This window comes from Pelobates fuscus, chromosome 12 (genome assembly GCF_036172605.1).
Source record: "Pelobates fuscus isolate aPelFus1 chromosome 12, aPelFus1.pri, whole genome shotgun sequence".
Lineage (NCBI taxonomy): Eukaryota > Metazoa > Chordata > Amphibia > Anura > Pelobatidae > Pelobates > Pelobates fuscus.
In genome coordinates this window covers 66066848-66188743 of record NC_086328.1, presented here as the reverse complement: position 1 = coordinate 66188743, position 121896 = coordinate 66066848, and the positions used below count along the sequence as shown (strand labels likewise).

The 121896-nt window shown below is 42.2% G+C and overlaps 1 protein-coding gene across 1 annotated transcript; it reads right to left on the bottom strand.

Annotated features, from left to right (window-relative positions):
* Window positions 1-1867: 1867 nt before the first annotated feature.
* On the bottom strand, window positions 1868-65827 carry PYGM (glycogen phosphorylase, muscle associated). The gene is made up of 20 exons (XM_063437807.1): window positions 65392-65827; window positions 60828-60929; window positions 50227-50305; window positions 49975-50078; window positions 37244-37375; window positions 36147-36258; window positions 33679-33761; window positions 32046-32189; window positions 31868-31960; window positions 26763-26909; window positions 26437-26600; window positions 26186-26300; window positions 24501-24602; window positions 21096-21243; window positions 18688-18746; window positions 17518-17659; window positions 17009-17216; window positions 14277-14411; window positions 14040-14106; window positions 1868-2763 (listed from the first exon to the last, which is right to left on the bottom strand). The coding sequence occupies exons 1-20, from the start codon at window positions 65632-65634 to the stop codon at window positions 2611-2613; spliced, it is 2532 nt and encodes an 843-aa protein (XP_063293877.1). The 5' UTR covers window positions 65635-65827; the 3' UTR covers window positions 1868-2610.
* Window positions 65828-121896: the final 56069 nt, after the last annotated feature.

Genomic DNA, 121896 nt, shown 5'->3' with positions numbered 1-121896 from the left:
TGTGAAGTTTCCGGCTTCCGGACGCACAATGTGATGCAGTGGACGCATTTCTCCAACCTGGACCAATGCGAGGAGCATACGCGTTGCCACCTTTCTCGCTGTGGGCGAGGGTCCTTGATCATTTTCGCATCACCGAGACCTACGTGATGCTCACCTCACCACTATGGCAGAGTCACGGGTGATTCCCGGACCTACTGACTCCATCTCAGGGTCATCCACTGTTCCTTCCCTCGTCTTCCCTTCTACTAACAAACCCACAAGGTAAAGAAAAGAGGCAGGATCATTCCATAATCAGATCGACTGATCCCCCTCATAAACCACCCCAATATGGGCGTCAAAAAGTGTATAAAAAAACAATAAATAAACTTTATTTCGAAGAAACAATTAAAAAGCTAAAAAAACTCATGAAAAAGAAGGTATGAGATTACTGCAGGCAACTGATTACAGTGTTTAGTGTCCATATAAATGTAACAATGTAGCTCATAGAAGAGTTGTAGGAAAAAAGAAAGACACTAGTTACACTATATATTGTGCCATGTAAATAATCATTAAACCTACAAAGAGCAGTATATGTGCTTAAAAAAGGAGACCAGAAAGGATAGAGAGGAGTACATATAGTAGAAAAAAAGAGGGGAGTGTAGGGAAGAAAATAGCTTCACAATATCCTACACAAATAGCCCAGAAAATCCTCCTGTTCCTCCTAACCCTCTTGTCTCAAAAAATGGCCGGCCGGCCAAAGTTTCATTAAAGCACAGAAATTACTGACATATGAGTCCGCTAAGGTTCTAAAGAAGTCGGTAAAAGCCCGACGCGCGTTTCAGCGGTAAAGCCGCCTTTCTCAAGGGACAGACAGACCAAAGCCCACAAGGTACCATTGGCAATCTTTGCTGCTCACATTACGCTTCTGGGCATAACGGTTAGTCAGGAGCTTTGGTATGCCGCTTACTGTGAGGTATCATACTATCCAGACCCAGGATCGACATACACTTGGTTTTGGGACGTAAAGGTAGTTTTCCGCCCCCTGCGGGATTGGCCAGATGATTCGGATTTTCACTTCAACAGCTCTCGGTGAAGCTCACGTTCTTTTTTCACGTTATGTGGAGGTGTCTACACCTCTTTGACCTTTACAATCGGGCGAGCTTCTCATTTTGTATACATAACCTTTCATACCAGTTACGACCACCACATTAGCTAGGTGGGTACATTGACTATTGTCCCTAGCGCGCGTGTAGCCAATCCTATGGGTAAGCACTGTGATTGGATCAGGCTACCACTTCTGATGATGTCAGCAGACTGTTTGTTTTTCTGAGTCTAACAGCATGCAGAGTTACAGCTTCAGGCTTGAATACAGTAAGATTTTTACTGTATTTATGGAGGCATGAGGGGCCCAGGGGGGCTAGATGGTGGTTTTAACTATAGTGATCCTTTAAGATTATAGGTACACTACGTTAGCATAATCATTTATGCTGTGTGTGGCTCTGAAAGGAACATGGTTAATGGAGAAGAGTTAAATTACCAAATAAAGGGATTAGAAAGGGATACAGTGACATGAAATTGAAGAAATGGAATAATGTGCAACTACAAGGTTAAATGGTACCTTACAGATTGACAGAGTGACTAAAAAAATAAATGTTGTCAACCACAATCGGATGTTCACTTCTGACCCAAAAGGAAGAGAAAGGGAAGCAGGAGAAAGCGAGATAAGTAGAATGAATGGAAATTAGAGGAAACACAGAGAAGGGGAGGGGGAGAGAGGAAAATTGAGGAACAGAGAGAGGGTTAGTATGCGTGCGAGCAAACATGCAATATTGATTGGTGCTAGTTTTATTTATATTCAATACAAATAAAAAATAAAGCTGACAGAATGTACTATAGTATTGCTTTATTAAATAGCACATACGGCATTTCTTTTAACTGATGTAAAGATTATCTATTGGATTTCGAAAGAAATATTGATATTGCTTAACATGAATGCTCGGTACAAAGCAAATACTATACCGTCAAATTATTCCCCTTTTCAAGAATATATTTTGTTTTTTACTGAACAGGATTCCAGATTCAAAACACAATTGTAATTTATATCAAATCCAAATAAATTACACAAGAACTAAGTGGGAGGTTGTGTGCCTCAGTTGATCAATAAAGTAAATTACACTATATATGATGGGAGAGATGAAATGATAAACGTTTTTCTTGTGTTAGAGGGATTGGTATTAAATGATCAGAATGGACATGAATATCTCACATTTTCTAAAGGGTGACAAGGCGTGAAAAACTTTTCCTGCGTGGAGGTGGGATTGGGATGAAATTATGAGAATGGACATGATTATCTCCTATTTTCTTATCAGTGATGACGTGTGAAAATCTCTTCCGGCGGGGTGGTGGAAATGGAGTCAATTCATAAGAGTAAAAATTCATATATTCCTCTTGGTCAGACAAATGATAATGTGGGTTTTGGTATTTTCTCCTTGGTGGGGGCACAGGCAAATGTACGGTTTGGGGATTAAGAGAAAGGAGAGGATCATTATGGCAGGTGTACGAATGGTGTCGCCTTGGAGGAACTAAAGGTTGGTAGATTTGTATGGCACACGCCAGTGAAGACCAAAGCTGTCACTCTCTTGGAACATCTGGGGGAGGGATTTTCAGGGTGCTAGGCTCTACACCCCATATTTCACGAGCATACTGACTGATGGTTCTGTCACTTGAAAACTTCCCAGAACCGGCAATGTTGAAAATCACCTTGCGAGTCCATTCTCTAGGGTTCTACGGGAGAAGAAAAGGAGGCAAGTAAGAGATAGAAGGGAAGATAGACAGTAAAAAAGTATGGAAGGTAAGGAAGAATAGACAACCAGAATGCTGCAAAATAATGAAGGAATGAATAAAAATGCACAAACCAGGAGGTTGATGTAAAGTGCAAACCATAATGCTTAATTCAGCTTTAAGTCACAGTCATGCAATTTTGGGAGACACTTTGCAAAAAATTCAGAATAATTTTGTATGGATTGATTTCATCTAACATGTGATCTGAAAGTCACCCAAGTCCCATTATACTGCAAAATGAATCTAATTAAATCAATAATAAAAAAAATATATTCATATGTTTCCCATCTAGTGAACAGATCTAATATTGTTTTTTGGAAAAATAGTATCTGCCTACTAAAAAGTTATTTTGACTCAGATGCAGCGCTGTATTTGCCGCGAGGCAAACAAGGCATTTGACTTGGGCGGAACTTTCCAGGGGGAAGCAAAAAACACCCCCCCAAATGCCCAGACTAATGCCTATTAGCCTCGGGGCAGGCGGATGGCTGAGGTCCAGCTCCCAGCACATTCTGGCTCCTGGCATCACCCTGCGGTGCGTGCGCCTGAACCTCAGCCAGCCACCTGCCCGACAGCCCAGCCAACAGCCCCAATGGACCCCAGGTAAAAAATACACCAAGCTCTCCCAAAGCTCTCAGTCTGATGGCCTAGTAGCATCAGAATGCTGTCACGAGGTTGGCTTCCTGACATGGCAATTATGCACCTCTTTGATGGTATTATAACGTGTTTCTCACATGAGGGATTTGGTGGCTTTAACCATTCGTTGTCAGTGTTCCAACTTTCCTAGTTTTTAAATTGATTGAGGCATTTTTAAGATATTTTTCAATTTTACTGTTTGTTTGAAGGGGAGGTTTTAAGTTATTTCTTTTTAAGCATACATCTTAGAATTATCAGAATTATTATTTAGTGTTTGGATAAATAATAGAAAATGACAGAAAATGACCTTTACTTGAGATGTTGCACCGACTGCTAGTTCTTAAAGGGGACATTCTTTGAACCATAACCACTACAGTCTATGTTATTAGGTATGGTGCTGTAAGTGTGAGTACCACTCCCCTATATTTTGCCAAGCTGTTTTGGAGCTTTTTGAGAATTAATAGGGGGTGGGGGGGATTGAGGAGGGGATGTGTGTGCCTGGCTGTCTGTCTGTGTGTGTACCTGGCTGTCAGTGTGTGTGTATGTCTGTCAGTGTGTCTGTGTGTGTATATCTGTCTCTGTGTGTGTATGTGTGTGTCTGTCAGTCAGTGTGTGTGTGTCTTTCAGTGTGTATGTCTGTCAGTGTGTGTCTGTGAGGGCGCCTTTGTATCTGTCTGAGTGAGTGTGTATGTGAGTGAGTGTGTGTGTGTGTGTATGTCTGTCAGTGTGTGTCTGTGAGGGAGCCTGTGTGCCTGAGTGAGTGAGTGTGTGTGTCTGTCAGTGAATGTGTGTGTGTGTGTGTGATTGTGTATGCCTGTCAGTGTGTGTGTGTCTGTATGTGGGTGGGTGTCAGTGAGTGAGTGTGTGTGTCTGCGTCATTGTGTGTGTATGTCAGTGAGTGTGTGTGTCTGTCAGTGTGTGTCTGTGAGTGAGTCAGTGATTGTGTGTGTCTGTCAGATTGTGTCAAATCAGTGTGTGTGTATGTCAGTGTATCTGAGAGTGTGTGTCTGTCAGTGAAAGTGTGTTAGTCTTTAACAGGAAGAGGTGTGGCATTGACAGAAAGGGTTGGGGCAAATGTAAATTAGGGGGTGCCCAAGTTCCGTCATGCCTAGGGCAGCACAGATCCAAAATACACCACTGCTCAGATGACAGTCATATGTAACCATGAGGGACACATATCCCTAAGACACAAATGTTGGTTGTCACTACTGCAGGGACCGTGTAAATAATCTGTAAACTCAATCAAAAGAGAATCCAGAGGGCCTCAGAAAAATATCTATGAAAGCTCATGAGCCTGTAAAGGGTTACAAAACCACAGATAATAATTTTAGCTACTAAAAATACATGGTCAGGCAGGCAGTGAACAAATGGAGGAAATTCAACAACACCATTGTTAAAACTTCCAAAATTGGCATCCAACCAATATAACTTGAAGAGCAAGATGCATGTTACTCCAGAAGGTCACATAATGTCACATAAAACAGCTAATAATACATTACCCTGGTAATAACTAACTACATGAAGGTATCTCTTCTATTAGCTTATGCTACTATATTTATCAGTGCATTATAGGAAAAACCTCAAGGGTTGTGATGATGAAGGTTCAGTCATTAGGAAATAATGAATTACAATAGCACTCCAAGCACCATACCCACTGCAGTGTTCAGTAGTGGTTATAGTGTCAGATGTGCCCTGGTGCCTTCCCACCACAGTACATTTTTTCAAATATTTTTATGGATGCGATGTCCACATCAATTTTGTTATTTAAACTCACATTTTCTACCATTTCTTTTTTTGTGGTGTGGGGCGGGGCAGGGTGTGCGTTACAACTTGGTACCAACAGGCAGTCCATGTAAATGTAACCCTGCCTACACAAAAGAGTTTACCTAAAACCATTTTAGAATAGTTGGACTTTTTACCTGAAGTACGCCAGGCTTCCCACCTCCACTGCAGCTGGAAGCACTGAGCTAAACCCAGTTGTGTACAAAGAGCAGAGGAGGATCGGATGGAAGAAGATGGTGGCACCGTCAGGCATAGGTTCAGTAAGTTAAACTCACCTTTGCCTTCCTCTCACTCAGCCACCAGACTCCCAGCAGCAATGTCACCATCGCGGGTCTTTGTAAAAGTATGCAAAGTCCCCAGACGGTGACAGTTCTGCTTTAACATTTATATTTTCATTCAGCCTGCAAAGTACAATTAAATGTAGAAATCCACAATCTTGAATCCCTCTCTATTGTTGCTATAAGTTCTGACTTTTACGGTCGTTAACCCCTTAAGGACGGAGCCAATTGTACAAGTTGTGATCAAAAAAAAAATTTAAACAAAACGTGGAATTTGCACTATATGTTGTTCAACCATAATCACCTCTTTCATATTAAGTGCACCCACACTTATTATATATAATTTCAGGAGAAACTGGGCTTTCATTTCATTTCACATATTTATATATGAAATATAACTGAATGTGAAAGCAAATCTAAAAAAGTGTGGGACATTTTAACTGTGAATGTCATAATACTGTTATATTTTACTGCAATAAAATAAACATATTTGTATTCAGAGATGTCACACAAGTACCACAGTACCCCCATGTACAGGTTTTATGAGTTTTTGGAAACGTACACGGGTCAAATATAGGGCTTTCCCGTTTCTATTGAAATTTGCCAGATTGGTTTGCTGGGCCTATGTTGCCTTTGAGACTGTATGGCAGCCCAGGAATGAAAATTAACCTCATCTTGGTATACCATTTGTAATAGTAGACAACCCAGGGTATTTTAACCCCTTAGTGACCTGACCGTTTTTCAATTTTCTTACAGTTAAGGACCAGGGCTGTTTTTAAATTTCTGTGGTGTTTGTGTTTAGTTGTAATTTTCCTCTTACTCATTTACTCTATACACACATATTATATACCGTTTTTCTCGCCATTAAATGGTCTTTCTAAAGATACCATTATTTTCATCGTATCATATAATTTACTATAAAGAAATTATAAAATCTGATGAAAAAATGTAAAAAAACACACATTTTCTAACTTTGACCCCCAAAATCTGTTATGCATCTACAACCGCCCACAAAAAACACCCGTGCTAAATAGTTTCTAAATTTTGTCCTGAGTTTAGAAATGCCCAATGTTAACATGTTCTTAGATTTTTTTTAAAAGTTATAGGTCTATAGGAAGTACAAGTAGCACTTTGCTATTTCCAAACCATTTTTTTTTGTAACATTGATATCTATCAGGAATCCCTGACTAACCCTTCACATGTATATATTTTTTAAAAGAAGACAACCTAAGGTATTAAACTTGGGGTGTTTTGACTCTTTTCATGCAACTATTGTACCACCAATCTATGCCAAAATTAAAAACAAAAAAAATGATTGGTGATTTTTTTTACACACATAGCAATTTAAGAATATGTACGGAGAACTTTAAAGGTTACTGCCAAAAAAACATCCCAATATGTGTTCAGCAACATCTTCTTATTACAGTGATACCACCCATGTATAGGTGTGTCTGGTTGTCTGGGGGCTAAAAGACCTTATTTGGAGGGTGCACATTCCAGTTTTCCAACTTGGAATTTTCAAAGCTGGTCATCATGCACCCATGTCCTATTTGGGACATTTTTGAAGCCAGCCAATGTAATTTAACCTCATCAAACCATATATTTTTGAAAGCTAGACACCTTAGGGTATTTGAAATTGTGGTATTTTAACACTTTTTATGCACTAATTCTACCACCAGTCTTTGTCAAACCTTTGGGTAGTAATTGTTTGTGTTATTTTTCTCTTACATTGTACTTTAGGCATGGATGTTCAGTTCCTGTTATGTGTTACTGCCAAAGAACACCCCAATATGTGTTCAGCAACATCTCCTGAGTACAGTGATACCACCTATGTATAGGTGTGTTGGGTTCTCTGTGGGATAAAATACCTTATTTGAAGGGTGCGCATCCCAGTTTTCCAACTTGGAATTTTCAAAGCTGGTCATCATGCACCAATGTCCTATTTTGGAAATTTTTGAAGCCAGCCAATGTAATTTACCCCATCAAACCATATATTTTTGAAAAGTAGGCACCCTTGGATATTTTAAATGGTGGTATTTTAATACTTTCCATGCACTTATTCTACCACCAGTCTTTTTCAAACTTTTGGGTAGTCATTTGTTTGTGTTACTTTTCTCTCACATTGTACTTTATGGATGGATTCTCAGTTCCTGTTATATGTTACTGTCACAGAACACCCCAATATGTGTTCAGCAACATCTCCCGAGTACAACAGTGCCCCCAATCAGGCCCGGACTGGCCATCGGGCACACCGGGCAAATGCCCGGTGGGCCGCGGTGGCCATGGGCCGAGGCCGGCAGGGAGATCACAGGATCTCCCCTGCCGGTCTTTGCAGGGCCGGCACTACCCGAGCGCCGGCCCTGCAGTAGTCCATGGCGGGCCGGTGGGGAGATCAGAGATCTCCTCACCGGCCCACATGCAGGATATTGCGGCCGCCGGCGAGGAGAGAGGGAGGGAGCCAGCCTTCCAGCAGAGGAACCCGGCGGAGCTCTAACTTCGTCAGGTTCCTCTCTCCGTCAGGTTCCTCTCGCGAGATTCGGAGCGTTGCCATAGCAACGCTCCAGGTCTCCCGAGAGTGAACTCTAGCCTCACAGGCCAGAGTTCACTCACCACTAAGACCACCAGGGATGGATGCCAGCAACAGGATCCCCCCTCCCAGGCATAAGGTAAGCAGGGAGGGGGGGTATAATCACCCACATCACATCAACTTTACAGACACCCCTAACACTCACAGCACCCTCACTCAAACAAACACACACATTGCACCCCTAACACTCACAGCACACACACACACTGCAACCCTAACACTCACAGCACACACACACTGCAACCCTAACACTCACAGCACACACACACACACACACACACACTGCACTCCTGACACTCACTGCACCTCTAACACTCACAGCACACACACACACACACTGCACCCCTAACACTCACAGCACACACACACACTGCACCCCTAACACTCACAGCACACACACACACTGCACCCCTAACACTCACAGCACACACACACACTGCAACCCTAACACTCACAGCGCACACACACACACACACTGCACCCCTAACACTCACAGCACACACACACACACACACACACACTCTGCACCCCTAACACTCACAGCACACACACACTGCACCCGTAACACTCACAGCACAATCAAACACTGCACCCCTAACACTCACAGCACACACACACACTGCACCCCTAACACTCACAGCACACACACACTGCACCCCTAACACTCACAGCACCCTCACTCACACACTGCACCACTGACACTCACAGCACCCTCACTCACACACTGCACCCCTGACACTAACCGCACACACACACAGCACCCTTACCCACATAGCACCCTCACGCAAACACAGCACCCATCACTCACACACACACACTGCTTCCCTCACACACACACACACACACAGCACCCTCACACACACTGCACAATATGCTTTCCTAGCATTTTTGTCTCCTGGTATCCCAACTATGGAGACACCAGAGACAAATTTCAAGCAAACACAGTGCAAGCATGTTATTGAATTTGATTGCGCTGTGCAGAACAAATACAGGGTCTTTTTCTCATGCCAGAACTCTTCAGCAGAGCTCTGCGCATGGTCTACCCTGGAAGAGCATTGAACCAACATGCTCACTTTGTGATGGGGCGTGCTTGTCATTGGTGATGACAAAACACACCCTATCTGGCCCGCCCCCTTTTTAGTGGGCCGCTGTAATTAAAAAATGCCCGGGACGAATTTTCTTCCCAGTCCGGCCCTACCCCCAATGTACAGGTTTTATGGGTTTTTGCAAATTTACAGGGGTCAAATATAGGGCTTTCCACTTTTCCATGTTTGCACATTGAAATTTGCCAGATTGGTTTGCTGGGCCTATGTTGCTTTTGAGACTGTATAGCAGCCTAGGAAAATGAAAATTAACCTCATCATGGCATACCATTTGTAAAAGTAAACAACCCACGGTATTCAAAATGGGTCATGTCCAGTCTTTTGTAGTAGCCACTTAGCCACAAATGCTTCCCAAAGTTAGAGTTCATATTTGTTTTTTGCAATTTTTTTACACAAACACTGCACTTTTACTGGTGATTTCATCGTTGTGATACGTTTTACTATTTTAAACATTCATATTTGTGTTCAGTGAAGTCTCCCAAGTATAACAATACTCCCATGTACAGGTTTTATGATGTTTTAAAAAGGTACAGGGTCAATATAGGGCTTGCCCAATTCAGTTTGCCAGATTGCTTTGCTGGGTCTGTGTTGCCTTTTGAGACCATATGGTAGCCCAGGAATGGGAAATAACCCCATCATGGCATACCATTTTCAAATGTAGACAACCCAGGGTATTCCAAATGGGATGTTTCCAATCTTTTGTAGTAGCCACTTAGTCACAAACACTGGCCAAATTTAGCGTTTTTATGGGGTTTTTTTCATTTTGTTACACAAAAACTGCACGTTTACTGGTGATTTCATCGTTGTGATAAGTTTTACTGTTTTAAACACTCATATTTGTGTTCAGCGAATTCTCCCGAGAATAACAATACCCCCCACATACAGGTTTTATGGTGTTTTGAAAAGGTACAGGGTCAGTATAGGGCTTGCCCAATACAGCTTGCCAGATTAGTTTGCTGGGTCTTTGTTGCCTTTTGAGACCATATGGTAGCCCAATGCTGCAGGGGTACTGCTGGGGTCTCCGGCAGTCCCCCCCAACCGTGATTGCCGTGGATCGCCAGTTCAGGTAAGTCCAAGGCTCCTATTTGCCACGGTCGTAATTACCGTTTTTTTGTTGGACGTACGTACTACGTTCACCGGTCGTTAAGGGGATATACAAAGATATATATAATTTCATTTTAAGTGTAAATATATATATATTTATATCAAAATACAGTTAGAATAAAATTACATATATATCATTTTTTTATTATTTTTTATTATTATTTTTTAGAATATATATATACACACAATATATATATAGTCATTATATATTATATATATATATATACACGTGTGTAATTTTACTCAAAGTGTATTTTTATATTAATATATGAATATATTAATAAAAAATACACTTAATATGACTTTATGTATAAGATATATATATACATATTATATAAAGATTTACTATATTTATATATATATCTCATATATACATATATATGTTTTTTAATTTATTAACTATACTATTATTATTTTTTTACTTTTATTAAACTTTTTAAAAACTTTTTTCACCAGTGCAGCACTTTGGACACCTATGGCAGTGACATGGCCCCTGGGGGTCCTAAATTGGAAAGATGGGACTGTCTGGGCTGAGCCTAAGCAGTCCCCCTCAAAAGAAGATTGATCGCCGGCAGGGTAACGGCGGCGATCGGTAAGTACATGGGGAGGTAGAGAAATTTATTTTTTATTTTTATTATTTATTGTAACTGAGTGCCTTTGCCCCTCGAGGCACTCAGTACAGGCAGAGCATCGGAAGCCTGCCTGATGGCTTCCGATGCTCTGCCTAACTGCCGGGCTGCATGTGAAGCAAGCGGGAAGTGATCACTCCAGGGGGAGCGATCGAGGCATCGCTGCAATACCATAAGAGCTGCTAGAAGAGATCATGATCGCTTCCAGCGCTCTAATTCCCCGGGTTATTGCAGCAATGCCTCAACATCGAGGCATCGCTGCAATACCATAAGAGCTGCTAGAAGAGATCATGATCGCTTCCAGCGCGCTAATTCCCAGCGGACGTACATGATACGTCATTAAGGAACGTTTTTTGTCAGACGTACCTGATACGTCCTTGGTCGGGAAGGGGTTAAAATGGGGTACATCCAGTCTTTTATAGTAGCCACTTAGTAACAAACCCTGGCCAAAATTAGCGTTTATATTTGTATTTTTGCATTTTTCACAAATAAACTGCCCTTTCACTGATGATATCATCGGTATTATACATTTTACTGCTCTAAAACAATCATATTTGTGTAGAGTAATGTCTCACGAGTACAACAGTACCCCTCAAGTACAGGTTTTATGGTGTTTTGGAAAGTTACATAGCTAAAAAGAGACTTGTGTCCATCAAATTCAGCCTTCCTCACATATATTTTTGCTTAATCCAAAATTGCTAATTTAAATTTGCCCGATTGGCTATGTTGCCTTTGAGACAGTATAGCAGCCCAGAAATTAAAATGAACCCCACCATGGCATACCATTTGAAAAAGTAGACAAATCAGGGTATTCAAAATGGTGTATGTCCAGTGTTTTTTAGTAGCCACTTAGTCACAAACGTTGGCCAAAATTAGCATTTATATTTGTTTTTTGCATTTTTTACACAATGACTGCACTTTTACTGGTGATATCATCATCGTGATAAGTTTTACGGTTTTATAACACTCATATTTGTGTTCAGCGAAGTCTCCCAAGTACAATAGTACCCCCCTCCCCCCCCCCCATATCCAGGTTTTATGGTGTTTTGGAAAGTTACAGGGATAAACATAGGACTTGCAAATTAAATTCTCTGGACTTGCTGCCTGGGTTGTCAGGCTGGTCCCTCAAATTATAATTAATAAAATGACTTAATTATGTTAAAAGATTACATAAATAGACACATAGAACTTAAATATATATAAACATATATATGTATTTAAATCCTACGTGTATATTTATGTAATTATTTATGTAATTATATCTATTTATATGTATATATATATTTTTATTTAATTCTAAGTGTATTTTGATAACAATATATATATATATATATATGTATATAGTAATATCAAAATAATTTTAGAATGAAATTGCATATATATATATATATATAATTAAATTTTTTATTATTATTTAATGTAGTTAATGCATTAATTATTTTAATAATATATATATCTATATATATATAATTACTATATGTATATATATATATATATATATATATATATATATATATAACTCCATAATAAGTGTATTGATATATATAACTATGTATATATTATATATATAATATTTATATTTTTTTACCCTGATTGCTGTAAAGTCCATTATAATGGGGACGGCATAGAACGCCCTACCGGCGTTAACAGGTTAAAAGGACACTCCACTGGCCAAACATGAATAAATCAATGTTTAGTTGATATACCCCAATGAAAACATGCATCTATTTAATTTTAATATTTTTTATTGGGCGCATATCTAAAATCAGCTTGAAAAAGCGAGAGATCTCTTGCCTCAAGCCTTTGCAAGTCACCCCTCCCCCTTTTAACCCAACCCAGAATTTCTGTGGCTGTCCAATCACAGACTTCCCAATGCACCTCAATGAGATGTCATTGCAAGGCAGGTGCTCTGGGCAACTGGCTGCCTCCTGTGTTTAACTCCAGTGCACTAAACAACCAGCAAGTAACAGGACATGATGTCTATTTCCATGCGGGGTGTACCAAGGTGCATTTGTAGAAGTGTCAATTTCTATTGAAATCTGCACTTTTTGTAAAATGAAAAAAAGAGAGAACACACTTTTCACACATAAATTACCTCAGCAAGCTAAAAAGCTTTAGGTGTTTGGAATGATTTAATGCTTTATTGAATAGTGTAATCCAGCAAAGTGATGATTCCCATTTAAAGGGAAACTCTAGTGCCAGGAAAACAAACTCGTTTTCCTGGCACTGTAGCCTCCCCTTCTGTAAAGGCCCACCCCCGTGGTGCTGAAGCAGTTAATAACCCCTTCTGTCACTTTACTGGATCCAGCGCCGATGTCCCTCGGCGCTGACTCAGCTCTGCCCATGCTCCTCCCCCTCCAACGTCTGCCGGCAGGGAAGACCTAATGTGCATGTGTGGCAATGGCAATTATTCAATGCTTTCCTATAGGGATTCCGGCGATGCTGGAAGTTCTCATGCATAGCGTGAGGATGTCCAGTGTCATTTGGACGACCAAAGGTCATCTAAAATCCTGAAAGTTCCTCTAGACAGCCAGAGTTAACCCTAGCAGTAATTAGTGCAGTTTATAAAAACTGCAATAATTACTTGCTCAGAGTTAAGGGTGATGGGAGTTGGCACCCAGACCACTTCAATGGTCTGAAGTGGTCTGGGAGCCTACAGTGTCCCTTTAACTTCAGACCACATTGTGTGTAATGCAAGAGTACAGATAATTATGAAGGCTTCAAAATATTTGTCGCTCTGCAGATATTTATAATAGTAATTCATCATTTGTGTATGTAACTTTATTGTCATTTGAACTGATCAAACAGGAATGAATTTACCTGGATCTCAGGGCTGTCTGTGGAAAAAGGTCACTCACACACCAATATAGCATGTGTTGCCTCTGATGGGCTCTCTGTGCTACAAACATAAGGAACATGTCTCCCATTTGCAAGCATGTATGTGACGGAATGCCTGCTGAATATTGTACGCTTGCATTCTTAATTTATATATGCATCCAGGACCAAGAAAACTATAACTCTGCCTTAACTGTGTCTTTGTGGAATGTAATATTAAATTACTCTGTTCTGTGTGTGACAGTGAAGGACTGACTTAACAGCTCACCTTGTACAGAGCACTGACAGCATCCTGAGATTTGATATAATCTTCATAATCTGCAAACACTTTAAACCTGTAGTGAATAGAAACACACATGAGAAACAAAACGGAAAAGAGCTTTTCAAAAAAAGAAGTGAATGAATGGGAAATTAATGGGTTTGGGTGATAAACAGATAGAAAAAAAGATAGGTGAAGGGGATGAAAAAAAGAGGAAAATTAAATGCCAAATAGAGAGATTCTGACCTGTCATGATTCATCAGCATATTGACAATGTCCTTGAAGAGGTCAGGTTGTTTGGTTGAGAAATATCCTGAATTCAGCTGATCAATTACTTGTCTGAGCTCAGGAATTCTATCATAATACGACTTTGCATCGTACCTGTGGAAAAAATCCAAAAAATACTCTTTAACAACACAGAGTATTATTGGATCTTTGAACACACTTATAGACATGCATAACAGCTGATAAATTATTATATTAAATATATGTTACAACAGAGAAAACGGATTTTCAATACAACAGGAAGGAGATACAGAACAAACACAAATGTGAGAGACTTAATTTGAAGATGATAGCTAATTGTCATGTCAAAGTGCTGCTTGATTAAAACATTTAGGAGATTTGTAATTGTAAAGCATATTTACAATTACAAATTTTTCTATGTATATATAGAGAAAGCCTTCAATAAAACTTAATGTTGTTTTATCTGTAAAAGATTGTCGGTGTTTATAAATATCAGGGCTGGAACTTCTGTATATTTATTTTATTTAACCAAGTCTTAGTTTCAAACTCAAAAAGTTTGTATATTTTAGTGAATAGATTCCAGACATAAGAGCATTCTCACATGTAGAGAATTTTATAAATGTATAGTGGGGTACCATTCTGAAATGGCTACAAAATATAGAGTGACATTACTGAAACATAATTTTTTCACATGTGGGAAAGAAACATTTTTCAAAGCAAATTAGGCTCAGTCAGTGTGTTGTGGATTTGTTCCTGTATGCCTTTGTCTGCGTTTTAGACATTAGTATTCCTGGTTCCTTTTCTTACATCCTGTTACTCTGCCACCAGAGGGCCAACCACATGAAACCATTCCTGTATACAGGATTCTTTTTTTGTCTGTGATTTACCTCTAGATTAGTTTTGGACTGAACTACAATATTCCCATGTCTGAACCCCCATGGGCCAGAATCTCAGGGGAACAAACTCACAAAAGCACCAAAAGAAAAGGGGGATTGAATGGAGAAGAGGCGTGTTTTTTTATTTTGTTTGTGTTTTGGTGGGTGAAAAAAGCAGCTGAGCTCCCCATGTTGGACAAGATGTCAGCCCAATCATGTTTTGTCCAATCAGTAGGTAGAAATATAAGATGACTGATGGTTAGGGGACAGCCACTTAATGTAGATTTTATTCACATATGATGTGGCCAATAAAGGGGAAATGAAAGAGGAGAAATAAAACAACTATAATCTCAAGCCAGATTCTTCTAGACACTTTTACCTCAGCTAATGAGGTAGACATACCAACAGTGATCATGTGTGTTTATCCTCGCTGTGCTTGCGTGCGAGTGGTCGTTGATTCTAGTGTAAGGCTAGATTTAGCTTTATGTTGTATTTAGCTAGCTGCTAAAGATAGTAAGAGATAGCAGATTGGCAGGCACTTTGTCATTGATCACAGTGTGAGACTAAATTGCCAGTGTACAATTGTTAAAGTGTGTTGTAAGTATTATTTTGTTAACTGTTAACACCTCTGTCTCCACTACTTCTGCTACTACCACTATTCAGCCACAGGATAGTGGGATTAGAAGCATGTCTGGTTCAACACCCAGGAGGCAATTGTTTTTCCCCAACCATTTTCCTGCTGTCGCTCCTTCTACCACAGCTAGTGCACGTGTTATAGCTTCTTGGTGCCCCCTGAAGAAGAAACTAAAGGAGAGTGCAGCAGAGTCTACATTGTGGGGGTCATCAAAGTCACTCTTTAGTAAGGACAATCAGCAGCCTTTTATTTTATCTGGCATCTAGTGTGCACTTGCCTCCTGCATCTCCAAGTCCATCTGTGTCTGCTGGAGAATCATCTTATCCATCAGGGACAGTTGAGACAACAGCTACACCTGTTACCACTGGCACAAGTAGCATACCCACTGTCAACGTTACCATCACCACCAATACCCCCTTCTTCAACATCACCAGTACTGGGACCATCAACATTTATATTAGCATTAAGTAACCAAGTGATAAGGTACCACTTGCTGTAGAGGCAGCTTCCAATGCAAAATGATGCAAATTACACACATCTTCAGCAGATGCAAGGCATCCGGTAAAAAAACCCAGAAAGAACAGAATAGAAAAGAAAGTCAGCTTCCGTAGCTGCTATCGCCAGTGCCACTTAGACTCACTTTGATTCACTGCTTTAGAATTAAGTGTGCTTCTGTGTCACTGCTTGTGCTTTGGAAATTCTAAAGCTTCTTCCCTCAGTTATATATACATACTGTGGCTGCAGTTTACTGCACAATTGAAGCCTGCCTACATGAGTATGTCTGATTTTGTATGTCTGCATAGTCATAGGCATTATTCTTCTTGTTCTGACTGCCAGAATGGATTTCCTGATTATTATTTTCTGTACTTAAATTCCATTCTGCTACTAGTGTGATATGTTGGACTCTTGTGATTTCTGGATTTATTGCATCACTACTATCTTAGCAGTGGTCCACAATTCTCACCCCTGCCACAACTCATTAGGACTATATTACAAATGGGGTACTTGATACTTTGTCTGATCTGTAGACCTTGCTTTTGCTATGCAAACTCAATCAACAAAGCTTTTGCAGTTGTGGCAACCTAAACAACTAGAACAAGGAGGAGGTTTCATATGAAATGCATAATACAAAATGCTAAATAATTCAAAATGCAACAAAATAGCTAAGCTGCACTGATAAAAGCTTGCTCAAAAGTAGAGATAGAACACTTTTCATTTCATACCCATCACGATCAAGCTTCTCAACATCAGGCACTCTCATGCCAAAAATGAAGAGATTCTCCTCTCCGGCTTCTTCAGCCATTTCAACATTTGCTCCATCCATGGTGCCAATTGTCAGGGCACCATTCAACATGAATTTCATGTTTCCAGTGCCAGAAGCCTCGGTACCAGCAGTTGAGATCTGCTCAGAAAGGTCAGCAGCTGGGACCACTGAGAAACAACAGAAATGGAGATAACAAGATTCAGTGAGTAATATAAAATCACAGAAATCAGCATTGTACATAGAAAAATAACCAGTGGAGAGAAGAACACATAACATTAAAAAAAATGAGAGAAAGATGTAGCAAAATTAAGACAATTAGAAAACCAGAAATTGAACGCTACTGCAATTAAATGATGGAAAACACAAAATTGAGTCTGCACATGCAGACCGTGTATCACATTAAAATATTTCCCTAAGCAAAGCGATTCATTTTTGTATTTAAGTGACATCATATTATAGAGAACACACCTTTCTCTGCCAGAGACACACGATAGTTCTCCAAGAAGAGGAGTTTCAGACGATCTCCTATGGCTGGATCATTATTGATCACGTCTCCAACAGATGTGATTAGCTTGATAATCATCTTGGCCATATGATAGCCAGGAGCAGCCTGAATAAAAAAAGAGAGAGAAAGGAAACAGAAGAAAGTAATGAGGCGATGATGAAAAAAAGGAGGGGGAGATTTAGAGAGCACAAGAAAGAAAGAAAGTGAAACACGTAAAGTAACGAAAAGAAAAGGATATATGGTAAAACAAAGGGAATAGAGAGAAGATATTTGTAATGTGTTTCTCTTCATGTTAATTTATAATGCTGTCTATAAGAAATTGGACAGTAACTGTTCGGTAGTTTGTTTGTTTTTTGCACTTTTCTATAGTAAACTGCATTTAAAATGAAACAGTTACTAGGAAGTGTAGATTACATCTGTGTTTGAAGGAATTTACATTGATAAATTCTGAAGGGCAGTCTGTTTTTATATATATTTTTTGTCTTATCATTATTTTATAATCTAGAAGGGTAACAAAGGTCTTGAGGTAATTCTAAGTGTGTCATTTGCATTCGGAATCGGTTGAAGATTTTTTTTTGCTAAATAGAGGGCAAGGAGGTGTCAGTGCCTATAAAGTAGGCCAGTAAGTCTAAGCGAGACCTAGAAAAACATTAAGTGTTTCAAAATCCATTGTTTACTACATTGATGCAAGGAGCCACTGGTGAGCTTGCAACATGAACTAGCGACGTAACCTGGTAGACCACAGTAGTAATCACCATTATCATCTGTTGAATATATTAAGAGCACTGTGATGAAGTCGTAAAAGTGTCAAAGAGTAACATAAAAAGAAGACAATACTAGCATAATCTCAACATTTATAGTAAGATGCAAACTACTCCGTCAAGAGGAGAGTAGTCAGGTTACAATTTAATAACAGGCAAATAAATATTTGTAGAATTCTGGAAACAAATGTGATGATTAACTTATATCTACATGATTGAAAGAGTTGAGAAATAAGGGATCACTTCAACATTTAAAACGTGCTACTTCATCTGATATTATGGTGGAGGTTGTGCTATAACCTGACTGCTGAATGTTTTCTGAAATAAACAGATATAGTATTTATCTGATCCTACCGAATGCCTTGTACTCACCTTTCCACCAATCATGACTGTTCTGGGCACATATTGCTTACTAGGATCTTTCTTTATTCCTGCAAACACAACAGAAATTGGAACATAACGCATCAATACTTGAACTAAATTTGGCTATCCAGTGCTAAAGGGTGAGTTTCACAATGAAGCAATCCATGTAATTAAATGGGCACACTAAGTTCTTATCTCCTTTTCTGTTAATTGAACTTTAATCACATACAGAGGTCTATTAGCAGAACAGGAGATAATAATTTCTATATTAAACACACTGTGCAATAAGGGAAGCTAAAAAATGAAGACTCTTTTTCAGGAAGTGACTCTTAAACAGGGGAGATGTGGCTAGGGCAGTCTAAGCAAAGAGATGTATCTCCTAAATGAAGTACATTAAACCCACTTCATTAAGCTAATGTTTTTTTTTGCTCAGGGTTTCCCTTTAAGAATAAATATACTTGTCGAGCAGGAAATTCTAACACCATCTAACATTCTGTGGTGTGCCATATTCAATCATGTCAAATAACTGCTTCTAACACAAATGTGGAGAATGTGTATATTATATATCATCGAACAATTTCAAGAGATATTGGGGCACAGCTAATAAAATGTTTTTCTTCTCTCACCTATATACAATAGGAAGATATTTCTCTCTCTCTGGTTAAGATTCATAAAGCAATGTTACAGTTTTCCATCAATATGAGCTATTTTAATGTCTCTATACTGTATTTTCATTAATGTTGTCTGAACAGCTAAATTGCTTTAGGTGTAAACTGCATGCCCCAATCTCTTGTCCCAATACAGAAATCAGCATTGTGAATTAATTTAAGAACAGCCTACTGGCTTTCAAACGTATGGCCAGCAGGGCTTCCTGATTCGCTCCCCTTGAAAAGAGTAAATTACATTCTTGAATACACACACTTACATGTATCAGACCTCTATGCAGCATACCTGGCTAATAGTGCATGACTAAGGGTCCCCTTGGTCATTACTGTTTTTTTCTGTTTTTTTTGAATAGCACATGTTTGACACTGGCAGACATTATCTTATCATCCCCTTAAACAAAAACCTGTCACTTCCCAGGTTTTTTTTAATGCTATCGTTACTCTTTATTTGCTTATATCTAGATATATATTTTAAAAATATGTTAAATATTTGTAAGATATAAAAATAAAATTACATCTAGATATATGTAACTCTTTAACCTGCAACTGTACACCTCTAAGCGGAATGTCAATCATTGTTACAGATTTGATAAAGGCTCAGAGAGGTGCCAAAATGTTGTTTCCACTTCCTTGTTTCAAATAAAGACTGTCTTTTAGAAGAAACCTCAGGTGTGCCTGGATATTTATTTTTTTCCATTGGGTGACTTTAGTGGCCATTTAAACATTTTTCATCAGATGCTTTGTTTCCTTTTAAATGTGTATTACAGATGTATCAACTAACATCATTCCGACTGAAGAAACCTCAGGTGTGCCTTTATATCTTTTTTTTTTTTACATTTGATGTCTTTAGGGATTGGCCCTCCCTTTCTGAAGCACCCTGCAGGAAGTTTCCCCCACCTTTCTAAGTGTATGCATTTACTTTTGTTTTTTTTGCAAACACTAAAGTCACCCAGACCAACCCATCTCAATGAAGTGGCCTGGGTGCAGTGGTCCTGTCATTTAACCCTGCAATGAAAAACACTGCTGTTTTGTAGAAAGAGCAATGTTTTCATTGCAGGGTTAAGTACACTAGACATGCTGACATCTATGAAGGCTGAGTGGGTGGGTGGCTGCAGCAGAGAAGTCCTGTGCTGGAAACAAGGTAAGTAATCATTATTTAACTTTAGTTTTTTAATACAAAAGGGGGTTGACATAAGGCAACCTATAGTCCTTTAAAACAAGGTATAAGTGAACTTCAATGTTTTACTAAGTGCTGCAAGTTCCTGCAGCACTGAATACATTTTTGACTGATAAGTAAGCTGTTACCCTGTCTTTGACTGATAAGAAAGCCTTGAACCTGTCTTTGAATGATTAGCAAGTGTTAACCCAGACTGGACTACACAAGTGAGTCTCCGAACCCTTACCACCTATTCCATACTTAAAGGTCAGGCAATGTGATCTTGTAATGTATTCAAAATCAGGACTCTGACACTTATATACCCCATTACATCATGAGATCATTGACAGGTTAAAGGAACACTCCAAACACGTAAAGTACTTCAGCTTGCTGAAGCATTGTTGATGTTCTCCTGGGGGCAGGGCAGAGTTTAGTGACTACTTCATCTTAGACGGAAAGGGGTACCCAATAATCCAAAGAGCCCATACAACACTCTAGTATTATAAATAGATGCATTCATTTATAACAGTAGACGGTTCCTTTAAAATATATATAAGTATATCTAAATTATGTTATCATATCAAATTCTTACTCACTATTGTACAAAGTGATCACATGCAGACAATTCAACAGTTGTCTTTTGTACTCATGGATTCTCTTTACATGGACATCAAACATAGAACTAGGGTTGATCTTTACTTTGTATTCTTTCTCAAGATATCTTGAAAACTTCAATTTGTTCTCCTGTAGAAAACACAAAAATCAGTTTGAGACTTGGTAAGTCTGCTTTGGGGAAGCATGTGTTAGCTTAACATAGTCAGGTGTTTTATTGCAACAAATGATTTCATGTGCAAATGTATGTATGCAAGTATTAGTATGTAGTCCAGCGAAAAAACACATTACCTACTTACATACATGGTTTTCTATCATTTTGCAATGCGATTGAAAATGTTTAGCCCCTTAAGCTCAGTTTGCCTTTTTTATTTTTCAAGAATAATTGCTACCCTAAACTTGTCCTGAACCTATGAAAATTGTGTGAAAATATCCCTTCCTCACTCACAGTAATTGAAGCCACACAAAACCACTTTGCTGAATTCTAAGAGTCATTGAAGAGAAGTAGAGAGATGTCACTCAGCAGTGGAAAGAATATTACAAATTGTTATAGTTATTTGAAAATCCCTGTATTTAACAAATCGATTATTTAACTATACTTAATGTATGAAGGCTTATGCACAATACATGCTTTATTTTTACATTCTGTTGCTATTTTTAGTGAACTGTTCTCATAAAGCCCTTAGGGGCCTTACAAATACTGTAAACAATTTGACAATTGTTATTTCTCCGTTTTGTGTGACAAGAATAGTATATTTTCTGCATGCTAATATTTAAAATCCTGTGTGAAAAAGTGAAAGATAATGTTTCCCTCTTCTTCCTGTAATATTTCCTTAAAGGTAAAAAAAAAAAAAAAAAGGAAAAAACAAACGGTGTAAATAATTTTTTATTGAGGCCCATGTATAACAGACACTGTTTTTGTAGTTGTGACATTACTGGACAGAAGTGCTCAGAAACATAGTATAGCATGAGCAATTACATATTTTGTCATTGCTCATGCTATACTATGTTTCTATTTGTATATCTCAAGATTTAATTTAAATAAAGTGATAAAAATGCAAGCAAACTTTGTCTGAAGACATTAAGGAGTAGTTAACACGAGACTTGGTATATAGAATTATTCACTGCTAAAAACTGAGATACTATGAAAAAAGATTAATGAAATTGATAAGGTAAAGAAATTTGAGAGTGGAAAGTCATCGGATAGCCTGTGAGAGATACTGAGCAGGTATCAAAAGATTATGGCAACCAGTCCTAGATGATGACCCTTCAACCTACTCCAACCTCAAGTAAATCTTAAGTTAATAAGTTATATTAGCATGACGGCAAGTCCAAAACAGTCCATTCAAGTAGTCAGAGGTCACTTGCTGAGCCAGCATCTGGTGCCCATAAATCTGACCTTGAGCTAAGATCAGAGTCCAAGGAAATCCCACCGGGCACATCCTTCATAGTTGAAGAACCCTCCTGGCTTTTGGCCTGCGATGTGGAGGTTTACTACTAGGTAAGTGGCTATGGTGACCCATTCTGAGTGCCTGAGTAGATGCTTTGTGTGGCTCACCGCTATCCACTGGGTCAGCCAAAGGCCAACATCTTTGAGCTGTTCCAGCTTGTCCCAGAATTGAGAGCATAGATCTTGAAATACATCCATTAGTTTGTTGGTCTGCAGATTTAGCCTTTTGCACGTTCGCAGACAGATTGGTTTGTCCACCATCTTGGGTACAGGTCGGGAAGAGGTATTAGTGCTGATTGTAGTGGAGCCCTAGTCCTGGCAGGGTCTTTCCTCCGCTGGATCACCCAGAGTAGAATCAGGAACAAGAAAATAGCAAGTAAATAGCCCAACTCCTCCTCAGCAACTGGACGACACACAGTTCTGGGAGTACAACTGACTTTATTTCTGGCACACATGGCTTTTATGCATTGACCCTAGCATGGGGTTTCCAAGTCAAGAATATAAGGGTTTCTTTGCCAAGAACCTTTGTGTTTGAGAGATAATTGAGCTCCAATTAGCATAACTCAATTATCTCTCAAATACAGAAACTTACAGAGATTTTTAATATACCCCAAAAATACATGAAAACAGTAAAGGAACCCACAAAAATAATATTCCTGAATAGCCCCAATCTGAGTGCACAACATATCCAAAAAGCGCTCAGATCAGTTTGGTAGAGCAAACGTTATCGTCGAACAAAGTTCGGGTTTTCTGTGTGAACACGGACGAGTGATCCCCCTGGTTGTTATGGAGCGAATACTCCCCCTGTTCGGTAGATCCTGTCTTCCGAACGTCGTTTGTCTAGGTGGCCGGGAAGTGGGACGGGCAGAGGTACTAACTTTGCCTGGATTCGCAGAGACACGAGGCCAAAACCAGTTCCAGGCATTCAATGACTAAGTACTACTGCCTGCGTTTGGGAGACAAAATGGCCGCCATTCATTGGACCACATGCATTTCATTATTCGAAAGGCTGCCACCCAGGAAGACGCACTCAAGGAAAGGTGTCAAGTCATTCATTTGTGGTTAACAGCCAGTGGAGGTCGGTGTTCACTGGAGCATAACAAGGGACCACATACTAGTCATACTAGCCTTTCAGGAGATGAACAAGGGGGTAGGGACAACCGAACATAAGGGAATGGAGTCTGCTACACTGATTAGGCCAAGTATCTCCAACTGATTAACTTCAGATCCCCCCTAGACCAAAAAGCGATGGCAGGGCGCTTGTCTGTCTTCTCAGGTGCACATCTTGCTCTGGGCAAGGAGATCCTCTCTACTGTGCATAGTTCGAGGAACTTCGTATGTCAGCTGAAAATATGCTCCTCAACCGCAACCTCAAATGTACTCGTCAGTTCGAGGAGTAGGCAAATTAACATTAGACTCTTAAAAAGAACCTTAAAAGGCGAGAAATATTTCTGTATTAATATGATAGTAGGGAGCTCTCTCACAGCATGTATGTCTGGCTCAACAGTCAGGTCCCAACCCCCACATGATTATATTTTTATGTATCTCGATACAGAAATCTAAGCACAAAATGTTTCTTTTTTCTTATATGTATGTGCTACGACTACAATGCTGGAAATGATATTATGCTAATAATTAAAAATTATGTATATTTCTGTGAAGTTGTTAAATAGCAGACCCATGTCATCTTTTATGTTTTTTTTAAGTTTGGAGAACTATCAGCAAACAATAACAAAAAGTAAAAATAATGAAATATAAAGAAATACTGACTCTCTAATCAATCCAGCAGCAATATAGGTCATGTATATGTAAAAGAGGTTAGACACTCTATATCTTTTCAAATAGCACTCCATTGTAAGAATAGGATTACAGCTAACAACAGGATTCTGAATTCCACTACTGTTGTGTATCACAGTAACAGACAGTTGTTAAGTTATACCTGTTTCACTTTAGCAACATCTCGGATAAAGGCATCGTCATTGACAAAGTCCAAAAGTTTCTTTAGCTGATCTAGGTGAGTGATGTACTCATCACCTATACGCTGGGGATTAAAAAATATGTGTTAAGCAAGAGTAATTTATTTCATAGTGAATCTGTGAGTAATGTTCAACCAAATGGACAATATGTCACACACATGCGCGTGCTTGTATGATTTCATATACCAGCCCCCTCTGATTTTGTGGCAGAGATAGTAGCGTGTTGTGTGCTGAGACACATACTGACACTGCTTCTCAATCAGCATACCACTGCTGCTTATTTACCACACACCACCACTAAACCACTAGAATAGATGTGAAGTAAATTGCATGATAGAAGAAATGAAGGGAGATGGAGAGCTATGAAATGGGCATAAATGAAACGGAAAGATATAATATATGCCATGATATATGACATGATATGATATGGGGTGGGATGAAATGAAGAGATATATCAAGGAGATGGAGACATATGAAATTGCCATAGATGAATTTGAGAGATGTGAAATTGGCCTAGATGAAATCAAGAGATATGATATGGTGTGAGATGAAAGGGAGAGATATGGTATGGTACAGATAAAATGAAGATTAAATGAAGAAATATGACATAGAGGGAGCTGGCTAGATATATTAAAGGCATAGATGAAATAGATAGATATGGTACAGAGGGATGAAATGTAGAGGAATTAGTGTAGGTATAGGTGCCTGCATGTGTGTGTTTGTGTCGTTTAGTATGTGAATTCTTGTGTATATGTGACTGCAACATTTCATTGTAAGCTAAAATAATATGGTGGCAGCTCCTGCTTGGGAGTGCAACTTTCTCTATATCTATATCAAAATTAAAAACCAGCCAAAGTGCAGTGTAATCGCAATCAGAAAAATGAAATGGTATTTACCCTTTCAAGTTAGGTATAACAAAGGATTTCTCTTAATCCTCAAACAGTAAAAAACAAAACTAAGATATACCTAAAATAGAAAATGTGAGAAACAAATCATAGAGTAATAAAGTAAAATCTCAAAATCTCAAGGTTTCACTCAAAAAATTAGCCTAAATTATCAGAATGTTAAGTGTTTTTACTGTATTATCCTATGGTTTGTTTCTCAAATGTAATATTTTAGGTACATCTTACTTTTGTTTTTTCTCTATATCATGTAGACTGGGGGCATATGTGTCATAGTTCTGGCCTAGATTAGGGCCCTGGGCCCTTGAACTGTATGGATGTGACTTGTGCATTATATCTCATTTAAATAATTCATAAATAATTTAAATCATCTGTGGAGCATGGCATTCTAAAACACACTCTGCTTCTTAAAATTATGAGCATCTCAAGTATACATATATCTAACATTTACAGATTCTACGTTATAGAAATTTGTGTTCAATAGATACTTGATATTTTGATAGGTCTATATATTTCTATTTGCATTGAAATTATACACCTCTCAAATGCTGCAAACAGGAAAAGGTAAGAAACTGTACGGATATGATAATCTATCAGGCAAGTGATTTCGTTTTAACATTTGATGTATTTTGGTTATCTTTAGTACATAGTATGTGTTTTGCTGTACTGAAGCTCTAACACATTGGAGAATAATTAAATAACAATGTAAACCACTTGTTACACAATATGTAGATCATTTTTCTTACTTCTGCTATGACTTCAGCTAGACCTGGATTACACAGGACTAACCAACGCCTTGGGGTGATTCCATTAGTCTTATTCTGGAATTTGTGGGCATCCATTTCATAGAAATCGTGGAAACTGAGAGATAATGAAAATATGAGGAAAGGAGGAAACATAGAAGATATAGACAGAATAGAAATTGAGCGTATCAAGGTGATCTGGTGGAAGTTTGTATGAGAAAGAAGAAATCAGTATCGCAACAGTAGATACTCACACAGTGTCTTTAATGATGTCAGAATGAATTTGAGCAACTCCATTGACTGCATGTGATCCCACAATGCACAGATGAGCCATGTTAATGCGTTTCACTGAGCCTTCCTCTACAAGAGACATTCTGCGCATACGGTCGATATCCCCAGGGAATACGAGAGCTACACGCTAAAAAGAAGAATACAAAAAAAGTGAGAATAAATTGATGGAGACTTGGGGTAACATAAACGTTACGGTATGGAAAGAAATCAAACCATGAAAACTCAATGGAGAAATAAAGGTGACTGAGAGAAATGGAATACGGTAAACAAGAGATAGGATTTACTGTACATTGAGATGTCTCTGGTTGATTTCGAACATGATCTCCAAATGTCTTGGGAGCAAGTTCTCAAGGAGATGAACAGGCCAGCGCTCTAATGCTTCTGGTAGTACAGTGTGATTCGTGTAAGCGCATGTGCGGGTTGTTATATCCCAGGCCTATGGAACAGAGAGAGAGAGATTTAAAGATACTGAGGAATGGTGATAAGAATAGAAAAAATTAAGTTCACAAAATACACTTTAAAAACTGTTGTTTTCCTTTGGTAAACCGATGTCACTGGTAATATTAACTAATTAAACTATTTTATTTTCCATTTAAATATTGTCAAGCACTGTTTTGAGATTGAGTATTATGTTTTAATTTATAATTGATCGACTTCCAGCTTTATTTGGCCATGTTTTTATGGCAGAAGTCAGAAGTAAGTAGACACATAGGTATTATTTATGTCAGCGGTTCCCAAACTGTGTGCCACGGTGCCCTGGGCGCCACAAAATGTTTCCCCGGTGCTATGATCATAGCACCGGGAACCGTGCCTCACCCTCCCCTGCCGGCTCTGCAGGACTGGAGGGGAGATCAGAGATCTCACTCACTGGCCCACTAGCACTGAAATGCAGCAGTTGGCAGGGAAGGGAAACAGAACTCGGGGTAGCTCTAACCTACAGCTCCACCAGGTTCTTCTCTCGCAAGCTCGGAGCCGTGGTTACCAGGGCAACGCTCCGAATCTCGGGAGAGTGAACTCTAGCCTCAAGAGCTGCAGGTTAGAGTTCACTCTCACCACTTGGACCACCAGGGTTTAGTACTGCTCCCCCTGCAGAGACCAATACAGGTTATAAGTAATTTTCCGTATTTTATTCCATGGTGTAATATCTTGAGACGTAACAGTCTTCCTTTTAAGTTACACAATAGTTTGTTGTGAGGGTTAATGGATATTATATTACATACTAGAATGCTATTAGTTGAGAGGTAAAGTAATGTAGTGCAGTCATTTTTTTCCCCCCAGAAATTGATTGATCAAAATTAATCCGAGTTATAAAGTACATTAACATGTTCTTAATGTAGAAAGGAAAAAAAAACACAAATGATGAAAATACGTTAGAACTACATGTTCTAGCTGACCCTTTCTATAAATTATTTGAACTAAATAGAAATTGCCGTTGAAATCTGACATGAGAAAAAGATACAACAATGCCACCTTTGCTAGGCTCTTAAAAAGGTTTTTAACAGAATGACTCAGGCCTGCTCATAACCTTTTTCTAAGGGTACTTGGATCTATACAGATTATAGAAGCTCATCGGAAATATAAATTGAAAGAACGTATTTGCTCCTCGATGCACTTTTTTATTAAAGTGGAAAAGGTGTAGAGGTTAAAAGTTCATCTAGTCAGTAGAATTGATATACAATAATGTAGCTAAGAAGGAAAATTAGTTTTCATTTTTCAGCCACCATGAACATTGTAAACTCAGTCACCTGACCTTGCGTTAAAATTATTTATTTTCCTGTTCAGTACACATTTGCATGTGAAGCAAGATAATGTTTTTCAAGATCTTTTTTTATACAAGCTAGCAGCTCAGTTATCACAAAATTCCATTTTGAAACGCGATTGTGATGGGGTTAATGTTGCTTTGTTATTTGTTTCTCCAATTGCAAAGCAGGCACTTCCTCTGTCGCATTCTCTTGCTTTTTGCATAAGAATAACCAGACGGTATAAGCGAATGCATGTGCTAGTCTTAAACCACACGATGCAAAACCAACATGTGGGAAGAATGGTTTAAAATATTTTGCTGTGAATTTTAGCTCACGTGGTCTAAACTGTTACCATCCCACATCACATACCTCCCATATGCCCTTTTTTTGAAGGACACTATCTCCCTAGAGCACTGCTCTGTCCCTTGTCCGTGCTGTACTGTTCTTCTGTGCATTGACAATATCACAGAGTTCAGCTGCAATTAATGTATTTTTAAACTATAGTGTATGTTTATCTAGATTTCTTTGTAAAAATACTTGAAACTTTTTTCAATGACTTACACAACTTAATTATATATTACAATACATAAATAGATTATGGAGTTATCTGGACAAGGTTTGTAAACAGGGCCAGCGCGTCCATAAGGCGGCACAGGCGGCCTTCTTAGGGCGCAACGGCCTGGGTTGCGCTAGATTAGAGTAACCCGGCAGGAGGGAAGAGCACAGTGCTCCCTCCTGCCAGTCACTTAGTGCAGCGTGGCCGAGCGGAGCGGACCGTAGTACAGAAGCTTCTTTTTCCTGTACCTTGGGGGAACTGACAGGCAGTGCTCACTGAGAGAGTACTTTGTGTCAGTCCAGCTGGGTGCGGGTCACTCTAATCTACAAAATGTAGGAGGCACACCGAGAAGGGGAGAGGAACAGGGGGGGGGGGGGGGGGGGGAGAAACATTAAGGGGGAAGAAGAGGAAAACTAAGGGACAGTGGAGGAAAGGGTAAAAGAACACTAAGGGGAGAAGAACACTAAGGGGAGAAGAACACTAAGAGAGGGGGCACTAAGAGACAGGTAAGGGGGGAGAGTAACACTAAGGGGCAGAGGAGGGAGGGGAGAGAAACACTAAGGGGCAGGGGATGGGGAGAGTAACACTAAAGGACAGGGAAGAGAGGGGAGAGAAACACTAAGGGACAGGTGAGGGAGGGGAGAGGAACACTGAGAGACAGGGAGAGGAGGGGATAGGAACACTAAGGGACTTGGAGGGGAGAGGACCATTAAGGACAGGGAGGTGAGAGGACCATTAAGGGAGAAGGAGGGGAGAGTGGCACACAGGGGGGCCTGAGTGGGGAGAAAGACACCCAGAGGGACATGAGGGGGGAGATAGTCACACAGATGGGCCTGGGAGTTAGAAAGATGCACAGAGGGTCTGGGAATGAAAGCGACACATAGAAGGGCATGTGGGTGGAAATATAAAGGGGTTGGGGGTGGAAGAGACACAGAGGGGCTGTAGAGGAGGAAAAATAGACACAGAGGGGCTGGGGGGAGATAGACGGGCTGGGGGTGAAGGAGAAATACGCAAATGAGCTGGAAAGAGTAAAAGACACAAAGGGCCTGGGAGGGCAGGAGACACACAAAGGGGCTGGGGGAGTAAGACACACAAAGGGGGTTGTAAGAGATACACAAGGGAGATGTAAGACACACAATGGGGACAATTAGGGGATAAGATACACTAAAGGGGTAAGACATTTAAAAAAGGGGATAAGAAACAAAAGGCAGGTGAAGAGGCACACAGGTGAAGGAGTTTTTTTTTTTGGCAGGGGGGGGAAGGTTACAGGGGGCCAAAATCATCTTCGCCTGTGTACCCGAAAATTTAACCGGCCCTGTTTGTAAAGGCATGCAGCCACCCACTTTTTTTAAATGTTAGGATACTTTACATGTTTTAATGAGAATGTTTGTTATATTAAGTCCTAAAATATTAAAGGACCACTCCAGGTCCTAGAACAATGTCATCTCAATTAAGTTGTTATGGTTTAAGGAGGTCCTGTGACAATCATGTGTTACCATTAAACCATTAACTAATGTTTGCCCCTAACTATGTAAGGTGGTACCTGATTGCCCTGCTTTCCACTTCCACATACAGGAAACCTTTTACTTGATGCAACTTATAGGCTGAGAGTGTCAATCTTTTTAATACTAGTTTCAATACTAATTGCATGCTTCATCTACATAATATGTTTAAACTTGGCAATGAAATGCACTCTGCAGTGCCCTTTTAAGAATATAGTTAACACTGCTTCTTCAAATGTAAGTTGCATTCTAATTTTGTCTAAAGGTGTATCTTACAAAGTTCAAAGTGTTTTTAATTCTTTATGTTTTAACATGACTGAATGATATTATTAATTTAACTGGAATATCTGCCATGTATTGTCTGACAGAATATGTAGAGAATAAAAACAAGAATAGAGAGAATATGTAGAGAATAAAAACAAGAGCAATATAACCACTATATGCAAAACATACAACACCCACTTGAAAAGTGTGCCTTCTATACACTAAAAAACTAAACATACAAATAATTAGGGTGTAGGTGAAACAAATAATATCTCCCAAAACTAGGAGGTAATACCACCGTAATAAATGGCAAAGTGAATGTTTTCAGATATCTAGGAGGAAAAAAACTAGACATAGGGTAGTATAGTCAGATGTAACTTTATAAAATAAATAAAAAATGAAATAGCAAATATATTTATTGGGGATTCTGGGTTAGTTTTGCTCTGAGACTCCACTTCATTTTTAATTTATTTTATTGTATTACCTCCACACACGGCTGGCTCCTGGTCTCATCAACATCGTTTAGGTCTGATGAATTTGGAGATAGGCCGGTTTTCATTTTGATCTTGTAAGTGCAATCTAAATAAATGTCATGTTTTATATCTACCATCTGCATTATTTTTCATTTTCTGCTTTAATTACCAGCTTGAAAGAATTACCCCTGATCGGGAACAGATCCATCTTACACGCTAATATAAACATGATAGGCTTGAATTCATCCAGGTTCTTGTGAGTGCAACTTATATATTGTTAATTATAGTTAATTTACACCTGACTATACTACCCTATGTCTATTTTGTTCCCCTCCTAGATATCTGGAAACATTCACTTTGCTTTTTATTAAGGTGGTATTACCTCCTAATTTTGGGAGATACTATTTGTTTCACCTACTTATTTGTATGTTTAGTTTTTTTATGGCTGTAAATGGCACTAAACTAGCCTTAGCTGTACATTAACACTAGGCCTTGCTTGTAGATGTGGTATAACCTACAAATAGAATGTGATTATAAATAACAGAAATACCACAATGAGTCCATGGACATCAGTTGAAGAAATAGAGTGGCTTGGGGGGGGGGGGGGGGAGAGAGACAGGGAGGGGGGTTGGTTTAACAGTACTTCTTCAATAAAGGAGGTCTTTTTTTAAAACACTCTTCCTGTCCTGTTTGGATGTGCTCAGACATACAAGGGGTAAGGACATGTCACAGGTAGATTGCCAAAATATAAAAAGAACAAAATGAAAAAGTTTTCAAAGATCTATGTATACAGTTAGGTCTTATGTCATGTCGTCAGAGTAGAGCTCAATGAAACAATCACAAAAAGCAGCAAGTACCTTATCCCAGTCAAGTTTTTCAATATCCACAAATACACGCATGAGTTCAGGAATAGCAAGAGATGGGTGAGTGTCATTGAGCTGTATTGCCACCTGAAAGACAACAGGGAGAACATTTGTAGTAAGGGATGAGTAGCAAGTAACACAGATAATGAGTACTAATAAAAGACAACAATACCTTATCAGGGAATGAGTCAAAAGATGTACGGACTGCATCACGAGATCCAAACTTAGAAGATTTGTAACGTCTGATTATATCTTGGAGGGTAGCTGCAACAGCAAAGTATTCTTGCTTCAGACGTAGTTCCTTTCCTTCAAAAAACTGGTAGGCCAAGGTTTGTGGTGATGTAAAAGAAGAAGAGGGGGACAATGGCATTGTGATATATAAAAAAAGAAAAAAAAAACAGATCATACCAATGTTAGTCGGTTTTGGCCTTATCTTACCTTTTCAGGGTGCATATGCTCTCCTAGAACATGTACAGGGATTGCTTAATTGTCTACTTGAATTTCAGTAACAAGAAAAAAAAGTAAGAAGACTTTTCACTAATCTGTTGTGGTGGAGCTCCATAATTTGCTTTACCTGCATTCCTGCTCAAGGGAAGGTCTGCCTGTCTGACTGCTACATAGTTACATAGTTACATAGCTGAAAAGAGACTTGCGTCCATCAAGTTCAGCCTTCCTCACATGTGTTTTTTGCTGTTGATCCAAAAGGCAAAAAAAAAAAAAAAAACCCAGTTTGAAGCACTTCCAATTTTGCAACAAGCTAGGAAAAAAAAATCCTTCTTGACCCCAGAATGGCAGTCAGATTTATCCTTGGATCAAGCAGTTATTACCCTACATTGAAAGATTATATCCTTGAATATTCTGTTTTTGCAAGTATGCATCTAGTAGCTGTTTGAACATCTGTATGGACTCTGATAAAACCACTTCTTCAGGCAGAGAATTCCACATCCTTATTGTTCTTACAGTAAAAAAACCTTTCCTTTGCCTTAGACGAAATCTTCTTTCTTCTAGTCTAAACGCATGACCTCGTGTCCTATGCAAAGTCCGGTTTGTGAATAGATTTCCACACAATGGTTTGTATTGGTGAGTATATACAGGTACTACTCACCACTCATGGAGGAATGGTGAGTAGTACCTGTATATACTTTATGTTATATTTAATTAACTTGTATTGCATTATATTTTCAAGTTCAACATAGTTGGCGACAAGGTAAATAACTCTCGAGTATCTAACTCACAATATAATATGAGAGGACAAAGTATGACTTTTGGTCTAGTTTATGCAGGAGCCAAAGCTAAAGGCTAAATAATAGTCCTTGAAATATTTGGTTAAAATCTTTATTTCATTCTCACACTCTAATGCCTACCTTTTAGGGCAAGGGACACAATGTTTTATTCCTGGTTTTCTAATGTAGGGGGAAAGTGATATGCATCTCCTGTGGAAATTAAAGCACCTGTACTATGGTGTATCATGTAAAATTTAGTGATTTTGTAATGTCCCTTAATAATAATATATATGGTCCAGTAAATATCATCAGGGCTATTTATTAAAGTGTGGATTGCTGGATATGCAAAGTCAGTTCAAAGTGGATTTCAAATATCAGGCCAACATATCATAAAACAATATAAAACTGAAAACCAAATTTAATGAGAGAAGTTTTTGAACGTGGCTATTTTGGCCCAAATCTTTAAATCCACATTGAATTTCTGGCACTTCTCACATTAGTTAGTAACCATGTAGATGAGGTTGTGAAGAGTCGTTATACAGGTATATATCTGGAAAGAATGTTGATTGCATAGATACTCACATTGTCATTGGGGTATAGGACACGTGAGATGTTTTCAGCAAGGTTACGGTCTAACACAGCCTGGATGTAACCACCAACATTAACTGTAGGACAGGGAAGAGAATGAAAGAGTTTTCAATGAATGAAAAGAGTAGAAAATCAGGAACCACAAAAAGAAACAAACATGAGTACATTGTTGAAATGTGCAAGATCAGATAAAAGCCCGTTCCCTATTGTTAAGGTATACCCGTGACCAGTGTGTGTATGTGGGGGAGAGGGGGAGAATACCAGGGCAAAACTATTCATTTTCATATCGAAGTAAATAACAGGTAATCTATGAGTGGATGATTACATGCCATGGGCTTGACTATCTCATTTTATAAGCTTTACAGTAATTTTATGTAATCGTTATGATGGAATACTGTATATCATGTTAAAAATTAGATTTGAGGGGGGATTGGTTAGTTTAAATGAAACATGGTTGTCCGCTCTGTTTTGTTACCTATTTACTTCATGTATTGCCAACCAACTGGCTGAGATTCAGGTTTGGCACTTTCCGATCGGCCATTGGTATGTGGTTGACCTTGAATCACGCCTCCATGCTCCAAAGCTCCCCCCAAAAAATTAATTTTCCAAAATTGTCTGACTCACAACCCTGCCTCTCTACTTCTACCTCCTACCTCTATACTTAACTCATTATGTATTTCAGATAGCTATGCTGTGAAATCTAAGCTCACTAGTCTTCCCCCTCTGCTTTCCCCTATATTAAGGAGCTCATAGTTTTCTCCTAATTTGTCCCTGGCACCTTTTAGCCCCTCCCCCTATGTCCAAGGTCTTATGTTAAATTAAAGACAACATGCTCATGGACAAGCTAACTGCATCACATCTTAAAAACTTTCTACATAAACTGGGTTTCTTGGTTGGAATAAACCTCCCAACTATATTCTCTACTTCTCTGGTCTGTTTCCCCCCCCCCCCCCCCCCACTTGTACTCCTTTTCTTTCTCTTTTACTTCTCTTTCTTCTAAGTCTATCTTTTTCTTCCATTTCTTTTAGCTTTCTTCCTTCTTATTTTTGTTTCTACTAATTACGTTTCCTCACATGGAGACTGACACAAATTTATTTTATTGAAGTGGTTTGGGCCTCTTATTCTCTTTAACCATTTTTTCTACGATATCTGCTAAGGCCTCGCACGTACTTTGTACTCAATCATACGTTTTGTTATATTTCTTGTCGTTTTACTGGTGCTGTTAACATCTTCTACATGGCAGGCAAATTGCATGTCATTTATTGAATGATCTTTTCTGTTCTTGCCTATTCTCTATCATTTTTATTGTTTTTAAATAAAATATGTAATAGTATATAAATAATATATCATGTATACATTTCTAGCAGGGTGGAGCTATAAACAACTTGTAAAAGCTCCTGCAGAAACAGAAACCAGTTCAATCATATTTAAATGCCACTTTTTAAAGCATGCTGTACAGTGCATTGTATCCCTTTCTGTATTTTAACTAAAAAATTATATGAGATATTTTAATGTACACACCGTATGTCTGCAAGTGGACCTCTGGGATATTTCATAGTTTTAATACATATCAATGCATAATAAATACAGTTATAAATATTAAAGTAAATATTTCTGACTTGATATTGATGTTTTTATGTTGACATTAAATACCATAATCAATATTCATGGATTGTCATCTATGTGTAATTATAAAGTAAATACATGATTTAGAACACAATAAATATATTATATATTACTATAACATGTTTAACACTATAAAGAACAGATATATAGAGTGTTTAGAAGGCCAAAGCCATCTGACTGTCAATTCAGAACATGCATCAAATTAATGCTATTGCTGTATATGCTAATATTATATTTTCTATTTTGTTTAAGATATCAAAACTGTTTTGTTATTCATTGCTGGCTTTATCATCACCATTAAACACAGGCCTAACACTGGATTTGAATTGAGATTAAGACAAGCTTGGACTATTTTTGCACTGTCTCCTAACATGAATTACAGTGATTTGAAAATGGTCCACATTTTTGTCTTGCATAAAAGAAAGTCATATTGTTTAACACTGCCAAATGGACCAACTTTTATTTTTTTTGTTCATTTGTTAACATGTTTTAAAATGTTTCCAAGTCATTATGTTGAAGGATGATTAGTGTTGTGTACACTAATTTATGGACTCTTCTTAACTTACTAAATATTTTACCAAGACTCATGCTAGACCTGTTTTATTTTGAGGGACTATGGGTGGGTCAAATGCTAGTTAGCAGGAAATTTATATTGCATGGCAACAGAGAGAAATTAAGCAAAACATAAAGTAGCTAATCAAATTAAATGGCAGGAGTAGATAGAAAAAATTATATTAAGAACAGAAACATGGTAAATATACTGAGAACAGAAACATGGCTATAAATGGTTTAGAGAAGAAGATCATAGATATTGAACGTCAGCAAGAGAAACTTACAGTCCTTCAAGTTGAATTCAACAGGGGCTTTTGCAGACCATAATCTCATAGTGTTAACAGTGTTATTTTTATATCCTGGGACTGGAGTGTCATATGGGAGAGCGAGAACAGTCTAGAAATATGAAAAAAAAATGTTAGTAGGAAGTGAGACAAAGAAATGTTAAAAGTGGCACTGTTACCACCCTCCCCCTAAAAATTTGTATTTGATAAAGATAATAACTTTATGGAATACTAATATCGACTGTCTTAGAATTTCACTGAAATTCCAATCCAGTCAAGAGTTATACTGGATATAGGCACTACTTTGTCTTTGTATATTTCCTACACCTGGCACTTCTAAACACTGGGTGGAGCAACCGCTGTCTAGAAGTGTCAATCCCCTCAGCTTATATCAGTGACGACAGCAAGTAATTGGCTTTATCTATGGAGGATACTCCATAGACCTTGATGCTGAAGCACCTGGAGCTCAAAAGGACCTGACAGAAGAAGTTGGTAATGCCTGCGAGGAACAGGTTCAAATAAGTAGAACTTTTACACCCCTCCAGGCTATCAGACACCAAGTCGGGGGTCTTTTTAAATTCTGCAAAGTCTTCATGCGGTGACAGTGCCACTTTAAAGGGGAACTCCAGACATCATGTGTGGAGAGTGTCCTATTTTTTCATTTTACAAAAAGTTCAGATTTCAATAAAAATTTACTTTCATAAATTAACCGTGTTCCACTCCACCAGCTGCCAATCAGACAACCAGTTTTGTTTCTCCCTTTTCAGTGGAGCTAATCTCAAGAGACAGTCAATTGCTCAGAGCACCTGCCTTGCAAATACTTCTCATTGAGCTGTAATGGCGAGTCTGTATTTGGACAGATACAGAAAGCATGGGCTGGGAAAAATGAAAGGGCTTGCAAAGGCTATAGAGAAGAGAACTGTAGCCTGTGCAAGCTATTTTTAGATATACCCCTAATGGAAAAATGCATAATTCAATACATGCATGATTTAATTTGGGTTTTATATACTAAACAGTGTTTTTTTATTTATTTTGTATTTTGTCAGTGCAGTGTCCCTTTATAGACTTAATACTGATACATATACATAGGACCTTACCTGGGTATCAACCCACTCTGACCCTTGAGCGGTGTGTTGAACTCGACCATAAAACTGTACAGGTATCATGTATTCTGGACGAGCTTTTTCCCAAGGATTACCATATCTCAGCCAGTCATCTGCCTCCTCTACCTAATGGGAAACAAAGGTGAAATTAGAGGGATCCTACAGAACCCAGGACATACTTGAAAACGAGAGAAATCTCAATGTATGTTTCCTGATAAAATATTTCATAAATAAATAAATAAATAAAATAAATAGTGCCAGGAAAACAAACCCTTTTTCCTGTCACTAGAGCCCCCCTTCCTCGGCGCTGAAGTAGTTAAAACCCCATTAGCCACTTACCTTAATCCGGCGCTGGTGACCTCTCCTCCCCTGCTGACGTCAGCTCCCGAGTGGAGCCGAATGCGCATGTACGGCCAGAGGCGCGCGCACTTAAACTCGCCCATAGGAAAGTATTACTTAATGCTTTCCTGTGGGGATCTATATGTCCAGCATCAGATAAGTGCGATTTACTCCGTGTAAATAGCGGAAGTGGCCCCTAGTGGCTGTCAGGGAAACAACCACTAGAGGCTGGATTAAACCTGCAGTGTAAACATAGCAGTTTCTCTGAATCTGCTGTTTTCAGCTGCAGGGTTAAAACTAGGGGGACCTGGTACCCCGACCACTTCATTGAGCTGAAGTGGCCTGGGTGCCTATAGTGGTTCATTAATGGAAAGAGAGGCAAGAATGAGTTTAATCTATCCCAGGAATGGAGATCTCCTTCTTGTTCTCATGTCACCACTGTGCAGAAACAAGCAGAACTGAGTAAAAAGGAAACAAAAATAAGTGTGGTTTTGTAATTGTATCACTGGCTAAAGTATGTTAATGCAATTGCCTATGCTGGATGGATAGAAATATAAAAAGAAATAAAAAATATATATATATATACACCCACAAAGATAAATATTATTTTACTGTAATTTACTTAACATATTTTAAAAGTAACTATTCAGATTTATACCTTTGTCCCCATAATTTAACCATACTCCTGATTAAATCACAGTCTTTTTAACTTTTATTTGTCTGGTCCATGATATAACATAGTCACATGCACAAATATTTATTTTATGCTACATCCTAAAATGTAAACCATCTCAGGTAATAATGCATTACTAGCATACAGTATAACACTAAAGTGGGGCAAATATTCAGTTTCCTATAGTCCCATAACACAATCATTTTAAACATGTTTTATCTGCAATGTTTCCAATCATTTTATTAGTATTACATTCTTCATGTAACACAGGGAGCAATCCCTGCAGAATTATGAATTAAATATATCTCAGTACCAAAAAATGTCAGATCATTTCACCTATCGGAAAAAAGGTTTAGGCGAAAACAAATGAGAAAAGTATTGTTATATTATGTTGCGTTATGTATCACATTGAAAAATATCAAGGGTTATTAAACAAATGGGATATATTAGGTTAATAATTATACCTTGTTTTTTTATGTGTTGTGTATTTTTTTTTTCAATTTTCTTTCTGTTTTCTTTTTTTTTTTAGGATTTTATGAATAGCTCTTTAAATGTGCTCTTCACAAGAGGAGTTAAAAAAAATCACCCAGCTAGTTGGCAAAATTGACCATGCAGTATATTTAATAAACTATGCCCTACTTCTTCTTTTTTTTTTTCTTGGCCTGAACAAGTTTTAGCTCACTACCATACTTGGTAACTCTCAGGGTAAATACTGTGACTGGAGGTTATTATACCAGTCATAGGGTCTCAGGGGGTTGTGCCAGTCTTTCAGCATTACTCTTTGTATTTTAAGATGATTTCAGACGGCCTCTCAGTTTATAGCTCAGTGCTGCTGTCTCTTTTAGGATCACTGATTAAATGAGCGTGCAACCTTGGATTGGTTTTAATTCCTTGTAGAATAGCGTGCAATGAATGAATTAAAAAATCCTGATAGCTTAATGTGTTACATGAAAAAAAAAATTAAGTGACGAAGCATGTCATGGGTTTGCACACCACAACTAAGACTGTTTTAAATATGCCTCTGGCCCAAAAGCACAAGAAAAATCTTGAAATATTATTAAGTACTATAGAAATATCTTTTCTTTTTAAGAAAGTTGGTCTTCACCAATATTCCTCCTATTATGTTATTTAGAAATGTACTTGTTGACCCCACCACTGCATAGCCTCTATACTGCAGATTAATTTCAACCCATTCAAACAAAATAGGTAAATCATTCTATTCCAGTAGATATATTCAGTTTAAAAAGTTGCCAATCACGTCTCATTGGGGGAACAACAATGTCATTTAGAACATCAGCATTTCAATAGTGTTTGGACTTTGTGAAACCATACCTTATAGTGAACACAGTGACTTAAATGGGGATACTAATGTAAGATGTAATGAGCCACATAATTGGGCAGATGTCACTTTCTTATCACTTGATCACTTTTTAAAATGACAGTATTCACAGCCTTATATGACTTGACAAAGGCCAGAGATTGTGAAAATGTTGCTATACATATATATATATATATATATATATATATATATATATATATAGTTTAGGATGAATAAAGCAGTTTGGGTGCCTAGACTTTTAAGTTTCAAGCTCATGAGACTGACTATTTCCGAATGACCAATTGGTGACTTAACTAGTTCATTTAATAAGAACTAGGAATGTGCTTATCTGGTGTCTGCACTGCTCCATCACTCCAATACTGCTACAGGAGAGTCGGAGCCTTTCTACGTGACCTAAGGCGGGCAATGCATCAGCCGACGATCTCAGGCAATAAACATAGGAAAGCAAATTAAAATACCTATGCAGAAGTCTTTGGCTTTCTGAAGCTATAGTAGTGACCAGCAGACAACATGTAAGAAGCTAAACTGCTCTACAGCAGTTTGATTGCCTCCAATCAGGAGAGGGGGGTGAACTCCTGACAATATTCACTGTAAGTTTACTATAGTGGTTAGAGAACATGGAGTGTTCCTTTATCTTTAGATTGTAAGCTCACGAGCATGACCCTCTAGCTATTTTATTGGTCTGGTTATACTGTATATTATTTTTCCCCAATTGTACAGCACTGGGGAATATGTTGGCGCCTTATAAATGCCAGTAATAAAAATTATTTAGCAAATTAATAGAAAACCAACTCTAACTTTTTCATTTACAAAATTGGTTTCTTAATATTTCCTTTTATAACAAACAGAACAAGGAAGAGAAACTATCATCCCAAGGTTCACATGATCCATCAGCTTGTAACAGCTCAGGCTGTTTTTGTTACTGTCTCTTGCCTGAGTTATGTCATGATTAATTAAAGGGATACTTTCAACTTTATGCTGCAAGATGTCATTAAAGACAATTGAATGTAGATTACAGTACAATTGCTTTTTATAATGTGTCACTTTTTACTGCTACAAAATGAAAGGAGGAGTCGATGAACACTAATGATCAGAGATGGTTGTGAATATTATCTTATATTGATCTGTATATGCTACGTACCAATCTATACATCAGACAGCAACAAAATCTAAAGCCTTTAATGAGGATGTGGCTGAGCAGATGAGGAAAAGGAGCAATCGATTAAATTATTCTAAACAACTAAATAAAACATTAAAAAAAAATTGAGTTTACTACTTAAACTGCCTTCATTTAATAATATGTAATATGCTTTTGAAATAATTGAATATTTTTGGATAAACATTCAAACAACGTAATATTTTAAAAAAAAAACAACAAATTAATATTTTTATATTTCTTATATTTTTAGATAGATAGATAGTATATTGATAGTTTAGTATTTAGAAAAAAATCTTTTGAAAAGCTTATCCAAAAATATTAAGTTGAGAAATGGGGAGAGGTGACCATTGCCCTCAAATGTTTTGAGGCAACAAGAATCTTTTATTCTGCATCATTATTTTTCGCTGATTACACAATCATGTGAAAGATAAAAATGATATTTCACATTATTTACTCAAGGCAGCAGTAAAAGGGTATATAATTAATTATGTAATATCAGGCTGTCTACTTGCACGTCTGGAACACAGTAAAGTTTCTGTTCCTACTGCCACAGAACGTTTGCCAGGTTGCCTCCATAAGGTCTGAAAATGCAGCCAAAAAGCAACAGAAAATATGTCTTGGGAATCTGACAAAGTGGAAAGGAAGTCTTGCTTATATGTGCCTTGGTTTACTGATGAAGTTGTCTTTCTGTGAATTTCTCATATCTGCTACTTCTCTCATAACATCAGATTATGTCCAAACATTGAAAGAACAGAACATGCAGAGAAAACCCTGCATTTTAACCTGCAGAGTAACAACAATCATTACACATCATGTTTGATTAGAGGTAAAATAAAGTTCACTTAAAACAAGTAGTTTTGAATAATAGCGAAAGTAACAGGTGTTTATATTGAACATAGCAGCACTATATATTGTGTATTTAAATTTGAACAACACAAGCACCATAACCACTACAATAGGCTCCCCCCCTTTTGTTACTTTTGGCCCCCACCCGCCACTCACAGGTGGGGAGCCGGGGGGGAGACAACAGGTCCTCCCCTTTTGTTACTTAGGGCCCCCACCTGCCACCCCGAGGGGTGGGAGATAATAGGCCCACCGTTTTGTTACTTAGGGCTCCACCCGCTCGACACTAGGACCCGCGTTTAATTTAATAGCCCCCACTCACGGGCACGGGAATAGGAGTGGGAGGGGGGGGTCTTTTTTTTTTTGCTTCCTGTTTAGTAGATATGCCCATACTCCTGATATAGCGAGTAGTGCATTCAGGAGTTTTTTTTTTTTTTAATTCTTTATTTATAGCGTGCAGAGGAGTACAAACATGCATTGTTAGCCACGACAGCTTCATCAAGCATTTGATACGCATATATATGTTACATTTACATGGCTTTGTGAGATACTGCACATTTTATAGTTTTATAATAGAGAAACATGCTATACATGCTATTGATGAGTCAGTAGAAGCCTGACATCTAGATACATGTTGATTATACTGACAGGATTGGTATTCAGGTTTGTAGGATAACCTGTACGCAAGCTTGGGAAGGACATGTGTTTGTTATATGGAGCACAAGCTTAAACATGCAAAATCTTAAACAGTATAGATTTAACGCTAAGATGGTTCATCAGCTTGGTGAAAGGTGATATGGGGTGACAGGTTTTCATGAGTGAGTGAGTGAGTCCCGGCACCGTTAGTCAGGATGAGCTTCACAGCGGGTATCCCCCGGTGGTGAGAGCAGAGGGGATGTGTGGCAGAATGATTGAGGCTGGGGAAGAAGCTTTCAGCACTCGTCTGGTAAGTTTAGTCCCAGGATCAGTCCATGCTTCTTGGGTCCACGTCATCTCATGTGGTTGGGTCGTGCAGCCCTGGATCTAGGTGAGGGAGGTCCGTGACCGTATGCTTTGCTGGAGGGATCAGGTGCGGCTTGTTTCTGCTGATTATCGTGAGGCACTCTCCACTGCTTACCGCTGGTAGATGGTTGCCTCTGACCTCTTCGATCACCGTCACTCTGTCGCTGCAGAGAACCTGTTAGCTGCCTGCTATTCTGAGGCATGGGGCGTTCGTTTGAATATGGCGTTGTGATGAGGACTGCCGCCATCTTGAGAGCGTGTTCCCGCCGGTTCCAAGGTGCTTCCATGGGTCACAGGGTGAGGGCCGGGATCACCCCCGCCGGCCTAGAGGGGGGGGTAACGGGACCGGACCCGCCTAGCCTCTCGGTTTTGCCGTACCGCTGGTGGGCAGGATAGCTGGGCAGCGGCCGTCCACCCAACACACCGCCTGGGCGGTCTCCATCCTCCGCGACGGGGATCACCCCATCGAGGGACTAGAACCTCGCGGCAAGCCTCTCCTCGGGACCGGGGTTGTTTGGTTACACCGGAGCACAGCTTTCGGTTGTCGGGTAAGAGTTTTGCCGGGTGTTAGGGGCTAAAACGGAGTAGCTTTTCAGGAGCTACTCCTCTGTGCGTCCGCTCAGCATGGCGGTCCGGCCCCGCCCCGCATTCAGGAGTTTTTAAACTTCCCTCGTCACTAATACAAAGTAATTTTGACTTAGTATTAGTAAAGTTGGCAGAAAGACCAAAATTGGTATTAGGGAGCTTCAAGATGCAGCTGCGGTATGTATACAATTGGAATTTCATTCATTCTAATGAAATTCCAATCTAAACAAAAAGTACCAAATGTCGTCCTAACACGAATTAACAAACCATACTCATTCTTAGTCTGAAATTCGGTAGTTTCGCCGGCGCCCTGTCTAAATGACAGGACGTTCAGGAATAGTGAAAGGAGGCATCGCGAGATCACAGAGAAACGTGAATATTGTGGGAAAATGTATTTGACCACAGGAAATGGAGTGGGCTTAACTGCTACTTCGGTCAAAGCTGGTCAAGCATAGGAAAAATACATAAGACAAAGTAGTCCCTACTTGAAGAAAACTAGTTCAGATATGAAGAACAGATCCTGAGAGAGGAAGAGAAGAGGAAGCTATTGTGGAAAAGAAAGTTTGGCATGGCAGTGCCGCTTAAGCAAGCTAAACTTTTTTAGGAGTTTGGAGTGTCCTATTTAAAGAAGCACTCTATGCAAAATAACCAATACAGTTTAGTGTAATAGTTATGCTGCTAACAGTCTCTGGGTACCTCACTCATTTTTACACTTCTTTATTAGGAATATAAATGTATTTCAAGCTAGGAATGGTTTGACAAAGAAATGGGGGAAGGCTTCCATACAATACTTGCAATACTCAGCTGTAGTGGTTATACAGGGAGTGCAGAATTATTAGGCAAGTTGTATTTTTGAGGATTAATTTTATTATTGAACAACAACCATGTTCTCAATGAACCCAAAAAACTCATTAATATCAAAGCTGAATATTTTTGGAAGTAGTTTTTAGTTTGTTTTTAGTTATAGCTATTTTAGGGGGATATCTGTGTGTGCAGGTGACTATTACTGTGCATAATTATTAGGCAACTTAACAAAAAACAAATATATACCCATTTCAATAATTTATTTTTACCAGTGAAACCAATATAACATCTCAACATTCACACATATACATTTCTGACATTCAAAAACATAACAAAAACAAATCAGTGACCAATATAGCCACCTTTCTTTGCAAGGACACTCAAAAGCCTGCCATCCATGGATTCTGTCAGAGTTTTGATCTGTTCACCATCAACATTGCGTGCAGCAGCAACCACAGCCTCCCAGACACTGTTCAGAGAGGTGTACTGTTTTCCCTCCTTGTAAATCTCACATTTGATGATGGACCACAGGTTCTCAATGGGGTTCAGATCAGGTGAACAAGGAGGCCATGTCATTGGATCTTCTTCTTTTATACCCTTTCTTGCCAGCCACGCTGTGGAGTACTTGGACGCGTGTGATGGAGCATTGTCCTGCATGAAAATCATGTTTTTCTTGAAGGATGCAGACTTCTTCCTGTACCACTGCTTGAAGAAGGTGTCTTCCAGAAACTGGCAGTAGGACTGGGAGTTGAGCTTGACTCCATCCTCAACCCGAAAAGGCCCCACAAACTCATCTTTGATGATACCAGCCCAAACCAGTACACCACCTCCACCTTGCTGGCGTCTGAGTCGGACTGGAGCTCTCTGCCCTTTACCAATCCAGCCACGGGCCCATCCATCTGGCCCATCAAGACTCACTCTCATTTCATCAGTCCATAAAACCTTAGAAAAATCAGTCTTGAGATATTTCTTGGCCCAGTCTTGACGTTTCAGCTTGTGTGTCTTGTTCAGTGGTGGTCGTCTTTCAACCTTTCTTACCTTGGCCATGTCTCTGAGTATTGCACACCTTGTGCTTTTGGGCACTCCAGTGATGTTGCAGCTCTGAAATATGGCCAAACTGGTGGCAAGTGGCATCTTGGCAGCTGCACGCTTGACTTTTCTCAGTTCATGGGCAGTTATTTTGCGCCTTGGTTTCTCCACACGCTTCTTGCGACCCTGTTGACTATTTTGAATGAAACGCTTGATTGTTCGATGATCACGCTTCAGAAGCTTTGCAATTTTAAGAGTGCTGCATCCCTCTGCAAGATATCTCACTATTTTTGACTTTTCTGAGCCTGTCAAGTCCTTCTTTTGACCCATTTTGTCAAAGGAAAGGAAGTTGCCTAATAATTATGCACACCTGATATAGGGTGTTGATGTCATTAGACCACACCCCTTCTCATTACAGAGATGCACATCACCTAATATGCTTAATTGGTAGTAGGCTTTCGAGCCTATACAGCTTGGAGTAAGACAACATGCATAAAGAGGATGATGTGGTCAAAATACTCATTTGCCTAATAATTCTGCACTCCCTGTATTGCTTACAATGCATCAATATTAGAAGATGCTGATTGGTGTAGCGTGGCATTTTGTCGCGCACGCACAATAGCTTCCCAATGCTATCCTTTGAAAAAGCATTGGATTGGCGGAGATTGTCAAGTTCGATGATCTCAACCAAGGAGGTAGAGTAGGGGCACTCCAGCTGTGCCAAGTCCAGTGCGACACTGGAAGAAAGGTGAGTAAACTTCCATTTTACTCTTCTGATGGGGAGGGGGGTGCATTGGGCATAAATATAGCTATTGGAACTACAGTGTTAGGAATACATCTTTGTATTCCTGACACTATAGTGTTCCTTTAAGTCCAGGGTTCCAGTGGCATCGCTGGGGGGTGGGGGGGGGGGGAGAGGGGGCCATGGCCCATGTCTGTCTGTCTGTCTGCTAGTGAGGAAGCTTGTGTGTGTGTGTGTGTGTACTCAGCAGTCTGTATGTGTGTATGGACTCAGCAGTCTGTGTGTGTGTGTATGGATTCAGCAGTCTGTATGTGTGTGTATGGATTCAGCACTCTGTGTGTGTGTGTGTGTGTGTATGGACTCAGCAGTCTGTATGTCTGTGTGTGTGTGTGTGTGTGTATGGACTCAGCTGTGTGTGTGTTGGACTCAGCAGTCTGTGTGTAAGTGTATAAATCAGCCTGTGTGCATTCAGCAACGCCTGTGTGCATTCAGGAGTCTGTGTGCATTCAGAAATCTGTGTGTGTGTGTATTCAGAAGCCTCTCTGTGTTCGTATTTGTGTACTGTGTGTATGTACTCAGCAGTCTATCAAGAATAAAAAAAATTTTATTCCTGTGAGTTATTGTGTAGGAAGGGCCCCAGTGCACTGCTTTGCCTGGGGGCCTTTAACACTGTTAAGATGGTACTGCTTGTGTGTGTCAGTGAGCTTCTATTTAGTGAGCATGAGTGTGTCAGTGAGCTTGTCTTTAGTGAGCTTGTGTGTGTCCCTGAACTTCTTTGTAGTGAGCCTTGTGTTTATACAAGTGAGTTTGTCTGTAGTAAGCCTGTGTGCGAGTCAGAGAGTTTTTTGTCTGTCAGTGAGCATATTTGCGCATGTCAGTGAGCTTGTATGCTCACTGTACTATATATATATATATATATATATATATATATATATTGACCTGTATGAATGGCATACATTTTTTTCCAGGGCTGCTTTCCAGTTTGGCTCTGCCAGCGAGTGCGCTTTACCGCTGAATCATCTGTGTGAGCTGCCGCACACTTTAGCCCTGTTACACGCTTCTGGGAGCTGCTGTTGACAGGTACTTGTAGTCTAGAGATTGGGACATGGGGTATATGCTCAGCTATCTGTATAATACTATAGTGCTGTTCTCTGTATAATACAGGTCTGTGTCTGTATAATATCCTGGGACAATCAGTGTTGCCTGTATAGTGCTGCTCTCTGTATTGGGATATTATACACAAACAGATCTGTATTATACAGAGAGCAGCACTATACAGGGAGCACTGACTGTCCCGGGATATTATACACATAGCCATGTATTATACAGAGAGCAGCACTATACAGGGAGCACTGACTGTCCCGGGATATTATACACACAGCCATGTATTATACAGAGAGCAGCACTATACAGGGAGCACTGACTGTCCCGGGATATTATACACATAGCCATGTATTATACAGAGAGCAGCACTATACAGGGAGCACTGACTGTCCCGGGATATTATACACATAGCCATGTATTATACAGAGAGCAGCACTATACAGGGAGCACTGACTGTCCCGGGATATTATACACATAGCCATGTATTATACAGAGAGCAGCACTGTACAGGGAGCGCTGACTGTCCCAATGTCTCAAATGTTGGCAACTAGGCACTATATCACGGGAAATGTTTGTTTTTTAATAATCCCTGGTGGAAGATAATGAATCCTCCACCAGGGATTATTTTAAAAAAAATATATATATATTGTGTCGGGGGCAGGGCTTAACATGCAGCAGGGGCGGGGTCAAACTGCGGCAAATGCGGGGTTAAATGTGCCCCCCCTAAAAATGAATCCTAGAGACGCCACTGCAGGGTTCCACTTTTCACATGCTGTTTGTTGCCTAAAGTGTAACTCCACCTTTAAATCTATAAAGCTCCTGTGGACCTCTTGGCTGATCCTAACAATATCTCTCTGCCTTTCCCTCCCTTATTGACTTCCAGTAAGAGAAGATTTAAGAATACATTCATTGCTCTTCTATAACCAACAGTGTCCTGGTGTCACGTAATTGAGGGGACTGTCTTCCATATCAGGCAGGACTATTCAGGTTAATCCCTCAAACGTCTAGCGGACACTCCATCACCCACTCGATCCATTCATGATCCTTCTACCAACTGTAAATAGCTTACTACGATCAATTTGGTACATTATGGAAATTCCTTCTGTGAATGATACTATGCCGGTTTATACTTGCATTTTTTTATCATTTGGTGGATAAAATCTTCCATATTCAGTTTATTTACATTATTGGGTTTCTTTGTTATTTATATATGGCACCTCTTAAACTGTGACAATCTAACATGTACAGAAATGGTTCTCTTCCCTTCTGTTTGTTTTGATTTCCCCTGAATAAAGTAGTATTTTATGTGGGGCTCATTTGGGGTTTTTTTTGTGCCTAAATTATTTTATTTGTACATGTATCAAGACATGACGATGTATTGTTGTAATCTAGCAAAAGGATAATTATAACAAATGCTGTCTTGCTATGCTTCAGAATAGATATCCCTTAAATGGCCTGTGAGTGGGAGTAGAGGACAGGATTTGGCTACCCAGCAGATTGCCGTTCACCAATTAAGCCATAAGAGAAAAAAAAACACTGATGTAACATTTTCTAACATATATTCCAAACTGTGCATTCTTTCTGCCTACATAATTAGTTTTTTCAGGCAGGTTTGAAAAGCAATGGACAGTTAAACGATAGCGAGACAACTGACAGTCTAACTGAAGGCACATACATATGCCTGTCAGGAAGGGGGAGTGGGAGAGATAGGCAAGGAATTTCTTAAAAAATGTCACTATATATATGAATTAAAAAAAAAATTAGTGTAACATAAAGATTACATTATAATATTAAAGGTAACTAAGCATCATAACAGATACAGCCCCTTGTAGACATTATGGTGCCAGGGGTGCCTTAATTCCCTCGCAGGGCAAGTAGCAAACCATTTCAAACAGTTTGACAGCTTAACTAGGGTCTAATAGCCTTTGGTCGCCTCCTCTCCTACTGCCAGAAGTGTTCCTTCGTGACAGTGTTCCTTTAATGACCTTTCTTAGTCCTACTCTATCTAAATGGACTTAATTTTCAGATTAATTCTAGTCCAAATGACTGTAAAGCAATAGGCACCCTACTAATTTATTATACATGCCCTTACAGTTCACAGCCTATCATTATGGTTCCAACTGCATGGATACGTGAAAGTGAAACCTCTTCATCATCTTGTCAGCAGTAGATCAGCCAAACTTTTGGTGTCCGAGGATCAGTTAAGCCAATTCGAAAACAGTTTGAAAAAATGCAAAATTACTGCACCATAGTGGCTACCTCTATGTTTCTATGTTTCTATAATCTTAAGTAGTTATGGTGCTTAAAGTGTCCCTTGTACGATATAACAACCTTAATGTAATGTAATGTAACACCACTGCCTACTGTAATATGCAAGAATAGTACACAAATCCATTAATTATTTCCAGTACAGTGTGAGCTAACACCTAATATATTTATACACTGCTAAAGCTACAGTATGGCTAATTATACAATCTCTCTAGAGCAGTAATAAATTAAAGGACCATTATAGTGCCAGGAAAACATACTCGTTTTCCTGGCTTTATAGGGTCCTTGGGTCCCCCTCACCCTCTGGCCCCCCCCCCCCCCCCCCCCCGCCGAGTTCTAGGGGGAGGAAAGGGTTAATCCCTTACCTTATTTCCAGCGCCGGGCTCCCTTGGCGCTGGGGACTCTCCTCCACGAGCTGCGCGCGCATTCAGCCTGTCCATAGGAAAGCATTCTCAATGCTTTCCTATGGACGCTGGCGTCTTCTCAATGTGAAAATCACAGTGAGAAGCGCGGAAGCGCCTCTAGCGGCTGTCAAGGAGACAGATTAACCCAGTTTCTCCGAAACTGCTATGGTTACAGCAGAAAGGGTTAATCCTAGAGGGACCTAGCACCCAGACCACTTTATTAAACTGAAGTGGTCTGGGTGCCTATAGTGGTCCTTTAACATTTTTTATTAATTTTTCTATCTGTTGTACATTGCACCATTGAAATGGCATTTTAACAGTTCTGAAATCTGTTAGTATTGAACATCTTATCTCATGTATATATTGTTATGATTTATATTTACAGTTTTGAGCTTATAGTCAATGCATATTTCAAAGTATTTTACCCAACCTACCTGCCATCCATTGCAAACTTTTTGGTTGAAGATTCCAAACTCATATCGAATGCCGTATCCATAGGCAGCAAGTCCAAGGGTAGCCATAGAGTCCAGAAAACAGGCTGAGATAGATTAAAAATGAGTTGTGAGCATGACCAGATTGAAATAAAGGTAGTAAATAAAATGAATAGGTGGTAAGAGGAAGAAAGGGTAATATATACATTTTTTTTTCATGTAACATAAATCACATTTAAGGTTCTCAAGAGGTACCTGCCAGTCTACCAAGACCTCCGTTCCCCAGACCAGCATCTTCTTCAATCTCCTGCAGATCTTCCATATCCAGTCCCAGCTGAAAAGACAAACAAGTACTTGTAAATTTGATCATAGGTAACATACCTCTGCACCTTTTTAAAATGGCATTTTTCTTTTGTTATATACAAATATGCACATGCTTTAAAGCGACTCTATAGGCACCATCTGGGTGACATGTCCCTCCTGTTTTAACTCTGCAGCTGAAAACATTGCCAAATGATTTCATTGCAGGGTTAACCTGCCTCCATTGGTTGTCATCCTGACAGCACTAAAGGACCTTCAGCAAAATAGTGAAGTAATACTTAAACGGTGACTAGTGCACTTTAGCGATAGTAATACACATTTGCATTACTAGTCCTAAAATGTTCATTTAACATGTAATGTATATCCATTAAAGCATGCATTTCTATGCCAATCAGAACGTGACTTTCAGAGACTTCTTTGGCATTCTTACGGGAAAAGTTTGGATTCTATTGAAAGCCAACATTGCAAACTCAAAACACGAAATTGATATATTTTTGTCTAACCATAGCTTCTGAACAGGGCCGGATTAACATAGGGGCTAATGGAGCTGCAGCTCCAGGCCCAGGCCCATGGAATAGGCCCATTAAAAAAAATAATAAAAAAAAAAAAATTTTAAAATTTTTTTGTCTTTTTTTTACACACTACTCTTAGGTTTGCCACCTGACTGGTATTTTAAAGCACAGCCTATTTGAGGCTACCGGGCCCTGCCAGTATTGCAGTAATACCGGCAATACAAATGCAAATATTTTTCTCAGTATAGCACCGGCTGTATGGAGAGAGTCAGGGATAGGAAGTTACAGCATCTCCCTCCCTCTCTCTAATCACTAATCCACATGGGAGCAGCTACACAGCACAGAGAGTCCAGACAGCAGCTCTCAGCCTGCAGAGACAGACTACAGCTCAGGCATGTGAAGGATGGGGGGAAAGGCAGCAGGGAGACATGGGGACACTGAGACACTGGAGGACACTGAGACACTTGGGGACACTGGGAAACATGGGGACACTGTGAGACATGGGGACGCTGAGACACGTGGGGACGCTCTGAGACATAGACACATTGGGACACGGAGACACTAGGGACACAGTTTCTCCATGTCTCCTAGTGTCCCCATGTCTCCATGCCAGTGTCCCTAGTGTTTCAGTGTCCCCATGGCTCCCAGTGTCCCCTAGTCTACCAGTGTCCCCTAGTCTCCCAGTGTCTGTGTCCCCATGCCTCCCAGTGTCCCCAAATGTCTGTGTCCCCATGTCTCCCAGTGTCCCCATGTCTATGTCCACAAGTGCCCCTAAGTCTCCCAGTGTCCTCAAGTGTCTGTGTCTCCATGCCTCCCAGCCAGTGTCCCTAGTGCCTCAGTGTCCCCATGTCTCCCAGTGTCCCCTAGTCTCCCAGTGTCTGTGTTCCCATGTCTTAGGGAACTAGTGTCTTAGTTTCTCCAAATGTCTGTGTCCCTATGTCTCCCAGTGTCTGTGTCCCCATGTCTCTGTCTCCCTAGTGTCTGTGACCCCATTTCTCCCAGTGTCCCCATGTCTCCCAGTGTCCCCATGTCTGTATCTACAAGTGCCCCCATGTCTCCCAGTGTCTCAGAGCCCCCATGTCTTCCAGTGTCCCCAAGTGTCTCAGTGTCCCCATGTCTAACTGTGTTCCCATGTCTCTGTGTCACCTAGTATCCTAGTGACACGGGACACACTGAAACATTGGGACACTAGGAGAAATGGGGACACAGACACTGGGAGACTAGGGGACTGGGCGACATGGGGACACTGACACAGTGATACATAGGGACACTGATGCCAGGCTGGCCTTCCAATTCTTTGGACAGACATGCCCCCTTTTTGGACATGTTCGCCCCTTTTGGCTTTTCTGGTCAGATGATTCGCATCAGTGGCCCACTCTTTTACACCGCCCTTTGACTTAAATTAGAAAGAGATTAGCATAGAGTATGTGTTTTCTTATAGCTGCATCCTTTGAGTTTCCCTCCAACACCAACTCCATCAGATACATGACGCTTGAGAGGTATGACTGTTTTAGTGTTTTTGGTCGATAAGATTCTGTAATTAGGCCCCATCATAATTGTCAGCACCAGGCCCACCAGGCTCTTAATCTGGCACTGCTTCTGAATCTACATACACATTTTGGTTTTTATCAAATAGTTGTAATTGCTCTAGTCTGCAGTATTTTAAATTGTGAAAGTAATACATAACAAGCATATGTTCTACTTCAATGAACTAAATTGGAGATTTATCAAAAAGCACAACATGTGCTATTTAAGTGCTAAATTTATATTGGTTTCCGTGTTCCTTATCCCCTTCAGTTCCAGAAGTGAGTATAAATATTTTTGTCTTGTACTTTCCAGAAGGTAATTTATTTTGTAAAGCTTTACTTAATCTCATTAATACTCTGGGAATGATACCCAGCCTGTGGGGCAACAAAGTAATATGCCAAAAGCTACTAGTCACTCATTTAATGCCTGCAAGTGTGATAAAAATGTCAGTTCACTCTCCTTCCAAATAGTAAAGGAAGTTTCAATGGGTGAAAGAAGGGAAAGGGGTGAATTAACTCTACCATTTCACAGTTAGCATTAGATTAACATTCCAGAGAAAGGGAAAGTTTGTAATAGTACTTTTTAAAACACCTTTATTTTAGAAATATATAATTTATCCGTATTTACTGTATATGGGCATTAAGCTCAAATACGGATATTCTTATTACATTCTGCAGCCATTTTTATTAAGCTGTACTGCTAGCAATACCTTCATGGTCACTTCAAATACGTACATTGAACAGCCACAACATTAAAACCACCAACAGGTGAAATGAATAACATGAATTGAATTATTATAATGGAACCTGTCAAGGGGTGGGATATATTAGGCAGCCAGTGAATAGTCAGTTTCAAATTTTATATGAAGCAGGAAACATGGGCAAGCGAAAAAATCTGAGTGACTTTGACAAGGGCCAAATAGTAATGGGCCAGTAGCTAGACAACTAGGTCAGAAATGGTAAGTATTATAGAGTGTTATATGCTACCAAAAGTGGTGCAAGGGAGTACAACCGGTGAATCGTCATCAGGGTTATGGGAACCTAAGGATCATTGATGCACATGGGGAGTGAAGGCTAGCCCATCTGGTCCAATCACACAGAGCTACTGTGCCTCAAATTGCTGAAAAACATAATTTTGGCTACGAGAGAAAGGTGTCAGAACACATAGTGAATCACAATTTGCTGTGTATGGGGCTGCATTGCTGGAGACTAGTCAGAGTGTCCATAATGACTCCTGCCCACCGCTGAAAGCACCTTCAATGGGAACATGAGTCTCAGAACTGGAGCATGGAACAATGGAAGACGGTTGTCTGGTCTGATGAATCAAGTTTTCTTTTATATCAGGTGGATGACTGGGTACGTTGTTTACGTGGGGAAAAATAGCAGCAGGATGTCCTATGGCAGGGGTTTCCAACCCATGTCTGTACATCTGTATGTGTGTCACTGTGTGTATCTGTATGTCTGTCTATCTAGATCGATATGTAAATGTGTCTGTGAATTTTATAGTTTGTATGTGAGTCTGTGTGCGTCAGTGTGTGCATCTGTATATCTGTGTGTGTATTTGTATGTCTGTGTATCTCTGAGTGTGTAATTGTTTGTGTCTGTGTATCTGTATGTGTGTCAACATATCTGCATGTGTTGCAATGTTTGTATCTGTGTGTCTGTACATGTGTGTCAGTGTATGTGTATGTGCATCTGCATGTGTATCTGTGTATCTGCATATGTATCAGTGTTTGTATCTGTGTATTGGTATCTGTATGTTTGTCAGTGATTGTGTCTGTGTGTCTATGGACCTGCATGTGTTTGTCTGTATATATGTGTGTATCTGTATGTGTGTCAGTGTGTATCTGTGTATCAGTGTGTATGTCTATATGTCTATGTTTCTGTGTGTGTGTCATAGTTTGTAGTCTCCACTAACCTCATCATCCCCCTAACCCCCCCATCCATTAGTGGTCTCTCCTCTTTTTCCCTCTGTCTCCCTGTCCCTTAGTGGTCTCCTATCCCTGTCCCTTACTGGTCTACCCTTCTCTCCCTGTCCCTTAGTGGTCTTCATCCCCTCCCTATCTTTTAGTGGTCTCCTCTCCTTGTCCCTTAGTGGTTTTCCCTCCCTGTCCCTTAGTGAATAGTCTCCTTTAGTGGTTTCCTCACCCACCCTTCTCTATCCCTTAGTGGCTTTCTCTCCCCTCCCTTCTCTGTCTATCCCTTAGTGGCTTTCTCTCCCCTCCCTTCTATGACCCTTAGTGATCATCTCTCCTCCCTTCTATGTCCCTTAGTGGTCCTCCCTCCTTTCTTCCCTGTCACTTAGTGTTTCTCTCTCCTCCTCTCCGTATCATTTAGTGTTCCTCTCCCCTCCCTTCCATGTTCCTTAGTGTTCCTCTCCCCTTCCTTCCCTGGTGTGCATCATTACCTCTCTTGTAGCATTGCCAAGCAGAGCGAACAGCAGTATAGGAGCTTCTGTTTCCTGTACCTGCCGGCCAGTCTGACAGGAAGTGCTCTCTCAGTGAGCACTTCCTGTCAGTCTGGTCAGTTACAGGAATCAGAAGCCTGAGTACCCCAGTCCACTCCGCTCGGCCACGCTAAACTGAGTGATTGGTAGGAGGGAGTGATGTGCGCTTCCTTTCTGTCGGTCACTCGAATCTTGAGCCCCCAAAACCGGTGTGCCCTAAGGTGGGTGTCTGTGCCGCCTTATGAATGCACCGGCCCTCAGTGTTTGTACCTGGGTGCTTGTACATTTATAAATGTGTTAGTCTGTACCTGTATGTGCCAATGTATGTATATATTTGTCTATGTATCTGTCACGGCTAACTATGTGGTCCAGCACGCAGAAACTATGTAAACATATACATAAGTAAGAAAAGGAAAATAACAGGATAGAGCGTAAACCGGACCTTAGAATGGCCGGACTAATACGCTAGAGACAGAGAATGGTCAAAGGGAAAGCCGAGGTCAAGGAAGCCAGAAAATACTCAATACCAATAAAACAAGCCAAGTCAGGGAAACCAGAGATCAGAATAATCAGGGAAACGCCAAGGATCAGGATACCAGGAAATCAGAAACACGGAAATAGCACTCTCAGGAAACCAGGAAACTGAAACCACGACAGGGCAAAGTTCTGGGAAAAGCTAGGGGCTTAAATACCCCTCTCTAGGCTATGATTGGTCAGAGGGTGACCTCTGACCCCAAAACGTGCGTGTGCGTTGACGTCGTGACGTCACGCACACATTGGTATAACTCTTGGGGGCGGGGCTATCCATAGACGCGACCACGTGATCGGGGCCATATTGGATTCGGGCGTGATGCCCGGAAGAAGTGAGTGCGCGGTTCCCGGCTCGCCGACGAGCAGGTAAGCTCGTGTAGTCGGTACGGTCGTGCCGGTCGGGCACGGCCGTGAGGCTCGGCGGGCCGGTGACCGCAACAGTATCTGCATGTGTGTGTGTGTGTCAGTGTGTGTATCTGTACATCTGTATGTGTGTCCGTGTGTGCATTAATGTGTCTGTGCAACTGTTTGTGTGTTAGGGTTTGCATCTGTGTCTGTGTATCTGCATGTGTGGCAGTGTTTGTGTCTGTCTGTATATCTGAATGTGTGCCAGTGTTTGTATCTGTGTGTCTGTATCTATATATGCGTCACAATCTTCTCTGTGTATATGCATGTGTGGCAGTGTGTGTATCAGTGTGTCTGTATGTGTGTCAGTGTCTGTATCTGTATGTGTGCTGGTGTTTGCATATCTGCACATGTGTGTATCTGTGTGTGTGTGTCTGTGCATCTACATGTCTGTCTTTCTGCACTGTGAGAAGCAGGGGAAGCATGGAGAAGCAGGGTGCACCTCGGATAGGGGAAGAGCAGGGGAGTCTGGGGTAGTTGAGTAGCATGGAGACCCTGAGACAGAGGAGAAGTAGGCAGAGCTTGGGGCAAAGGAGAAGCAGGGAAGCAACTAAATTAATAACAAACATTTTGGAACCACTGCTCTATGGGAAGAAGGCAGGCCAGCAGAGGCAGTGTTATGCTCTGGGCAATGTTCTGCTGGCAAACCTTGGGTACTGACATTCATGTGGATGCTACTTTGACATGTACCACCTGTTTGGATCATCAGCAAAAACATATGTGAGAAAGGATGAACTTGATGGACACAAGTCTCTTTTCAGCTATGTAACTGTGTAACCTACCTAGAGATTGATGCAGGTTACATACACAATGATGCTAAACACAATACAGGTTGCGCCAATTACTGGGACCGTGTACATCTTTCTCGCAATGGTGTTTCCTGTTGTCAGTGGCCTTTATCAGCAGGATAATACACCCTGCCACACTGCAAAAATTGTTAAGCAATGGTTTAAGAAACAGGACAAAGAGTTCTAGGTACTGCCTTCACCTCTAAATTTCCGAGATATCAATCCAGTTGAACATCTGTGGGATGTGCTGGAAAAACAAACACAATCCATGTATGCCCCACCTCGCAACTTGCAGGACTTCGTGGATCTGCTACTAATATCTTGGTGCCAGATACAACAGTACATGTTCAGAAGTCTTGTGGAGTCCATGCCTTAATGCATCAGAGGTGTTTTGGTAGCACAAGAGGGACCAAATTGTATGAGGCAGGTGGTTTTAATGTTGTGACTGATCAGTGTATAAACAGACAATTTGACTAGTTTATCTATTTTAGTCACATCTACTGTAAGGGAATTTTTTTTATTTTGCTTTCATACAAACATTTTAGACCCTGTGTGAAATCTTGCAAGATTAAGGGCGCTGTGTAATGTCTAAAGCTTTTCCTACATCAAAAATATTGTTAATTTACCTCATCTTAATTTTTAAGTTTGCCTGACAAGCAATCTATACAAACAAATAGAGTTATATTATTATTTGTCTGTGTGCATCTATCAATTCAAATGGTAAGATTTTTTATGCTAATATTTTTCAAAATTAAAATTGTTTGGTAAGGAAGGGGTTAGTTTTTACTTTGGCCCAAAATAGAATCATTATAAATATCCTTTAAAAAATATATTGACACTATATTGCCTAGAACAGAATTTAATAGCAAATTCTATTGCTAGCTATATATTTTCATTTCTTTTCTTACTTGTGACGTACCATAAACAAATACTCATATGACTACTGCATTCAGAGTAGTTACAGACAGCTACTTGGCGGATGTCAACATACACTTGCAAGAAAAATCAAATTTTCATTCATTGAAATTACTGTAGTGATAGAACTATGGTTGTCATTATAGTGATTGTAATGACACTTAAGGATGTCAACTTCTCTTACACAAAAAGTACTTTATCATTCCCAAACAACCAGGTGACAGAGTAAACGTCAGTTAAGTATACAAACATTAGCATTGGGCTATAGAACTGTTAGCAAAATTTATAGATTAATAGATAGATGTTGTCACGGGACATAGGACTCCTCGTATGTGTTCCCTTAAGTGTACTTTGTATCGTCTAATGTTTCCCTGCATTCGAATGGAATTGTTCCCTTCTGTTCTATTACCGAACAGATTCTGTCTGGTCCTCCTTGTTAACACCCCGTAATCACCAACCACCCCTGACTGTTAACCATGAAACAAGCATTCCCCGGATAGCCTTATTTGTTTGGCCATAGCCACAAATTTGCGGCACCATTGTTGTGACTGTTTTCCATGTGCGTAGATGTTGCTGTGTTGTGTGCCTGTACATGGAGCAGTGTGTGTGTCTGTGTATGCAGCTGTGGGTTAACAAAGAGGGGTGGGGGGGGACAGCAGCATTATATCCTGTAGGGCAGGGATAGGCAACCCTCGGCACTCCAGATGTTGTAAACTACATGCCCCATAATGCTCTTACATACGTAATGCTGGGAAAGCATCATGGGAGGTGTAGTCCAAAACATCTGCAGTGCCGAAGGTTGCCTATGCCTGCTGTAGGGTATAGTAGGTGTAAATTGTATTCTATGTGTTAATCAAGATGCTGCACTATGAGTGACCCCCTGCTGTGGGAGCCAGCAAGTTTATCTGCATGAACAAAGGGCTGTGTGGATGTAACAAGAGATTGCTCTGTAGGGACAGAGGTTCCCAGCTTCAAAGACGAATTTGGGTTGTAAACTCTGACGCCCATGCAATCAAATTAGCCCATTTTGAAAATGCATTTTTGGTGTGTTGTAGAATATAGTACTTTGTACTGTAAAGGATTTCTCTGTACCTGAGAGGGGACTTAATTGCCTCTCAGACACAGAGGATCATATGAGGGATTGCCCTTGGGGTTGGGTTGGAAACCCCTTGCATGGGGGCTGTGCATAAGTGCATATGTTTTTCTCTGAAATAAACAGATTGCTTGGTTGCGTCCATTATATTGGGGAAACTCTACACAACAGGTAACAGTTCTCTTGTTTCACCCAATACGACTGGTCTTGCCCACTATATTGGGGAATCTTACAAGGTTCCAGAGGGCTAGAATCACTTAATGCTGTAAACGTATATCCCCAGATGTTTTAAAACCACAGCTTCCATTATGCTTGTCATTCTAAATGTATTCCAAAGGCATGCAAAGAATCATGGGAGTAGTAGTTCTACAGCATCTTGGGATCTACCTAGTGGGCTCCCCTGGCATAGACACTATTTTGCAATGTAGTAAAAAGACAGGCAAGGCTGCGTCAATAAACTACTAAATAAATAAATATAAGAGAAACAACGTTCCAATAATAAGGGTATAGTCCACTGGAATAAATATTCGGAAATAAAAGTCTCACTAAAATATCAGGATAGGGTGGGGGTGAAATCCTCAGGAGTTGATCCGTCCGGATGGTTAAAATATCCGTAAATGTGGAGAGACAAAGGGGAGATACAGCTACTAATAGCGCAATATGCCAAAATCCAGGGATAAAAATTTATAAAAATAGGTAATACACTCACATTGAAAAGAGCTATACCAGCTCTGGGATGGAGGGCGTATAGCGGTATAATCCCCGCTTAGAAAGAATGTATGAATAGAAACAAATTATGTACATACTTTTGATTTCTATGTATCTATGAACAGTGCGTTACACAAGTTACTAGTTTGTTCCATTTTTATGTTAGCTATCCCTCCCAAATGTCAAAGGTATGTTATTTTATGTACATAATAATATACCATACCTTTAATATTAAAATGTGTAAATTTACAGAACTGAATCTTTCATTAATTTGATCGCCCTTTACCGAAATGCAATTTGTAAATAAAATATTAAAAATGATTGCACCAAAAACAAACTAAGAGAAGGATTGCCAATTTAATCATTTTATAAAATGTACAATGAACAGAGAAGCATAAATGCAATTTATATAAAGTATTTTTATTCTTGTCCGCAGCCTTTTTTGTAGTAAACAAAATAAAGAAAACAAATAGTCAAACATTTTTATTATGAGTCTTTCAGGCTGTGACACTTCTGCTGTAATAATTACAAATCCCAGAGTTTTAAGAGTGCTAAGCTGCGTTTCTAATGAGAGACATAATGTGACATCACAGCCAAACTACTCACTTACAGCTGTTTTATCTTGGCATGGTCTTTTGGAGGTGTAATGCATACCCATTTGTTTAACATTTTAAGAACTAAAGTGGAAAGGAGACTGACACTGAAAGGTCAAGTTAGGCAATCTGAACCCCTACCACTGAATATTAAACTCAACACTGTTTCCATATGTTTATCTTGATTTTGATTTTAAGGCTAAAAGTGAAAGGATTATGGGCCTGGGGGTAATGTGCTTGGAACTGGTGGTCATGTAGTTCGGGAGTAATATAACAGTCAATGAAAGATTATTGGCCTGTGGTAAGGTGATCTGAGGTTGGGTAAAGAAAGATTTTGGGGTGGAAGAGAAGGAAATTACAGGCATGTGAATAGTGTAATTGTAGCTGGAAGTCTTGTGATCGAGGATGGGGGGTAATAAATAATAAATAATAATATAAACTGATTTATTTTTAAAAAGACTCAACTCCATCAAGTTTCACATATTTATATTTCTGCTGTTGATCCAAAAGGGATATTTGAGGATTATAGTATGATGAGGGGATAATGTGGCTCGTGATAATGTGATTGAGAATGTGGGTAATGTGTTTGGGGGTAGGTTAATAATGAATGAGGCTGGAGGTGAATGAGTGGACTTTAAGTTGAAGGTTCTGTGTTGCAGAGGAATGTGATTAGTTGTGATCAGCAGGTTACGAGGCTAGGTATGATGAAGGGATTATTGGCCAAAGAGTGATGAGAAGATGTTGGGGCTGTGGTAATGAGTTTGGGACTCTGAAGTAGGGGTTAAGAGGACTGTGACACTTGGGGAATGTGGTTGAGACAATTGGACAGGGGGATGATGAGATAATTATAGGACTGAGGAAATGTGATTGGAACTATGCAATAGGGGGATAAGGGAATTGTCATGCTGAGGGATGATGAAGTGAGGCATCATATTGAGCCATGTCTAAGAATACATCCACCAAAGCTCACCAGTGGTGTGACCCATAAATGTAGTTTCACAATAATATTAAGACTTACTTGGTATGCTGCCTCATCACATGCATTTTCCAGACCCAGATTCACCATGGTATTTTGCAGTGTGCGCCCCATATAGAACTCAAGGGAGAGGTAATAAATTCTCTGCAAATGAAAGGGATAGAAGTCATCAGTACAATAAAAATAAAAAATCTCCATGCACTTCCAAACCATTATTATATATCCCTGCACACAGCCCTCGGATGTATTGTAGAATTGTTCACATTTCCTTTCTCAGATACAAAGTTTAGTCAAAAAAAGGCAACATGACCTTGAGACAATTGTGACTAACATTTGTCATTTAGCTGTATGGACATCATAGAAATTGTAGAAACTGCTAGTTACAAAATGTTAAAACTGCTATTTAATGCAAAATTGGATATTTGTTGTTGCCTCTATTTTAATTTTAATCTGCATAGTCAGTCTCTGTTATATTGATACATTGCATGAGGGAATTCAACCATTATTGTTTCTTTGTTCTTATTTAAAGGAACACTCCAAACACCATAAGCACTTTAGCTTGGTAAAGTGTTTTAGGGTTTAGTTGCAAGTGAGAGGCTACGTCAGTCTCGGCGCAACGATTAACTGTAATACAGCTTATTGAGAGTTGTATAATTGGCCGGATGTGCGCATGTGCAATTTGACCCCAAGACTTCTCAGTGAGAAGCCTCTGACTGTACAATATCACAGATTAAGAATTATGTACTAGATGAAAAGGGGAGTACTTACAGTAGCTGCCTAATTTAGTTCTGCATGTAAGCTAGCTTTTTCATTATACTACCCACAATCTAAAACAAATATGTAGAAATATTAAATGCATACTTTTGGAGGTATTTATCCTAAATTGATATATATTTATTTTCTATGAATTGTTTCTTTAAATGGACACTATAGTCACCAAAACAACTACAGCTGGGGGGTGTGGCCTGACACCCAGACTGAATGGACACACACCAGTGAAGCTCCTGAGCCTCGGGTGCCAAAGGGCTGAAAATAACCACTCTAAAAAGCAATAGGCATATATTTTACAGCGAACTAGTACTCCACGATGTCCCATAAACAAAGAATAAAGAGGCCAAAGCCAAGCGAGCATCCTTCTTCCTCGCCAGGACTGCTGCAATGACACCGCGTGAAGGCCGCAGCCCGTCTAAAGATGGCGGCGACCCGAACCTGGGTAAGGTTCTGCCTCCGTCCCCCCAACTCCTTGGAGCAGGGACCAGATGACAGCCCTCTCACCACAGCAAACATGAAACTACTGATGGCTGAACTTACCGACAGCATCCAGCACAATCTGTCTGCCCAGATCCACACTTTCACTGCGGACCTACGCAAAGAGCTACTTGTGTTAGGCCAACGTACAGCACAGGTCAAAAGAAAGATGAATGAATTTGCAGAGGCGCACAACAGCCTGGCGGATAAACTCCAAGAAAATGACTCTGTCCTGCAGGACCATGCGTTGAAAATGGCCGAAATGACGGTCAAAAATCTAAGATCTGTGGTATGCTGGAGACGGTCCTGACCCCGGCCCTAACTAACTACCTGCCAATAATACGCTAGCCCCCCATCTGCTGAAGGTATACCAGAAGGCCACCACCTCATGTTCCCTCCCGCCGGAGATGCTCTTAGCCACCATTATTACCATTCTCAAACCGGGTAAACCCACTGAAGACTGTAAAAATTACCACCTGCTCTCCCTCCTTAACACAGACGCTAAATTGTATGTGAAAATCTTAGTGAACAGATTGAGGCTGATATTACCGCAACATATATCGGATGACCAAACCGGTTTTGAACAGCTCTGAAGGCCCGGAGCAATGGAACACTTTATTCCAAGACACAGGGCAATTGATTCAATCCACCACCCTGTCAGAGCAACAGAGAAACCTCATTTATAGGTGGTATATGGTACCCACAAGGCTACACAAATTCTACCCAGCTAGCCCCCCCTCCCCACCTGTTGGAGATATGGCATAGCAGAGGGAGACGTCCTCCATAGATGGTGGAACTGCCCATCTCTTAGACCATTTTGGTCCTCTGTCCACGAACTCCGTGAAACCGTGACATACCTTAACCTAGCTTTCAAACCTCAGACCTGTGTGGCCATACTCCTCCCGAGAGGGATACCCAGGGCTAAAAGGAAACTCCTTTATCATATACTACTGTCAGCTCAGAAATTGATTGCAAAGGCATAGAAATCCACACAATGGCCAACCTGATCTAGACTACTCTCAGATATAGATGACCAAAGAGCAAAGGAAAGACCGTATAGCAAACTATGGCCCAAATCTCAGACAACCAAACAAGCATGGGAGGTATGGGACACAGGGAGATCGGTACACCGTATACACATAAGTACCACTGTTGTAAATGGACGTTGAGGCTTGATATGACAATGTGACGTTTACTATGCTAACATATAACCAAAACCAATCACAAGGTGTTGTACTGTGCCTGTTGACTCTATGATGCTGGATTACTCTGCACTTCTTGCATATATGCATATCTGCTGGACCCCACTCCCCTCCTTCTTTCTGTACCCCCCCCCCTCTCTTGCTGTTTGTTGACTTGAATAGAAAACTTATAATAAAAATTGTCAAATTTAAAAAACAACTACAGCTTAATGTAATTGTTATGGTGTCTACTGCTTGTCCCTGCAGGCTTTTTAATGTAAACATTGCCTTTTCAGAGAAAAGACAGTGTTTACTTTACTGCCTAGGAACACCTCTAGTGGTAGTGTCAATGTGCGCCACTGGCATTCAGCGTCTCCACACTCTGCATGGAGGCACTGAAAGTTCCTCATAGAGATGCATTGATTAAATGTATTTCTATGAGGAGATTCTAATTGGTGCAGCACTGCATTATGCGATGCATGCGCAATAACCTTGTTTGATTATCTCAGCCAAGTGGGCAAAGCGTGGGCGGTCACTTAGCTGATTGGGGACCGGACTTAAAATGTGTTTTCAGAACTATATTTGTATTCCTGTCACTATATTGTTCCTTTAATGTTCTCATAACCTGCTCAAATAACTTTAAGATTTAAAGCTATTTTTGATCAGTATTCGTTTTAAGGATACAGTGTTATCCTAACACACTGTAGAAACTTAAGTTCCATTGTCTAAAGCAGAGGATGATACAATTTTCATTATTAAATATTATTTTATTTTTAAGGGGACCTAATTTATGGATATTGAATTAGCTTGGTGACACTGTTTTTTCTAAAGTACAATTAACTCAGCGACTCACTCTTCAATTATATCACTATATATATTATAATACAGTTTCCAAACAACTTTATTAAAATTTCTAAGTCTTACTTATAGGTATCTCCAATGCACTGAGGAAAATGGTATACAGTTTATTGTTGGAAGTTGCCTGGGGCTCGACAAATAAGATGCGTCTGCTCCAGACACTAGGGACCCACTGGGCACATTATGGGGACACAGGGGACATGAGAAACAATTTTAATGTATTCATGTCCTACATCAGATTTCCCACCATAGCAATTCTACCGTGCTGATGTCACATGGAAATAGAATGGGAGACAGAGGTTATGAAACACGTGCACAAGAAGTAAGTGGTGTGTAACGCTCTCAATTTCTACAGACTATTTATTAAATAAACCCCACATGTCAGAAAATGAAAGAAAAAACACCATTGCAGTCGTTACTAGGCCAGCAGTACAGTTTCTAAAATTGCACATATTAATGTCAGCCCGTTATTTATCTATCAATAAATCTAAGAACATACTTGTGTACAATAACTTTATAACTTTGTGGCTATTGTATCGTACATAAATCTATCATTAAATTATGTTTAAAAAAATATGTTTAATATATTTGCAGTTTTACAGTGGGGTTTGTAATCTAGAGTGTAAGTTTTTTTTTTTGAGTAGGGCTCTCACTAATATCTTGTTCCTGTTAGCATTTGTAATAGTTTCTACTCCTTTCGTCCCCACATTACAATTCTAAAGTGTTGCGCAACATGTTGGCCCTATATAAATGCCAATAGTAATAATACAGTTTATTCCTATTGGCTGATTCTTCTTATGAATAATGCGATTTCTCTATAACCGCAGGCAGTGTTGAAGACTTCATTAGATAACATAAACAGCTGTGTCAACAGATAGGCAACAGATAGCATACTTTCAAACCAGTGTATCATTATTTTAGTATTATGCACACTGCAGAAGAAGACTATACAAGTGACAGATACCTGTACAAATTATCGTTAGATGTATTAATACTAGAAAGATAACCAAATCTTTGTAATAAATAGAATAAACGCACAATACACCTGAATTTAAAGGGAATGTATATAAATTATAAATGAAATACAGTTATCACCGTAAACGCAATGCTCCATGAACTTTAAGAACTTTCAAACACCAGACAGCTTTTTGTATACCAGACATAATGTACTCATTATCCACGATGGTAACAATGGGTCACCAATAACTGTACTAAATATCTGTGATCAAATAATAGTGGACAATTTAATTTTACATTCAGTAGAAAAGAACAAACAATATTTAAAGAAAAAAACAAAAAAAACATTCTGCGTATCTCACCTTGGGGTCATGTTCGTAATAATGCTGCTGAGTTCGGATCCATCGACCAACCAGGTGATCGCGCACTGTGTGTGCGAGGGCAAAGTAATAGTCGCGGGGGTTGGCAACATTGCGATCCTTCACAAGGGTAAAGTGAAGATGGCGGTTGTAATTCTTTTTGAGCTCAGATACATTTTCTGGTCCAGCCAAGCCACGTACGCTAATTTGCTTTCGTCTCTCCTGGTCAGTAAGTGGACGTGACATGATGAAGGTGGAAGATATAAAAAAAGAAAAGGAAACAAGAAGAAGGGAGTGAGGGACAAGAGGTGGGTATGCTCGCGTGGAGCAGAGTGGAGATAATGTACCTCTAAAAGTCTCACTGACTCAACTCATCTTTAGCAGAAAGCACTCCCTCTTCAGCCCCTCCTACTTCTGAACCAGCCAAAGGGCAGGGGTGGAAGGGTAGGCAGGGTTTACATGAAGGTAACACGGTGGGTGCTGGGTGTAAGGAGAAATTAATAAATTTTATGATCAACTTCATTTAACAAGTGCCCATTGTGATTTTTGGATGCATTGCATAACTGCACCAGTAAAGGCTTAAGTAACAGTTTGCAAGAGTTTGATGATCTGGATGTGAAGTGATGAATGAAAATGCTCTAGCGGACAATTGACAAGGAGTAACCACCATAAGGTTAGAGATGAAAAAGGTCACGCTTAGCTTTTAGCAGAAGAAGGGTTAACTGAGATTTTGCAGATCAGATTTAGTCTGTCCCACTAGTATTTTTATATATAGCTGTGACCTTCACATGGTAGGTTATATTTATTACAAGACAGAGAGCTACAGACACTGTGATAGAGGATTGCATCTCCTCTGCAACCCACAAGTTTAAAGACATGCTGGGAAGTACAGTCAACACATCAATTAACCTGCTAATGTAAACCCATCTTGGTTTTATTTATTCATTAATCTATTTTTTGTGGGGGGGGGGGGGGGGGGGGGGAGAAAGAATACCAGGCAGAAACTTGCATATTATAACTTTAGACGTTATTTTGCAAAACGGCACTTAACCAAGCCACTTTAACAATGGTTCCAGAACACCAGTAATTTAATATTTTACATGACAATTTCCTATGGAGAATTACACAGCCTGCATTATTCACTTGATGCTATTTTGTTAGTGCTTAAAAACAGCTCAATTGTGTGATTTAATCAATTTACATTTTCAACATAGCGCTGTTTTCTCTTGCATGTAGAGGGCATAGTGACTCTGCTGGTATGCTGAGCATTTGCCTTCTGAAAGGTCATAGGGATGAGAGGGGAGAAGTGACACTTCGGGGTGAGAAGGGGGAGGTTGTGGAGCTGTGAGACTGCAGCTGTTACAGAAGAGAACAAATATGAAAGAATGACATAATTTGAGATATAGCATAGATACAGAAAAAAAAAACGACAGGCAGAGGAATATCAAAAGAAACTAAACACAAAAGACAAAAAAAAATAAAACAAAATGTGTATAAAGGACAAGGAAACATTGTATTAAAGAGACATGTCTCTGGAAGCGTAGCAATCACATAAGACAAGTGACAGCTGCCTTGGCCTACGTGTGGTAGGCTATAAATATATCTCATGGATGAGGGCAAGAAGTTGGGGAGATATGATTGACAGGTGGGTCTGCAGAAGAAAAAGGTCAGAGGTGACACCTGGGACAAAACAACTTCTGTAAACTTTAAGTTTGTGTCATCTCAAAATAGATTGTCAGCTCTTAGGACAAAGATGGGGAAAAAAGGCAGTGCAAGGTATTAATTTATGTATGCATTCTGTACAGTTAACCTATAGTAAAATATATTAGTAGCAGGTGTACTATTAATACTATTAATAAACTCGTGAAAATATCACAATTTAAATTAGAGATGCTATATGTCCTTTAACATCCTTAAATAAGCATACAATTGTTCTATAATAAAGACGCACAGCAAACTTTTATCTAAATTTACAGAATATTTATCACTGGCACATTGAGATATTATTAACCAATTTCCTAATCATTTGGATTGTCCTTCTTTGCTTTCTTAAGCATGTACTAGATTTCCAGTTTGCTGTTGCTCTTTTGGACCTCATACAAGTACTTCATTCACAAATGTCTTTTTTTGTAATATATTTCTTAGTTTTTATTAAGTTATGCTTTTTAGATTCAGTGAAAAAAAAAAAAATATATATATATATATACATGTATATATATGTTTATATATATATTTATATATATGTTTTTGTTTCCTTTTTTATTATAATTAAATATTTTCACTTACTTTTTAAATTTGCCATCCTAAAGATTTTCATTTATTCACTTACATGTTACTTTTTACTTTTTATTATGTTCGTGTAACCAGCTGGGATTGGATTGGTTTGTATACTGTGGAGAGTGGTTTGTATTTTATTTTTGTTTAATCTGCTTCATTAGCCAAGGTTTAAAAATAAAAAAAAAAGTGTTTTGTTTTTTTGTTGTTTTTTTCTGTATTCTGTTTTTTGCCTCCTTTGTGCTGCTGCTTGATTAATTGGGGGAATGTTAATTTTATGGCAAGACAGGAGGCTTCATATTTGCTTTATCCTTCTTTACTGAACCTCCCAGCAGCAAAGAAATAGTAAACAATATTGTAAAATAATTCAACCAATCAGAGTGTATATCAGTATTATATAGCATTGTGAAGCTCCTCCCAATTCCTCTTTCTTTGCTGCTTGCCTCCCAGGTGAGTCTATTCCAATTATTGTGTCCTAACTTCATGCACTTAATACCTTTTAATTCCTTTCATTGTGTCTTTGATACAATTTGGTGTTTTATTAATTAGTTTTATACCATTCATTTACATTTAATATATATGTTCTTTGGTATTTCCTGCATATTACAAGTCTTGTCTAATTTTTTATTTTCTTAAGTATGTCTCTTTAAGTCACGGATTTCCGTGACTTGTTTCTGCCTATCGTTGGTTTTCTCCTTATGTTCCTTAGCCGCGGTATTTCCCGTTATTGGGGGACCGCGGCTTAAAAGTTTGCAACTTCATCCATTCACTGCCGCGGACTCCATTTCCCAGGAGTCTGCGGCTCAGTCTATTCGCGCCCTTTTCGGCTCCCCGCCCCTCGCGTCCTTACTTACCAGACGCGCTTCCTCCCGCCTTTTGCTTGCGGCGGCCATTTTCTGCGCGGTCTTCTGGCTCTCACGGCGCACTTGCACCCTCTATCGCCAGATCCGGTAAGTACACCATTCATTCATTTATTTTCTAGCACTTTTAAAGTGCCAATTCCTTTTTCAGTTTTTCATTTCGTTTTTTTTCTCTTGTTTTCTTACAGATTTACCCTGCTGTATTACTATTAATAAAAGGCCTTGTGGGTGACCCCCACCTTTCTTTTGTATTGCTCTGTGTATGAGTATTTATTGTGGGTGACCCCCACCTCTATTGCCATTCTTTATAATCTATAATAATATAGGTGCCCTCACACCGTTATTCAAGGGTGACCCCCACTACTACTATCCAGTAATTAAAGTGACCCAACACTTGTTTTATACTAAATGTCATAACCACCTGTCCAAATACTTTAGTGGTGAACCCCACTTAATCTTATTATAGTGGTACAAACCACTTGTGTATGTTTAGTGGTAACCCCACTATTTACTATTGTGCCGCCCTTACTCATTTATTGCGCAAATATTTGGGTGACCCCAATTACAAATAACTTATTTTATATTGTTGGGTGAACCCCATTTTATACGATATCTTTCTTCTTAGCTTTGACTATAGGTCAGATTATATAAAGACAAAATGTCCGATAATACCGAGCCAGCAATTTTACAAGAACTTAGAGCTTAGCTGGTCTCAACCATCGCCGAGTCTATTCCTAAGGCGTTAGCAGCCTTCCAAGAAAAGACTTCTACCGAAGTCAATCCTACCACATGCTTGCCTTCTGACTCCGAGGACTCTCAGCCCTCAGATCAGGAAACCACACACAAGCGCCCCTGGAAAGGGGATAGTAGGTCTGATGGCAAGGGCAAGGCTCCTGCCAAGTCCTTGAAATTGTCTGCCCCTCAACCCACCCACGTAACCACCAATCCCTTAGAGGGCTCTGCTTTCCACACGGGCGATAGGGTTGAGGATTATTACCTTGACTACTCTGATGAGGACCCCTTGGCGAATGCGCTAGGGGATACCTCATCGGAATTTGTCAAGGAGACTTTCCTTATACCTAAAAGTTCTGATACTAAAGTACCTACCCAGAAGGGAACCGACTCAGACATCCTCCTGGATGCTTCGGGTGTTTCCCTTTTTTTGACCCCAATCTATCAGACATCCACGATCAGCCGAATGGTCTCCACCAGACCATATCGCTAGCTTCTGTAAGATGTGGTTACGTAAACCACTTGATAAGGAAGTCAGGGCGAAACTCAGAGCCGAGTGCCCTTGTAATAAGTGGGAGGATGTGATTAACAGCCAAACTGTATGCCAATGAAGTGTTATTGTGTTCTAATACAGGGATTCAAGCCCCCATTCTACCCTTAGGCAATAATGGAGTCCTCTGTGAAGCACATGGCCTTTCAACAGGCAAAACCAGTTGGGTTGTTGATAAACTCCTCCTCCATTCCCTTCCAATGCAATCCCCCTTCCCCCAGGAGGCACTCTGGTTCTGTTACATCCTAAGGGATTGACTAAGGGAGGTGTGTCCAGCAGAAGGAGGGGCTAACCTGTTTAAAGCCCTGTGAATAACACATTTTCTCTCTCTTTGGAATTACCTCTCTTCACCCTCACCTTCTCTCTCTCTCCCCTCTCCCCACTATACACACTCTCTCTCTCTTACTCTCTTAGCTGATGATCAATGGAGTGGTAACTGTATCATGTGTCTATGCCTGTTTTGTTATGTTAATTAGCCTACTTTCCATTCATTCAATGATTAGTTTTTAGTAGCAACATATACTAGCCTATTTCAAATGTATATGTATTGTTTATTTGTTTAATTAGCCTCTCTTAATAAATATTATTGAATTGCCGAAAGCAAGGAGTGTGGACTCTGACTTTACACTCGGTTTTTAAGTTATTATTTTAAGTTATTATTTTTAGTTATTAATGTTATTATTAATTCCAAGTTTATTCCAACTTGCGAGTTAAACGCTTATTACAGCCCTCGACCAACCATCCCAAATAAGGTAGCTCTCACACCAGAGTTCGACCCGTTATTTGTCACCTTCCTAAATAAGACAGAGAAGGATCCCTGAAAGGGAATAGAACAGGACCTCAAGACAGCCCAAGATAAACTTCTAGACATATCTGGTCCAATCGTCAAAATCTTTATTCTGGCAGACAAAGCCATAACCAGTGGGGAATTTGACCCCAATACGGTTAGAGAATGGGCCCAGAGAGCCTCATGTCTCCTTGGCAACGCAAATGTGGCCATATCCACGGAAAGGCGCAGGGCGGCACTATACAAATTAGACGCTAAACTAGCCGATCTGAGCTCCCGAGAACTGGGACCAGAGGCCAATGGGTTGTTATTTGGAGACTCGTTTATGAGGGATCTCTCCAAGCATGTGGCTGTATTTACAACACTTAATAAGGCCCAATCCTCCTTGCGCAGGGTTTTTTGTTCCCAGACAACTAGCTTTTCTGGGAGAGCTGGACGTTTTAGAGGCCGAACGTACAGCAGAACTGCCTTCACAGGCTACAGGCCTCGCCCAACAGATAATTACTGGCAATCGGGACAACCCCGACCCTACCACAGGCAGCTATTTACAAACAGAGGATCTATCCGGGGACGTGGTTCTGCCTCCCTACGCAGACGAACTGCTCAAGGTAATCAACCTTCCTTTTTTACACACACCTATTGCAGGTCGACTAATCTATTTTTTCCCACAGTGGGAGTTACTGTCACAAGACCTATGGGTTCTGCACACAATACAAGAGTTCGCAATAGACTTTCTTTCCACTCCAGTCCAGAACACACCTCCTACACCACTACAGATGTCCACATCAGACAACATCACATTGCAAACCGAATTGCACAAACTTCTACAAAAAGGGGCGATAGAAAAATCCCCTTTTCCCCAAACTTTTCTCAGCAACATATTTCTGGTACACAAAAAAACTGGAGATCTACGTCCAATCATCAATTTAAGAGACCTGAATCGCTTCGTCAGGTACCGTCATTTCAAGATGAAAGGCATCCATCTGCTCAGGGACCTCCTTTGCGTGGGAGATTGGTTCTCCAGATTCGATCTCAAGGACGCATATCTCACAGTCCCAATTGCTCGCAACCATCGAGCCTTTCTTCAATTCTCCTGGCAAGACGAAATCTGGCAATTCACATGTCTCCCGTTCGGCCTTTGTTCCGCACCATGGTGTTTCACGAAACTGATGAAACCAGTGATGGCGTTACTCCAATCTCAAGGGATTCGGGCCCATCATTTACTTGGACGACATCCTAATAATGGCTCAGGATTAAGACCTCCTACGCAAACACACAGACATGACAACAACCTTACTACAAAACCTAGGGTTTGTGATCAACTTTCAGAAATCAGCCCTGGAACCTTCTCAGAAGGTTCAGTTTCTCGGATTTCTGATAGATTCCGAACAGGCGATTTTACAGCTCCCCTCCACAAAGGTAAAATCTATAAAGAAAGAGATCCGCAAACTGCTGTCAGCCTACCAGATTCGCCTACGCGACCTGGCCCATACCATAGGTCTATTGTCCGCCTCTATCCGGGCCATTTACCCGGTACCTTTACACTACCGAGCCATGCAACGGCTCAAAACACACTACCTACACCGATCCACTTCTTACGATCAGCACATTTCCCTGACAGACGAGGTTCGGATAGAACTTCACTGGTGGTTTCACAACATGGAAGCATGGAATGGCAAAGCCATTTTCGGATCGCAACTGGATTTCATCCTGGAATCCGATGCCAGTCTCTTGGGATGGCGCGCCACGTACGCAGACAGGTCCACCGGAGGGCTATGGTCCCCCTCAGAACGAGCACTGCACATCAATTGTCTAGAATTGATTGCAGGGTCCTTTGCGATTCGCAGTTTCGCAAAAGATTGTTTCAATTGCTCACTAGTACTGCACATGGACAACGTCTCTGCAGTGCATTATGTGAATCGTAGCTTGGGTGAATTAGGCGCTCGCTATATATAGTAGAGTGATGTGGCAGCAGTAACCAGTACAAGGAACCCCAACCTTGTGGTGGATAAATGTGAAAAAAAAGGGAAGGAAACCGCGCCTTAAATGAGAAGATATATACAAATATATAGATATATATATATATACATACACAGAGGTTGTAGTTTATAGTCTTCTTTACACAGTAGACCTCAAAAAAAACATAAAACATAAAAGACAATGATAGTGTAGTATATTTAAATATGGTGGGTGGATAAATAGTTGTAGATATTCCACACTCACATGGCCCAGAGCTAACTCAGAGCTCAGCTGTTATTTCGCCTGGACGGAACAATCCCCGTCTAAGGATATATGGGGTCCTCACACTCTCATATGGGCGGTATATGTAAAATAAAAGAACTCCAAATAGTACAGTATGTATTGTATTGTTAAAATATGTGAATAAGTAATAAAAAATATCGTACTCACATTTGCTAGAGCAGAACTTGCTCTAGTCTTAATGGCGTAGGTGGTATAGTCCCCACCAAGGAACAAGCAGGTAACCAGGAGTAAAAAAAATAAAAAATCCGAAATATAGTAAGTAAGGATAATTTATTTAACAATAGTTAAAAGAGAGATTTAAAAATATAAATATATAGTCTCTAAAATCCACTTGACGCGTTTCACCTTTAGCAGGCTTCCTCAGAAGTGGACACTTCTGAGGAAGCCTGCTAAAGGTGAAACGCGTCAAGTGGATTTTAGAGACTATATATTTATATTTTTAAATCTCTCTTTTAACTATTGTTAAATAAATTATCCTTACTTACTATATTTCGGATTTTTTATTTTTTTTACTCCTGGTTACCTGCTTGTTCCTTGGTGGGGACTATACCACCTACGCCATTAAGACTAGAGCAAGTTCTGCTCTAGCAAATGTGAGTACGATATTTTTTATTACTTATTCACATATTTTAACAATACAATACATACTGTACTATTTGGAGTTCTTTTATTTTACATATACCGCCCATATGAGAGTGTGAGGACCCCATATATCCTTAGACGGGGATTGTTCCGTCCAGGCGAGATAACAGCTGAGCTCTGAGTTAGCTCTGGGCCATGTGAGTGTGGAATATCTACAACTATTTATCCACCCACCATATTTAAATATACTACACTATCATTGTCTTTTATGTTTTATGTTTTTTTTGAGGTCTACTGTGTAAAGAAGACTATAAACTACAACCTCTGTGTATGTATATATATATATATCTATATATTTGTATATATCTTCTCATTTAAGGCGCGGTTTCCTTCCCTTTTTTTTCACATTATGTGAATCGGTTAGGGGGTTCCCGGTCCAAACTATTGTCAGACCTTACCATGGAACTCTATCAGTTCTGCCTAGAGCGGAACTTATCCATCAGAGCGGAATACCTCCCGGGCATGGCCAATCTAGTCGCAGACTGGTTCTCTCGCCATTGGAGAGATGTGAGCGACTGGCAATTGGACCCCCGCTTGTTTCACCAAATTCTTTGTCTTCGTGGGCCTCTCACTCTGGACTTATTCCCATCGCGACTGAATCGCCAGACCGAAGCCTTTATCAGCTGGCTTCCAGATCCCCAATCCTGGGCAGTCGATGCCTTCCTACATCCTTGGCCGGAGACAGGAGCCTATGCGTTCCCGCCTTTCTCCATGATCCAGCGCACCCTTTACCGGGTCAGAGCCCTAGTAGTGACAATAGTCATTGTCACTCCATTATGGAGAGCCCAGACCTGGTTCCCAACCCTGTTAGAAATGTCAGCGAATTACCCGATCCTACTACCCCGATCTCCCAACATTCTAATGAATCCAACGGGGCATTGTCACCCTCTCGCCCTCCAAGGACGGCTCCAACTTGTAGCTTGGACCGTTTCAGGGGATCCTGGAATGTCTCAGGACTTTCGGAAACAGCTCAGGCACTCCTATGGGATTCCTGGGCCCCAGGAACTAGACGAGCTTACCTCACTGCATGGCGAACATGGGTCAGCTGGTGTCTGGAAAGGGACACCGATCCCTTTCCAGCTCCTTTGACGATAATATTAAATTTCCTGTCTACCTTATTTGATCAAGGCAAATCCTATAGATCGATGAATGTCTTTAGATCAGCCATATCCGCAGCACACAACACTATTGACAACACACCAATAGGGAAACACCCTTCGGTTTGTAGACTGTTACGTGGGATCAGGCTAGCCAGACTCCCTCTACCTAAATATTCCAATTTCTGGGATGTTGCTCACGTTTTTTCGCTTTTGGACTCATGGCCCTCTAATGAGAACTTGACGCTATGTCAACTCTCTGCTAAACTAGCTCTACTCCTATGTCTAGTATCCTTCCGTAGGGTCTCAGACATTCGAGCATTCGATCTCCACGCTATAACCTTCTCACCAGAAGGCGTTACTTTTCGCATCTCCAGACGCACCAAGACTAATACTCTCTGTATTCTACCCCTACTTCCCGAATAGACAGTCACTCTGCGTGGCGCTTTGCTTAAGGCACTACATAGCTGCCACGACCACCCTGCGCCCCCCTACAGGACCCCTTCTAGTGTCCTACGTCAAACCACACAAACCAGTGTCCGCTCCCACAGTTGCACGGTGGATCAAATGGATACTAGCCCAAGCTGACATTGATCCCTCCTTTGGGGCGCACTCAGTCAGGGGAGCAGCCGCATCCTCAGCCTTTCGTGCAGGTAGCTCTCTTTCAGACATCCTGTCGTCGGCAGATTGGTCCAGGGAATCTACCTTTCGTACATTCTATTTCAAACCTAGATCACACGCGGCATCTTCCATTGTACAAGAGCGTTAAAACATAAAATATGAAGCCTCCTGTCTTTCCATAAAATTAGGGATTATTCTAGCCCTAGTGACTGAATAATCTACATTTTATTAACGACAGGAGGCGAATATTTTCCCACCCTTGTCTTCAGTACCAGGTCGACCCACCCTGAGGTAAGTTACTATCTTTTCCTACTCAATATGTCTCAATATGTCTCACACAATTCATCATCTGTCATCAGTCAGGCTTACACCACATCACTAACAGTTACTATGATATACTTCAGATCAACTCCATGAAATACATTGAAATAATCTGTCATTTCCTAATATACGTGCCATAAACTTGCATTCACATAGTAGGAGAACCTATACTCTCATGGTTTTCTCTTTTCTCTTCTCTAGTGTGAAGATCCCAAACGTCCATAACAGGTGGATTCAGCAATCCACACAAGGTTTACACGGTTGAACACCAGGATCACGACTTAACCCACAGTTCCAGTTCCAGTTTCCAGTTCGGTTTACATGGTTGACACTCAAATACTGTCGGCAACAACAAGAAAGAGGAATTGGGAGGAGCTTCACAATGCTATATAATACTGATATACATGCTGATTGGTTGAATTATTTTACAATATTGTTAACTATTTCTTTGCTGCTGGGAGGTTCAGTAAAGAAGGATAAAGCAAATATTCGCCTCCTGTCGTTAATAAAATTTAGATTATTCCGTCACTAGGGCTAGAATAATCCCTAATTAATTGCCACCTGTGTGGGATTTGTATTCCAATATACGCACACCTCTTACTCACTGAGCTTGCTCACATTGCTTGAAAGCAGACTCTATTAACCCCTTAAGGACAGATGACGGATATATTCCATCATGATTCCCTTTTATTCCAGAAGTTGTGTCCTTAAGGGGTTAAGTAGAAGTTAGAAAACCAGGAGTTGAAACTAACAAGGTAATTGTCTATCCTGTATCTGGGGAAATGAGTGTAAGCAAGATCGGCGGTTTGACTCAATGCACATCTTGTTGCATGTATGCATGCCTGGATGTACCCATCCAGGGTCCATACCTCTGTGACGATTGTGTGCGAGTTGCTTTTCTGGAAGCTCAGATTGGAAATCTCGAGAAGCAAATTGCAACATTGAGGAAGATTGACAATCTTGAGAGGAGTCTGCTGCTCACTGAGCAGAGTTTAGTGGGGACAGGTAGTGGAGTGGGAAGAGATAAGACAGATGGGGAACAGACATGTAGCTGGGTTCCAGTGAGGCGAGGAAGCAGGTGGGAGGGAAGGGGAAAGGGCTAGCTAGTCCTGATTTAGAGCAAACTAGCAGATTTGCCCATTTGAGTGAAGATGTTGGGAGCATCAGCTCAGGAGTAGCTGTATTATAGGAAGCTGTTACTTCTAACAGCCGAGGTAAAAGCCCCTCTAGTACGGGTGGGGATGAAAATGTAAGGAAGGCTAGACAGGTAGTGGTGGTAGGGGACTGTATCAATAGGAGAGTATATAGGGCAATCTGCTGCTCTGATCGGCTCAACCAGACAGTTTGCTGTATCCCGGGTGCTCCGGTCTGGCATGTTGCTGACAGAGTGGAAGGATTATTGGGAGGGGCTGGGGATGACCCAGCGGTCATGGTCCATGTTGGTACCCAGGCCCACAAATGCCCGGTGGGCCGCGATGGCCGTGGGGCTGAGGCCGGCAGGGGAGATCCCAGGATCTCCCCTGCCAGCCCCTGCAGGGCCAGCGCGCTACCCAAGGGCCGGCCTCGCTCTGTGCCTCCATGGGCCGGTGGGGAGATCAAAGATCTCCCTCACCGGCCCACAGGCACTGACATGCGGCCGCTGGCTGGGGAGGGAGGGAGGCAGGAGAGAGGACCGGCGGAGCTCTATCCAGCAGCTCCGCCGGGTCCTCTCGCGAGGTCTGAGCGTTGCCGCGGTTACCACGGCAACGCTCAGATCTCGCGAGAGTGAACTCTAGCCTGCAGGCTAGAGTTCACTCTCACCACTGGACCACCAGGGAAGGAAGCAGCCCCCCCCCCTCATGGCAGAATGGCTAAAGGTAAGAAGGGAGGGGGGGATATAACTTTTTTTTTATTATTATTATTTATTTATTAATACAAAAATATATATTTTAATTTAAATACATTCACACACACACACACACAACCCCCAAACACACACAGCACCCAAACACCCACAGCACCCCCAGACACACACAACGGACACAGCACCTCCAGACGCACACAGCGCACCCCCAGACGCGCGCCCAGCGCACCCCCAGACGCGCGCACAGCGCACCCCCAGACGCGCGCACAGCGCACCCCCAGACGCGCGTACACAGCACCCCCAGACGCGCGCACACAGCACCCTCAGACGCACTCAGCACCCTCAAACACAGCACCCTCGCTCACACACACAGCACACTCCCACATATATATATATATATATATATATATATATATTAACCCTCAGTGAGTTAACAAAGAAAATTAGAAACCTAGAATGTGACGGCAGATAAAAACACCCTCACACACAGCACCCCTCTTACATACACACACACTGCGCCCCTCACACATACAATACGTCCAAATATATATATATATATATATATATATATATATATATATATATATATACACACACATACACTACAGCAACCCTCACACTGCACCACTACACACATTACGCTCCAGATACACGCTAGATCCCTTACCCTATATGCACTCTTAATCCTCTATATACACACACACACACACACACAATCTCCTATACACACTCTGGGTCCTTTACACACTAGAACTCCTACACACACACACACTGCATTCCTTGTCAGCAAATACATACAACATTCTCTAAACACACCCTCTCTACAACCCCTACACACACTACGTCACCTATACACACACACACTACAGCCCGTATACACACACTCGCTACATCACCTATAACACTATGCCCTCTATACACACACTCTCTACAGCCCCTAGCCACACATATTACACCACAAACACAAATTAAATTGACCTATTTACACAATACCACACCACACTGTACACACATGCAATCCCTCAAGCAGGCTCCAAACACATGCACCATACACTTTCCTGGCCCTTTTGTCCTCTGGTATCCCACTTGTGGAGACACCAGAGACAATTTAAAAGCAAACACAGCGCAAGCATGTTATTAAATTTGCTTGCGCTGCGCAGAACAAATTGAGGGCCTTTTTCTAATGCTAGAGCTCTTCAGCGCGGCTCTGCCATTGAACCAACATGCTCACTTTGAGAGGGGGCGTGCTTGTAATTAGTGATGACAAAACACACCATCTCTGGCCCCGCCCCCTTAGGGGGCCGCTCTGATTGAAAAATGCCCGTGCCTAATTTTTTTCCCAGTCTGGCCCTGTTGGTACCAATGACAAAGTAAGAGGAAGATGGAAGGTCCTAAAGAAGGATTTCAGGGAATTAGGTAGCAATCTTAAGAAAAGCACCTCCAAGGTGGTATTCTCTGAGATATTACCTGTGCCACGCACTACAGTGGAAAGGCAGCGGGAGATTAGAGAAGTCAATGCATGGCTTAAGTCTTGGTGCAGGAAGGAGGGTTTGGGGTTTTTAGAGCACTGGGCCGACTTTGCACTTGTTTATAACCTTTATAGCAGTGATGGGTTGCACCTAAACGGGAGAAGGTCTGCAGTGCTGGGGGATAGGATGGCTTGAAAGTTGGAGGAGATTTTAAACTACTAGTGGGGGGGGGAGGGTCATAGCAATCTACAAAATGGAGAAAGGACAGAAAGGAGATGGGCTTTAGCTCAGTATAAGGGGGGTGGAGATGGGGGGAGGGGCAAGCTCAGAACAGAGAAGGTATGTAATGTTGATAATTCACAAAAAGTACATGTGACTCGTGATATTAAATGTTTGCTTACTAATGCAAGGAGCCTAAATAACAAAATGGGGGAACCAAAGGCAATAGCATTCGCCAAACAATATGACATAATAGGCATAACTGAAACATGGAAGGATGAGACACATGACTGGGCAGTTAACTTAAATGAGTACATGTTATTTAGGAAGGATAGGAAAAAAGAAGGGTGGTGGGTTATGTTTGTATGTCAACCATGAGTTAAAGCCAAATCTTAAGCAAGTGGATTGTGATGAGGAAAATGTGGAAGCTTTATGGGTAAATATCTGCTTGGGGTTAAAGAAGGGACATCAACTATTGGTTGAGATATGTTGTAAACCACCTAATGTTAATATTGACGAGGAACAACAGCTGTTTGAGCACATTGAGAAAGCTGCAAATCTGGGTAACACTTTAATTATTGGAGATTTTAATTACCCAGACATAAATTGTGACAGAGGAACTAGTAGCTCAGCAAAGGGAATTAGGTTTTTGAACTTGTTAAATTACAAATTCATGTCACAAAATGTACAAGCACCAACTAGAGAGGAGAACAGAAAGAGGTTGGAAGCTCAAGGAAAACACTCAAAAAAATGGGGTTGACCCATATAAACTACCAAAGTAGTGACAGGCAAGAGAGGAGACTTGAGTGCCCTTAAGGAAATAATTAAGATTAAAATTTAACTTTTATTAATATGATAATAAAAATTGATTATCAGTTGTTGAAACATCAAATAAAGTAATTGAATATTAAATATATGATAATGCTTCAGCAATTCGTGACCCCATGTATCTAGGGTAACCTGGTATCTCTATCCTAGCACCTAAGGATCTAAGGTGATGGAGTGACAGAAGATTCATCAACAATATGTAGCCCAGGGTGTCTAGGATAGCATGGTGCCTCTACCCTAGCACCTCAGGATCTAAGGTGATGAAGTGACACTTGTTAAATGTAAGAGAATTAATCAGCAGGTTATAACCCAATGTGACTAGGACGGATCAATATCTCAATCCTAGTGCATCAAAATGTCTTTCTTCAGCAATTCATAACCCCATATATCTAGGGTAACCTGGTATCCCAATCCTAGCACCCAAGGATCTAAGGTGATGGAGTAACAGAAAATTCATCAACAAAAAAATGAAAAAAAAATAAATGGACCCCAGGGTGTCTAGGATAGCATGGTGCCTCTACCCTAGCACCTCAGAATCTTAGGTGATAAAGTAACACTTATTAAGTGTAGGGGAATTAGTCAGCAGGTTATAACCCAATATGACCAGGACGGATCAATATCTCAATCCTAGTACATAAACTATATATGATGGTAATCATTAATATGTCTAGGACGGCAAGGTGTCTCAAGCCTAGCACATAAAAATAACTATATGATAGTAGTGAAATGCTGCATATGGAAATTCAGCTTAAAACATACAGATAAATCGAACAAATAATATTTAACACACAGAGGACCTGTTCAAAAGTTTTCAGAGTACCTCTGATGCATTTTCATTGCAACAAAACAATGTTGCAGTTAATGCTTAGTGAAAGTAACCAATTATGCTGATTGCCATGTAGAGCTTGAATGGCTCGAGCTGAATCACTAAATCTGTTAGGGAGAGCGAGAGCTAGGCTGTTAGAACTATACCATAGTCGTGAAGTATAGAGCTAGTATAGCTGCTTGTTCCAAGTACAAGGCGTCTGCTCACTGACTAACAGAAAAAACTGCTCGGGATTCGTAAAAGAATATGGAGATACCGGTCAGGCTCCATGCTTCCAGCTGTTACTGTTACTGTGAATCTCCGAGGGCCCCTGACGCGCGCGTTTCGCCACAACTCATCAGACTAGAAAGGACGCTTGTCTGGGACTGGTTCTAACAAACAACTTTAATATTTTGACTAACATTCAAGTAGGTGAGCACTTGAGAAATAGTGGGCCTGACGGTATTCATCCACGAGTACTTAAGGAACTAAGTGTAGAAAAAAGTGAACCTCTGTTTTTAATTTTTCAAGATTCTTTTTTTTCAGGAAGTGTTCCGGAGGATTGGAGGAAGGCAGTTGTGGTTCCTATATTCAAAAAGAGTTAAAAATCCTAAAAAGTCAGCGTTTCTTCCATAAGTATACGTGCCTTATGTTCAAAAGAAGAGAGGGATCAGGAGATGGGAAGGAGTGAGGGTAAGGGAAGGTGGGGGGATGGGGAGGGGGGTATGCCTGAGATAGGACAATGTGCATCCAGATATAATAAACTAGAGTAGAATGGAATAAGGTAAGATGTGTATGCTCCCTGACAACGTCACCCTCTCTCTTAATTTAATGTAATGTAGGCCCAACATCAATCGCTTATATATGCTCTGGGGGCGGCTTTTGGTGTTGCTTGAGTGTGTGTGTGGTAGGATCCAGTAAGGTATCTAACCATCTGGTGGTATCTATTTAGAGACGTGGGCAAGGGAAAAGGAGGGTGGGGGGTGAGGGTGCCTCAGTCATGCGCCCACCTTGCGAGGGGTGTGGTCAAGATGCTGGGGTGTGTTGGAATGTGCCTTGGCCTCACCACGGGATTTCCGACGCCCCCGTGTGCGACATTGTCCCCAACGTCCCTATCCCCGTGCGTTTTGTGCTATGAAGACAAACCATGGGTACCATCGCTCTGCATGCCTTCCTCCCCTATCTTGCAAGGACGCCTGCGACGCCTCAGCCGCCTGGACATCCTCAACTCTGCGGATCCATTCTTCCTCGCGGGGAATATCCCTCTGCTTCCAGTATAGTGGTATTAAGGATTTGGCAGCGTTTAAGAGATGTCGGAGGATAGAATTTTTGTAGGAGGACAATGACATCTGCGATCTATGTAGGAGGGCCAGCGCGGCCGACCAATCCGGCAAGTCGCCCAGTATTTCTACAATCCTCTGTTTTATCAGGTTCCAGTACGACACTATTTCGCTACATTCCCACCAAATATGCATCATCGTCCCCCTGTCCCTCTGGCATCTCCAGCATGTTGGGGTGGTGGTTGGGAAAATCCTATGCAGAAGGGCAGGTGTCCTGTACCAGGAGGCTATCAGCTTGTAGTTCATTTCTTGAAATTGGGAGCTGACTGAGCTCTTGTGCTGCCAGATAAGCGCTTTGTCCCACTGTTGGGGTGTGAAGGTTGTGCCCATTCGTTCTTCCCATTGTCTGCGAAACGTGGTGTTCGAGGCTAGATGTCCTGTCAAGAGGTATTGATAGAGTGTAGAAATAGCGTTGTGCAGCACAGTCCTCTTCTCGCAGCATTCCTCCAACCAGGTTCGTGCCCTATGCAGCTGTTCTTTATTCCGCATTTTGTCATAGTAGTGTTTCACCTGTAGATAGCGAAATACTGCCAGGGGCGTCCGGAGTTTTCCCTCCAGTAATGCGTCCAGGGTCCGTAATGCTCCATTCCGCAGAATCGTGTGTATCGGTACATATTCGCGTCCTTCCTCAAAGGGCCACGATGTTATTGTTGGTGCTTCCCTCATGGAGTTCCAGCTATACAGTGTTTGTGCCATCAGTCCTTCTTTAGCGACTCTTTGTGTCCTTTTAGTCGCCCCCCCATATGTCTGGTTGTATGGGGGTCTCGGAATTCTCCCGTGCTATCGCCACCCATTGTTTTTGTTGAGGTTCCGCGTGCCATTCGACTATGCGTTGTAGGACCGTAGCTTGGTGATACTTTTTAAAGTCAGGTAGCGCTAGGCCACCTCGGTGTCTGGGTAGGCGAAGTAGGTCATGTCGCAATCTTGCTCTCTCCCCCGCCATACATATCTTATGACCGCAGTCTTCAAGGCGGAGAAGAAGGTGGTCGGCAGAGCAAGCGGTATTGTTTGGAATGGGTAGAGCAGTCTCGGTAGGATGTTCATCTTGAGAACCGCTATCCGTCCATGCCACGAGATGTGTGGGTGCGCCCACTTTTCAAGGTCTGTCGTTATTTTTTTCAGGAGGGGGGCGAAATTGTGCCGGTATAGATCTTTAGGGTTCGGGGTTATCCAGATCCGGAGATACTTCATTTTTTGATAGCACCATCGGAACGGGAACAGTGACTCCAATGCCGTATATTCATTGTCGGGCATAGATACGTTTAACACTTCGCACTTCGTTAAATTGAGCTTGAAGCTGGAGTTGGAGCCGAACTTTTCAAATTCCGCTAGCAGGCATGGCATCGCAATCCGAGGGCTTGTTATATAGAAAAGGAGATCGTCCGCGTATGCGGCGACCTTGTGGGTCGTGCCCTGCCAAGTGTAGCCCATGATGTCCGGGTGTCAGCGTATCGTCTGGAGCAAGGGTTTCAGAGATATGGCAAAGAGCAGCGTGGATAGGGGGCATCCCTGCCTCGTACCATTGGAGATCTCGAAATCTCCGGTCAGTGCCCCGTTTACTCGCACTGCGGCCCATAGCTTGTCGTATAGAGCCCGAACCATCGTGAGGAATCTATGTCCCATTCCCATCTGGCCGAGGGTGGCGAACATGTAGGGCCATTTCACACGATCGAACGCCTTCTCAGCGTCCATGGAGAGCAAGAGAAGGGGTTGTCGTGTATTCCTCACTTGGTGTTGCAGCGCAAAGAGCCGTAGGGTGCTGTCCCTCGCTTCTCGTCCGGGGATGAAACCTGTGGCGAAACCAACCTCGCCACTGGGCCCTGGAGAAGCCTGTTTGCTAGCCTCCTACCTGCTGACTATGGCCCCTGGGTTATTTGGGGCATATTGTACTGTATATTGCTGCTACTGGCCCTTTTAACAGCATCTATGGACATATTGGGACTTTTGGGACTACTGTCCCTTTAAGACTGTGATACATATTCTAGTGTACTGCCTGTAATATTATATGTGTATTAAGTTTAACCTGGGATATGTATGCAGCATTCACTTGATTGTTCGGTAGAATCACTCCATTCATTATATTGAGTGAAACTACCGAACAACCAGACCACCCAGGAATAAGTGTGCCTCCAATTACAGTTTGCAACAATGTCGCAAACGGGTAATTGGCAATCAGTGTAATGTATTCTTTGTCCTCTGGGTGGCTGCCATTCGGGAAACAAACACGTGGCGGCGGCCATCTTAAACTACCGAACAGCGGTGTTTTGCCGTCGAGTGTCTGGAACTAAAATCGGACACTTGACTAGGCAAACACCGCTGAGACCTCCATACTTCCAGAAATTCGTATGGAAACTACCGAATGACCCGCCGTTCGGTAGAAAGAACCCCATAAACAAGGGAATTCATTCAAACCCTCTCCAGGCTCTATAACACAGGCAATTCGCCTGTTTTCATTCCCTTGTTTGTGACCGACCCCAGGGCCAAAATGCATGGAACTGTTTTCGGATACTTTACCCATGCGGTCGGTCAAATCTTTGGAACCCCATATCTCACGAACCATTCATCCGAATTACTTGAATTTTGGATATGTTGTCCCCCTGAATAAGGGCTATCCAGCGATGCTGGATTTAAAGGTGTACCCCCGGGTTTTGGGGTACATCCAGAACTTGGCTGAAAAAGTGTACCGGATAATTGAGTTTAATGTTATCTGAGGGGAGGGGATGTGTGGGCTGAACCATGTATGTGATTGGTTATTTTATGCCTCCCCCTGGGTGTGGCCTGTATGTGGATTAGTGTAATAAAAGCCAGGCTGGATGAGCCAGTCCAGAGTTCCTGTTTTAACCTCAAAGTGATGTGTCGTCTCATTATTGGGGGAAGGATTTATTGTATGCTGTTCCAGTTGACTGCTAGGGGTACAAGCCTATTCGTATGGTTCCTATTCAATGGTCTACAGCATTCATACGCTTGGGAGAATTTAAAGGTTTCTCGGATTCGGTGATTATGGTGTCTGCCAGAGTGCTTGGAGTCCTCAGGAAGCACTAGGAGCATCCATTAACGGAGGTACCCAGTCGGGGTGCCAGGTGATCCGTTACAAAACCCGTCTGGTCCTTGTGTATAAGGAAGGGGAGAATGGGTTGGAGCCTGGTAGTGTAGCGGTACTTACCTTATCCGGGGGCCGGACGCGGTCCTCTCTTCAAGCCGCGCGCGGTCCTGCGGCTGCACGAGCCGCGCGCGGCTCGTCCGACTGTTCAGACAGGAAGGCGGGCAGTGACCGCGAGAAGCGGTCACGTGTCCCGCCTGCAGCTAAGAGCGCGCCGCGAATCTCGGGCGCGCTCTTAAAGAGACAGTGGGAGCCTAAATTGCAAAAAGGCTCCCATTGGCTCCTGTCATGCCAATCACCCCATACACTTACCTGTTGGGGGAGTGGAAGTGACAGGAGCCAATCACATTAGTTTGAAGGCTACTTATACTTACCCTTTTCCCTTAGTTCCTTGCCCTATCGTGGTTTCTGCTACAGTTCCCTTTAGTGCTTGTTGTGTTCAGTTGTGTTTCTCCGTATTTGACCTTGGCTTTGTATTCTGACTTCGTTTTCGCTTTATCCTATTCTGTACTGTTTGCCGGCTTGCTGATTCCTGTGTACCAGTCCCCGGCTAGTTTTCGTTTACGCTGTCTCTTTGTGCCCTTGACCTCGGATCGTTCCTGACTCTGTCTTATCCTATTACGTCGAGTCCGGCCACTCTAAGGTCCGGTAGACGTATCTCTCCTCTGTACTGTCTTCTGTTAGGCTGGATCCTGCGTGTAGGGGTATATACTCGTTACATTACGATAGGGCCATGGACCCCGCAGATTTAGCTCAACAGATGGCGACCCATGAGGCTAGATTTGTAGAGCAGGATCACCGTATGGATCAAATAGCTCAGGCTCTCCAGACGCTCTTAACTAGAACCATTCCAGCAACCGCACCTAACCCTCCTGCACCCCTGCTTCCTGAAGTATCGACTATGCCTAACGCTACAGCACATTTAACGCCTCCTCCTAGGTATGGAGGGGATTCTAAGACATGCAGAGGGTTCATTAACCAAATAGAGTTTCATTTTGAAATGTATCCACGTTCATTTCCCACAGAGAGGTCTAAAGTTGGATTCTTTATGCACCAACTTACCGACAAAGCACTTGAATGGGCAAACCCTATTTGGGAGGCTAATGGACCTATGGTGCATAACTTTCACAGTTTCCTAACAGCTTTTCGCAGAACTTTTGATACTATGAAAAGGTCTAAGAATGCCGCTAGAGCATTAATGAGGGTTAAACAGGGTTCTAGGTCTGTGGCTGATTACGCTATACAGTTTCGTACCCTTGCCTCACAGGTCGATTGGACCAATAATGGGTTAACTACGGCCTTCATGGAAGGTTTATCAGACTCTATATTGGATGAGGTAGCAGCTAAGGAGCTTCCTATTGCCTTAGAGGACCTTATTGACTACCTCATCGATATAGATAATAGGATTCGTGACAGGCTCTATACTAAGAACAGGAATAGACGTTTTGTTACACCTATTCAACCCAGAGTTAATATACCGGAGAGTGTTAAAGTATCTGAAGAGGAACCTATGCAATTAGGGGTTGCCAAACTCTCAGATACTGAGAAATTACATAGGAGAAGGGAGGGACTCTGCCTATATTGTGGTAAGAGAGACCATATGGTAAAGGAGTGTCCTCTGCTCCCGGAAAACTCTCGCACCTAAGACCTTATAGGGGACTGGCCTTGGGTGTGATTTCTAAGTCTCCTACATTGCCTCCTAACCGATTGCTTCTCCCTGTTTCTTTACATATGGGAGAGAGTTGTATAGTTGAAAACATAGACGCCCTGGTTGATTCTGGGGCAGCCGAGAACTTTATAGACTCTGGTTTTGTAAAGAGAAACAATATTCCCATCAGAGAGAAGGAGATACCCTTGGCCGTTGAGGCCATAGATGGTAGACCATTGATATCTCCTGTTGTTACTCACGAGACTGCACCGCTACACATGTACACAGGGGTTCTACACTATGAAACCATTCGGTTCCAGGTCATCACCTCTCCCTCTTCACAGTTGGTGTTAGGGTATCCATGGTTACGTGCCCACAATCCCATTTTTGACTGGGAGACAGGGCAGATAAAATCATGGAGTGAAGCCTGCCATGAGTCATGTACTATTGAAGTCACGCCTGTGAATTCTATTAACGTTCCTACTGTTCCTCCTTTATCTACGACAATACCCTCTCAGTATTTAACTTTAAAGACTGTCTTTGATAAAAGAGAAGCTGACAAATTACCGCCTCACAGACCCTACGATTGTGCTATTGATTTGTTGCCTGGTACTATACCTCCTAAGGGCAGGGTGTACCCCCTATCGGTTCAAGAAAACCGTGTCATGGAGGAATACATTAAAGAGTCATTAGATAAGGGATTTATTAGAAGATCCTCTTCTCCGGCTGGAGCGGGGTTCTTCTTTGTATCAAAGAAAGAAGGTGATTTAAGACCTTGCATTGATTATAGAGGTCTTAACAAGATCACCATCAAAAATGCTTACCCTATACCTCTAATAACAGAATTGTTTGACAGGCTCAAACATGCTACGGTATTCACCAAATTAGATCTTAGAGGAGCATACAATTTGATACGTATTAAAAAGGACCACGAATGGAAGACAGCCTTTAACACTCGGTCAGGTCATTATGAGTATACCGTCATGCCATTTGGGCTTTGCAATGCCCCAGCAGTGTTCCAAGAATTTATTAATGATGTCTTAAGGGACTTTATTCACTCATTTGTTATTGTGTACTTGGATGACATTTTAATATATTCTACAGACATTCACACTCATCACAGACATGTTACGACAGTTCTGAAGACCCTTCTTGCTAATGGTCTTTATTGCAAATTAGAAAAATGTCTATTCGACCAGTCCGAGGTCCAGTTTCTAGGGTATTTGATTTCCGCCGAGGGTTTTCGGATGGATCCCCAGAAGCTCGCTGCAGTCATAGAATGGCCTCTGCCGCAAGGTCTGAAAGCCATCCAGCGTTTTCTGGGTTTCTCTAATTATTATAGACGTTTTATCAAAGGTTTTTCGTCTATAGTAGCGCCTATTACTCGTATGACTAAAAAGGATGGCAATACACGTGTCTGGTCTACTGAGGCACTTCAGGCTTTTGACTTTCTTAAAACTACGTTCGCCTCTGCCCCTATTTTACAGCATCCTGTCCCCTCATTGCCATATATACTTGAGGTTGATGCTTCCGATATAGGGGTAGGTGCTGTCTTATCCCAAAGAGAGTCTCCTGACAAGCCATTGCATCCTTGTGGCTTCTTTTCTAAACAAATGTCCAAGGCAGAGAGGAATTATGATGTGGGTAATCGCGAACTCCTTGCTATCATTTTAGCACTCAAAGAATGGAGACATTTGCTAGAAGGAACTAAGGATCCTATTCTCATATTTACAGATCATAAGAACCTATCCTACCTTAGCGAAGCTAAAAGATTGTCTTCAAGGCAGGCTAGGTGGTCACTGTTCTTGTCTCATTTTAATTATATAATCACCTATAGGCCAGGTGACCGGAACACCAAAGCGGACGCTCTGTCCAGACAATTCGAGACTATTGACAAACAGGAGATTGATGTCACTCCTGTCATTCCCCCAGACAGGATAATAGCAACTACTATATTGTCTATTTCCTCGTCCCTCTTGCAGGCCATACAAGCGAAACAAGGCATGGCACCCAGCGAGAGGCCTAATGATAAATTGTTCGTTGACATTCCCGAGAGACGGGATATTCTGTCACTTTATCACGATACTAAGACTGCTGGACATCCTGGTATTTCCAAAACAGTGTCAGCCGTTTCTCGGTATTTCTGGTGGGATACCTTACGTAAGGATGTTACTGACTATATAAGTGCTTGTACTACTTGTGCATGTATGAAAACTTCTCGTAGAGTTCCTTGTGGGCTGTTGCATCCGTTGCCCGTTCCCGAGAGACCTTGGTCTAATCTATCAATGGATTTTATTGTTGAATTACCCCCTTCGAATGGTAACACAGTCATCCTAATGATAGTAGATCGGTTTTCCAAAATGGCTCACTTTGTGTCTCTTCGCAAGTTGCCCACTTCCAAGGAATTGGCTCTTATCTTCGCTAGAGAAGTGTTTCGATTACATGGTATTCCCTTATCTATTGTATCCGATAGGGGTAGCCAATTTGTTTCCAGGTTCTGGAAAGCCTTTTGTTCGGAGATGGGTATTTCCCTCTCATTTTCTTCCGCTTACCATCCCCAGTCTAATGGAGCTGCTGAACGTGCCAACCAGTCTCTTGAGCAGTACCTCCGTTGTTTTGTGTCTCACCATCAGGACAATTGGTCTGACCTGCTTCCTTGGGCTGAATTTGCTCGGAATAATGCCACTCATGATTCTTCCGGCAAAAGCCCTTTTTACGTTGTCTATGGCCAGCATCCCGTTGTTCTTCCGGCTGCATTCTCCTCACAGGGCATGCCAGTTCTGGATGAGCATTTGGCTGGTTTGCGTAATACTTGGGAGCAGGTTCAGCGTTCTTTGGTGGACTCTGCTGCCCGCCAGAAGGCTCAGGCTGACAAGCATCGCAGAGCGGCTCCTTCCTATGTTGTGGGGGACAGGGTTTTGCTTTCCACACGGAATATTCGCCTCCGGGTGCCTTCTATGAAATTGGCTCCCCGCTTCATTGGTCCTTATCGCATTATACATAAGGTTAATCCCGTTTCTTATGCCTTGGGTCTGCCTAAGAATCTGCGTATACCCAATGTATTTCACACCTCTTTGTTGAAGCCTTACGTACGCAACCGCTATACCCGGCATACTCCCCCTCCCCCTCCTGTCTCTGTGGAGGGTCATGAGGAGTTCGAAGTATCTGCTGTTATTGACTCTCGTTTTCTCAGGGGTCGGCTTCAGTACTTGGTACATTGGAAGGGTTATGGGCCTGAGGAGCGCAGTTGGATTTCTGCGGATGCTGTTCATGCTCCCCGCCTTGTACGTTCTTTCCATTCGCGTTTTCCTGCCAGGCCTGGTCCTGCCCGCCCGGAGGGCGTGTCCTCAGGGGGGGGTACTGTAGCGGTACTTACCTTATCCGGGGGCCGGACGCGGTCCTCTCTTCAAGCCGCGCGCGGTCCTGCGGCTGCACGAGCCGCGCGCGGCTCGTCCGACTGTTCAGACAGGAAGGCGGGCAGTGACCGCGAGAAGCGGTCACGTGTCCCGCCTGCAGCTAAGAGCGCGCCGCGAATCTCGGGCGCGCTCTTAAAGAGACAGTGGGAGCCTAAATTGCAAAAAGGCTCCCATTGGCTCCTGTCATGCCAATCACCCCATACACTTACCTGTTGGGGGAGTGGAAGTGACAGGAGCCAATCACATTAGTTTGAAGGCTACTTATACTTACCCTTTTCCCTTAGTTCCTTGCCCTATCGTGGTTTCTGCTACAGTTCCCTTTAGTGCTTGTTGTGTTCAGTTGTGTTTCTCCGTATTTGACCTTGGCTTTGTATTCTGACTTCGTTTTTGCTTTATCCTATTCTGTACTGTTTGCCGGCTTGCTGATTCCTGTGTACCAGTCCCCGGCTAGTTTTCGTTTACGCTGTCTCTTTGTGCCCTTGACCTCGGATCGTTCCTGACTCTGTCTTATCCTATTACGTCGAGTCCGGCCACTCTAAGGTCCGGTAGACGTATCTCTCCTCTGTACTGTCTTCTGTTAGGCTGGATCCTGCGTGTAGGGGTATATACTCGTTACAGGTAGCAAGTACCTTTGTAAAGAGTTTGGTGTCCACGTTCAATAATGAGATCGGGCGGTAGCTGCCACAGAGTGACAGGTCTTTTCCGGGTTTGGGGAGGACAGTTATGGTGGCCGCCAGGGACTCGGCACCGAGGTGACCCCCGTCCGCGACTGTGTTGAGGGCCTTCGTTAGCCAGGGCAGGACCAATGATGAGAACGCTTTGTAGTAACCCGTAGAAAATCCGTCCGGGCCCGGAGCCTTCCCCCTCTTGGCCGTTTTCAGGGCCGCCGCTAATTCCTCCTCTGTAACCGGTGCCTCCAGGCTAGCCGCCACGTCCGGTGAGATTGTCGGGCCGATTGAATTACGGAGGTATTCTTGAGTGCGTGCCATCGTCGCTGCTGATTGTGACTGTGGTACCTTCGCATCTAAATTGTATAGGGTTCGGTAGAATGACCTAAACTCTTCCGCGATGACCAGTGGAAGGTCAGAGGTCCCGCCCGATGTGAGGTGTAACCTGCGGACCTGGGTGCGGGGAGTCTGGCCTCGTAGTAGGCGAGCAAGGAATCTTCCCCCTTTATTAGCATGGGTGTAATAAAATGCCTTAGAGCATTGTAGGGAGCGGTGGTGGCGCTGCATAAGGAGCTCCTTCAGTTGTCGCCTGGATTGCATCAGGACCCGGTAGGTCTCCATGAGGTGTGACCGTTTGTGTCGGACTTCCAGATCAGTGATTCGCTTGTATAGGTCGGCCATCTCGCTCATCGCTGCCTTCTTCTTATATGAGGCTATGCGTATGAGCGTGCCCCGAATGACGCTTTTATGTGCCTCCCAGAGTGATATCGGAGACATGTCCGGGGTCGCATTATCCCTGAAATAATGGGTTAGGGCCTGGGAGACTTGGTCCCTCGTGCCGGGGTCCTGAAGGAGAGTCTCATTAAGTCTCCAGGTCCACACGGAGGGTCGAAAAAGTGGCGACTCGAGCTCCACTATCACAGGGCCATGGTCTGACCACGTGGCTGATTCCAGCTTGGCCGATATCAGACGTGATAGTCCCGCTTGTCTGATAAAGAGGTAGTCGATGCGGGAATACCTATCGTGAATTGCGGAGTAGTGTGTAAAGTCCTTCACAGAAGGGTTGAGCGTTCTCCAGCAATCCGCTAGGTCCATGTCGCCCAGACCTCTTCGGATGGCGCGGAGTTGTAGTTGTGGGACACTGCTGTGTCCCGTAGAGGAGTCCAAGAAGGGGTCTAGTGGGACATTAAAATCGCCCCCGAGGACTAGGATGCCTTCAGAGAAGTCATTTAGTTTTGCCAGGGTATTTTTCAGGAACATGGCCTGCCTTCTGTTGGGGACGTAAATTTTGGCAAAGGTATATCTTGCCTGCTATGGCCCCTTTTAAGAAGAGGTATCTGCCCTGTGTGTCCTTGACGCTGTCCAATTCCTGAAGTTCCAGTCCCGCGGAGATCAATATTGCTACCCCTGCCTTCTTTGCCGTGGGGTGGTTGCAGAAGTGGTTTGCAGGGTATGACGTGCTCTGGAGCCTAGGTGACGAGCCGGATCGGAAGTGCGTTTCCTGCAGCATCGCCACCGATATGTGTCTCCTCCTTAAAGTCCCATAGGAGGTGGGTCCTCCGTTCTGGGATGTTCAGTCCCCTGCAATTAAGGGTGAGGACAGACACGGGCGCTGGTCGATAGGCCATGGTTTCTCAATGTGTGAGGAGGTTGTGTAGTAAATAAGGGATATCCAAGTCGCCTCCCACTCCAGCCCCCTCCCCGTCACTCCGCGTGGGCGCGGGCTCCCGTGGCAGGCCAAGTGAAGCGGTGAGGTAAGGGTGCCGCCTTATCAGGTGGTCAGTTGAGAAACAAGATAAGGTATGGGGGAGGAGGGGTAGAAAGGGGAGGGTGACCTGAAGGTGGTGTGTGTGGAAAGGGAAGGGAGCAGGTGGTGGGTAGAAGGAAGAGTAAGGGGAATGCCCCGTCCAATGGGCGTTTGAGTCGGGGTAAGAAGTACCCCTTGTGTTGCACCCCAAGGAGTGGGGTGACTCGTGCCGCGGCGGGCAGCCCAGGGGGCGCGTCCTGGTAACCAGACCTATAGATGACGTCCCGCTGTGGCCCGTCGTGTGTCGTGAGCACGAGTGTGGGTTGAGGTACGCGGGTCAGCACCCGACCAAGTGGTTTCTGGTGGTTGTGGAGGAGGTGTAGCCGCCCACATGATACCCCTATTCTGCAAAATACACATATTTCATGAGGCGATTTGGAGCATAGATAAACATTGAAGAATAACAGAACAACAGTGTGAGTAGCAGTTAAACAGCATAATAACAATAATACAACAATAGGTCATACAGGTAACTGCAAATGCATGATGACCTTAAAAAACTGTTTTGTCGTGCCCGTCAGTCCCCTGACCCCCCAACCCCACTCCCATGAAACTGTGTATAAGGGGAATTAACCCTAGACGTACCAGGAGATCTTCTAACCAAAAAATAAGGAAACAGCAGTACTAGTCCAGAAATGAACCCAATACGTAGATCACACACTAGAGTATGTAAATATAGCAAATAAAAATAAAAATAAAAATAAAAACAATGGATATGGACTCCAGCAACCCAATGTATATACGCTCCAGCTGCACTGTGTTAATATCTATAACAATGTTAATAGACAAACACAAAAATATAATCAAATGTCTTGCACTGTGTTAGTGTCTATAATAATGTATCTATATGTTAATAGACAAACACAGAAATATAATCAAATGTCTTGCAGTGAGGGCTACTGCTCATGCCTTAAGTCACTGGCATAGATCCAGAGTGGTAAAAATGAGTGTCCTCTAGTACTTTATAACTTAAAAAAAAAAAAAAAAAACTTCAAATAACACCTGTATTTTTCCATAAAAAAATCTCTATAAAATCTCTATAAAATTTCTCTATAAAAATCTTCGCGTGCGTCTCACTCTGTGTTGGTCTGCGTTCCACTGGATCTCGGTAAAGATGCGGCTCCTGCCGTAAATTGCCTTACGCGTTTCGTGACTGAATGATGTCACTTCATCAGAGGCTCTGATGAAGTGACATCATTCAGTCACGAAACGCAGGAGCCGCATCTTTACCGAGATCCAGTGGAACGCAGACCAACACAGAGTGAGACGCACGCAAAGATTTTTGAATACCAACTTCCCGGCTTTTCTTCCCACTGTTACCTCTTGACCGGCCAGAGGTTCAGAGAGCAACCGCTTAACTTGGATTCTGCTTATCCCAAAGGACTTTGTAAATATACTAATCGTTTTTTTATATTATGTACCACATTTTCATTCATTTTTTCTACCATTGATGTTAATTAAATAAATTTTATAGAGATTTTTTTATGGAAAAATACAGGTGTTATTTGAAGTTTTTTTTTTTTTTTTTGAAGTTACAAAGTACTAGAGGACACTCATTTTTACCACTCTGGATCTATGCCAGTGACTTAAGGCATGAGCAGTAGCCCTCACTGCAAGACATTTGATTATATTTCTGTGTTTGTCTATTAACATATAGATACATTATTATAGACACTAACACAGTGCAAGACATTTGATTATATTTTTGTGTTTGTCTATTAACATTGTTATAGATATTAACACAGTGCAGCTGGAGCATATATACATTGGGTTGCTGGAGTCCATATCCATTGTTTTTATTTTTATTTTTATTTTTATTTTTATTTGCTATATTTACATACTCTAGTGTGTGCTCTACGTATTGGGTTCATTTCTGGACTAGTACTGCTGTTTCCTTATTTTTTGGTTAGAAGATCTCCTGGTACGTCTAGGGTTAATTCCCCTTATACACAGTTTTATTGTTTCAGAGCTCTAATGGGGAGCTCATTTACCAGTTGAGAACTTCTTCAAACCATAAACTATTTGTATCATTATATTTTGAGACCACAATTATATCAACCATTTTCTCCACTCATCCAGGGTAGATCTTTCCACCCCCTCCCATGAAGTCAGTGTCCCTGTCCCAGTCGTAGGAGCCGTTGTCTACAGTGTCTACCCTGGGTTGAGAGATCGGTGGGTGTTGTGTGGAGACCTCTATCGTCCGCCCCCCCTATCGTATACGTATAGTGGGTCCAGCGGTGTGCGCTTATCAGTCCGGGTCCGTGGTGTCTCTTGCTTCCCCTGCATGCGTGTGTCCCGCCCATTTCCAGTGTGTGCAGTGTGAGGTGGGGAGAAGTAGTATGTGCCTTGATGTCAGGACGTGCCTCACCCCAAGCAGGTCCCCCCCAGCCCCTGTGTGGCGTTTCTACCCTCTCCAACGTCTAGGGTGGTGCGACTAGCGTGGTGTGTGTCCCGAGTGCGACCTGAATGAGTAGCTTAACCTAGAGCGCCATTACCACGTCTATGTCCACAAAACCAACAGTGGGTTCAAGATGGTGCGGCATACTGCTCTCTCAGCGGACTATAGATCAGGAGGTCTTTGTTTCATGATCACCATAGTGTGGAGTGTCCTCCTCAGCTGAGAAGCGTCCGAGATGTCCGCTGTGCCTTCACAGCCAGCCCATTGTCCCCATTCCCCCCGATCATCCCCCACCCAAACGGAAAAAGAAAGAAAAAAGGAAAAAAGGGGGGTACACGAGGATCCAGGTCAGGTGCCCAGTTGGTGTTCGTGAGACCCCCCCCACACCCTCCTGCCAGGTATGTCCCCAAGTGAGCTAAGTCCCGAGCTGGTGAGGGGTGGGGGTTGAGTGCCGAGTGTAAGCATAGGAGCAATGTTGCGTGGGCTTGAAGTTCCAATGGGGTCAGGAGGTGGCATATCACCACTGCTTACTGAACCATTTATGCAGTGAAGGGTCTTGTGTCGGGCGTGTATGGCCCACCATAGCTTGTAATTGCGGCAACCGTGACAGCAGGTTTAGTGTCAATGAGATCCCCGGCTAGGCCCTTGTGAGAACTCAGTCCCAGCTGTGGAAACCGGGGGCATAGTGGGGGCACAGGCGGGGAGAGAAGAGTGTCCAAACAGCCTCTCCTGTCCCGCCGGTTGTCTCCGAGGGCACAGTAAATGAAGTACCCTGATGGTGGTGTGGCTGCTTGTTCAGGGAACCATTACAGGTGAAGTCACATAAGCCATTGTGGCCTGGTAAATAAGGTGGGCAACAAACTTGGATTCCGGTGTAGGTCTAAGGGAACATGTTTACGGGGCACCGGGAATCAGGGGTAAGGGCACGGTATCCCCATGTTATGGCGTTTTACTCACTCAGCCTGGTCACCCGGAGCCATGCGCCTTCTAGGAGGCTGTCTCGGAGGGGATCCATCTCTGCGCCTCCGTGGAGCCCTCTGAGGTTGTGGGCCCTGTCCCAGGGGTTCAAGGACCCAGTTCGTGACTGGCATGGGCGGCATCCCTAAGGTCTCCAGGAAGCGCGGTATCTCCGCCGGCCATCTCGCAGATATCCAGCCTTCCTGGTGGCGGGCCAGCAACGCTAATGGGAAGCCCCATTTTGTAGTTAATGTGGCGGTCACGTAGGGCCGTGGTCACCGGTTTCAGGGCCCTCCTGGCGGCAAGGGTAAGGGGGGAGAGGTCGTTGTAGATGGAAACCTGAGAATTTCGGTACGTCCATTCCGGGTGTGCACGGGCTTTCCGCATGATAGACTCTTTGATAGGGAAGGAGTGGAGGCAACAGATAAGGTCCCTCGGTCCGTCTTCAGGTAAACGCGGGCGTGCTGCTCTGTGCGCCCTTTCAAATTCAAAGCGTTGAGGCGCCTCTTCCTGCAATATCATATTGAAAAGGTCCGACAGTACCTCCTCCGCGTTTTCCTCTCCCCCTGATTCCGGGACCCCTCCGGAAGACAGTCACTAGAGGTTGGATTAACCCCAAATGTAAACATAGCAGTTTCTCTGAAACTGCTATGTTTGCATCTGAAGGGTTAAAACTTGAGGGACCTGGCACCCAGACCACTTCATTGAGCTGAAGTGGTCTGGGTAACTATAATGACCCTTTAAGTTGTAAAAAAGTTATACTGTATGACTGGGATTTTTTTCATATTAGAACTGCATTTTTAAATTCTACCAAAAATAACTGGAATATTTGTCTGTTTTATGTCTGTTTTAACATCAGAGATATTTCACCCTTTTGAAACAGATTTTACGTATTACTCTAGAACAGGGGTCAGCAACCTACGGCACTCAAGGCTGCTAAAGCCAAACAGGCTCTGGCCTATCAGGAGTCCCAGTGGAACTTCAGATATCTGTTAATGCAAAAAGGTGGTGAGTAACAATCCTCAATTTATGCATTGCAGCACTTAGAGGAAGTGATCTCAGATTACTTCCTGCCAGCACTTGTAAATGTGCATCCGCCCTGGAGTAGAGCAGCCAACAGCAGCTATAGCAACTCCTGCCCCTGACCTATACCTGGCCATCCTGGTCCCCACTGGGTCACAGGGAAACCACTCAAACCGCTAGATATACACAGAACTGCACCCCCCCACTCCCTTTTTTTTTTCTTTCTCTCTTCTTTCTTTCTCTTCTACCCCCGTCTCCCCACCGCACCAGCCGCCCACTCCACCCCTACCCACATACCAAAACCACCAACACTACTACCGCAGGCCACGCGGCCCGCAGCCTATAGGCACAATGCACCACTGACCTCGACACCGCGTGTCAAGGACCCATACAGGGACACAAGCCGAATGACTGCGTCTATAGACTAGATAACGAATTACTCCTCCACAGACCCAAAGAAAACTTAGAACGACTACCCACAATCGGATCGACTAGACAGACACGCATAACACCAGGAGAGCTCAGAAGCTGAACTTACCCCCCCCAACTGACTGAACCCTTCGACTTTACCACCCAGTTCACCCCCACCCGTTAAAAAACAAAATAGAAGCACAGTAGAAAACACATTGAATACGCTGCAAATACTGTACCCTATGTAAACTTAAACCTGTAACACTTTGGTTATCAAAAACAGTGGAATGACTCACACTAAACAGTGTATTCAAATGTTAAAATGCTTGATTGTACCATTCTCACTGCTTCAATAAAAACAAAGAATTATAAAAAAAAAAAAAAAAAAGATAACGATACCTATTTGTTGGCTCCAGGAAAAATATGGAAAGCCTTTGAAATTGTTAATATGAAATTATGCAGTTTGCCAGAATATATTTCTGGGTGGCTTGAGGGTTTTAGAAAACTACTCTTACTCTTAGCCTTACTTGATCAATTGAGATATTTAAATCGACCTATACTAGTTGAAAAAGTAACAAAAGCTATCAATAAGCTTAAAATGAAATCATGCCCAATCTCGATGGCATTTACAAACATGTTTTTTAAATGCACGAGAGACAATCTAAAGAGGGAACTTACAAAAGTATTTATCTATATAGCAGATACAGGTAAATGCCCTGGAGAACTGTTGCGGTCACCGGCCCGCCGAGCCTCACGGTCGTGCCCGACCGGCACGACCGCTCCGACTACACGAGCTTACCTGATCGTCGGCGAGCCGGGAACCGCGCGTGTAGTTCTTCCGGGCATCACGCCCGAATCCAATATGGCGCCGACCACGTGGTCGCGTCTATGGATAGCCCCGCCCCCGAGAATTATACTAACGTGTGCGTGACGTCACGACGTCAACGCACACGCACGTTCTGGGGTCAGAGGTCGCCCTCTGACCAATCATAGCTTAGAGAGGGGTATTTAAACCCCTAATTCACCCTAGTACTTTGCCATGTCGTGGTTTCAGTTCCCTGGTTTCCTGAAAGTGCTATTTTCGTGTTTCTGATTTCCTGGTATCCTGATCCTTGGCGTTTCCCTGGTTATTCTGATCTCTGGTTTCCCTGACTTGGCTTGTTTTATCGGTATTGAGTATTTTCTGGCTTCCTTGACCTCGGCTTTCCCTTTGACCATTCTCTGTCTCTAGCGTATTAGTCCGGCCATTCTAAGGTCCGGTTTACGCTCTGTCCTGTTATTTTTCCTTTTCTGACTTATGTATATGTTTACATAGTTTCTGCGTGCTGGACCACATTACTAGTCGTGACATTACGACATGGCCATGGATCCTGCAGAACTATGCAAACATATGATCGCCTGTGAAAATAGGGTGGAGGATATGGACCACAGGTTAGACCAATTTGCTCAGGCATTTCAGACCTTGCTCCAGAGGACTGCCTATTTAGAGGTCCCTCCTGTACCACCTGTGGTTCCGCCACCTGTAGTGGTTCCCGTACCACATAAACCACCGTCCATAACTTTGTCACCGCCCCCTCGTTATGGAGGTGATTCTAAGGAATTTAGAGGTTTTTTAAACCAAATAGAATACCACTTTGAGGCCTCCCCAGGTTCATTCCCAACAGATAGATCTAAAATAGGCTATCTGATGAACCAATTAACTGGAAAAGCCTTGACTTGGGCTAACCCCTTATGGGAAAGTGGTGACGCAATAGCCCGTGATTACAGTACCTTTCTTACGGCCTTTAAGGCTACATTTGAACCTAAAGGCAGGGAGAAGAACGCTGCCAAAGCCCTTATGAGAATCAGGCAAGGCAGTCGTTCTGTAGCCGATTATGCAATAGAGTTCAGGACATTAGCGTCTGAGGTTGATTGGACCAATAGCGGTCTGGTGGCTGCTTTCTCTGAAGGTTTAGCTGAGAATATACAAGATGAAACTGCAGCTAGAGACCTTCCGGTTAGTCTTAATGAGTTTATTGCCTACATGATAAACATTGATAACCGGCTCAGAGAGAGAGAGAAAAACAAACAACGTAACAGACGTTCTAATTTGTCCATAGCTCCTCGTTTCTCTAACCCAGTGGTGAGTAGCCAAACGCCTCTTCCAGAACCTGAACCCATGCAATTGGGTAGTGCTAAACTCACTGAGGCAGAGAGACAACACAGACGTAACGAGGGGTTATGTATGTATTGTGGCAAGAAGGGACATCTAAGATCGTCATGCCCGGTTCGGACGGAAAACTTGCACACCTAAGGCACGTACGGGGACCGACCTTAGGTGTGATGTATATGTCCCCTAAATTGACTAAGAACCGTTTCCTGGTCAAAGTAACCTTATCTTTCGAGAACACTACTGTTCAGTGTGAGGCTATGATTGACTCTGGGGCAGCGGAGAATTTCCTAGACAAAGAGTTCTCTGCTAAACATCTCCTGCCCTTAAGACATAAAGAGAAACCTATAGCAGTCGAGGCCATTGATGGAAGGCCTCTTACCCAGCCTTTCATCACACACGAAACTCTGCCAATCACTGTTTCAGTGGGTATTCTCCACTCTGAAGAAATTACCTTTCAAATCATATCTTCACCTACAGTTCCGATAATACTCGGTTTCCCTTGGCTCCTGAAACACAATCCACGTTTGGATTGGATTGAAGGAGAGATTGTGAGTTGGGGTGAGAGATGCAAAGGTGTTTGCTTTAAGCAAATCCCACAACCTATTGGCACCATTAATGTTCCTGTTACACCTCCCTTGACCACACAAATTCCACAGCAGTATATGGATTTGAAAGAGGTATTTAACAAGGTCCAGTCAGAAGGGTTACCTCCTCATAGACCTTATGACTGTACTATAAACTTATTACCAGGGACTATGCCTCCCAAGGGAGGAGTCTATGCCTTGTCCCCCCAGGAAAATCTTTGTTTGGAGGAATATATTAAGGATGCTCTCAGAAAGGGTCATATCCGTAGGTCCTCCTCACCAGCCGGGGCTGGATTCTTCTTTGTCTCTAAAAAAGAAGGAGACCTACGCCCTTGTATTGATTATAGGGGTTTGAATAGGATTACCATAAAAAATGCCTACCCTATTCCCCTTATATCAGAGCTATTCGACAGATTAAAGGGAGCTCGAGTCTTTACCAAGCTCGATCTCCGAAGTGCCTACAATCTAGTCAGAATTAAGGACGGTCACGAATGGAAGACCGCATTTAACACCAGAATGGGACATTACGAATACCTGGTTATGCCGTTTGGATTATGTAACGCTCCAGCGGTATTCCAGGATTTTATCAACGATGTCCTAAGAGAGTACCTTCACATGTTCGTTCTAGTGTATTTGGACGACATTCTCATCTATTCCCCAGACCTAGAGACACATCACGAACATGTGAGAATTGTACTGAAAACCCTGTTACAGAACGGCCTTTACTGTAAACTGGAGAAATGCCAGTTTGACCAAACGGAGATACAATTCCTTGGATACGTTATATCTCCGTCTGGTTTCCAGATGGATCCTCGTAAACTGGAGGCAGTCTTACAGTGGCCATTACCCAAGGGCCTTAAAGCTACTCAACGCTTTATAGGTTTTGCGAATTACTACCGCAAATTCATAAGGGGATTTTCCTCCGTGATTTCCCCTATAACCAATTTAACAAAAAAAGGAGCAAATTGTATATCTTGGCCCAAAGAAGCAAGAGAGGCATTTGAACGATTAAAATCTTTATTTTCCTCAGCACCTGTCCTGACCCATCCTGATCCATCCAAACCATTTATCCTAGAGGTGGATGCATCAGAGACAGGAGTTGGAGCCATTCTGTCTCAAAGAGAGAGTCCTGATACGCCTTTACATCCCTGTGGATTTTACTCTCGCAAACTCACACCTGCAGAGAGGAATTACGACATAGGGAATAGGGAACTTTTGGCCATTGTACTTGCCCTTAAGGAATGGAGGCATCTCTTGGAAGGTTCCAAAGAGCCACTTTTGATCTTTACTGATCATAAGAATTTGGCTTATATTGGGGACGCTAAGAGACTGTCCTCTCGTCAGGCTAGGTGGTCATTGTTCCTCTCCCGATTCAATTTCGTAATTACATACAGACCTGGTACTAAAAACACCAAGGCAGATGCACTTTCTCGGCAGTTTGAGACAGATGAAGTTCCGGAACAGGTGATATATCCTATTGTACCTCCTGAATGCCTCATTGCCACTACAGTTTCCGAAGTGTCTTCTCCACTCTTCTGTGCCATAATAGCAGATCAAACTCAGGCACCTGTGGGAAAACCTCCGGACAAACTGTATGTGTCACCTCAGTTTCAAAAGAAGGTACTAGATTTGTTCCATGACAGCCTCACAGCGGGCCATCCTGGAGTCCATAAAACTCTCTCTGCCATCTCCAGGAGATTTTGGTGGCCTGCTCTTAGAAACGATGTCAAATATGTGCTGTTTCTAAAGTTCCTCCCAGGTCACCTCCTGGACTATTACAACCACTGCCCATACCTAGTGCTCCATGGACCCACTTGGCCATGGATTTCATTGTGGATCTACCCAGTTCAAACGGGTTTAATACAGTCCTTATGGTCATTGATAGATTCACGAAGATGGCACATTTCGTCCCACTTAAAAAATTACCATCTGCTCAAGATCTAGTTCAAATATTCTTGAGAGAGATCTTTCGGTTGCACGGTGTACCCAAAAGCATAGTATCTGACAGAGGTACCCAGTTTGTTTCTAGGTTTTGGCGTTCCTTTTGCAAACAATTGGGCGTCGAACTCTCCTTTTCGTCAGCATATCACCCTCAAACAAATGGAGCAGCAGAGAGGGCGAATCAGTCTTTAGAAGCCTATTTACGTTGCTTTATAAATGCCAATCAATCTAACTGGTACGAGCTCTTACCCATGGCTGAGTTCGCCAGAAACAACGCCACTCATGAATCTTCTAATCACAGTCCATTCTTTGTTAATCAGGGTTATCACCCCACTGTTTTTCCTTCTGCATTCTCAGACACAGAAATCCCCGCTTTGAACACCCGTTTAGATTCGATTCATGATACTTGGGATTCCGTCCATTCAGCTCTGCAAAAAGCCTCATTACGAGCGAAGGTCCAAGCTGACAAGAAACGGGGCGCTAATCCTGTCTATATTCCAGGTGACAGGGTGTGGCTCTCCACAAGACATATCAAGCTTAAGGTCCCGTCCATGAAATTTGCCCCTCGGTACATTGGTCCCTTTCGAGTTACCCAACGTATTAATCCAGTGACCTATACTTTGGCACTACCGGCTCATATGAGAATAGCGAATACTTTCCATGTGTCTCTGCTCAAGCCCCTTACTTGCAATCGCTACACAAGGGTATCCACTCCTCCTCCGCCCTTGGTAGTGGGTGATCAAGAGGAATACGAAGTCCGTTCTATCATGGACTCCAAATTATCCAGAGGTGTCTTGTCCTATCTCGTTGACTGGAAGGGTTATGGTCCCGAGGAACGTTGTTGGGTTCCTGCTGACCGGGTCCATGCGCCCCGTCTTATCCGGTCATTTCACAACCGCTTTCCTCTCAAGCCGGGTCCTTCCCGCTCGGTGCGCGGTCTTCGAGTGGGGGGTACTGTTGCGGTCACCGGCCCGCCGAGCCTCACGGTCGTGCCCGACCGGCACGACCGCTCCGACTACACGAGCTTACCTGCTCGTCGGCAAGCCGGGAACCGCGCGTGTAGTTCTTCCGGGCATCACGCCCGAATCCAATATGGCGCCGACCACGTGGTCGCGTCTATGGATAGCCCCGCCCCCGAGAATTATACTAACGTGTGCGTGACGTCACGACGTCAACGCACACGCACGTTCTGGGGTCAGAGGTCGCCCTCTGACCAATCATAGCTTAGAGAGGGGTATTTAAACCCCTAATTCACCCTAGTACTTTGCCATGTCGTGGTTTCAGTTCCCTGGTTTCCTGAAAGTGCTATTTTCGTGTTTCTGATTTCCTGGTATCCTGATCCTTGGCGTTTCCCTGGTTATTCTGATCTCTGGTTTCCCTGACTTGGCTTGTTTTATCGGTATTGAGTATTTTCTGGCTTCCTTGACCTCGGCTTTCCCTTTGACCATTCTCTGTCTCTAGCGTATTAGTCCGGCCATTCTAAGGTCCGGTTTACGCTCTGTCCTGTTATTTTTCCTTTTCTGACTTATGTATATGTTTACATAGTTTCTGCGTGCTGGACCACATTACTAGTCGTGACAAGAACTGTTAAGAGCCAACATTGTGCCAATTCGCAACTATAGACCAATTTTATTACTCAATGAAGATATTATTCCACTCACCTCCCCGCCCCCTCCCCCCCCTCCCATTTTACCCGAAACAGAATCGCCAAAATTGAGTAACAACAATCAAGCCTGCTTTTCTCCATGCAGGGCTTCGGTTAACAATCTTATAAGAATAACAGATATCCTTAATGAAATAGAGGATAAGAGGATAAAGAGACCACTCCCACTCTTATCAATAGATGCAGAAAAAGCATTTGATAGAGTGGGTGGGGCTTCATGTTTTGTACCCTTAAAGAATTCAGAATTATAGGCACAATGTTACAAGCTATAATCAAGCCATTGTTGATGTATACAAATGCACTGATAATGAGCAGGAACAGGTTTCCAGTTTTACATTCAGCATAGTTTTACTCATTGTCCAAACAGGATGAAAAAAATGTTTAGGATACTACACTGGACACTGGATCCGATTTTGACGTTAATGTCATATACCTCCTCTTGGGCTACCGTGTCCATGAACTATTATCTATCTTTTTTATTTTGACATACATCGGATCCTCATAATTCTACTGACGACCATATCAGACAAATTCTTAACAGATCCCTCTATCAGCTCAGTTATAATCTAATTCTGGCTTATGTTTTGGGTGCAGTTATTTTCTCTGCACTTGACGCATTTATATAGTATACACTTATAGCCTGGGTCCAGTTTGGCTCTGTAGCTATACGGATAGGTGCCCTTGAAGTTTAGTTGAACCGCCCCTGTACTCAGTATCCCTCAGGGCTATATTTTTTCACCGCTCTCTTCTAGAGCACAGTTAGCTAGCTCTATCTGACTTCAGACAGGTGCCCTCGAAGGCACAGCTTAGGAGACCTTTGTAGTTATACCGTTAGGTGCCCATGAAGGCACAGCATAGTTGTATTGTCAGCTAACTCCTTTACATTTCAGATAGTTGCCCACGAAGGCACAGCTTAGGAGAACTGGGGTTATATCCTTTACTACTGGTTTTAATCACAGCCGATCTAAGCTTTTGATGCTGATTAGGGATGATTGCTGTTATTTCACGTGGGGCAGGAACAAACTAATCGGATGCACATTTGTATTATACACTCTGCAGTTTCGGTGTCACTATTGAACGTACAATCAGTCATGCACTTTGGGGTATTTGCTCGATGCTTATTGTATTAGTTTGACACATTGAGCAACATTGTGATTTAATTCTGTGACCGTGCTCACACAGTCTACTTGGCGGTAACCTGGCCGTTTAGAAACATTGTAGCTGTGTACCGTTACCTTGCTACTAACATCATATTAGTCGTATATATTTATTGAGTATCTTTTGACTATATTTACACAGCTTATTTTGCTGCAATTGGGCCATTTAAGATACCATTGTATACTTCCATTGTGCAACTTAACTATTATCACAGATCAGCGATTAGTTGTTGGGGATTTATTTATTCCCCCCCCCCTCCTTTTGTGGGGTTCTCTGCCCCGTACGATTTAGGTCGTCTTTTGTTATTGCCCTCTTCACTCCCCTCCCGCCTGTATGTACTCCTCACTTTGGAGTTGTTGTAAGTCACGATTTGTGCCCCAGTTATTTTTCTACTGGGACTTCTAAGTGACTCAGTGTCTTTTTCTGTGTGATTTTTTAGTACATTAATAAAGTATATTACTGATCCCTTTGAGCATTATATTGGGACAGATCTTTCTTTCCTTTGTTCTCTTGTTACTAAGGATACTACATAATATCTATTTATCCATCATCCAATTAAGGCAGGCCTGCGTCTATGTTCATTCAGATATATAGGGATATGCTTCTCTCTGAGAAGCACCAGATAGTATCCTGAAAACCATGAACATAATTTAAAAAATATTATGACTCAAACATAGAAACATAGAATGTGACGGCAGATACGAACCATTCGGCCCATCTAGTCTGCCCAATTTTCTAAATACTTTCATTAGTCCCTGAGCTTATATTATAGTTAGGATAGCCTCATGCCTATCCCACGCATGCTTAAACTCCTTTACTGTGTTAACCTCTACCACTTCAGCTGGAAGGTTATTCCATGCATCCACTACCCTATCAGTGAAGTAATACTTCCTGATATTATTTTTAAACCTTTGTCCCTCTAATTTAAGACTACCGTATATACTCGAGTATAAGCCGACCCGAATATAAGCCGAGGCCCCTAATTTTACCCCAAAAAACTGGAAAAACTTATTGACTCGAGTATAAGACTAGGGTGGAAAATGCAGCAGCTACTGGTAAATTTCTAAATAAAATTAGATCCTAAAAAAGTTATATTAACTGAATATTTATTTACAGTGTGTGTATATAATGAATGCAGTGTGTGTGTGTGTGTATGAATGCAGTGTGTATATGAATGCTGTGTGTGTATGCAGTGTGTGTATGAATGCAGTGTGTATATAATGAATGGAGTGCAGTGTGTGTATATGAGTGCAGTGTGTGTGTATATGAGTGCAGTGTGTGTATAATGAATGCAGTGCAGTGTGTGTATGAGTGCAGTGTGTATGCAGTGTGTATATAATGAATGCAGTGTGTGAGTGCAGTGTGTATATAATGAATGCAGTGCAGTGTGAATGCAGTGTGTATGTATGAGTGCAGTGTGTATGCAGGGCCGGATTAAGAGAACAGTGGGCCTGGTGCTGACAATTATGATGGGCCTAATTACGGAATCTCATCAACCAAAAACACTGAAACAGTCAAACCCCCCAAGCATCATGTATCTGATGGAGATGGTGCTGGAGGGAAACTCATAGGATGCAGCTATAAGAAAACACATACTCTATGCTAATCTCTCTCTAATTTATGCTTTCATCTTTCAAGTAAATCCATAACCCCTAACAGCAGTGTCCAGTGAAGCAAGAAATCAATGGGTGCGGTAAAAGGGTGTGCCACTGGCGCGAATCACGTGACCAGACCTGCCAAAAGGGGTGAACATGCCCAAAAAGGGGGCATGTTTGTCCAAAGAATTGGAAGGTCAGCCCGGCATGAATGCATGTCGGGCTGCCTGACAATCCTGAAGGCTGTCCAACTAAGGGCATACTATGCAGGCAGCACCCTGAGCTTGACATAAATGCGTCTAATGATGTGCTCACTCCATGCTTTCTAAGGACTGTCCCCTAGCACTCGCTGGTCCACTAGTCTCCTTACCTTCTTAGTAGCAGGCAGAAGTTCCTGGTATATAGTCTGAGACAGAGAAAAGGTGTATGTAGTGAGTGTAGAAGAAAGGGGACATGCCACAGTGTTAGAGAGACCAACGTCTGCATTACCTAAATTAATTTTATTGTCAGCCAATCCACACAAGTTTTGTTCCCATACATCCCTCTTAAGCTTCCAAACTTAAAGGGACACTATAGTCACCAGAACAACTACAGTTTATTGTATTTGTTCTGGTAAATAATTCCATTCAGGCTTTTTGCAGTAAACACTGTCTTTTCAGAGAAAATAACTCCACTCGCCGCTCCTTAGATGGCTGCTAGAGGTGCTTCCTTTATTTATCTTCATGAGGAGATGCTGATTGGCCAGGGCTATGCTGGACTTGTGCTGGCTCTGCCCCTGATCTGCCTAGTTGACAGTCTCAGCCAATCCTATGGGGAAGTATTGTAATTTGCTCAGACCACCACTTCTGATGATGTCAGCAGACAGTCAGTTGAGAGGCAGAGCCAGCAGCTGCAGTCTTGAATACAAGTAATATTTTACTATATTTAGGGAGGCAAGAAGGGACCAGGGTTGTGGTTTTAACATAATAGGGCCAGAAATACATGATTGTGTTCCTGACCCTATAGTGCTCCTTTAAGCAAGAGTATGTGAAGAGTAGTTAAGGTTGCCACCTTTCTTGGAAAAAAAATACCAGCCTTAATCATTTGTATAATTGATTAGTTATGCATGACATCACATGATGTAAATCACAAGGAGTGACATCAGAGAAAATTCTGTAAAATCACCAACAAACTACTCACAGTTTGATTCTGCTGTATAGATGGATTGCTCCCAGTGTCTCCCTGTCTCCCAGTGTCTCAGTCTCGCAAGTCACCCAGTGTCTGTGTCCCTATGTATCACAGTGTCAGTGTCCCAATGTCGCCCAGTCCCCTAGTCTCCCAGTGTGAAACATGGGGACACTGAGAGACCCGGGGACACTGGGAGACATGGGGACACTGGGGCATTTAGGGAAACTGGGAGAAATGGGGACACTGAGACACTAGGGACACAGACACTGGGAGACATGGGGACACTGAAACATTTGGGAACACTAAGACACTAGGGACACAGAGACATGGGAACACTGGGAGACTAGGGGACACTGGCTGGGAGATAGACACTTGGGGACACTGGGAGACATGGGGACAGTTGTGGACATAGACATGTGGACACTGGGACATATAGGGACACTGGGACACATGGGGTCACTAAGCACACTGAGAGACATGGGACACAGACACTGGGAGACTTGGGGACACAGACACTAGGGACACTGGCTGGGGGACATGGGGACACTGGGAGACATGGCGAGACCCAGTCATGTCTCAGTGTCTCCCAATGTCCCCATGTCTCACAGCGTCCCCATGTGTCCCAGCATCCCCATGTGTCCCACCGTCCCCTAGTGTCCCAGCATCCCCATGTGTCCCACCGTCCCCTAGTGTCCCAGTGTCCCCTAGTGTCCCACCGTCCCCTAGTGCCCCAGTGTCCCTTAGTGTCCCACCGTCCCCTAGTGTCCCTAGTGTCCCCATGTTTTCCAGTGTCCCCAAGTGTCTCAGTGTTCCCAGGTCTCCCAGTGTCTGTGTCCCCATGTGTCTCAGTGTCCCCTAGTGTCTCAGTGTCCCCATGTTTTCCAGTGTCCCCATGTTTTCCAGTGCCCCCAAGTGTCTCAGTGTTCCCAGGTCTCCCAGTGTCTGTGTCCCCTAGTGTCTCAGTGTCCCCTAGTGTCTCAGTGTCCCCAAGTGTCTCAGTTTTCCCAGTGTATGTGTCCCCATGTGTCTGTGTCCCCATGTGTCCCCTAGTGTCTCAGTGTCCCCATATGTCCCCTAGTGTCTCAGTGTCCCCATGTGTCCCTGCTGCCTTTGCCCCCATCCCTCACTTACCTGAGCTGTAGAGCTGCTGCCTGGACTCTGTGCTGTGTTGCTGCTCCCCCACGGATCAGTGAGTAGTAGAGAGAGGCAGGGCTATGCTGTAGCTTCCTATCCCTGCCTCTCTCCACACACAGTGACCCCTACTGGCCGGTGCTGGTATTGCAGCGTAATCTATTTATTTTCTCATTTATTCTGAGAAAAATACCTGCATTTGTATTACCGGTATTACTTATTACTGCAATACCGGCACGGCCAGGCAGCCTCAAATACCGGCTGTTCCAGTAAAATACCAGTCAGGTGGTAAACCTAAGAGTAGTGTGTAAAAAAAAAAAAAATTATTATTATTATTTTTTTTTTTTTTTTTTTAAATGGGCCTATTCCATGGGCCTGGGCCTGGAGCTGCAGCTCCATCAGCACCTATGTTAATCCGGCCCTGTGTGTATGTATGAGTGCAGTGTGTATGTATGAATGCAGTGTGTATGCAGTGTGTGTATGAATGCAGTGTGTGTATATAATGAATGCAGTGCAGTGTGTGTATGAGTGTGTGTATGAATGCAGTGTGTGTGAGTGCAGTGTGTGTGTGTGTGAGTGCAGTGTGTGTGTGTGTGTGTGTGAGTGCAGAGCATTGGTGGGGGAGGGCATTTTATTAATTATTATTATTTAATTATTATTGTAATACATATATTTTTTTTATGTTATTATTATTATTTTTTTATTTTATTATTATTTTTTTTAATTATTTTTTTCGTCCCCCCTCCCTGCTTGTTAGCTGGCCAGGGAGGGGGGCTCTCACTCCCTGGTGGTCCAGTGGATGGGCTGTAGGAGGGGGGCTGTCAGGAAGCTGTAACTTACCTTCACCGCAGCTCCTGTCAGCTCCCTTCTCTCTCCTCCGTCCGTGCAGCTCCCAGGTCAGCTCCCTCTGCAACTCTCGCGGCCGCGCGAAGCGTTGCCACGGTAACCCGTGGCAACGCTCTGACCCCGCGGCTCTCGTGAGAGTTGCAGAGGAAGCTGACCTGGGAGCTGCACAGACGGAGGAGAGAGAAGGGAGCTGACAGGAGCTGCGGTGAAGGTAAGTTACAGCTTCCTGACAGCCCCCGGTCCTTGTCTGTATTATGGCAATGAAAATTGCCATAATACAGACAACTGACTCGAGTATAAGAAGAGTGAGTTTTTTTCAGCACAAAAAATGTGCTGAAAAACTCGTCTTATACTCGAGTATATACGGTATGTCCTCTTGTTGTGGTAGATTTTCTTCTTTTAAATATAGTCTCCTCCTTTTCTGTGTTGATTCCCTTTATGTATTCAATGTTTCTATCATATCCCCCCTGTCTCGTCTTTCCTCCAAGCTATACATGTTAAGATCCTTTAACCTTTCCTGGTAAGTTTTATCCTGCAATCCATGAACCAGTTTAGTAGCCCTTCTCTGAACTCTCTAAGGCATCAATATCCTTCTGAAGATACGGTCTCCAGTACTGCGTACAATACTCCAAGTGAGGTCTCACCAGTGTTCTGTACAATGGCATGAGTACTTCCCTCTTTCTACTGCTAATACCTCTCCCTATACAACCAAGCATTCTGCTAGCATCTCCTGCTGCTCTATCATTGTCTGCCTACCTTTAAGTCATCAGAAATAATCACCCCATAATCCCTTTCCTCAGATGTTGAGGTTAGGACTCTATCAAATATTCTGCACTCTGCCCTTGGGTTTTTAAGTCCAAGATGCGTTATCTTGCACTTATCCACATTAAATGTCAGTTGCCGAAACTCTGACCATTTTTCTAGTTTACCTAAATCATTAGCCATTTGGCTTATCCCTCCTGGAACATCAACCCTGTTACATATCTTAGTATCATCAGCAAAAATACATACCTTACCATCAAGACCTTCTGCAATATCACTAATAAAAATATTAAAGAGAATGGGTCCAAGTACAGATCCCTGATGTACCCCACTGGTGACAAGCCCAAGCTTGCAATATACTCCATTGACTACAACCCTCTGTTGCCTGTCACTCAGCCACTGCCTTACCCATTCAACAACATTGGATATTGGATTGGAAACAAATCTGTAAACAAATTCATGGGAGATGTGAGTCTGTGGCCAGTGGGTGAGGGCTATTAATTAAAAGAAAATGATTGTTATTCTAATGCCCCCTTCAATATTATTAGATTTAGGTAAAGAGATAGGTAGAGAAATAACCTAGATATTTTAGGTTCTCTTATTGCACAGTCTGTTTAATTTAGAATTCTAATCTCCTGTTAATAGCCTTCTAGATCCCACAGGGACCTCCTGTGTGTGATTAAAGTTCAATTTACAGAGCAGGAGATAACTTCTAAAGCAAGCTAACATCTGATTAAAAATGAAATAATTTTTTCATGAAGGATGTATGAGTGTGAATCACAGCCTGGGGAGGTGTGGCTGGGGCTGCATAAACAGAAACAAAAGTGATTTAACTCCTAAATGACAGATAATAGAACAGTGAGACTGCAAAGGCAATATCTAAACACAAAAGCTGCTTCATTACGCTAAACTTGTTTTGATTCCTATTGTATTCCTTTGAATATGAAATTCACTTTGAATACCCGTCAATCATCACTTTAGTAAATTAGTTAAGTTTAAGAAAGTGCATAAAAAACTTGATTTCAAGATCGTAGCATTCTTTTTAGCATACAATGCTGAATAACCGGGTACATCATATAATAGGTTGATTAGAAGAAATTGGTAATAAGCTTTAAAAAGCATGTACAGAAGATAAAAAAGCAGATATAAGCATATAAATCATATACATTTTTTAACAAGATATATAATGGGCATTAAATGATCCTAACGTTAGGAATTGAGGAATCAGTATACAGTAATTCATTTATTATAAGTCCCCCTGACGAGGAAACATTCAAAGTGTGATATAAAACCTACTGAGGGAGTCTACCCTTAGTAGGGCCAGTGCAAGACTATGTTGTGCCCTAGGCAAGTCCAGCTACTTGCCCCCCTCCCAAAACAAAAGACTGCCAACTTTGTGTATCTTTCTTCCCGCAGCTTCTTCGTGTGTCTCTTTTGTCCCTTCCCCAGCCCCTTTGTTTGTCTTTCCCCCCAGTCCCTGTGTGTTTCTTTGTCCCCCCAGCCTCACTAGCTCTCTGTGTGCCTCTTTGTCCTCCTGTCTGTTTGTGGTCTCTCTTCCCTACATCGGTTTATGGTCTATCCCCCCCTCCGTCCCTTTATGATCTTTTTCCCCCTGTCCATTTGTGACTTCTCCCCCTCCACTATACCTTTATGGTCTCTCCCCTCTCCCTTTGTGGTTTCCCCCCCCCCCCACTGTCCATTTATGTACTTTACCCCCCCCCCCCCCCACCCTCCCGTTATGGTATCTTCCTCTCTCCTGGTCTCATTGTGGTCCCCCCTCCTACCTCCTATTATCTCTTTGTGGTCTCCCCCATCCTTTGTGGTTCCTCAAGCTTACCTTTCTCATGTGCAGTGAGGAGAACTGTGGTAGAGTAGCTCGTGTAACCTCTCCCTGGTACCTGGCCTGTGCACCCTAGTTTGCCATGCAGTCATGCAGGTTCTGCTCTTAATTACAGCTTAATTATAATCCTGATGGCATTTACAAACATATTTTTTTAAATGCATGAGAGACAATCTAAAGGGGGAACCTACAAAAGTATGTATCTATATAGCAGATCTATTAAGAGCCAACAACTAGTCAATTTTGAAAGCAGATAGAAATTTAGAATTGATTAGCAACTATAGACCAATTTCATTAATCAATGCAGATATTATTTTTTTCCCCATCTATTCTACCTGAAACAGTATCACCAGAATTGATTAACAACAATCAAGCCTGATTTTTCCATGCAAGTCTTCGGTTAACAATCTTATAAGAATTGTAAGTACCACATTCCTACACCAAGCCCCAATGGGTCAGATCATGGCTACATATAAAGCTCTCAGGCTGAACAGGTTAAGTACAATTTTGGGCTTAGAAAAGAGTACCAGTGTGTCAGCCAAGGAGACCAGACCTTTAGATACTATTGCCTATGTCTTCTAGCTGACCCGTACATTTCCTCTATATTTTGAGTGTCCTTCACTCTATTCATCCAGTATTCCAGAGAAGGCAAAGTAACCTGTTTCCAATGCACTGGATTAATGTATAATCCTCTCCTAATATTAACTAAAGTAGTGACTGATGATGAAGATTAGGGGGGAATTTGGCCAAGCAAATAAGACCTGGGATGCAGAGAGCGTGGGAGTACTCTGCAAAATACATTTTATAGTTTTGATGACCTGTTCCCAAAGGGGATGGATATCCCTACATTGCTACTAGATGTGTTCCATTGACCCCTCTGCTCCTTGGCATCACCAGCAGATGATGCTAATCATGGGTATAAATGAATGTAGTAGAGAAGGGGTTCTGTACCATCTGGTTATGCATTTGTAGAAGGCTTCCCTCTTAGAGAGGCTGTCTGAAGCGAGCATGACCTGTTGAAAAATTTATGACCAATCGCTTTTTGGAGACTAAACTTGTAGCCCGGAGGACCATCTAATTTTAAAGTTAGCGGGTTCTGGTTTGGAGGCTCCTAGTTGTATCATGGAATATATCTGTGATAGTGGCCTCTTTAAACCACCGGACCGTATGCAAGCGGTCTCAAAGGGTATAGAGTCCTTGGGTTTCTTATGGAAAACACCCAGTTTCCTAAGGTATTGTTCTAACTGGTCATAACGTAATGTGGCTAACATAGATAAATGAGAACAATAGTGTGAAATATCAGAGAAGGGAAGGTGTGGCCCTGAACGAGATCACCCAATGTCAGATGTTTGCATCTCATCAGTCATTGCAATGTTGAGGCCACTAGTGCGTTTTGAAATGCCGGATTGTCTGCAAATAAAAGTAAAGGTCATAGTTCAGGAGTAGTAGCTTTTAATAACCTTCATTTCTGAAGAATGTGTCCCAATAAAGAGTGCTTATTATTTTGCAACCTTCCATTGCTTTTCAAATTCAAGCAATATTTCTGCCTGACACGACATGTAGATGTAGTAGGTAGGATCACTTGGAAGAAAATTATGCAGGCAGAATGAGCACTCAATTTCTGAAAACAATGGACAGCAGCAAAATAGTAACTCACTATATGACCAAAATTAAAAACATGGCTTTTAAAAAGATAAAGTGGAAAAGGTTAGCAAGTAAATTCTTCAAGAATATCAAAATATATGAATAAAAAAATTATATTTATATATATATATACATAGTACATTTTTAAATAAAGATTATATTATAAGAATTATCTTAGTGTTTGCCTCTTCTTAACAGAGACCTCACAAGTACCTATTCCAGAACATGTAGGCCCAGCTTGCCACCACCAGGTTGGTTGTGATGGGTAGTAATTTCAACTTCCTGATAGTGGAGTTTTGTGGCTCCTATAACTTAGTAAGGCTAGATGTTACATCAAAACTGCATAGGGAAATGGCCACTGAGGCATTCATGAGAGTTGCCCTGGGCTTGTTGGGGAACAGCTCTATGAATTACAGCTGAAGAATGCTTTGAATTGGCTTTGAGTACACATTCCAAACAGGACAGCATGTGTGGACCACCACAGGGTATTTTATCTCAATGTCACTTTGAGAAAGGGTTTTCCCCTGGCTTGAGTTCTTGGAAGCTTTGCTGATATTGGTTACAGGGACAGGAATTAGTGAAGAATTTGAATAGTGCTTATATGGCCACGTGATAATAGTTGGTTCTGCACTATGTCCTTAGTCAGGCAAGCAAAAGGAGACAATAATTTGGGAAACAGAAATGAAAACTGCAGTCACTTCAGGACCTCCACCTCTGTGGTTGAGATGCGAAAGTCAATCTGGAAGAAACCAAACAGCACGTGAAAAAGAGAAATCCAGACAGATCATCTTACATTCCAGATTAGAAAATCTTTTGAAGGGAGACAAATGTAGGATTTTCTTCTTCAGGATGCTCCAACTGGCCACATACATGCAATGTACCTATAAGTTTGTTCCTGCAGTGTAAAACATAGCCATTCTGCAGAACAGCAATATTTACATTGAAGGCTTTAAATGCCTTTGGTAGATGCCACTTTGGTAGATGCCACACAGCCACTAGAGGCACTTCCAACAAAACAGCAGAGTAAAACTCAACTGTTGCCTGTCAGGGCTCCGCGGGCAGCGGTGAGGGGAGGCTGCAATCCGCTCGCAGCACTCACCCTCGGTCCGTCACTGCCCGCGGTCCCCCCTCCTCTTACCGTTCGGCGAGCGGACTAATTGACTCCCCTACTGCTTCCATTGTTCTGGGATTTCCCTGGTTAGTGAAACACAACCCAGTACTTGATTGGGGTTGTTTAGACATACTCTCCTGGGGGGAATCCTGTCAACGAGACTGTATGGCCCAAGTACGTCCCGTTTGTTTACTTAACGTGCCCACGGCTAAACCGCTTTCTGTTTCTGTCCCTTCTGTGTATGCAGACCTTGCTTTGGTTTTCTAAAAAAGGGAGGCAGATAAGCTACCCCCACACCGTGAGTATGACTGTGCCATAAACCTATTACCAGGTACTATGCCTCCTAAGGGTAAGGTCTACCCTCTTTCTGAGAAAGAAAACCAGGTCATGGAGGAGTACAAACGGGAGGCCTTAAGTAAAGGTTTTATTAGAAGGTCCTCTTCTCCTGCCGGGGCTGGTTTCTTTTTTGTGGCAAAAAAGGAGGGCGATTTGAGACCGTGTATAGACTACAGAGCCCTAAACAATATAACGATTAAAAATGCCTATCCGATCCCCCTCATTACTGAATTGTTTGATCGTGTCAAAGGTTCTAGATATTTTACTAAACTAGACCTCAGGGGGGCTTATAACCTTGTTCGTATCAAGGAGAACGATGAATGGAAAACGGCGTTCAATACGCGTAGTGGGCATTACGAGTATCTGGTCATGCCTTTTGGATTGTGTAATGCTCCTGCCGTTTTTCAGGATCTCATAAACGATGTCCTTAGAGAACTACTGCATGTCTGTGCTGTAGTCTACCTTGATGACATACTTGTATATTCTCCAGATTTGAAGACACATCATACTCATGTTAGGAAGGTGCTTAAGAGGTTGTTGCAGAACGGTCTTTATTGTAAATTAGAAAAATGCTTATTCGACCAAACTTCTGTACAATTCCTGGGTTATGTTATTTCTGAACAAGGATACAGCATGGATCCTTCTAAATTGGAAGCCATATTGTCCTGGCCCCTTCCCCAAGGTCTTAAGGCTATACAGCGATTTATAGGGTTTGCCAATTTATAGAAAGTTCGTTAAAAACTTCTCATCCATTATTTCCCCTATCACTAAACTGACAAAAAAGGGTTTACACCCCAGGGTTTGGAATCCTAATGCTACTGTGGCCTTCGAGACTCTAAAAAAGGCATTTGCCACTGCCCCTGTGTTATACCATCCTGATCCTTCCCTTCCCTTTGTACTGGAAGTAGACGCCTCTGAATCAGGTATAGGAGCAGTGTTGTCACAAAGACAATCATATGACGAACCCCTCCTTCCCTGTGGTTACTTTTCTAAACGCTTGTCAAGAGTCTGAAAAGAATTACGACGTTGGGAACAGGGAATTATTGGCTATAGTGATGGCATTTAAGGAATGGAGGTACTTGTTAGAAGGAGCTAGACACAAGATTCTGGTTATAACCGATCATAAAAATCTATCCTATATCGCAGATGCTAAGAGGTTATCCTCCCGTCAGGCTAGATGGTCTTTATTTCTCTCACGTTTTCAGTACATAATCACATACAGGCCTGGTTATCGAAATGTCAAGGCTGATGCTATCTCCCGCCAGTACGAACCTGTAGATTCTGTTACCTCCACTCCTGAGCCCATTGTACCCACAACTAATATAATAGCTACTACCCGTTTGGTAATCTCGTCTCTTTTTCTTGATGGTATCAAGTCATACCAATCCCAAGCACCCTCCGAGACTCCTATTGGTAAGCTGTACTTGAAAGTAAAAGACAGAAAGAAGTTGTTAACTTTATTTCACACCGCCAAAACGGCTGGTCATCCAGGGGTTACCAAGACTTACAAGGGTCTTTTCCAACAGTTTTGGTGGCCCTCACTCAAAAAAGACGTGGTAGATTATGTGCAGGCTTGCCGTGTCTGTACACAGTGTAAGTCCCCTAATGTTAAACCCCTGGGACTCCTTATGCCCCTATCTGTACCCAAGAAACCGTGGACACACTTATCCATGGACTTTATTGTGGATCTTCCTTCATCTGATGGGCAGACAGTAATTTTGACTGTAACGGATAGGTTCTCCAAAATGGCGCACTTCATTCCGCTTAAGAAGCTACCTTCTGCGGTTCAGTTGGCTCAGGTGTTTGCCAAAGAAGTGTTCCGCTTGCATGGTATACCACAAGATATCGTATCTGACAGGGGCCCTCAGTTTGTCTCTCGGTTTTGGAGAGGCTTTTGTGCTGAGATGGGGGTCTCCTTATCGTTTACTACCTCCTATCATCCGCAATCTAATGGAGCTGCCGAACGAGCAAATCAGTCTGTGGAGTTGTATTTACGCTGTTTCACGAATGCACACCAGGACAACTGGTCCCGTCTCCTTCCCTGGGCTGAGTTTGCCAGGAACACTGTGTCTCATTCTTCTACTGGCGTAAGTCCTTTTATGGTGGCTTATGGGTTCCAACCCGCTGTCCTTCCCGGTGTGTTCTCCGACAAGGGAATGCCCGCTTTGGACGAGCACCTCGCCTCCTTACGGAAGATGTGGGATCAGGTCCATGCTGCTCTTTGTCGTGCTGCTGCTACTCAAAAGAGATTTGCTGATCGTCGTAGGTGTGCGGCTCCTTCTTATGCTCCGGGTGATAGGGTTTGGTTGTCCTCTAGGAATCTCCGCCTTAGGGTTCCCTCGATGAAGTTCGCGCCCAAGTTCCTTGGTCCCTATAAGGTGTTGCGTAGGGTGAATCCTGTATCCTACTCCCTGGCCTTGCCCCCTTCCATGCGCATACCTAACACCTTTCACACCTCCCTTTTGAGGCCCTTGCTCTGTAATCGGTTCTCTGGGTCTCTCAGGCGTTCCGATGCCCTCCGCGCGGTCTCTAGTGACGTATATGAGGTGGCTGCTCTCCTTGATTCTCGTTTCTCTCGAGGTCGGTTGCAGTATCTGGTTGATTGGAAGGGTTACGGCCCGGAGGAGCGGTCGTGGGTTTCTGTCTCTGACTTGGACGCGCCCTCTTTGATCCGCTCCTTTCATGCGCGGTTTCCTTTGAAGCCTTCGGCTTCCCGCCCTCCGGGCGGTCCTCGAGGGGGGGGTTATGTCAGGGCTCCGCGGGCAGCGGTGAGGGGAGGCTGCAATCCGCTCGCAGCACTCACCCTCGGTCCGTCGCTGCCCGCGGTCCCCCCTCCTCTTACCGTTCGGCGAGCGGCGTCCTCTCCTCTTGACACGCCGCTCGCGTCCTCTCCTTCTCCTCCCCCCAGCGGCAGCATGTCTAACGCTGCACGCTGGGAGCCGGCACCCATATCAGTACGCCGGGGTCACTCACGTGACCCGGCGTTAAAGCGACAGTACAAAAATCACAGTGGGGGGTATAGATACCCCCCACGTGTGTTTGTTAATTCTGATTGGAAGTTATCCAATCAGAATTAAGGCTAGGATATTTATACTTACCTTTCCTGCCTCTCAGTGCCCTGTTGTGGTCTTTGCTTTATGTATTGATACTGAACGTGTGCTTTCTGGTTACGTACTCTCTGGCTTGTTATACTGACTTTGTGACTTTCTCCTACCCTTTGACCTCGGCTTGTTTATCGTTATCCTGTCTTCTGGTTCCCCTTACTCGGCTTGTCTCATGACTATTCTGTGTGTGCTTAGCCCGGCCACTCTAAGGTCCGGTACTGCACACTTTCTGTGTGTGTGTCTGTGTGTGTGTTAGCGTGTTGGGTTCCCCAAATCGTGACATTGCCACTGTGCCAGCTGTGCTTTAACATGGTTGCACTTTTGAAGAAGAAAGATCTTAAGGAAGATCTGGTCACTAAAAGACCACAGACATTTTTTTCATTAAATGTCTTCAGGGTTATTATTGTTATGTATTATGTTATTATTTATATAGCGCTAACAAATTCCGCAGTGCTTTACAATGGGTGGACGAACAGACATGTAGTTGTAACCAGACAAGTTGGACACACAGGAACAGAGGGGTTGAGGACCCTGCTCAATGAGCTTAATTGCTAGAGGGAGTTATAAAAAAAAAAACTCTGCCCAATGTTGAATTTTTATTCTCAGATGCTATGAAGCTAAAATAAAAAATAAAACACAAAGGTTTGCAAAAACAAATGACACAAAGGTCCACTGTGGTTAAAGAAATAAATTAATAAATGCCATTACTGGCCCTGGCACTTGACTGGAGGTGAAGGCAATTACCTGTGTAAGTTGGTTTAGCATTGGTGAAAAGCATTTATGAAGGGTCATGGTTCTCCTACAGCACATGCAAATAGGCATGTTCCCAATCCATGCAAGAGAAAAAAACACTTCCCAGGTAGATGACATCTGCTCTTTAAAGCACGTTACCTACCCTTTGACCAGAAGCTCAATATTTCCACTTGCGGCTTCAAAAAAACTGCTTAATATTTTTTTTTTCATTGCAAAGAGACTTAGCTAAGGACATCCTGGCTGAAAAGGGTCAGCTTCCTCAGAATGAACATTTCAACTTGTAGTGGTAGCTGCTCTGATTATGGCTTCTGCATTTATTTTTGCCTCATTGGCCTATGTGGAGGAAAGCGCTCTACTTGAGAGAGGATTGAAGTATGGTTTTCTGGATTATTCCCAGGACAAGGATGTCAATTCTGAAACTGAGAGAGAATCATTTATGTCAAGAAATGCTTTTTACATAGATTCAAAGTGTTAACCTGACAGGGCATGCAGCACCAGTGGAAGACCCTAAGCAGGAGATGGATCTTTTAGAGGCGACCCTATCTTCAGTATGAATAAACAATGCCAAAAAAAATCCCAGACAGTTTATAGGGGAAAAAATATTGGATCATCTCCTCGAAACATCATGCATCAACAGTATTGAGAATGAGCCATGTAGTTCAGCTCTAGAATATTTAAAGGCACATTACCTGCTAGTCAAGGTAAAATCCCTTGGTACAATTATGCTCACACTGGAAATCCAAAGAAAGACCACTGGCATCTATAGTAATGTTGCTGGAGAAAGGAAATCCTCTTCTCTTGGTTGTTAGTGGTCAATAAACAATTGCCAACCAAGACTGTGGCTAAGGATAGAGAATTGAAAAGAGTCAACAGTGTCAGAATGGACACACACCTCTGATGAATTTCTGTCAAGACACTCTTAGGAAGCTCATACAATCTACATATTGAACATGTCATAGTTGAGTTATTTGGCTCTTGAGATAATTGATCAGTGATTTCTAGGCAGAGAGCATTTTTAGGACATGATTTGTGTGAAACTGGCTTAAGCAGAAACAACAAAGATATTGTGGAATATAAAAGTCCCCAATTAAAGGACCACTCTAGGCACCCAGACCACTTCAGCTTAATGAAGTGGTCTGGGTGCCAGGTCCAGCTAGGGTTAACTAATTGTTTTATAAACATAGCAGTTTCAGAGAAACTGCTATGTTTATCAATTAGTTAAGCCTTCCCCCTAATCCTCTAGTGGCTGTCTCACTGACAGCCGCTAGAGGCGCTTGCGTGATTCTCACTGTGAAAATCTCAGTGAGAGCACGCAAGCGTCCATAGGAAAGAATTATGAATGCTTTCCTATGTGACCGGCTGAATGCGCGCGCAGCTCTTGTCGCGCGTGCGCATTCAGCCGACGGGGAGGAACGGAGGCGGAGAGGAGGAGGAGAGCTCCCCGCCCAGCGCTGGAAAAAGGTAAGTTTTTACCCCTTTCCCCTTTCCAGAGCCGGGCGGGAGTGGGTCCCTGAGGGTGGGGGCACCCTCAGGGCACTCTAGTGCCAGGAAAACGAGTATGCTTTCCTGGCACTAGAGTGGTCCTTTAATAACTACATGCCACCAACATTACCAAGGAAGGAATGATGGAAGACAAGGATAAAATAAACAGAAATAGGAAAGGAAAAGGGATCAGTCCTTAACCCTAGGCACAATCTTTGACTTACAGTAAGGGCTGATCAAAGTCCTAAATGCATTAAGTCAGTTTGTTTCCTGTTCCCCTGAATATATGCTTTTCTGTGTGAGTGCAGAATAAATTTGTACTTTTTGTTACTTGTTGGAGCACTTTTTGTTTTGAGTTTCTTCCATTTGATTCCTCTAGATCTTCATCTTGTTGCTTGATACCATTGGGACCTCCAATTTGGCTGCTCCCTGACCTATAATTAGTAAGGATTTTATTGTGCTCTTCTGTATTTCAGTTAGTAAGCAATCAACAAATCTGCATAGATTGATGTCTTTTGGCTCCATGGTGACAACATATTGCTTAAGATTACTAAATCACTGTCAAAGAGTGTTTTAAATGAGTATTTCTATATGGAATTGACTCATATTTTAATGCATTGTACAAATTATGTGAGCAATATATAACTACAGTAATAGTATACAATAATATCTTAATTTATATTAGGACATTAAATAGCATAAAATAGTCACCACTTTTTGTTAAGATTAAATCCAAATATAAAAATATTCCATTGTTTTTTAAAAGGTTCCAGCACTCTCACCTCTACGCCAAGGAAGACTCAACTGCAACCACAATACTTACCTAAGATGGCTGCTACACCACAATCTGCAGAGTCCTCCTGCATCTCCTGGAGGGCAAGCTGATCTCTCCTCCAGGCTGGACACAATATTTACAGATTTTTGGCGCAAACTGGTTCACCATCTACAGGAACCTGCTCAGGGAATGTACAGGGAGGATTCACACGGGGATGTCAAGCAGACAAAGGCGGCCATGCTGGTGTCACAGCATTACTGCACTAGACCTTCTGGACTTACTTCTGCCTCTAAGTCTCGGAGAGGTGTTGATGCTGAGGAGGCCCTTTCTTCTTCTAGGCCGGGGGTTCATTCAGAAACTTATCCGACCCACTGACCATACATATG

Coding starts and splice junctions, on each gene's coding strand:
- PYGM (XM_063437807.1), bottom strand. CDS start 65,634: ATGTCACGTCCACTTACTGACCAGGAGAGACGAAAGCAAATTAGCGTA. Junction 26,601..26,762: donor TCAACCAGAGACATCTCAAT/GTACAGTAAATC, acceptor TCTTCTTTTTAG/CGTGTAGCTCTCGTATTCCC. Junction 26,301..26,436: donor GACATCATTAAAGACACTGT/GTGAGTATCTAC, acceptor ATTATCTCTCAG/TTTCCACGATTTCTATGAAA.